The sequence below is a fragment of the Sciurus vulgaris genome, assembly GCF_902686455.1.
Source record: "Sciurus vulgaris genome assembly, chromosome: 15".
Taxonomy (NCBI): Eukaryota; Metazoa; Chordata; class Mammalia; order Rodentia; family Sciuridae; genus Sciurus; species Sciurus vulgaris.
In genome coordinates, this window is record NC_136476.1 from 68,896,943 (window position 1) to 69,018,838 (window position 121,896).

General features: G+C 41.8%; 1 protein-coding gene across 4 annotated transcripts; it reads right to left on the bottom strand.

Annotated features, from left to right (window-relative positions):
* Positions 1–7,697: 7,697 nt before the first annotated feature.
* Positions 7,698–121,264, bottom strand: SUSD1 (sushi domain containing 1). 4 transcript variants are annotated; one of them, XM_079112663.1, is made up of 17 exons: positions 120,155–121,263; positions 108,959–109,072; positions 105,975–106,130; positions 96,368–96,520; positions 95,256–95,435; positions 76,825–77,004; positions 66,909–67,006; positions 66,007–66,193; positions 59,496–59,605; positions 56,877–57,069; positions 38,959–39,050; positions 37,877–38,063; positions 25,807–25,903; positions 22,361–22,619; positions 19,882–19,921; positions 9,291–9,384; positions 7,698–8,981 (listed from the first exon to the last, which is right to left on the bottom strand). In XM_079112663.1, coding segments are annotated over exons 1-17 (2,247 nt in total). In that variant the 5' UTR covers positions 120,261–121,263; the 3' UTR covers positions 7,698–8,980. The 4 variants fall into 4 exon arrangements, with proteins under 4 accessions (XP_078968789.1, XP_078968790.1, XP_078968788.1 ...); XM_079112664.1 differs by lacking the exons at positions 19,882–19,921; positions 120,155–121,263 and adding exons at positions 109,919–110,031; positions 119,882–120,091; XM_079112662.1 differs by lacking the exon at positions 19,882–19,921 and having other exon boundaries at positions 120,155–121,264.
* Positions 121,265–121,896: the final 632 nt, after the last annotated feature.

Genomic DNA, 121,896 nt, shown 5'->3' on the forward strand with positions numbered 1-121,896 from the left:
TCCAATGGATCAATCCACTGACTAGGGGAGCCCTTACAGTCCCATTTTTACACCTCTGAACATAACATGTCCTCACACATGAGTTTCTAGGGATCATTCCAGATTCAAACCATAACAAACCTGAATAAGCATGGAACGGAAGTCTTCCTTAATTAACCATCCAAATGAGGATGCAGCCCAGTCACCATCTGGATTGCAAATTGTGATCCCAGGAGCCGAGCCACAATCTAACCATGACTGAATTCCTCATTCACAAAACTAGGAGATAATTAACATGTCATCTTAAGTCACTCATTGTAGTAATTTATTACACAGCAACAGAAATCTAACACATGATTATAATAAGCAAAAGTTCTTTTAATTTTCTTACAAATACTTCACCTTCTACTTTCTAATTGTCCCCTAAAATCGCATTACCAAAGATGCATAAAAATGTTTTTTAAGAAATCTGAATCTCACTATGCATCAAGAAAGGATGCACTCAATAAACAGAAACTTTGGAGAATTCCTAGAAGTTCAAGAAGGTTTAAATTAAAAGCCAGAAACCAAATTCTTCTTGAGGAGGAAACAATTTTTGTTGAAAAAATAGTTTGATAAACTACTTGGTAAAAGGTAGATGCTTAAGATTTATAGCTAAATCTTTCTGCATTTCAGGAATTTAGATGTATAATAGAGAAGAATAAAGATGGAAGGCAGAAATAAGGTTGTTTGGGTCAGCTTTTTCGCTGCTGTGACCAAAAGACCTGACAAGAATACTTCTAAAGGAGGAAAAGTTTATTTAGGGACTCACCATTTACGAGGTCTCAGTCCACCAGCTCCATTCCTCGGGGAACAAGGTGAAGCTGAACATCATGGTGGAAGAATGTGGTGCAGGAAACCAGCTCAAGACACCACACAAGGAAGCCAAAAGCCCCCCCCCCCCCCCGCCCAGATACAAAATATATACCCCAAAGTCAGGTGCCAATGACCTACCTCCTTCAGCCACACCCTACCTGCCTCCAGTTATCACTCAGGTAATCCCTATCAGGGGATTAATTAACTGATTAGGTGAAGGCTCTCATAACCCAATCGCTTCACCTCTAAACACACTTGCATTATCTCACACATGAGCTTTTAGGGGACACCTCACATCTAAACCATAACAGAAGAGAAAGAAAACTTTGAGGAATAAGGACAACGAACATTCACTTTAAAATTGTTTTTATACTTGAAATATAATACTCTCTCTAGTAAGCAGAATAAAGGTTCCCCAAAATGTCCACATTCTAATCCTTGGGAGTTTGTGATTATTTTACCTTCCCTGGCAAAAGGAACTTTGTACACGTGAGTAAATCAGAGATCCTGAGAGAGGGAGATCATCCTGGGTTTTCCAGGATGCTTACAAGTGAAAGAGGGGTAGGAGTGTCAGAGTCAGAGGTGCGAAGATGCCAGGCCATAGGCTTTGAAGATAGAGGGAAGGCTAGGAGCCGAGGAAGGCCCTCAGCCTCTAGAAGCTGGAAAAGGCAAAGAAATGCATCCACCCAGAGCCTTCAGAAGGAGCAGAGTCCCGCCAACTCCTTCACGTTAGCCCAGTGAAACGTTCCTCTTCCAGAACCATAAGATAATAAATGTGTGTGACTCTATGCCACTAAGTCTATGGCGATGTGCTACAGTACCAGTTAGAAATGGATATGCTTCCCATTCACGTAATTTAAATGCAGAATCCTTAGCAAGATTTTGAGAAGAAATAAGAAAAGGAGCTTTATTCTACAGGGAGGTCTCCTGGTCTGGGAACCACACCAGGAGAGCTGATCCATCAGCTGACCTGACTCCAAAGAAGCAGAAACTAGTCCCTGAAGTCGATCATGAGAATGCAAAACCCTCATCTCTGTCTCCTCACAAGGTTTCCAGAAATCCTAAAGGTCAGCCCTGACCATTCCACTGATTCTGGAATGAAGCATTGAATTAATCTTATCCAAATCTTGTGCCATGGGTTTAGACTAAGAGGAATCAAACAGTGCCCATCAAATTTTGATTCGTCACATGTATTACAGAATATTAAAGACAATACTTTTTTCCCTAATGAAATTGTTTTTGAATAGTAACATACTTACATGTTTAAATAAAGAAAAGATAGACCCTGAAGAGCCTTACTCTCACCCTGTCTACCTCTATTCTATTTTCCCTTATCCCACTAATAGCCATTTTCATTATTATTCTAGTTTTTATGTAAAATGGTAGAGGCAAATAAATATTTATTCAATTTTTGAATATTTTTGAATAAATATTTATGTAAAATTGAATAAATATTTCTATTCATCCTCTTTCTTAGCATATCATCTACACTGTTGTGCATCTTGATTTTCTTGTTAAAACAATGTATCTTAAAGATCCTCTCTGTATCAATCCATAGTTCTTCCTCATTCCTTAAAAAAAAAAAAAAAAAACTGCTTAGTATTCCGCTATGTATTTCCTCCTGAGAGCATTTTGGGTGTTTCCAAGTTGTTATAAACTATGCCATAGTGAAAAACCTTGTATAGATGTCATTTCGAACATATAAAGGGGAGTCCAAAGGATAGATTTCAGAAGTGAGACTTCTGGGGTAAAGGACAAATGCTTCTGGAATTATGTAAATATTCCCATTCACAGAGCTTTACCATTCTGTGCTTCCACCAGTAACAATGTTTGAGTATCTGTTTCCCCACTGTCTCAAAAAGGAGTGTGTTATCAAACCTAGGTTTTTCCAAATTTGATAACTGAGATAATTTGCATCTTTTTCTTTTCTTTTTTTTAAATTTGTTCTAATCTGTTATACATGACGGTAGAATGCATTTTGACACATTGTATAATTTGTGTTTTTCTTTAAAGTAAAGCTGAGCATCTTTTTTAAGGATTAAGAATCAGGTATATTTCTTATTCTCTGAAGTGTATTTTCATATCCTTTGACCTCCAATTGGACTCTTTTGCTTTGGTTTAACCAAAAAAAAAAAAAAAAAACAGAAAAGAATCGGCTGCAACAACTATCAAATTTGAATATGAGGATTCCCAGGTTGTCTTGTGACCCTCAGGATAACTCCTCCTCAGGCATACAAAGTGGTTTAAATGGAAAAGGGAAAAAGAAGGTCTTTGGAGAAGATTGTTGGTGTACTGAGCATTTGCATCTCATGTCACAATGGTAGAGGCAAGAGGGTCTTCCTCAGCACACACCCAGAAAGGGAAGCATCAGGATATACCCTCAGAGAATTCAGCTTGTGAGGACAGGTGGCCTGGTATCTGGGTCTAAGAGTAAGAAAGCCAAGGGTCAAGAGGCTGAGGCTGTCTTCCCAGTGGCATGGCCAAACAAGAATAAGCATGCAACCTGCACACCCACTGGAAGACAATGGGTCCAATGGATGGGGACACTACAGTCTGCAGCTAGAGCTACCCATGATGGCCAGGCAATCCTCCACTTGGATGGAGGAGTAATCTTGATGTGACTTTTTCCAAAGAAAGCACACTGCCAGAACAGAATACTCCACTCATATCAGCAGGAAGAGGCTGTGGCACACTCTCAGGAGCAGGGGCTGAGGGAGGGACTGGAGTTCAGGAAGACAAAATGCAAACTACCTAGACATACCCAACAAAACACATGCATGAGTTACTTTGTGCATCCAAAACTGGAATATCTTAGGCAGGAACACAAAAGAAAATTTTATATAGAGACACAAATCATGTTCTGGGTATTTGACACATCCTCCCCCAAAAACAAGATTTGGGAGGGAACTTGACTAAAAAATTCTTTAGCTTACATACAATAAATATGCATGAATAAATATGCAATAAATGCTGAAAACACTGATAGTTATTAGAAAAATAGTAACTTACATTTACTTGATACAAAAAAAATCTATTTTGAAGTTATAACAATATTGGCACAGAGCTAGATCAGTAAAACAAGGAAGTTCAAAAGTAAACATTCGTATATGATTTCAAGTCACTGGGGAGAAACAGTCAATGACTATTAAAAGGATAGCTGGCTAAACCATTTAGCAACAATAAAAAAAGACACCCCAGCCCCAACCCCAGCAACTTCATACCTGTACTAAAATAAATTTCAGATAGACTTCAGATTTGTGTTTAAAAAATGCTGGATTATATTTGTTACTTTGAAATTGGAAGGTCTTTGTAACCATGGTACCAAAAGCAAAATACATAAGGGAAAAGACTGATAAATTTGACTACACAAATTTAAAAAGTTTTGTGTGGCAACTCATAACATACAAGGTTATTATTTAAAAAAAAAAATGTTATCCTCTCCAGAAATAAAAATAGAATAAGCCAGGCGTGGTGGCACACACCTGTAATCCTGGTGACTTGGGAGGCTGAGACAGGAGGATCTCAAGTTCAAAGCCACCTCAGCAACTTAGCAAGGCTCTAAGCAACTCTAGTAAAGTATAAAATGGCTGGGGATGTGGCTTAGTGGCTAAGTACCCCAGGGTTCAAGCCCCGCTACCAAAAATGAAAAAGGAAGGAAGGAAAGAAGGAAGGAAGCTAGAACAATTATATGACAGATAAGAAGTAAAATTACAATGATATAGAATTTTTTCAAATCAATGAAAGATAACCAGGTCAAGTACAGTACTGAGAAAGAAGACATTTTCACAAAGACAGAATTACAAATGGCAAATCAATATGCAAATTTATCAGAAAAATGCAAAAACAAATCAAAACATCATTTTTACCTAACAAATTAATCAAGATGAACAATGGGCCTTGGTGTTGAGGCTTTCTGCTCCTGACAGTATAAATGGGCATAAACTTCTCCAGCAATGTGCAACATAATATAAAATATACAAAATTTCCATTCCAACAATTTCACCTCACAGAATTTTGCCTAAGTGATAATCACACACATGTAAACAGACTTGTATAAGGACAGTAAACATCTGGAAACACTAAATGTACAATACAGTGCTATTAAATAAATCATGGTACTAATTTGTAATGCAGTCAGGTTGGACATGAACAATGTATCAGGATAGCAAATGGAGAATGTTGACTAGCAAAGGGAGAATATTAGAAAACCACAAATCACTTGACTAAACTCTGGTAACACTGAGTTGTGCCCAGAGGTACAAAAAAGAGACACACACCCCCCACCAAAATGATTCATCAATTACAACAAGAACACTTTTGGTCTTCAATTTGCTTCACCGTAGCATCAGCCCATGCACTTGATCACAAAAAGGCCACACCCTCCCCTCCAGAAGCAGGCCTCAGCTTTAATGGAGGAGCGTGATAGACGATAAGCTAAATGAGCAAAAAAATAAACAATTAGTAAATGTACATAGAAAAAAAAAAAAAAAAGAAAGGTCCTGATTTGACCAGGGGTTTTCTCTTAGAATAAGATAGATTTTTTTTAGAAAAATCTGAAAGATTAGTAATAATAAGAGAACACTGAGAATCTCTTTTTACTTCCTTTCAAATCAATTTAAATATTAACTTTAGAGCTGGATTCAGTGGTGCATGCCTCTAATCCCTCTGGAAGCTGAGGCAGGAGGACAGCCTGAGCTCACAAGTTCAAGACCAGCCTGGATAGCATAGCTAGACCCTATCTCAAAAATAAATAAATAAATAACTTTATTCCACACGAATGTGAATTTTGGGATAATTACTGCTGCTCTGGTCTCAAGCCCTCAGCTGCAATTCCAGGTATTGGGTCACAGAACTCACTGTTACCTCTTTTCCCTAATCAGCCTCCACCCATCTGCTTAGTGGTGTGTTGCCCTTTCTAGAAGCGATGAGTGAAGGTATCTTACAGAGAAAAGATAGTAATAAAAGACACACATGCTATATTTTAAAGGTAATAGTTTAAAACATATATAATATTGTTTGAAAATTTCAAAGCCTGACAATCCCAGAACCAAAAAGTTTGTACAAATATTAGCTCAGTAGCTAACTCCAGAGTCAGGACATGCTAAGAAAGGAAACTAGACCTGGCCTGCAACTCAAGTTATGGATCTTTCTCAACCCATTTTTCCATTCTTCAGTGGGGACCAGTAACCCCAGATCTTTCTACCACACAACCATTGTGAAGATGGGATGAAAGAACATGAGGAGGTGCTTTCTGCACTGCTGATAGAAACAGAAACTATGAGCACAAAAGAAATCAGCCCAGGCACGTCCCATGCCTGGCAATCCTTCAGTTTTGAATCCTGACCCAGAAGGGAGTTCATGATCAGACCTGTGCTCACCATTCCACCGCCCCCGACAGTGGTGGGCACCGCAGGCTCCAGCTCTACTCAGTGGGACTCCCACGCCAGTTCAACACCTCAGTCCATGGGTGCTACCTGCTCGAAGGACCCTGCATTCTCCCCCTTTAGGAATCCATGTAGAAAAAAACAACAAAAGCTTTATTACGATGCAACCAGGCAAGTTTAGAGAGCTTAAAGCTGTCTTTGTGTTTACAAAAAGAGGGAAAAAACTATAAGGAAAAAAACTGCAAATTAATTATCCTTTTTGCAAGTGCTCAGCACCTGCTTCTGTTATGAATTAATATCGAGCAATTCTGCATTATAATTTGGGAGAGATAGAGGACATGACACACTCCATGTTTCTGCTCTTTTAGGAATCAAACATGAACTGTTTTTACACTTCTGCCCTCTACCCACAAGTTGATATTTTACTTAATAGTCAATTTTTTTAACCAGAAACTTCTAATATTAAGCAAGTGGGATTTCTTCCTTTCTGTGACAATTATCCTAACAGCCCATGTGGACAGCTATATCTTTGGCAGTTAATTCTAGAGTGAGAAATTAGGGGGCATGTGGTGTTTATAGACCTGGTAAGAAACAAAGCCAGGGAGAGAGGAAGGGCTCAGTTTCTCTCTGGTGACAGAGATGGCCTTTGAGGAAAATCCTTTCTCATCGAGGCCCTGCCCTACACTAACCACAATAACTTGTAATGATTACAAATTGAGCTCAGAAGCTGTGAAAAAAGTGCAAGTTTGAATTGTTGCACTAAAAATTAAAAGTAGAAAGCTATTTGGGAGTTCTACTCTATAATTCTACGATGAGGGGAAAAGGGTTTTAAACACCGATCTTAAGTAGGAGTCTGGGGCAGCACCTCACAGAACAGAGGACAATTATTCCTAATACTGCCTAATACCAGCAGAGGCTGGCAGCTGGCATTGAATATTCACGTGTCAGGATATTATCTACACCTCTCTGACTTCCCAATTGAGTGGAACACTTTTCCAACTTCCCCCATAGTATGGAGCAGCTTCATGGACAGTTTCTGCCTCTTCCTACTGTCCCCACATCTGCTCACAAGGTCAGGTGTCTTAGTCTGTTTTCTGTTGCTATAACTGAATACCTGAGACTGGGTGATTTATAAAGAATAAAAAAGGTTTATGTTGGATCATGGTTCTGGAGAACGGGAAATCCAAGAGCATGGTACTAGCATCTGTGTGGCTTCGGGTGAGGCCCTCCTGCTGCATTAAAGCATGGTAGTACCTATGGAAGGGTGAGTGGTTGTATGTGGGAAGAGACAAAACACAAGGTGTGGTCTTGCTTTATAAGAACCTATTCTCACAGTAACTAATCCAGTCCCACAAAAGTAAAAACTCAATCCTGAAAGCAAGTCATTAATCCCTCTTAACAACCTAATCAGTCCTTAAAATCTCACCCCACTCAACATCACCACAAATGGCAACCACATTTCAACATGAATTTGATCCACCCACCAACATCCAGCAACCCTGTGGAGGACACCCAGTCTCCACATTGGAAATATATCCCTTTTCCTCAGGACCAAAATGGTGCATGATTTCAGAGCCACAATTCTGTTTGTTTCTGAGATTGTGCGATGCAATTGTTACCCATGCTTTTCATTCTCCAGGACTGGCCAGGGAGGGAGAAGAAGGGAGAGGTCACAAGCCTCTCTTTCTTCTCCACTCATTTCTTACTGAGCCTTGGAGTTATCAGGGAAGAAAGCTAAAGGATATCGATGCAAACTTTAAAAATCGAATCCACTATGCTCCATCTGTAAATTCAGCATGGTGTCAGGAGGTCTAGGACTGCTCATCTGTCATGTTTCCTGGTCCATGACACATTAACAGTCACAGTTACTGAGGCTGTGGATGAGGCACGTTACCTGTTGTTACCCCCACACATGGACTCTGCTGGCCAAGGGCTTGATACCACGTCAACCTGTTCTTACTACACTAATGCCGAATTCAGACGCTAAAAGGAGGCATTCTTATGAAATGCTCTGTAATAAAAAAAAAAGTTAACCAGGGGAAAATAATCTAAATTACAGGATATTTTCAATGGAATGCAGATATTACTTTTGAACACACAGAAGACAAATGGAATTGTATCAAAGAAATGCTGACTGTCAGAGATTGCAGGGAACTTCCTGGAGTGGCGAGGTTAGTATATTTTGTATTTAGTATATAAATTAATTTTTGGAAAAGGGCTGATCTTAAAGGCTTGAAACATTTGCCCATGTCAATATTCTCCACCCTTCTCAATGACCTTCTTCATGAAGTCAAACTCTAGCCCAGACTTAAGCCTGTCTCACTGCATATTGTAAAAAAATAAAAATTAAAAAAAGTTCTGAGTGAATTGAAGAGATGCTGCAGAGGAGGGTACAGAGACTCTCTTGCATCCAATGTCTAGAGGAGTTGACTCTCAGGCATCACTCAGACCAGACTCTTGTGAGCTGTAGACTATCATTAATATGACATTGGACATCAGGGGTCTCAAGTTCACAGACACAGGACTGGTCCTGAAGCAGGAGAGACGTCAACAGTTTCAAGTTTTCTCCTTTTGAGGGATTCCATAGAGATAGCCATCGTGCTGAATCCAGGAAGGAAACCCAGCTGGGAATGGAGAAAGTTGCAGGTCCACACACCCCTCTGGGTGGAAGCAACACAAGGCCTTCATGCAGACACCTGAGAAGCTGTCAGAACATCTGCCCTGGCAGCAGGGCATCCTTCCCATGGAGCACCCATCTGCAATCTAGACATGGAGGAAGAAAAGAGAAGAGGCAAATAATGAACACCCTTTGGTTTTCACACTGTGCATCTCGGCATGCACCTCACACTCGCACTCGTGGAGGTGGGGAGAAGCAGCAGCAAGGGAGGTCAGCCACCCCACTCTGAGGTACAGGGTAGGTCGTGCCTTCACCCGTCAACTGTTGCTCTGCTGAGCCCAGGACAACCTCTATCACATGCCCTCTGCCCCTCCTCATCCCCAGCTGTTCTGCAAGACTCCCACCTCACCCTCCCCTCATTCCACTCATTTCTTAAAAATGACCATCCCACATACCACACTGCTGAGAAGGAGAGGAATGCAAGAAGGACCACAAAAGCGATGGAGCCCAGGCCAACACCCACCATCTGCCACAGTGTGAGTGACGAACCTGTGGGACGAAACCACACACTGAGGCCTCAGCGCAGCACACCACAGCCTCCCGGGAGGGGCACACGACCCAGAGCTGGGCCCCACTTAACACAGAATCCCAAGAATGCCCCACAGTGCCTCTGTGGCCCCTGAAATTGTCCTGCAGATGTGAGGCTTTGGGAAACCACAATTTCCGGGCATTTCTAAAAATCAAGTATAAAATCAGACAAAGGAGAAAAAGGATGATCTAGTGAGTATATAAATACTACACTTCCTATCAGACCTCTCAGGTGAGTTACACTTGATAAATTTTTATGGGCAGTTGTCCTTTGCATGGAGAAAGAATTCATTCTGAAATCATTTGAATTTTTGGACCAAAAATGTTAGCTCCAGTGGTCAAATATAGCAGACAAATATTTCTGTTAAATACAAGATATTCAACATTCATTTTTCCTTATACGTCAACAAGGATAGTACCACTCTGCTCAATAAGTTGCTATGGGGATAAAATAAGAAAAATAGGCATAAAAGCACTTTAAAAGACATACATTCTATTTGGGGAGCATTATGTGCCAACTCCAGGGAGAACCCAAGTTACAAACTGAAAAACACCCACATTTGAGCAGCGTATTTGGGCCAAAGTAACTAAATCAGAGCTTCGTGTCCAGACCATAGCAAAAACTCTGTCTGAATTTTCAAACACTTACTTAGTGCTTACTATGTGCCAGATACTGTTCTAAGCATCTCACAAATGTTAACTCATTTAGGGAGCCTCCTAACTGAGTTTTACACTGGGTACTATTATTACTCCCTTCTTACAGATAAGGTACGGAGTGGTTAAATACAGTTCTTATCTTTACAACTGGATTAAGGGCAGTTTAATTCTACTGGAAACTCTACAAGGCACCTTGCACCAGCAAAAGCAACCATGGAACTCACCTCTTGTTAAAGAGTCCAGCAAAACCTACTGTCTCAAAAAGTGCTGTCAGAGACTTTCTAGAAAAACATGGATTACATTGTTTGGTTGCTTTTAGTATTCAGAAGAAAAAGACCTTGCCATTTTAAGAAGTAAGAATGTAAAAAGGAAGGAAGACAAGTGATTCAGCCTTAAAGAAGAATGAAATTATGGCATTTGACAGTAAATGGATAAAGCTGGAAAATACTATGCTAAGCAAAATAAGCCAATCCCAAAAAAGCAAAAACCAAATGTTTTCTCTGATATGCAGATGCTAACTCACAATAAAGGGGCAAGGGGCTAGGGAAGAATAGAGTTACTTTATATTAGGTAGAGGGGAGTTCAGGGAGGGGAGGGATATAGGGGTAGGAAGGATAGTAGAGTGAAACAGACATTATTACCTTATGCACATATATGACTGCATGACTACTGTGATTCTACAACATATACAATCAGAAAAATAAGAAATCATACTCCATTTATGTATATCAAAGTGCATAAATGTATTCTACTGTCATGGAAAACTAATCAAAACAAATTAATTTTTTTTTATTTTAAAAAGTAGAAATAAACCAAAAAAAAGGAGAATGACTGGAATTGCCAGATATGAAGGCACTACAGCCAGGCACTATGGTCCATGCCCATAATCCCAGCAATTAAGGAGGATTTCAAGTTTGAGGCCAGCCTTAGCAACTTAGTGAGGCCACAAGCAACATAGCAAGACCCTGTCTCAAAATAAAAAGAACTGAGGATATAGTTCAGTGATATAGCATCCCTGGGTTCAATTCTTAGTACCAAAAAAAAAAAAAAAAAGTGCAATATTGGTGTTAGGGTGGGGCATACCAGCACATTCCTATAATCCCAGCAGTTCGGGAGGCTGAGGCAGGAGGATGGAGAGTTCAAAGCCCACCTCAGCAACTTAGCAGGGCTCTAAGCAACTCAGCAAGACCCTATCTCTTAAATTAAAAAAAAAAAGAAAGGGCTGGTGATGTGGCTCAGTGGGTAAGCACTGTACAAAACAAATATTGGTGTTAGGGTTTAGATCCAGAATGTCCCCTGAAGATTCATGTGTTAAGGGTTGGTCCCCAGAGTAGCAATGTTCACAGGTGGGACTTTTAGAAAGTGACTGGATCACGAGGGTGCTAACCTCATCAATAAATTAAGTCATCTATTAGTCCATAACTGAAGGGGTTATTAGGAGGTGGGTCCCAGCTAGAGGAAGTAGGGCATTGGGGATGTGCCTTTGAAGGGTTTATCTTATCTCCGGCCCCTCCTTCTCTCTCCCTCTCTCCCTCTCTTCCTCTCTCCCTCTCTCCCTCTCTCTCATCTCCTTCCTGGCCACCATGAGGTGCACAGCTGTGCTCCACAGCATCCTCCCCACCATGATGTTCTGCCTCACCACAGACCCACAAACAGTGGAGCCACTTAGCCATGGACTGAAACCTCTGAAATTGAGAGCCAAAATGTCTTTGCTACTCTAAGTTGATGTTCTCTAGTATTTTGTCATAGCAACAGAAAACTGACTAATACAACCAGCATGTAAATGAATACACTGGAACAAAATAGATAGCCTAGAAACAAAATCAACTATATCGTATCATTGCAAAGATGGAATACTGCAGTCAGGATGTCCAAATTTTTCTGAACATCATACCTCACTAACAGTGCAACTTTGAGCAAGTTATTCAGCCATTCTGTGCCTCAGTTTCCATACTGAGGGATGATATAATGACAGAAATGACAACAAAAAATCCACATTATAAAGTTATTGTTAGAACAGTTACAACAGTACGTGGCACAGAGAAAGCAAAAAGCAAATGTTAGTTATTATTAATTATTGTTGTAACTATTGTTTTGTTACCATTGCAAATCACTGAGGAAATAATAAACTATTCATAATTGGCATGAAGGAAGTTCATTAACCATTTAGAATAAAGAAATTTTGATGACTAGAACTTATACCTTATACCAAAATAAAATCCAAAAGAATTAAAGACTTGAATTGAAACCTGAAAGATTTAGAAAATGTTGGTGAATATTTATATAATATTAAAGTATGTATGAATTTTCAAAGTATATCTATAAATGCATGAGACTTAAAGAGAGAGACTTAACCACATTAAAAATTATACGCCTCATTTATCAAAAAACTTACCATAAGTAAAATTAAAAGGCAAATGGCAAACTGGACAAAATATTTGGGATAATAGGCAAGAGGTTAATACATAAAGAGTATTACAAACTAACAAGGAAAACACAAATATTCCAATAATAAAATAAACAAAATTATATGAAAAGGTAAATCATACATAAAACATGATCCCAACATCAATAAACCTTTGGCTAAATGCTCTCATGCAAGTAATTAAAATGTAAATTTAAAAACTGAGATGCCACTTTTGGGTACTAAATTTGTTAGGCTTTTGTTTTTGTTTTTATTCTTGAGGACTGAACCCACAGTGCTCAGCCAATGAGCTATGTCCCTCATCCTTTTTATTTTTTGAGATGGCATCTCACAAAGTTGCTCAGGCTGGCCTCAAATTTGTGATCCTCCTGCCTCAGTCTCCCAGATCACTGGTATTACAGGCATGCATCACTGTGCGGAGTTTCTTTTTGTTTTTGAAGAGAACACACAGCATTGGATATGGGAGGTGAGAAACAGGGAAAGCTGGTACTTTCCTGATCTACATGTTTCATTCAATCTATCCAATCTTTGTCATCACTTTTATACATTTTTAATTTTTTAATTTTTATTTTTTGTGGTGCTGGGGATGGAACCCAGGCATCATGCATGCTAGGCAAGCACTCCCATTGAGACACATCCCCAACCTCCTATTGGGGATAGGGTATATACTTTAAATATATGTGTGTGTGTGTGTGTGTGTGTGTGTGTGTGTGTGTGTGTGTATTTCTAATCTTTGATTAATGAAAATATTAACTGAAGATGACTTGGAGATCCAGGTCATGCATGTTCCTGATTTGATGACTATTAAATGTTAATGAATTGATGCCAACTTCACAGTCATTCGGCTTGTTTCTATGCCTATATATGACCCCCATGTCCCTGCACTGTCCACAAGGGGGTTATGAAGTGTTTGCTGAAGTCAAAATACATATGCCTGCCATATTTCCCTGACCGATGAGAAACTCCATGCAAGAAGGAGAAGGACCCAGCCTGATCTCTCAGAGTTCCCTGCTGTCTTGTGGAGACTGCTATTGCTTCTCCCAGACACACAGCTCTCCCTTGAAGATCTGGCCCAGCCTTGACCTCAAGTTATCATCATCTATATTTTTGGTGGCTCCCTTTGTACAGAGTTTCTTACTCTTTGCTTATCTCTAGTCTTGTTACATCTCTTTTCTTCTTCCAGATTTCTCCAAGATCACTTGCAATGGTTTATTCATCCCATTTGTTGCATGAACCTGCTAGAATGAGCTTCATCTACATCAGGAGACTTTAACCAACGTACAGCAGTTAGCTCTGCCCATGCTTTCACATATCCTCCCACAAGCCAACAGGATGAAAGTCAGGTTCCTTGTGACCATCCATCGGCAGGATTTATCCTGAGCAGTGGAAGCAACTATTCCTTACTCTAGATATAAGTATAGAAAAAATGACCTTTATGTATTCTCCATAGGATGATTTAGATTTTGGGTCCATGTATGATTTTTGCTGATGGAACAGTTCTTGATTGTATGTCTTTTTGTCTCCATTGCTTAGTACTCTAAAAACCTGCAAGAAGACTCATTTTTGTAGTTACATGGGCTTCTTTAGGTACTCCCTCTATGAATTCCTTACTAAGAAAATTTGTGACTGGCCAATTTGAATTGTTTTCCATAGCCTTATCATCCTCTGGTGACCCTCCTTTCCACGGTCTCATGCCATGGAATCAGGATCATTTTTTTTCTGAATCACCTGTAGAATATTTTTTTAGAAACTCAAGTGACTCATGCAATATGTCCCAGATTGATTATTCATTCTTGGAGAAAGCAAATCCATTAGAACTATACTTTTTAAAGTTTTTTTTTTTTTTAATATAATCATAGATGAACAGCACTGCCTTTATTTTATTTGTTTATTTTTAGGTGGTGCTAAGGATCAAACCAGTGCCTCACACATGCTAGGTAAGTGCTCTGCCACTGGGCTACAGCCCCAACCCCTAGAACTATACCATTGTCTATGGTGGCTCCCTCAAGCAGAGTAGGGCCCAGGCAGAGTGACGGGGTCTCCGCTGGACTTATCTTTAGCTCCTCCTCTAGTGGAAACATCACAGGTCCTAAAGCGTAAGTTAGAAAGGACTTAATCCTACTCTCAGAATTTGTGACAGCTTGAGGACTTCTTATGGGTGTGGACATGTCTTTTTTTCCACAAATTTATACATGCCTGGGCTGGGGATATAGCTCAGTTGGGAAACTCCCCCCCCCCCCCCCCCCCCCCCGGTGCTGGGGATGGAACCCAGGGCCTTGTGCTTGCAAAGCAAGCACTCTGCCAACTGAGCTATCTCCCAGCCACTATAGTTCAGTTGGTAGAGTGCTTGCCTCACAAGCATAAAGCCCTGGGTTCAATCCCCATCACCGCAAAAAAAAAAAAAAAAAAAAAAAAAAAAATTACACAGGCCTGGTCATTTCTCAAAAGCAGCAATTCTGTTAGCCAAATAGTACCAATAGTTAGCACCATGACACACGTAGTGCGTTCAATTTTTCTTTGTTATTTTAGGGTCTTCTCACTTCAATTTCCTGCAGAGCAGGAGATAGTAAAAGAGGTCAAAGTAGAAAACCAATTTAGACATAAATGAGTAATGTTTGATAAATCAGCAATACTGTTGTATTCACTTTTAATTGCAGCTTAAATTACCAGACATTTAGGTAGCTATCACTCATTTATTAGCTCACAATCCTGTGAATTGAACGTTCAGGCACACTGTAACTCCTTCTCTGTTCAGAGGTGGGAGGGACTTTTGGAAGGCTGAAATTAAGGTATCAGGGGGCTCCATTCCCTTCCGGAAGCTCTGGGGAAGTAACAGCTTCCAAACTCATTCAGGACACCAGCTAAATTCGATTCCTTGTCATTGTAGGACTAAGGTCCACAGTGTCTCACTGGTAGTCAGCTGGGGCAGTGGCAGCGGGGAGGCCACACTCAGCTCCGACAGGCCACGTGGCCCTCTCAACTTCAAGATAGCAGGGGAATGTCTCTGGGTCAAATTCATCTGAGTCTATGAATCCCCAACTTCCCCTGTCTCTGACCTCTGGACTCAGATTTTAAAGGTTCATGTGATTAGGTCAGCCCCATTGGGATAATCTCCCTACTGGGGACTTTAATTACATCTTCAAAATACCTCATCAGCAATATGTAGAATGGTCTACATGAATAACTGAGAGAAGGTGGGTATACAGTAGGGTCCAGGAATTTTAGGGGGTTACCTTAAAATTTTGCCTGCCACAACCGTAAATGCTTTAAATTATCGTGTGTGTGTGTGTGTGTGTGTGTATCTGCATAAACAGTACATATAATTGTCCCTCAGTGTCTGCAGGGGATGGTTCCAAGACCCCTGGAGGATACCAATATCCACAGATACTCAAGTCCCTTATATTAAATGGTGCAGTAATTGCATAAAATCTATGCACATCCTCCTATATACTTTAAACCATCTCTAGATTATGTATAATACCTGAATGTAAATGCTGTGCCAATCATTCTTATAATGTATTGTTTATAGATAATAATAACAAGGGAAAAAGTCTACACATGTTCAGTTACAGATGCAATTTTGTTCCCCAAATATTTTTTTATCTGCAGTGGTTTGAATCCATGATGTGGAACCTGCATATACGGTGAGCCAACTATATATATGTACACATATACTCTAAGGTTATATCTTGATGCACGTTTTCTTTGGCTTGTTTAATAAGTATTACACTTACTATGCTTCACTTCCCATAAATCCACAGGATCCGTAACCACTGGCTCTAATTCAGTACATTCTGACTGAGCACCAAACATGTGTCACACTGTCCCAGCTCTTCGAAGGCTCTCCCTGAAGGGTTTGAACTTAACAAGAAGAGCTCACCAGTTGCTCTAAAGTATACCAGAATGGCTAAAGAGGAGAGAAGGAGATCTTATCCTGATGAGGAAACTTAAAAAGTTTCAGGGAGGAGATGGCATTTGGTTTTAACTTTGAAGAGCAGTGGGATTGTAATAAAACAGTCACAGACAGGTTTAGGGCAATCCAGGTGGAAGTAATTAAGGCATCGTACAAGGAAAGACATTAAGGAGAGAACACTTGAGCCATACCCAGAGAACAGCTGGCAGGTCAGTCTGGATGAGAGAAGCAATTAGAGGAAATGCTGATATCAGACTGAGAGGTCTTAGAAGCCAGGCTAAAAACTAATGTAGGACCAGAGAATAAGTATCAGAGGAAATAATAAAATGTTTAGAAATATGAGTCAGGCGGTGACATGCATGCTAGAGTGAAGAGGGAAATTCTGAAATCTCATGATGGAAGATTCGCAAGGAGGCTTTACCAGCCGTCTACAGGATGAAGGCTTGGGCTGTGCATGAAGGCTGTGCATGCAGCATGTGGACTGAGAGAACGAGAAGTGGTCACTAGTGACTCAGAGGCTTCATGCCTGTGATGGAGAATGCTCCCTGATTACACCTTATTATTATCTGCATGACTCAAGAAACCATAGACTCATGGTGCTTTGTGGCTGGAAGGGATTTCAAGGGCCCAGACAGAAGTGACTGAGGACTAGCCAAGTTATATATCATTTCAAAGACCCTGGGCTGATTAGTAGCTTGACTCAAGCAAGGAAGCCCAGGTCTCTGCATTTGCTATCGGATGAACTACTCCCTGGTTCTCATCTCAAAGTTCTGTTAGTGGCCATATGCAAAAGGTAAATCATATAATGTGTCACTGGGCAAAAGGCCAGAACGGGACTGAGGGTTAGCACAAGTGAATTGGAACAATTTTCGGCACTAATTTGGATCACACTTCTCCCCAATCTTTCCGAAATGACAGTCTCCAAAATTTTTTGAAAAACACTTCCCAGGAACAGTACACACATATGTAAATTTTAAACATAGATAAATACATACTAGAATTGCCTTTAGAAGTTCAACAGAACAGTGGGTTTTCTATTGCCTTCTACAGCTTTCCAGTAGTTTGAATTCAAAGGATCAAATTCTTTTTCCAATATTAGTTCTTAAGTTGAGGAGAAAAGGGCATTGCCAAAAGCCACTTGAATATTCTCACAGCAAAATCTCTCCTATTAGCTAACCCACAGCAGCGCTCTGGTTATTTCTTCTACCCGATTTGAATGTTTTCCAATCATATCAAACAGTTGCTGAGTGGACTCTGGAAGCTCTCGTTTCTGTATCTGGAAGCTTGCACAACTTAATTCTTCTCTACAAGCACGCCTTTTCCTTTTGGGAATTCTAGACCTATCGCTAGAATTTCAGGGAGTGAACTGACAGCAATTTTTTCAAATGTTGGAAGGTGTGATTGCTTCCTGTGCCCTGTGTTTAATGGCTTCAGGAAAGGGAGCTTGGCCCATGTCCACACAAACAGAAAAAACACTCATCTTTGTAAAGTGCCCCATGCTGTCCAGCAGCCAGCAATCCAAGATGGCTGAAGGGTAATTCACCTTGCCCAGCTGATGAGCCAACTCCTTCACTCTTATTGACATAGGTTTGAGTACAGTGTTTTTGTTGTTGTTGTTGTTGTTGTTTTAAATGGGAAATAAGATTAGAGGTGGGGGAAGCTGACCAATGGAGGAAGCCTAATTCCCTGGGCCCCTCCTAAATACTTTCTGAAAAGTACACTCGACTTACAGGATAACAGACAGCACTGAAAAGTGCCATCCATTCGAATCCTCCTGAAAGCAAAAAGTTTATGCTGCTCTGAGGCAGGGGACAGGACACAAAGGGGTTAAACTGATACTGTGAGCTGAGGGCAGAATTCTTTAGCCTGTTGCAAGGACTCATAAACCACGAGGAAAAGGTCCAGATTCCAAGGTCATAAACTTGACATGATTTCTGGTATTAACTACAAACTAATGGAATTCCTGGGAATCAAATCCACTGGCCGTTTGCCTGGTGGTTTTAAAGCAATGTACTGCCTGGGAAGTCCCAAGCCTGGCAAACAGGAACCCGCAATTGCTCAGTCCCTGAGGCAATCTGCTTCCCCTCCCCCATAACTCTGCCAATGCAAAGAAGAAGGCTGAGGTTATACAGCACCCAGCCTGGCGGAGTTCCGCAGAGACCCTTCCCACTGCATCCCTTAGAACGTTCTGGAGGAAATGAACAAGGGGCGCTCTCCCATCAGGCAGACCCTGAGGCAGCCAAACTGACCAAGTGTCCCACCCTGCCACCTCAGCAGGAGATGCCTCCTTTACCTGTTCAACAGGAGTGGCCACTGTCATGGCCCCCAACCACTACATATTACTTTATATTTTCCTCCTTTCTAAGTGAGAGTATGTATTGTGGTTATCCCTATCATGTTAGATACTGCTACTTGAGAATGGTTAGACTTTCCATTTAATCACAGATGGTTAAATGGATCGTGAGAAGCACATCTGGATCTGATCAAAAAGAACACATCATCCCCAAGATTCCTTGTTTTGGAGCTGAATACATAACCAGCCTTTCAATTGTATTCCCCTAGGGTTCCATTTTTTATGGTAGGTGGGATAGTTTCATTCTGTGAAGAGAGGACATTTTTCTTAATATTTCAAAGATGCATGACATAATGACGGAGATACATCATGAGAAATGCATCAGCTGGCAACACCACTGCTGTACACACATCCTAGAGTACACTTGCACAGACTAAGATGGCTCTGCTATCTCAGGTGGTAAAAGCTTATGGAACCACCTGTTGTATATGTGGTCCTTTTTGACCAAAATATCTTTATGTGGTGTGTGACTGTAAATGCATATGTGCACAAGCTACACAAACAGTAGTAGTTAAGAAACTGCGTAGCTATTGTTTTGGCCTGTAAGCATGCTTTTCCTGTGCCCCTTTTCTAGATGGGAATTTCATTCCCCTTTTGGTACAACCAAAGCAGAGCTACTGATCACATTGCTCTGCCCTCAAGAAGCCACAGGAGTAAAAGCAAAACACAAGAAAAGCCAATTATAACTCCCTACCTCCTATCAACAGTGACTTATCCAATGGATAGTCACTTAACCTAGGAGGAGAGACTCCGTCCTTGAATTCAAAAGCTTTTCATTCTCACTGAAGTTGTTCAGCTGGGCAGCAGGGACCCACCTCTCCTACAGTAGGAAAAACTAAAACCACCTCACAGGAGAATAGAGACAAGAGGCAGATAGAAAGGAGGAGCCCATTCACAGTGTCCCTGGAGGCCTGGGGTTACAGCTCTTTGTATAACTCTATAAACAATCCCCCACACATCCTTTTTACTTGTGGGTTTTTGCTTAAGATAATAGGAGCTGGGTTTCTGTCACCTGTAACAGTTTAAAAAGAGATCTCAACATAAACTTGATGCTGCAAATTGAACAGGGAAAAAATAAGGACAGCATTCATAGGCAGAAAATGGTTTTACCTTTCACCTGAGCCCAAACTGCACAGGAGTATCTTCTCACCTGTAAGCAAAAAACAAAGCAGCACATTTAACTAGGTGGCACATAGTGTTAGTTTAAACAACAGAGCTGAGAAGCTGAAACCTTTGGTGCCTCAGCTTTTTTACATCTTACTTTGAACTGGAAGAACTTTAAAGTCCCATCTGGCTCTTCTATCTAATGATTCAGTCATACATCACCAGCATTCAAGGGACTGGCCTGGGTAGCAGGCACAGAAGTGACCCAAGAGATCACTTCTATAGATTTCCAAAAGAAAGAACAGTTTACAGTAAACACGAGAATGGCAAGAGCTTCATTTCCCTGTCAGCTCCAAGCACCTGGCTTTGACTGCCTTGGAGAAGGATTCTAAGGTCACATCCAAGTTCAGCAGAACTAGTGATGCATGTTATAGACAAGGTTATGACCTGATACATGCTAATTCCTCAGCTGTCTGAATGACACCTGGCAACATCAGTTATCCAAAATGTATTCAAGAACAAAGAAAGGCACAAGAGCTTGCATGGAAACTCATCCATGGCAGAAGAAACCTACAAACCCATTGGAATGGAATGTCTTCCCTTCTCTGCATGGTTATTAATGTATATTTGTCAATCAGGCCTACTGGGATTACTGCGTATGATAAAACTCAACATAACAGTTCCCAGAGGAAGCTGAATAGCAGGGGTTAGAGAAGGAGTCTCCCAACCTCCTTAGGAGATTCAAGTGACAAGAGTTGGCATTCTTGTTTTTGTTTCATTAAATTTTTTAAAAAATATATTTAAACTGAAAATTTTCTTGGAAAAGCTAAAAACAGTCATAAGGTTTTGAATGTGATTAAATTTTGCCTTGAGACTGAGTATGGGGTTAGGAAGGAAGGACAATGCGAGATAAGCAGAGAAAGAGGTATTTTAAGACTCTGGAGAAGCAAAGGAACTGCAAATAGCAAGGTGGTAACTAGGGAAGTGAAGGTGTTAAAGCAAAGAAATGGTGGAAGAGGAGAGCGCTTCACACTGTGGGCCTTGACCAGGTGTGCATCTTCTAGCATTCGTCCTGAGACGAGTGGGCAAGGAGATGAACAGAAATAAGAGGCAGGAAAGTGAGCTAGAGAATCACGCTTCCTAATTTCAAAATGTACTATAAGCTACAGTAATCAAAACAGTGTGATATTGCCAGGCATGGTGGCTCATGTGTAATCCCAGGGGCTTGGAGGGTGAGGCAGGAGGATCACAAGTTCAAAGACAGCTTCAGCAACTTAGCGAGGCCCTAAGCAACTTAGCAAGATCCAGTCTCAAAATAAAAAACAAAAAGGGCTGGGGATGTGGTTCAGTGGTGAAATGCCTCTGGGTTAAATCTCCAGTACCAACAAAACAAACAAAAACAGTGTGATATTAGCATAAAGACAGATGTGTGGGTCAATGAAACAGAATACAGAGTTCAGAAATGAATCCTTGCATATATGTCAAATGATTTTTGATAAGAGTGCCAAGAACATCCACTGGCAAAAAGACAGCCTTTTCAATAAGTGATGTGGGAAATCTGGATATCCACAAGCAAAATAATAACAATAATTATAGTAATAATAGTGATAATAATAATTTGGAACCTTACCTAATACCATATGCAAAAAGTAGCTCAAATGGATCAAAATACTACTGGACTTCTTTGCTATTTGGACATAGTCTTAAAAGTAACCATTGGTTTAATATCAAGCATGTCCACTTCATATTAGACTTGTATTCTATACAGAATTTAATAAAGTATCTGTTTTAAATATGTATTGAACCTTACAAATGAGATGGCAACATACTTTGGTCTCAAATTTATCAGTCAAGAGATGTTTTATTAGTATTAAAGTAACTTTGTTAAGTTTCTACTACCAACCCATATGCATTTACATCATGCTTAGCTTCTCCTAGGTTCTTCCAGATCCTGTCCCTGACTGACACAGTTCTTGCTATTCTGCTTGTCCAGCTCATTACACTTACTAATGATCTAATGAATATTTACTTCTCTGTTTCAAGGCAGAATCACTGCTGGAAAAGCACAGCCTTCCAGAGGACAGGGGAGGAGAGAATGGAGCCCACACTATAGCCAAGGAAGCAAGTGTAAGGATGAAATGGGGCAGGGCTGTGTTTATCTGCCCCTCTCTCCTGCTTTCCAGGATGAGTAGAGGCAGCAACTTAGGAGGGGTATGGGGAAGATGACAGATTGCTCTAGAGGGTCCTTTCCAACTCAGACATTAGCAGTGCAACAGAATGCAGGTATTCATGAAGCTTAAGAAGAACCAAAGGCAGATCAGACCAAATGCAGATCCATCAAAGTCTCAAAATAATACTCCTAGTGCATTCCATGGTCATTGCATGCAGTGTCTGTCTTAAATACTGGGAAGACATGTGTTCAACCATGTAAACTTCATGTGAAGAAGGACATATAGAGTTCACAAGATATTTTAAAGAACTATACCTTATTCCATTCACTTGTGATTCGTACTATAATGCAGTAATCATTCCCTATTTTCAAGGGTGCATTATAATATTTGCCATAGTATAGCCTGTCTCCAATAGATATATCCATGGTATCATCTGCAACATCTCTGGCCAGCAGTTCTGCAGCCACATATCCATCAGCATCAGAGGCGTTGCTAAAGAACAAGGTAGCCCCTTCGGAATCACAAGAAAATGTGCTTTGGAGAGCCAGGGGAAGCACCACCACCTGATACGTACTGAAAGGAAAAAGAAAGCAGAGAAATTGGCAGAGACTCAGTACACTGGAGTGCCTTGATCAGATGTGCGTTTTATAAAACTCACCTATCAGACCCTTACTTGGAGAATTCATGCATTCATTTATTCAAATTCATTAAAATTTTACTATGAAATAAGTACTTTTCAAGGCACTGGGGTCACAAGACTGGAAAAGAAAAAGTTCTGGCCCACAGGGGATTTACTGTCTGACAGCTCTAACTGTCATGGAGGGCCAAATTGACCTAGAGTGCTAATGCCAAATGACTCTGGCTGTGACCTCTCCAAGCTCCAGCTGCAGAGGGACGCCAAAGACATCCTCTTTAGCTGGGAGAAGTCTGTGGCATGTATAGCTGCCCTGTGTGTCTGCCATAGGTTGATCTAATCAGTGATTTTTCACGTGGGCAAGTAAAGAGTGGCGGTGGAAAGGGTTTAGCAATCACATGAAGGCCAACTGCCTAGAACAGTTAATGTCCCAAGTGGAAACAAAGGCTCCAGACAATCATGTGGCAACTTAGAACAGAACTCATGTGATTTACATTCCCTACAGTTCACAGCCTGATACCAAAGTTCATGTGAAATAAATGAGAAGCCAGTAGTGCAAAGTCATGAGTTAATCCAGGTTCACTAGGTTTTGAAACAGGAAGAAAGATAAAATGACGTGTACTTTCTGAAACTGTTCTCTTAATGTGCACAAAAGAGACGCACTAACAGTCAGGGATCATTTTGTCATGTATTTTGTTATTATTTACCCCAACACACAGAAAACCTGCCAGGAAGGACATAGAGCAATAAAAATGCACCATGGATGAGTCACACCGTCCTTTCTATTCCCATCTACTCAGTGTTCTCTCCCACCTCTGGTACAGTCGATGTCTGAACATCTGCTACCTTGATCAGACACAAGAGCAGGGATTTGAACGACTTACTCTCATATCCTTGCAAATCCTTTCACATTTCTTGGCTATGATCAGCCGCCATTAATGTGTCATGAGTTGAACTTTCAGTAAAAAGCAAGAGACTGTATCATCACCAAATGCAATTAGGGTAATTTCCAAAACTCATTAGAGCCACATAATTCTATTTTGCCACCAAATCTGCATTTCCTGCTCCACATTCCTAGTGACGCATCTCCTGCTTCCTAAAAGTTCATGGATCACTAGGTTAAGAAGAGGGAGCCCTCCCCCATGGCAGGTGTGGTATTTGGAAAGTATCCAGCCACCTATCAGGTTCCCAAATATTTCAGGTATTCTCGGGGCCCTGATTTCCACAAAGTCTGGGCTCACTTTCAGCAAAAGGCTTTCTACAAAAGAAGCGAAGTAAAACCTGCAGGGCAGGAAGTGGTCATCACCACCACCAGTAAACATTTGCTGAGCATTCATTCACTCCCACAACAAATTTCCTGGAGACTTGAAGTCATCCTGATGAACTGTGGCTGCAGGTGAGAAAGTAAACCAGGCAGCTACATGCTGTTCATGAGCATCTTCACATCCCTCGCATCTTTCCATTCAGGTGGTGATGGCCATGTTCGGGACTCACCTCACCCACTTGGTTTTGTGCATTGCCCACTGAGGGCATCATTCACAGGGCATGAAGCAGCTCTCCACTTAGCTTGAGGATTATACAAATACCCAGACTCCATCCCAGACCTATTGAATCAAAATCTCCAGAAGAGCTGGGAATTTGTATTGCTGATAAAGCAACCTACTCAGATAATTCCTTTAACCTGGCAAAGGTGGAAGATACTAGCAACAGGACGAATCCTTGGCCTAAGATCAGCAAATTCAAGAAGGGGGACTTGGCACCAGCGTCCTGGCTCCACTGCTCCCAAACAATGCACTGAGCATACTCAGGCCTGGCAACTGCTAGCCCCAGCTCAAAGCAGACACCAGCCCAGGTCAGGGAAATCTGCCCCCTGGGCAGAGCCGTGATGACATCAGGGAAGTAGTTGTGGTGGCCTGGAACCCGACCCTTCTGGAAGGACTTCTCCCCTCTGTCTCACCACCACCCTCCCTTGTATGACTCACAGACCTCCACTTCCTGTTTTGGAGGCTCTGCCTGACACAGAGCCACAAGGGTAAATGGTCATTTGGCTTTTCTTTTGGCCTTACGTAATTATTTGGCTTAAGTATCACATTAACTCTTGCAAATTCTCTCAGCCAGTGGTGTCATAACTTCTGCCCTCCTTACAGCAACAGAATTACAATGCCTTCCAGTAATTTGTCAGGAACCAAGAAACAGCATCATTTATGCAATGTCCATCCCTGGAAAGACCCTGACCTTCAACTAATATAGAAGCAGGGAAGTCCTAAGTTTCATTATAAATGGACACACAGAAAATATCTCCAGACTTTCACTTTCATGAATTCATAGTATCTCAATATTTATTTTTAACTTGCTGGCACTGAGGGGTCATTAGACAAAAGGGTCAAGAGAGACACGAAGTTACATAGGTCAGACATACACATTGTCATCTCGACCTGGTACTGTGGGTAAGTTGCTCTTCTCTCCAGGCCAACCTTAATCTTCATCTCTATCCTACCTTGACCTTTGCAAATACAATGCAAAATTGAACACAAAGAGAGAGGTAAATTAATACCATCCTAATTACATATGGAATCTTAGCAGAAGTCATTAACTACACAGTATTTGCCCAAAACTCAATACAAGAATAGATAAAAAGAATTACCCAAATAACTTTTTCTCTATACACAACCCAAGATCAGCCTTACATAAGGACAAACATATTCTGTTTCTGACAAATGAAAGGATGCTCCTGACCCCCTGTCACTAAAGGATGCACTACAGGATGTGAGTGCAAGGGACAGTGCCTGATGTGGTCAGTCAGTGTTTAATATCTTAAGCTAAGCTGCCCAAGTGTTTGTCACTTAAAAGTCTCTCTCTTGCTGGGTGTAGTACCACACACCTGTAATCCCAGTGACTTGGGAGGCTGAGGGAGGAAGGTCATGAGTTCAAGGGTCATCCTAAAGGTTTCTCCCTTCATCTGGAGGACTGCTGTTAGGGCTAAAGGCCAATCTGTGCCCAGGAAGCAACACATTGCATGGCCCCAATGACTCCAGTCTACTGATAGTCTTCTCACCCAAACCAAGTCTTCCAAAACACTCTTTGGGGGTCACTGGATAACCCCAAGGAGAAAAGACAATGACCGACCTGATAGGTCCATTTTTATCTTTCACTCTTCTCAGTCTGAGGCGTGGCAGAGGCCCTCCATGCACCACGATAAATTCTACTTCTGGAAGTGGAGGCTCTGAAAGTATTGAAAGAAGAAAAGAGACATGATCAGAACATGTAAACAGCACACACAAAGTGGTCCTCATGGAGGCTGTTAGAGTTTTAATTTAAAAAGCAATTGGCTTATTCTGATGCATCCTACAACTTGGATAAAGCTTGAAAACATCATGCTAAGAGAAATAACCAGATGCAGAAGGACAAATAGTGTATGTCTCCACTTTAATGAAATATCTAAAACAGGCAAACTCATAAGGACAGTAGTAGATGAGAGGTTGCCAGGGACTGAGGGATGGCTGACGAGTGGGAACTTATTGCTCAATGACTAGAGGTTCTGTCTAGGGTGATGAAAATTTTTGGAAAGAGTGGTGATGGTTACACAACCTTGTGGATGTACTTAGTACTAGTGAACTGTATACTTAAAAAGGGTTTAAAATGCACATTTTGTGGTAGATACACACACACACACACACACACACACACACACACACACACACACATATATATATACTACTATATAACTACTACTACTATAATTTTTTTAAAAATGATGAGCATGCCCCAGCACTGGCTGGACACTGTGGGCATTACCATTTGCTTAGTGAGTAGAATTGTTTGGTGAGTGCTATGGTTTGGATATGGTTTCAGTGTGCCCCCAAAAGGTTCATGTGCTGAAAGCCTGGTCCCCAGTGTGCTGATGTGAGACAAGGTGGAACCTCTAAGAGGTGGGGCCTAGTGGAAGGTAATTAGGTCACTGGGGAAAGGGATTCATGCTGACCTCAAGGAGTCCATTCCCAAGAGAGTGGGTTATCCTAAGAAGATTGGACCCATCCCATCTCTGCTTCCTGTCTCACCATGTGGCCTCTTCCACAAGCACCATATTATGGATGCCATCTGCCATGGAGACCTCACCACAGGACAAATTGATGGGGCAGTTTCACCCTCCAGGAGTGTGAGCTGAATAAACCTTTTTTTTAATACAAAGTACCCAGCCCTGGGTATTTTGTTATAACAATGGAAAATACAGTGGGGAAGACAATTATATCAGACTTCTGTAGCCTTTAAAATCACTGAGCTATCTGTTCTTATTTTGTCCTTCCCCTCAACCAGATTTCCCAAGTAGGTTTTTCACTGGGAGGAAAGGAATATTATGGCTGGCTGATACCAACGTTCCAACATCTCGCCAGGAGTTACATTCAGAGCACCAGTGCATCAGCTGCCAATCTGCCTGTGCATGACATGGTGAAGAGGAACTAGGCATCAACTATACACACTAGATGTGTCCTGTACATGCCTCACCTCATTTAGTCTCTCCAGTGCTACCAAGTGGATGATACTCATGGAAGCAGTCATTTTCTCCCTCTCTTGGTATTCCTACCTTTGCCTATGCACTAGAAACGCCTTTCCTCTCAAGTATGAGGAAAAGAGTTCTCACCTGCCCGTCTCTCTGTATGATTTGTGGGAGAGCTAAAGTTTGGCTATTGTTACATATATCCCACATTTTGTCTCCTTCTCCCCCTCTCCCTCCCCTGTTCCTCCTTTCCCCCCTCCCCCAATCTCCTACCCTCCCCCTCTTTTGGTTTCAGCAGCAACCAAAGTGATAACTGGATCCTTATCTTACTCTTGTATATATTTTTTTAATTTTCCTTAACTTGCAGGTGGAAAAAGTATGATCATTATTTTCAAAAATCTCATCTTATAGTTAAGGATACAGACTCACAGAGAGGCTAAGCTTCTTACCCAAGAGCACACATAGTATAGCACAGCCAGGCCTTGAACCCATTCTCTACACCTTTCTCATTCACCTTGGGGATCTCTTGAATGTTTGGTTCCACCAAATTGATCCAGCAAGTTTTCCTCACCTTTGAATGAACTAATAGAAGCCACTAATTCACTTTCAATACACTGAATCTGCAAAGACTCCAGAAACATGTTGACTCCAGGGAAAGAATCCATTTGCTACAATCAGCATGGAGTGAGAGGTCTGTCCAGTGTGGCTCACATCAGAGGGGCTAGACTCCAGGTAAAATGCAGAAATGAACACTGTGGTGGAGTGGGTAGGACCAAGGGCTCTGGGTTAGTATGCTGGTTCCACCACTATGCCTCCAACTGCCTCCACCATGAAATGGGAAGTAGAAATAACCCCCACCTCATAGGCGTGTTGGGGAAACTCATGAGTCTATTAATAATAATTAACAATTATAGTTCATGAGTCAACACACACAGAGAACAGAACAGAGCCCAGAATGTGGCAGCCCTCGGTGCATGCTGGCCACTTTCAAAATTCACTGGAGCTACAGCTACTGGGTGCTGATACTGTGCTAGGAATTCTGCCCCTGCAGTTTCAGGTCCTCACAGCCACCCTGGGTGGCAATCATCTTTATTTGATCAATGAGAAAAATCAAAGCTCAGGCAGGTTGAGTCACAGCACTGAACACACCTGCATGGGACCCAGGTCAATTTGACTCCAAAGCCAATTTTGTCACATTGCCATGTTAGGACAATTCTTTTGCTCACTTTGCCTGAGATTCGATAATGGCCCAGGAGTAGAAACCTACAACCACAAACTCCTGACAAATAAGGAACCGCTGTGCCTTCTCCAGCCTGAGATCATAGGAACAAAAGTTGAGAGGCCTAGGGATAGGAAACCCCAAGGATCTCTTAATTAGCACGTGTTCAAAAGGAAGGAAGGAATGGAAAAAATAACATGGGAATAACCCCAGAAAGGGAGTTCAGCTCCTTCCCAGCTCTGGCACTTAGGAAACGCCATTTCGGACCACTATGAATGGGGACTTTAACATAGTAAGGGGGACCCCCAGTGGAAACAGAAGCCAGAAGGAGAAGCAGTGTCCCTAAATCAGGGCCGGAGAGGATTCTGCAGAATGAAGAGGGGCTGAAAGAAAACAGGCCTGGAAGAGACCACAGAAAGCTATCAACCTGCAATTGCGAAACTCCCAGAAGATGGGACACTTACGCCTGAGATTCCCCAAGTCTGTATATGTCATCTTTTCAAATCTAATATAGTTGATTTGTTGACTGTGTGCACAGCATCTCTTCTTCTGTGAAGAACAGCCCATCTCCCTCCCCGTGGTTCTTACAGGGCTGCCACTCACAGTGCTCTAAACCCCCCTGGTCTAGGCTCTGGTGACCACGGAGGGCCATGCCCCGATCACAGGGCTGCAATCCATTTAACTTCAGGAGATTAGAGGGTCTTATTTTTCCTCTTGAATTATGGCTATAAGCCTGAAATATGATGCCTACACCAGAAGGGACTCCGCAGACAGAGGGCAGCTGGCTGACAGAGCAACAGGGCTCTGGAGGACCATTTGTGGCTGGATCTTGCAGTGCTCTAAGCAAGATCCATTTGTGTTCTTCCTAGTTTTGATTCAACAAATTCCACATACTCAAGCTGGTTTGAGTTGGATTTCCGTCACTTGCAACCCCCAAAGCCCTGACTAATTATAGAATGCATCCAGCATCCTGAGACTCTGCTGAAGGGCAGATGGCACAGCTGTGGGCATGAGGGCATGCTGGCACTGGGCCAGATGGAAGCGATTCTTATGCATCTGTGTGAGAAGAATGCTGCGAATCCCAGGAACATCCCCTAACCCTCCAATGGCAGACACAGTGAGGACAACAGGAAGAACAGCCTTAATTAGACCCTATGCTAAGCCATCTCTTCTTCACGGTCTATCACTGCATCAACTCAGTAGGAGAAGGGAGAAAAGGGGACATGGTGGGAAAGAGAAAAAGAAAAATACACACATGAATGTCTCCCTGCTGCTGCCCTCTCCCAGACCCCAAACGCTGCTACAGTGAAATTAAGGACTAGGAAGCCAAAATAGACACTCAAGACTCTATTTATTGGATTAGAAAATAGTTTGGAGGTAGAAACCATCAGATCCCAAATTATAATAAATTAAAACTTAGACCTACCTATTACAGTTTTTGAAGCCCTTCGATGTGTTATTCTTGCATCAACGACACTGTTTAGCCACCCTATGCACCAGGCTCCACACTAGACTAGGGGAGACAGCCAGGGAAGACAGCTTCTCCTTTCTAGGAGTTCGGAGTCTAATAGTGGAGGCAGTTTTGCAAGCAGGTAGCACTCAGAGCTATGACAAAGTTAGATGCAGGGTGCTCTGCGGGGTGGAGGAACACCTGATCAAGGGCAGGAGGATGAGCCCATCAAATGCAGAAGACACACGCACAGAGGCATGGGGGAAGGGTGGGTAGTGATGGAAGTATGTGGAGCTCACGACTGAAAGGTTGAGTCCTGACAGCAAAGAGGCAGATGACAAGGTCAGAGAGGCTAGGTGCAGGTCAGGTCTGAGGATCTGGAAATAAGAAGAAGTCACTTAAAGACTTCTGACAGATTCAGAAATATGATTTAAAGAGCTGTTTGGAGGATGACTAGAGACAGGGCAGAAGCTTGGGTCATCCCCTAATCCAGGTAAGGAGCACGTGAGGTCTGAGGACAGCAATGGTGCCGAGACTGGAGACAGGACAGACAGAGGGCTCCTTGGGGAGAGGTGGAACAGAATGTGCCAGGGGAGGAGCAAGGGGAGGAATCTGGATTTGGGTTTAGCCATGGAGCAGGTGACGATGCCCCTTGCCAGGTCTGGAGGGAAGATGGGAGCAGCTCTGGAGGGTGGAGCACAGGGAACCATCCAGCAGAGACCAGAAACCCAGCTCCAGGCCTTGAAGCAAACTCTGGGGGAGATTTGGAGTTAGCTCTTAAGTAGGAATGGGCATGGCTGCCAGGGGGGCTGGGTAAAAGGAAAGGAAAAGGCTGGGGGTGGCCGGAAGAGAGTATAAGTGAGAGAATCCCATAGCTTCTATGAAACAGTGTTAAATCTGGAACTTCTTCCAAAGTCACCCAGATATGGTGACACAGATCATGTTTTTCATAAACCTGTGGGACTGCTGGGGACCCTGGAGCATCACCTGGAACAGCCCCTGTTTATGGACAAGGCCTCACATAACACCCATGTTGATCTGTTATTCTGAAGACGTGCCCATGACACACCTGAGGACCACCTGGCGAGGTTCCTGCAGCAGAGCAGGAAGAAGGAACCCCACCAGGGGAAGGCGCCCCTTGCAATGAGAGAATTACCACCCTCAGGCCTTTATGCCATCGTTTCATTCTTGATGCTTCGCTGAAACAGTAAAGTAACTGTTTTTACCTCACAGGTCCTGTTCTCAGCCCAGCGGGAGATTAACTGTCACTCTTCTGTGTGAGAACCCTCCTCAGGCTCCTTTAAATTATTCCTAATCTTCTCCAAGATGAATATTTCTAGTTCCTCTAATCTTTTGATCAACCTCTTAAACCCACCCAGTCTTTGCTATCCTCAGTAACAGAACAAAACGTCCACTCAGCAGGGAGAAGGCAGGTCCAGCGGCCCAGGCCAGTCCCTGCTTGCTCTAAGCCAGGCTGCCCTTTTCCAGTCTAAAGGTGCCACTGTCACCTGCTTTCTGCCCTGCTTGCCGAAGGCCTCGCCCCCTCTGTGTTGTCAACAGTCTACATTTCCTCTTGAATGTAGAAGCTCAAACCCCAGTAGACTGGTTCTCAGCCACAACCTGAAGTGAAATGACCTTGAGTTCTCATTCTATTTCCCAAGGTGCTGTTCCTTGTCTGCCAAGTTGCTGTCCCTTGTCTCCCAAGCTGCTGTCCCAGGCAAATCTGCACTCCTTTCCCCAAGCCTCATTATACACTCAAACTACATCAGACCCAAGGCAAGAAATGGGTCCTGACTGGGCTAGAAAATGGAGATCTTTTACCCTGGGCATGTGAGAAGGAAGGAAACCAGACAGCAGACTTTTACTACCATTCCTGAGTGTCAACAATTTCAATTCTCTTTGGCAGCAAATGACAAAATAAAATCCGGGGTTACCACATAACAAAAGTTAGAAGAATGGGGAGAAAATATTAAATATGTTATAAAATTGCAATAATTGAAATAGTAGGGTACACACACAGGACAAGCAAAGCAATGGGAGACAGCAGGCAGCCCAGAAAGAGACCCAAAGAAATGGAGAATATACTGTGTGACGTGGAAGTACTGTAAAAGGTAAGAGGGAACTTATCAGCTAGGGGGAAAAAATGCACGGGTAAGTTTAGGCTCATGTCACACATCCAAATTCCAAATGGGCCTACATGTTAAATGCAAGACTATTAAGAAGCATAAGAAAATATTGAAGAATAAGAATTGATCTGATTTCAGAGGGGGAAAGGCTTCTCTAGTCATGATGAGAGACAAAAACTTTAAAGGTATCAATAAAAGTGATAACATGAAAATTTAAATGTCTAAATGTCAAAAGAATACTGAAAAGAAATTAAAGACTAAATAACCTTGAGGCAGAAACTTATGTATAACAAAAGATTAATTTTGTTAATATAGGCAAACTATTAAAAATGACCCCAAAAAAGAAGAAAATTAAGGAGTAAATAAACTTAAACAAAAGATTAATATTATTAATATTGGCAAATTATTAAAAATGAACAAAAATGAAGAAAATTTTATCTGTACCAAAACTAAGCAAAGATCCCAAGTTTACACCATCCGTTTCATGTAAGCACAGGACTTGAATTAAAACACAACTCTGCTGCCTGAGAAGCTGCTATAATCTACTTTTCTGAATTTTCTATAATAAGAAGTAGGAATAAAAATGAAGACAACAAGACAGTTTTTCCCTCAACCTCAGGTACCTCTCCAGATACATCATACAACCCAAAGCAGGAAAAATTGAAACTGATGCGACAAAAGAAACTGGAGCTTCCATCGTGAGTCATCGGCTATGTCAAGGTCAGACAGATCTTCCCTGTCAATGAAGTTACGAGGCTTGACCTCATGGTCATCAATAAATATCCCCTGAGTTAGGTTGACAAATCTCAGCATGGCCCTCTCTTGCTCCCACCATACACACAAACTCTTGTTTTCAGGTTTCTTATCTAAGGAAGCTTTTTATACCTATTTTATAAAAGTTAATGGAAGGAAATGACCAGCCAGTCCATTTCCCTTCATGGTAGATCATCAGTCCCAATGACTGACTGGGATTCAGACGGTAATAGTGACAGGAGTAGAGAAACGCCATCCCCACACAGTCATTTACCTGGGGACTCGGAACTAGAAAGTAGCTGGGGGATTTCTGGAAAAGGGAGAAATGGATGGACCGCAGGGGTCTGGAGGGTCATCTGTGCCACTCCTGGCTGACCCAGTGTTAGGTCTCAAAATACCGAAGAGCCTTTAACCACAAAAGGCTTTGGAAGGAAACAACTGGGGTGAAGGTCAACCTCTTTGGTCCTCTGATGCAGCTTCAGCCCACCCCCTGGGAGCCAGAGGACTCCCAGGGATGCCTGGGATACCCTATAACCAGTCACAGGGAACAGGGTTCCCATGGAGGACATGAGGGTGCAAGGTCTTCAGATGACTTGTGGGTAGCCAACCATGGCAGGAAAGCCTACAGCAGAAGAAATTAAAAGAACCAGTCCTGTGTAGTCCTTCCCAAAAACACCCAGTGGAAAGAGAGAAGGCAGGGAGAAGCAAGGCAGCCCTGGATGACAAAGTGACAGTCTGATCATGCTTGAGACACGCCTGTGTTTTCCTAACCATCTGAAAAGCGCTTTCTCTTTTTCTTGTTATGAATGCAATTAGAGATGAGAAATTCCCCATGTAAGCTGCCAGTCCTGGTACTGAGACAGTCCCTTCTGTCTCTTCTTCCCTTTTCACCTCCAGCATTCTCAAGCGACCATCACGCTGTGGTCTGGTTTGTCTACACATTTACACGCACGTCGCCTTGCTTCGCTTTTCTTCCTCCCGATCCATGCATGTCCCAACACCACCCTCACTTTTTCCTCTCTGGTTTCCTTTTTCTCCCTATGAAGAAAAAATTTTGCCTACAAGCCTTTAGACTATGCAAGAAAATAGTATAACCAATTTGTGAGAGCTCCTCATACTCTTTGGGGTTTATATCAAGGATGAAAGTTTATCCTCTAGCCTGTCCCAAGGGGGGCATAAATGGTGGGAATACTCTGAAGAACTCAGTTCAAGGGCCACCGGAGGCAGCACATTAGCAACCAGCCAGGAACCTGGACAGAACCTCCACCCCCATCTCCTCTCCAGCACCCTCTTCCCAGCTCACTCGAACACTTGCCTCTGTCCCTCAACATTCCTAGAACTTTCACTCTCCTCTGAGGTCAGCAGTGTATTTAAAGCATTTGCTTTCATCCTGTTCCCATCAGTAAGACTGAGTTCAATGGAAGATACGCAGAAGGGAAATTCCACTCGCTTTTCTTCTGGGAAATCAGCCGGTGCATTTTCCAAAACCAAATCCTTAACTAACACTTCTTGTAAAATTCAAAAGTTCATGATCTTACTGAAATAAAGTCACACGCATCTTAGGTGAGAAGCTGGAGTGTCTCTTCACATCAACACATGAGGATCTTTGTTGCCCCTTTTATAAAATGAAAGAGAGTGCTTTTTAAAAATCTCTAATAAAGCCTTAACACCTTGAATTTTCATGCTTTCTTAAAAAATGCAAATTCTCTAAGGTAGGAAATACAGAAAAACCGCAGTCACAGTTTCAAAAACCTTGAGCAGCCTTCTGGTCTCAGTGAACTTGAGCAGCTCAACAGCGTCCCCTGGTGGCCTTGAAAGCAGACGTGGGGAGCTTGAGGGACTAGAGCTGTTTAGCCTACAAAACAAGGTAGAAATGTGTCTAATCAAGAGGCAACCCCTATCCCTTACTCAAAAAGTATGGAATACTAATTCGAATCAGAAATACAATCCACCCAAATATGACAAGGACCAAAGAGACTAAATTGTGATCCATTTTAATAAGTTACTTTGGGAAGGAATGGCCAGATTGAATACTACTTGTCTCTCCAGCCCAAACTGAGATGAATTCTTTTTTTGGTGTAAAATCTTTATTGACTGACCAGGAAACCCCAACACCAGTACCACCCATCCACAAAATTATGAGGCCATTGTTCAGAAAAGTATGTGTTGTGCCATATCAGTACCATCCTTAAAAGCTGTGCATTCAATAAAGAAACACAGGTAAAACCTTTGCCTTTGACGAGCTCTATTTTAGTAGAAGAGAAAGAAAATAAACAAACTAAAAATTTTTCAGAAAACAAGTTCTACGAAAAAAATGCAAGCAGGATAAGTGAGTAATCGAGTGGAGAATGAGGAGGATACTTTTGAAAGGATGGTCAGTGGGAGCCTCTCCATGGATTCCATGGTTTGACTGTGTCCCTCAAATTTCATGAGTTGGACACTTAATCCCAAAGTCATGTTTTAATGGTATTTGAGAGGTAGGACCTTTGAGGTGAGTGGGTCAAGAGGCTCTGTTCTGATGAATGGATTAATCCATTCATGGACTGATGGGTTCCAGAGGAGTGGCTTCAAATAACAGTAAGTTCTCATGGGGTCACTTTGCTCTGTCTTGCACTCTTTCCTGTCAGGACCCAGCAGAAAGGCCCTTACCAGATCTGAGCAGATGCTGGTCCCATGCTCTTGGACTTCCCAGCACCAACCCATGAGCTAATTAGCGCTCTATTCTTTACAAATTATTCAGTCTGTGGTGTCCAGTCTCAGCAACACAAAATGAACAAAGACCAGAGTGATGGTATTTGACTAAGGAACCTGAATGATCATGTCCCAGAAAGTGCTAACAGCAAATGGAAACGTTTAGCAGCCTGGATGCTGAAATAAGTGTGACCATCAGGAAGGCCAAGGACAGAGTTGGTGCTTGATGAGAGAGGAGGAGAGCATGGAGAGGGGTTCAGTGAGGTAGGTAGGGGCCAGTTCACACATTCCGGGCTAAGGAACTTGGCTTCTAGTCGACCTTTAATGAAACTCATTGGAGGGTTTCAAGCTGGCAATAACATGATCTAGTACTTATTTTTAAAAGCACACTCTGGCTGCTGAGCAATCTTTTTAAAGTTAGCGTGAAGATTAAGACTGAGTCTGAAGTGGAGTGTAAGAGGCAAGAGCGAAAGCAGGAAAACAGAAAACAACTCCAAGTGGCTGTTGCTGGATCATATGACAGTGGCAAAGGCAGAGACGGGGATAAATGGCTGAATGCAGAATATATTCTGAATAGCGAATCAATAGGGCTTTTCAGTGGATTAGAAATTTGGGAGTGGAATACAATCAATTAGTTCTCTTTTTTTTTGGCCTAAGCAGTTAATTGGGTGAATTCCAGGTACAGAAGCCTAGATGGAAAATAGATTTAGGGGTAAAGGAAGAGGTAAGAAATCAAAAACTTGCTTGATGTACCTGTTAGGCGTTCGATAGGGTATCTGTAGAAGAGGGGTGGATGTGTAAGTCTGGGGCCCAGAGGAGAGATCGGGACTAGAAATACATATTTGGAAACCATCAGCATAGAGGTAATCATCACAGCCCTGAGATTGGTGGTGATCACCTAGGAAGAAAGGGTAGATAATGAAGAAAAGGGAAGAGAAGGAAGCCAAAGAGGGATCCATGAAAGCGGATGAGCCTATCAAAGAGACTGGGAAGGTGTAGCCAATAAGGTAGAAGGACCCAAAACCACAGGGAAAGATGTTTCGAGAAGGACGTCAAATGCTGTAGAGAAAAACAGATGAGAACAAAAATTGCCCACTGGATCTGGCAAGACAGGGGCCGAACAGAGACGCTTTCTGTAAAGTATTAGGCAAAAGCCTCCCAAGTAGAGTGAGTGAAAGAACAGGAGGTAAGGACACCAAGCCCGTGGACCAGATATTCCTTCAAAGAGTTTAATACAAAGAGAAGCTAAAAAAGGGCAAAGCAGCCGGAGGGACACATGGGCTCCAAGGAAGTGTGCTGCCTCGTTCCATTCTTCTCTTTCATAAAGGAGATGATGCAACATGGTTGACAGTGCTGGGAATAATTCCATGCTGGAGGAAGGGACAACTAGGCAAGAAGGATGGAATCCAATGCTAGCGAGGGGATGGCAGCTTTAGATCAGAGCAGGGACAGGAGGGAAGGCAAAGTATATGGCTGCAGGTGGGAATGGGAGATTTGAACTGGAAAGTCCTCACCCAATTACTTCTAATTACTCAGTGAGACAAGAAGCAGGGAGCCAATACTCAGCCTGGCACACCTGTGATCCCACGTACTCAGGAGGCTGAGGCAAGAAGATCCCAAGTTCAAGGCCAAATAGGCAACTTAGTAAGACCCTGCCTCAAAAAAGATTTTTAAAGGTCTGGGGACATAGCTCAGTGATAAAGCACTTGCCAGGCATGTGTGAGACCCTGTGTTCAATCCCCAGTTCTAGAAAGAAGGAAGGAAGGAAGGAAGGAAGGAAGGGAGGGAGGGAGGGAGGGAGGAAGGGGCTAATACTCTTAGTAATAGCTTTGGCAGCAGGGAAGCAGGATTCACAGATTTTAATTAAAGAGAAAGGAGAAAATGAATGGAAAGTGAATTTACCAGGGGTCTATGATGAGACTGCTGATCACTTTCCCCTGAGAGTAACCTACTCTGAAGTTACTTGCACCAGAATGTCAATTAAATGTTACTAAGAAATAGTAAGAGGAAATCTATAGTATGACATATTTTCACTATTTCCCATATCCAGAAAGAATTTAACCAATACTCATGAATACACTACCTGGATTTAAATAACACTAACATTTTGTTTGAGATAACTTTTTAAAAAATATATATTTTTTAATTGTAGATAGACATAATAACTTTATTTTATTTCTTAATTTTTATGTGGTGCTGAGGATGGGACCCAGTGCCTCACACATGCTAGCAAGCGCTCTACTGCTAAGCCACAACCCCAGCCCCAAGACAGCTTTCTAAGAAATAGAACATTATGATCCCAGTTGCAAGCCACTTAGCATCATTTTCCAAGTGCATGTCCTTCTTCCTCTCTCTCCCAAAGCTCACTGTATGATAGAAAGCAACAGTGTTCCTCTTTATCTAGACCTACTGACAGCCCTGTGGTGACTTGGTTAATACAAATGCTACTACTCAAGATTTACCTGCTATCTGAGTCGTCAGGGAGATGAACACAGGAAGTTCTGAAGACAAAGCCCAGAGGCTGACATTGTAGTTGGTACCCGGATACAGGTCCAGGCACATCTCAGGAGCTTGGCTGCTGGTAGTGGTGTTAAAGATCACTTCCTGGGAAAATTCCTCCTGATACCATCTCTGGCCCCAAATGTGAAACTAAAACATAAAAAAGTTCATGGTTTGAAAGGCTCTGAATGCCTGAGACCTTCCCATCTGGCATGAGTTTCCTTCCTCTCTCTCTCTCCCAACTATAGCTTCTTTAAAAAGTAAAATGCAATAGTAAGCAAACAGAAAAGCTGTGCTACTGTATATATTATAATTACAATATGAGGATTGTAAATCCATTTTTAAATAAAAATGCACAAAAAACTGAAGGCTCAGTGCTGGCAACTTGCTGTTTCTTGTCCTCACACATCTAGTGGGTCTGCCCAACACAGAAGCCTGTTGGTAAAACAAGAGCAAGGCCAAAAACATTTTCCTAGAAAGAAAACTAGGGATCTGAACTAAGCAGGACCTGTCTCAAGATACTCCCAGCAGGTCTGGTAAAACTCAGGGGGGGATTTTTCTCCTCTGCCTTCCCCTTTTTGGTGACTCTCTGCTTTCCAATGATATCCAAAAGACCCTTTTCTTCCTAATTTCTTCTAGTAGCAGCTCATTCCATGGTTTCTCCCTTTCTTATGCACATCCATGTTAGCTGCAAAGGTTCCCCCTCGCTCTCCAGGCAACACAGCTAGACCCCGCTCAGACACACTGGTGGCAATAGACACAATTGGAAGCTTTTCAAGGACAAGGACAGACCCTGCCTGACCATTGACTCTACACCAGGATATGTGGACAGAGAAAACTGCATGACTTTCTCCCTCCCCGCTGCAAGGGTTTCTGCCTTTAAATATGCAGGAGAAGTGCCATTTTCTTGCTTTTTGGTACAACTGCTATGATCGATCTTCCATTGATAATGGAAGCTACAGAAGTAGTTTTTAGGTTTGCAGATTTCTTTAAACCTCCCACACAAGACAAACATCTATAAACAAAGTAATATTCAGTAACTTACTAAATACATCTCTTCTGTATCAGCTGTCTTCATACTTCTCCATCTCAGACAAGTTTCATTAAATACTGAAATATTACTGATGGTCTGTTTTTCTGCAGGTGGAAAGGTGAGAAATCAATTTACACCCTGTACAAAAAAATACTAACTTTTTAATTGAACCATTTTCCAAGAGTAAGCATTTGCATAGGATGAATTCAACAGTATTTTAATTTAGAAATTAGTGGTAGCAGTATCCACTTTTATATTACTTTTATATTTAGGTAAATCAGTCCTGATAAAAGAGTTAAGATCTGAAGATAACCAATCAGAGGAAAGAGCTCTATTCACTGCAAATGCCCTCAGTTTACTAAGTTTAAATTACAACTTGTGTCCTGGTTTTGGCCATACTTGTCTATATGAATAGGCATCAGTCTGAAATCCTCAGATGAGAGGAACATCTCAGAAGAGAACTGCTCCTTGAGGAACTGAAAACACCGTATCTCAGGCAGTTGGACTTTCTACCATCAAAGGGGCAATTCTCCTGGTCTGGGCTTCCACCTCTCCTAGGATCAGAGAAGGACTTCCTGGCCTCTGCTCAGCTGCATGGTGACCAATCTACAGGCTAGTCCAGATCTGGCACAGTTTATTGTAGAGGCACACCCTTCAAGTTGTTTTAAACAAAGACTACTTATTCCAAAATGATCAGAGGTTACTTCCGTTAACAATGACCCCTGACCCTCAACAAGAAATAATATAGCAGACCTGCTAGGAAGTTTCATAGGTACCCTGAGATGATTAATGATTAATAGAGACAACACCCAAACCACCTCAAAATAAGTCCCATGAGAGGCAAGGCTGCATTGTATAACTCTCTGGCCTGACAGATTTCTAGAAATGAAGCCAAGTTGGTAGATGTGACCCCCATCTGTGGATTGAGCAGATCCACACAGAGCGAACCTGTTGCACAGGTCACAGTGCTATTTCAAGTGTCCCAGGTCAGAGCAAGTGAAGAAGTACAGATGATCCAGGGCAATGAAACCCACTGCTGGGTATAAAAGATGGCTGTAAAGATGAGTGGAGGTCCACAGGACCCCATGTTTTGGAAACATTCACACACATAATATTTAATATTATTAACACTACTGTTATCAATACTGTTTAAACAGTTTCAGATTATACAAGAGGTGGAAAGTTTCCCAATTCACTCAGTATGACTAGATTATCCACAACATCCAAGAGGTACAGGACAGCACAACCAATCACTGAACTCACTATGCCAGACTCATTGTCAATATAGATATGAAAATCCAAAACAAAATATTAGCAAAGGGAAGTCAGCAGTCCATTCAAAGAACAATGTTCCATGACCAAGGAAGACAGTTCCAGAATACAAAGAAGAACATTAGTGGAAAAGCTATTAATAGGCTAAAAAAAATACTGTATGGTTACTTTTATAATCATAATGGTTAATACACTTAATATACATTCCTGATTTAAAATCATAATTAACTCAGACTTGATTTGATAGAAACTCCTTAGTTTAATGTTTATTAGAAATCAGGATACTCAGTGGCAAAATAATGAAGTCATTTCTTACACAATTAAGAATAATGCAAGTTGGAATATGTAATGAAGAAATCGTCACTAGTATGCACATTTGATATAAGGCTTAATTACCAAATAATAAACCTAGGCCTTAAAGGATTTTTTAATGTAGGGTGGGACCTTCTCTTATTTAGCCTTATTCCATTAAAAAAAGAAAAAGAACAAGAACAAGGTGAGGATGCCTGGTCTCAGCTGTTATCTAGCATGAGTCAGGAGACTCCAGACAAGCTCAAAAAAGCAGCAAGAAAACTGAGCCACGAACGCCAAAAATAAAGGGACGAACGATGTCACTGCCAGTAAGAGAATCAACTGGAAACCCAATAAAGAATTGTTTGAAAACAGATACAAAATAATAGGAGTTTGGCAAAGCACACCCAACTCGAACATACAGAAACGAATCATTTTCTATAGAGCTACAAAAACCAGTATGGAAGTCTGAATAATGCATCCCCAGTCCCTGGAACCTATAAATTTGTTACCTTACGTGGCAGAAGGATTGGTAGAGACGATTAAGATAAGAAGTTTACCCTGGCTTAGCCACATGGGCTCAAGGTAATTACAAGGATCCTTATAGGAAGGTTAGGGTTAAAGAAAGACAATATAAGGACAGAGAGGAGGTTCACCCGATGAGCTTTCAAGGTGGAAGGCAGGGCTACAAGTCAAAGAATGTAGGAAGGCTCTGGAAAAGGCTTCTACCCTGGAGCCCTAGAAGGCACAAAGGCCCACGGACACCATTATGGTAGCCAGTGAAACTCACTTCAGATGTCTGACCTCCAAAACTATGAGACAGTCAATCAGTGTTGTTTTAATCCACTAAATTTGCAGTACTTTGTCAAACCGACAACAGGAAAACTAATATAAATACCAAAAGACAACAGAAAATTAAAATTAAAAGATCAAGAGAGAAGACACCATAAACTTCAAATAGCTAGAAATAAATCTAACTAGAAATGTCAAAAACAAACATGAAGTTTCTTTTTTTAGCGTTTCTAAAGGACATAAAAGAAAATAATACAGAGAGAAATGCCATGTCCTTGAATGGAAAGACTCAAAAGTGAAAAAGTACCAATTCTCTACCAAGTCATCAAATGTAAAGTATTTCCACTGGCAATGACAGTGGACCTTTTTGGAATTCATTCATTCAATGAATATTTGAAAAGTTCTTACTGTGTGCCACACATGCGCTAGGGGCTCACTATCTAAGTGATGAGAAAAGAAAGTCCCTGCCTTGTCGGGATTCGTTCTAGAGAAGGAGGCAAAAAAGTAAGTCAAAAATTTTATAGATGCATCAATATTATAATATTGAATATTATGCACACAAAGAAAACTACTGAAAGGGGAGGTAACCAGACACCGGTATCTGCTATTAAACTAGAGCAGTGTTGCTCAATTCTTTTGTTTTGGCCCCTGAAAGGGACCTTTTGAGACTGTTTTTTGTTTTGTTTTGTTTTCCTACTTGCTCTTCTCATCCCCTATAAAATTGTAATACCACAGATATGCTGCATGCCTGGTGTGTACTCCACACTGACCTAGGCCTCACACATGAAAAGGATTTTCTTTACCCCTCAAGAAACAATTTCTGCCTCTTTGTGAGTGATTCTGCGCCCCAGGAGTGATACCACCCCCCCATATGTGGAAGGCTGGAGGGATTAAACACTGTGTTACTAGCAAAGGAACAAATAGATCAATGGAGTAGAATCCAAAAACAGATCTCTCTCTTTGTGGGAATGTATAAGGTAAGAATGGCAGTTCAACTCAGCAGAAATAAGTTGGAAAATAGCTAAAATGATTCCAGCTGGATTAAACTTTTAAGTTTAAAAATATACTATCAAAGAGCATGAAGAATAGTTCCATAATCTTGGAAAAGAAAAAAAAATAAGAAAAAAAAACTATTTTTTTTTAATTTTCACTAGTCTTAAATTTTCTCTAGAGCAAAAATATATATGTGTGTGTGTGTGTGTGTGTGTATGTGCATGTGTATATATGTGTGTATATATGTGTGTGTGTGTGTGTGTGTGTGTGTATATATATATATATATATATATATATATATATATAATAACCAATTTTGAAAGACAAATCACAAACCATGGGGTAGGAGTCCTAACATAATTAAAAAGTCAATTGTCCTGATAAATAAAGAGTATTTACAATGAAGAAAAAATACCAGTAACAATATACAAAAAGTGGGATGGGCATTAAGTAGAATAAGTGATTCACAGGAGAACCATAACACACAGCCCTTTAAAAAATAATCAAAGCGTTACAAATTAAAACAAAATGAAATGTGTTTTTCTCTTAGTAGACTCTCAAACACTAAAAATGATCATATCCAGTGTTAGTGAAGGCTGGTGAAGGAAACTGACCCTCGTACACCACTGGGCTGTGTGTAAACTGATATATCTTTGCAGAGAGGAATTTATGAGAATCCTTATCTCGGCAGTTCCACTCCTAAGACTTAATTTTAGAGATATACACCCCCAAGGATGCAAAGACACAGCATATTTCATTGAATCTTATAAGATAACACCAATATCTTATGAATTATTAAGAAAGAGAAAATTCTGCCAAAGAGCCTATGTCACAATTACTTTTTATCTCATAGGATTATTTTATATTGGTTGAAAGAGCTTTTTATAGACCCATGTGGACACTAAATTTTTATCATGTATCCTAAAACAAAAATGTAATAAAAGTTGATTGAGACATTCCAAAAATGTCTTCATATTCTGTATCTAACACTTCTTAATCACTTTTTTTGGGGTGGGAGGGGTATCAGGAATTGAACCTAGGGGTGCTTAACCACTGAGCCACATCCCCAGTTTTTTTATATTTTATTTAAAGACAGGGTCTCACTGATTTTCTCAGAGCCTCGCTAAGATGCTGAGGCTGGCTTTGAACTCACAATCCTCCTGCCTCAGCCTCCCAAGCCGCTGGGATTACAGGCGTGCGCCACCGCACCTGGCTCAAGCACTTTTTAATTGAGAGTTACCAGAGTTGTATTGTTCCACCCAGCATCCTGCGTGCCCTCCCGAGTCCTGATGAGGCTCTCAGTGTTTCTTTAAAAGGCACCCGACTGGGCTGGGGAAGTAGCCCAGCCGTAGAGCATCTGCCTAGCAAGCAAGAGGCCCTGGGTTCAACTTCCCAGATTTTCTTCCAAAGGCGACGATAACTTATTCTGATGCTGATACTTGAGCTTAGACTTGCTATTATTTGCACAGCTTTCTACATACGTGGTAACTTTTTGTCTCAATGTCAAATCATAGTATAATCTTTTCTGAAAAAAAGTTGTGCCAGGCACGGTGGTACACACCTGTGATCCCAGCAGCTTGGGACACTGAGGCAGGAGGATTACAAGTGCAAAGCCAGCCTCAGAAACTTAACAAGACTCTGTCTCTAAATGAATATTTAAAAGGCTGGGGATGTGGCTAAATGGTTAAGCGCCCCTGGGTTCAATCCCTGGTACAAAACAAAGAAACAAGTTGTAATGGGCAATTTAACCCCAGTCATAAACAGTACCACAGAACTCTGTAACTAAATAGATATGATGACTCTCTAGGTAGCTATGACCACTTTGGTGCATATGTGGGCAAGGACAATTCTATTCATGAAAAACATCTGACTCAAGAACAATTATAAGATTTCCTATGAAAATGTGAAAAAACGAGCATCTGAGAATCAATGAAACATAATGTATTCATGAATATTAACAGCATCATTGTCTGTAATAATGAAAACTTTAAGGGGGGAAAAAAACAAATATCCTTCCACAGTGAAGAAGTTAATAAATTACAATGGAATACTATGCTTCCCTCAAAAAGAATGACATAACATTACATGGATTGGTATGAAAGTATGTTCTTAGAGTACTGCGAAGCCAAAAATTAAGAAATAAAAAAGCAAGATGAAGAATGTATAATGACTCCACTTAACAACATGTAACATGACAGTAGTGGTGGGTCTGTGGTCTTCCTCATAGATGTCTTGCTGTGTCTTGGTCAGGGAATGACATTATCAATGAAGGTCACCTTCCTCCATTCAAGGGGTTTTATGGCTTGAACCACAGGCAGTGTGGACCCAGGATGAGTTCATTAGGGAGGAGAGGATCCTGCTAGAGCTCATTCTGAGTCTTTTCCTACTGCTTTCAGATCCTTTGCTATAAAAATCCTTTACATGCCTTTGTCTCTCATCCTTCACTGGTTCATATTTAGTGGCCACTCTTCCTCTCTCCCCCACTCACTAGGCTAATCTAATCTCGAATCCTAAAGCTGAAAAAACCAAACCTGCAAGAAAGTCTCAGAGAAGAGAAAATTTGGCCCTTAGTTAATCAAATTATTTGGAACTTTGTTTCTGCTTCATTATGTGGGAGAGCAACTCTAAATAAAATCAGTCATTACTTCCTCTCTGCTCCCGAAGTGCCCCACAAATACCACTTGCTGCATTGTATGATTGTTGTTATCCTTATTATTTTGGTACTGGACTGAACCCAGGGGTGCTTTACAAAACACTGAGCTACATCCCTAGTCTTTTTAATTTTTTTTTTTAATTTTGAGGCAGGGTCTCCCTAAGTTGTTCAGGGCCTTGCTAATTTGCTGAGGCGATCCTCCTGCCTCAGCCTCCCAAGTCACTTAGGACGACAGGTGTGCGCCACCACACCTGGCCTGTGCGTTGTGTTACTGACTCTCGCCTGTCGTCCCCATTGCACTAATCTTTGTGTCCCAAGTGTCTAGGACAGCGGCAGTCCCGACTGCTTAAATGAAAACAAAGAGCAGTAAGAGGAAGCTAAGCAACTGATATCGTATCGACCCATGAAATAAAGGTACTTGAATAAGACGATTTCAGCTCTTAAAATGCATTTAATCTAGAAAAGGCATCCTACCCTCTACTCTGACTACAGAGAAGGGATAAAAAGACGATGGTTGTCAGGTAGCATTTTGAGAAAGTCATTGCTTCCGGAGAAAAAAGGGCTAAGAAGGAGTGAGTGTGTGGCCCTGGAGACTCAGTGGGGATGGGGAAGGGAAGCAAAGGTCAATGCAAGGCCCTATGCAGTGAAAAGAGAACCCAAAGCTAGGGGCATGCACGATTCATCATTCCCAGCCTTGCCCAAAGCAAAACAGACCCTTCCAAGAAGCTGCACCTCACTTGAGGACAGAAGAGGGCACTCTTAACCTAGAAATCCTGTTGGCCAGCCTAAACCACCAGCTCTGTCCACAGAGGTAACAGACAAAAGCAGTCTCCATTTACAAATAAAATCATACTCCAGACCTTTCAGCTTGTGAAAAATTCAACATTTTTTAAAACCCACAAACTAGGGGAGAAACCTATAACAAAATCAACCTAAATAAACATCTTCAAATAAGCATTTGAAGGTATGAAGGAAACACCTTGAGTCAGAAAATTTAAAACTAAGAATAGAAATGGACATAAAGCAGGAGGATATGAAACAGAAATGACTGAATTCAGGAAAGAAATGAAAGGAAAAAACAAACCCAGGTCAGAAATAAAAACTAAATTTCTTGATGCCTTAAATAAAAAGAGAGAGAGAATTAAACTGAATTTTAAAAATACAGAAAAAAAAGAATTAAAATAAGATTAAAAGAAGTAAAAAGAATAAAAAATGAAGTGGTTGAAATGAAATACACACAAAGATCCAACATATGTATAATTAAAAGTCTCTGAAGAGGAAAAATGAAACATTGAAACAGAATTAATATTTAAAATATAATTCAAGATAACTTCACAAAAATAAGAACACCCAAAAGTGAATTATGAAAGGGTACACAGGGTACTTAAGAAAGCAGATCCAGAATAACTGTCCCCAAAACTTTTCTAAGTAAAACTACTAAACTTTAGGGGAAAAGGTTAAAAATCCTCAGGAGCTCTGCTCAAAGAAATAAACAAAACAACAAATCCAAAGGCCCAAAAATAAATAAATAAATAAAAATCAGCCTATATCTGATTTCTCAAAAGTTACATAAAAAGCAAGGAGGGAAAATCTGAACATTTTAAAGAAACTCAAACCAAGTAAAAGGGAACTAAGATATTTACATCCAGTCAAGCTGTCTTTCAAGTCTCAAGGCAACAGAGAACTATTCTAAATGTGAGAGAACTCAGGCAATATCAGAGTCTTGAGAAATTCCTAGATGATCTTCATTCAAGAAATAATTGAGGAATTTCAGTAAAAGAAATGATGATGAAAACTACCCCATTCACAATAGCCTCGAAAAAAATAAAATACTTGGGAATCAATCTCACAAAAGAGGTGAAAGACCTCTACAATGAGAACTATACAACACTAAAGAAAGAAATTAAAGAACACCTTAGAAGATGGAAAGATCTTCCATGTTCTTGGATAGGAAGAATTAATATTGTCAAAATGGCCATACTACCTAAAGTGCTATACAAATTCAATGCAATTCCAATTAAAATCCCAATGACGTACCTTACAGAAATAGAGCAGGCAATTATGAAATTCATCTGGAAGAATAAGAAACCCAGAATAGCTAAAGCAATCCTTAGCAGGAAGAGTGAAACAGGGGGTATTGCAATACCAGATCTTCAACTCTACTACAAAGCAATAGTAACAAAAACGGCATGGTATTGGTACCAAAATAGAAAGGTAGATCAATGGTACAGAATAGAGGACACGGACACAAACCCAAATAAATACAATTTTCTCATACTAGACAAAGGGGCCAAAAATATGCAATGGAGAAAAGATAGCCTCTTCAACAAATGGTGCTGGGAGAATTGGAAATCCATATGCAACAGAATGAAACTAAACCCATATCTCTCACCATGCACGAAACTAAACTCAAAATGGATTAAGGACCTCGGAATCAGACCAGAGACCCTGCAGATTATAGAAGAAAAAGTAGGTCCAAATCTTCATCTTGTTGGTCTAGGACCAGACTTCCTTAACAGGACTCCCATAGCACAAGAAATAAAAGCTAGAATCAACCACTGGGATAGATTCAAACTAAAAAGCTTTCTCTCAGCAAAGGAAACTATCAGCAATGCGAAGAAAGAGCCTACAGAGTGGGAGAATATCTTTGCCAATCATACTTCAGATAGAGCACTAATCTCCAGAATCTATAAAGAACTCAAAAAACTCTACTCCAAGAATTCAAACAGTCCAGTCAACAAATGGGCTAAGGAAATGAATAGACACTTCACAGAAGAAGATCTACAAGCAATCAACAAACATATGGAAAAATGTTCAACATCTCTAGTAATAAGAGAAATGCAAATCAAAACCACCCTAAGGTTCCATCTCACCCCAATTAGAATGGCGATTATCAAGAATACGAGCAACAACAGGTGTTGGCGAGGATGTGGGGAGAAAGGTACACTCATACACTGCTGGTGGGGCTGCAAATTAGTGCAGCCGCTATGGAAAGCAGTGTGGAGATTCCTTAGAAAACTTGGAATGGAACCACCATTTGACCCAGCTATCCCACTCCTTGGCCTATACCCAAAGGACTTAAAATCTGCATACTACAGAAATACAGCCACATCAATGTTCATAGCTGCTCAATTCACAATAGCCAGACTGTGGAACCAACCTAGATGCCCTTCAATTGATGAGTGGATAAAGAAACTGTGGTATATATATACTATGGAATATTACTCAGCCATAAAGAATGATAAAATTATGACATTTGCAGGCAAATGGATGAAATTGGAGAATATCATGCTAAGTGAGATAAGCCAATCTCAAAAAGCCAAAGGACGAATGATATCGCTAATAAGTGGAGGTTGACACATAATGGGGGGGAGGGAAGGGTTAGAGTTAGGGTTAGGGAGGGGGGCAAGTATAGAGGAAGGAACTACTGTATAGAGGGTAAAGAGGGGTGGGAGGGGTGGGGGGAAGGGAAAAAAATAACAGAACGAATCAAGCAACATTGCTCTATGTAAATTTATGATTACACAAATGGTATGCCTTTACACCATGTACAAACAGAGAAACAACATGTATCCCATTTGTTTACAATAAAAAAAAAAAAAAAAAAAAAAAGAAAAAAAAAAAAAAAAAAAAAAAAAAAAAGAAGATGAAAACTGAATAAACTGAACTATAACTCTTAGACTAAAACGGAGATGGGGCAAGGTGGAGATATAGATAGGGCACGTAGGACATGTAAATGGCATACTTTCTGATAACAGAAAACTGAGAGAAGGGACAGAGGAAAATGAAAATAGAATAACTAACTGAATGTCATAAATGCAACAAATGAGAGTTAAATATGCCATTAAAATTGGCAAATCATCTGTGTGGCACACGCCTATATTCCCAGCAACTTGAGGAGGCTGAGACAAGAGGATCACAAGTTTGAGGCCAGCCTGGACAACTCAGTGAGACCCTATCTCAAAAAAAAAATTTAAGGAGCTGGGGGTGTGGCTTAGTGATACAGCACCCCCCTCACCTGCCCCTGGCTCATTCCCTGGTACATCACCACCACCGCCACCTCCACCACACACACAAAAAACTAGCAAACCAGAGGTTTAAAAAGTTAAATAACAAGAGACAGGGTTTGTTGTTTTTTTGTTTTTTGGGTTTTTGTTGTTGTTGTTGTTTGTTTGTTTTCAGTTTTGTAACTGGGAGGTAAATTAACAGTATAACACTTTATATCCAATAATCTCTCCTGGCCTATTTCAATGTCCCGAAGTTTATTTGAAAGAACAGACAGGGCATTGTAAAATGGCGCAAAGACAAACAACAAAGAAAACATGCCACACAGAAAAAGAAGTACAAAAACTATAACATAATACACACAGTACTTATAAGGTAAAAGGACAGAGTCGAGTCCAAACATACCATTCCATCAGCAATTATAAATGGACTTAACTTACTTATTAAAAGTTTTAAAAGATGTTCAATTTGTCTTCCAATGGAAGATCCAACATTGTGCTGCAGATAAGAGGGATGCCTAGAATGAAGTGATTCAGAAAGGCTAAGGATGCAAGCAATGGCAACAGCTTATCAGACAAATGGAGACCTTAAGAAGGTTGCAATCCTGCAACTGAGTTGCAGTCCTGATAGAAGACAAAGCACAATTTAAGTTGAAAGCATTAAATAAGACAAAGGACCCGTTTTAATGCTAAAAGCCACAATTTGCAATGGAGATATACAGCAACCACATTTATAAAGCAAATGAAACAAAAGTTTAAGAAAGAATATAATAATTATAGCCAGGTGAGGTGGCACATACCTGTCATCCCAGCAGTTTGGGAGGCTGAGGCAGGAGGATGGCAAGTTCAAAGACAGTCTCAGCAACTTAGCAAGGCCCTAAGAAATTGAGAGTGACCCTGTCTCTATATAAAATATAAAAGGGGGGATGTGACTCAGTGGTTAAGGCACCCTGGGTTCAATCCCTGGAAATAAAAAATCTGTATCTATATCTATATATAATAATAATTATGAAAGCAGAAATTAATGATGTGAAACAAGAATCAATATTTTTTTTCTATAGTGAACCAGATGATTAAGTATATTTGGCTTTCCTGGCCAGACTATTCTATCACATCTACTCAACTGTGCCTTTGTCCCAATAAACCTGCCTTTATGAAAACAGGCAAAAGACCATGTTTGGCCTGCAGGTCAAAGATTGCTAATTCCTAATGTTGAAAGAGTAGAGAGAGAAAAGAGGAGACCCAATTAACTAACCAAACTCTTGGAAATTCAGTCCACTCTTTGTATCCATGGGTTCCAAATCCATGGATTCAACCAACCCGGATCAAAACTATTTGGGGGGAAAAAAATAGGTCAGTACTGAACAGATTCACTTTTTTCTTGTCTTTATTCCCTAAATAATACAGTATAAAACTATTTTCACAGAACTTGCATTGTGTTAGGTGTTATATGCAATCTAGAGATGACTTAAAATATACAGGAGGATGAAATCCCCTATGGATACTGAGGGACAAATGTACTAATAAAATAGACAAACTACTAGCTAATTTAATCCAGAAAAAAAGGAAAGAAAATAAAAATACAGGGAAAGATAATCATTGAGAAAGAAGAAACTCCAAACAGTTAAAAAAAACTCTGTAGGCCGCACTCCAAAAAAGTTTTAAAATTTAGATGAAATAGGTAATTCTTAGGAAAATCAAATTTACCAAAATGGACCCCATTCAAAAAGCTTAAACAGACCAGTTTCCATAGGAAAAAAACTGAGAAAGTTATCAAAGAACAACAGTGCAAAAGTGCCCCATGCCCAGATTATTGCACAAAATTTGATGAATTCTACCAAACCATTCATTTGGATAGCCAAAGGCAACATGAATTGTCCCAGGGACATAAACATTAAAGAAAATCTTTCAAATTATTTTTAAGAAGCAAGGAAAATACTGATAGCTAAATCTGATAAAGACAGTACCAAAAAATAAAAGAGAAAATTATAGACCAACATTGTTTATGGATAATGGGGCAAAAATACTAAAAAAAAAAAAATTACTGAAGAGAATTTTCAACACTGCACAAGAAAATAATGCACCATGACCAAATAAGATATATTTCAGGGAGAGAGAAAAAGAACAAGAGTGATAGAGAATTTAAGTAAAAAAAAAAAAAAAAAAAAAAAAAAAAAAAGAAATTTTTTGAAATGACAATAAAATTTAAAAGTTACAAGTGAAATTTTAAAACAGTATCATATAATTAGGGTTCCTCTGCATTGTATTAATGAATATTGAATTTGTCCATTTTCTGTTGCTATAACTGACTACCATAAGCTGGGTAATTCATAAGGAAAAGAGGGTTTACTCAACTCAGGGTTCTGAAGCCTAACCTTGCATCTGCTGAGCCTCTGGTAAGGGCCTTCCTACTGGTCATGGTATACAAAACAATGGCATCACAAGGTGAGACAGAGCAAGCTTGCTAACTGGGGTCTCTAGTCCTCCACTTATAAAGCCACTAACCCAATCATGGGGCCCCTACCCTTTTGATCCCTTATAATCCAAATAATTCCCAAAAGCCCCACAACCAAACACCATTAACACAGGACTTTGGGGATTAAGTTTCAGCATAAGTCTGTGCGGGAACAAACACTGAGAAGCATGTTTGGTCTTGGAGCCTCATGTCTGTGCAGATGATTAGAATATAGAGATCCTAAGAAGAATGAGATGAACTTGTTGCCTTTGGAGCAATCGGGACCATGTAGTGGAGGGCTCCAATTCTAAATGACTTACTCATCTTTATGAGTAAAGATGATGTGAAAAACATGCCAATTTCTGTCTTGACAATCACAGGCGTGATTTTCTCAAGCTAATAGGTCATAAGAGAAACAAGTAGACTGCAGATAGAACTCTTCCATCACAGAATATTGTTATAGCATCTTTCATTTTGTGGGAAGATATCAAAAACAATGTCAAATTATTGATGGCCTTTATTATCTCTTGTTTGGGCCTGAATAATGAGCACAGAAATCAGTCACAGGGAAAGATTTTTAAGGTGAACATAGATCTTAAATCGTATATTTGTTAGAAAACCTGCATCATAAAGCTACCTTAAGAGTTATAGTTGGGGGGCTAGGGATGTGGCTCAGTGGTAAAAGGTTTGCCTGGTATACACAAGGCCCTGGGTTCAAACCCCGGCACTGCAAAAAAAGAGTTATGGGTATGCCAGGAGTAGTGGCAGACACCAGTAATCCCAGCAACTTGAGAGACTGAGGCAGGAGGATAGCAAGTTCAAGGACAGCCTCCACAACTTAGCAAGACCCTATGGACTTAGTGAGACCTGTCTCAAAATAAAAATAAAAAAAGGCTGGGTATGTAGATCATGGAAAAACACTCCTGGATTAAATCCCTGGTACTCCCCCCCTCAAAAAACAAAAGTTATGGTTGTGCTCACTTTGGCAGCACATATGCCACAACTGGAATAAGAGAGAATATTAGCACAGTGGCTGTATAAGAATGACATGCAAATTCATAAAACAGTTATATATTTTTTTACAGTTAGAAGAAATAAGTTCTGGTATTCTATAGCACAGCAGGGTGAAAATAATTAAAATGTATTGAATAACTCAAAATAGCTAGAAAAGAGAGAATTCTAAATGTACTCACCCTAAGGAAATAATAAAATCTTAAGATGATAGATATGCTAATTACCCCAGGTGGATCAATCATTACTCAATATATACATGAATCAAAACATTACATTGTAGTTCATAAATCTGTACAAATATATGTCCACCAAAAAAAAAAAAAGAGTGTGGGATTTCTAGGGCTTTATTCCCTTGGAAGAATATTCTGTTCTCTCTTGTAATTTTTTTAAATTTATGAACATTATTTTAGAACTATCTAAATGCACGCAAACCTTTGCTAAAATTTAACAGCTGAAAAACAAACATGCTTTTATATATAAATGATAAGGTTCTGAAATCCCTAATTAGAAATAGTCTAAATAGAGAGTTGGCTTTGTAATCTAAATATTATCAGAAAGAATGGCTATGAACCCACTATTCTGAAAGTAAAGTTACTATTTTTATTTCTGATCCATAAATAGCAGTATCATTTTAGTCATCCTTGATGCACATTTTGGGAGCAGTTTATCTTAGAAAGAACAAGAAGATATAACATTGTCAGAGATTGGAAGTTCTTTTTTTTTTTTTTTTTTTTAACTCTTCTTTCAACAAATTGGGTATCTAGTCAGAACCGCTATGAAATTTTTCAGACTGAAAATATGTGACTACTTTATACAGAGATGAATTTGGGGGGTTCAGCCATCCATTCACTGGCAGAACAGGGTCAGATAATGCCCTGGGCTCAACCTTCCAACAGAGGGTACCTTCTACCCAGGCTCAGGTTCTTGCTTTTCCTGGCAACACAGAATGCTGCTCCCTGGGGACTCATGAGAGGGAACAGACTCAAGCTTAATGACAGCCCACATTCATCAAATCTCAGTTGAGAGAAGCAATATTTAGGAAACACTGCTTGAAAGAAATGACCTCTAGTCGTACCCTTTAGGAGTCTAAAAGCCCTGGACCTGGTCCTGGATCAAGTCAGATCTGCAGAGGGAAAGTATTTCCAATGCATATTTCCTTGAACACCCCGTGTTGAACTGTGCTTTTCTACAATATAATGAGCCATATGGACAGGAACATAAAAATCAGCCTTATAACTCCTCATAAAATGCTGTTCATATATTGTCCTATTGATGAGACCCCTGAAATCAGAAATACCTATCTTGTCTTCATGTTAGGAAAAATATATATACTAGTGAAAAACATTATGGACAAGGTAGCAGCTCCCTTTCTGACCAGACTGGTAGAAAACTTATGTCCAAATACGTGAACCGCCAATGAACAAGCAAATGGGTTATAAGGATATGAATTATTCTTAACCTTGTTCTTGCTTTTTTTTAGGTCCTGCCTTTTTTTCCCCTTTCTTCTTTAATTTAGACTTATAACCTATTATCTTCAATGTTATATACTCACACAAGTCACTTAGAGTTTTTCTTATAAGTAGATGGGACCTAATTACTCTTTTATTTTCAAAAAGCATGTATTTAATTAATGTAATAAATTACAAAGGAAAAGATCAAATTTGATTCCATAGAAATCTAAAAGCTTTATATCAAAAACATTGTAAACAAAATTAAAAGAAACTATAAAACAAGAGAGCAGTGTGGAGATTCCTTAGAAAACTTGGAATGGACCCACCATTTCACCCAGCTATCCCACTCCTCAGCCTATACCCAAAGGACTTAAAATCAGCATACTACAGAGATACAGCCACATCAATATTCATAGCTGCTCAATTCACAATAGCCAGGCTGTGGAACCAACCTAGATGTCCTTCAATTGATGAGTGGATAAAGAAACTGGTATATATATACAATGGAATATTACTCAGCTATAAAGAATAATAAAATTATGGCATTTGCAGGCAAATGGATGAAATTGGAGAATATCATGCTAAGTGAGATAAGCCAATCTCAAAAATCCAAAAGGCAAATGATCTCACTGATAAGCGAATGATGACACATAATGGGGGGTGGGAGGTGAGAGGGGCAAGAATGGAGGAAGGAGGGACTGTATAGAGGGAAAAGAGGGGTGGGAGGGGTGGGGGGAAGGAAAAAATAACAGAATGAATCAAACATCATTACCCTATGTAATTATATGATTATGCAAATGGTATGCTGTTACTCCATGTACAAACAGAAACAACATGTATCCCATTTGCTTACAATAAAAATAAATTTTAAAAAAAACAGGAGAAATGTTTGACATAAATAATAAAGGATTAATGCTTTAGTACATGAATAAATAGTATGGAACAATAAGAATACAACATTTGATAGATAAATGAAATAAATATGGTAAACGGATCAATCAAGACATTTGGATGTTAAAAGAAATGAATTGAAGAAACCTAAAAATAATTTGAATTGTTTCCTAACATGGACTCCTGGGACTATAACGGAGCCTTCCTGTTCGAACCCACATCACGAAGGTCAATCACCTTGCACCAGTGTGTTTAAGGTCACTACTTCCCTGTATTCTCATTTCCATAAAAGAAAGGAAAATTCCCTACTCATTAATTCTCAAGGAAGGAACAGTAAATATGTAATCTGACTGATAGACGGTTATTCCTCAGGTCACATTTCCTAGTGGGTAGAGTCCATATATCACAAATCGCTGCCCAAATAAGATGCACTCTTGCTCTCTGGACCTGTGCCCAAGTACAAAGGCCACTGTAGGTATCTCCAGTCTCCAAGAAGTAACAGGTGTCTGCCCACCGTCTCTTCCTCTGTTGTTCAGCCTAAGGCTGGGCGGGAAACCCAGGCAAGGCTCCCTTGCAGATCCAATTGCCCATGTATTTAAACCTCTTCCTCCAATATAGCTTTTACCTGAAATCTGTGTTGGGGTAGATCCTGGGAACTCGCCCAGATCAATAAAGTGGATGCTTTATTTCTCAACTGTCTGTTGATTCTGTGTAATCTCAGGGAAAAGGAGGATTAAGACTCAGTTTCTCCATGTAAAAATGTGGACTGGGATGTGGAATACAAAGACAAGAGATGTCACAGGAGAGTGGAACACCATGGGAAGAAATGGGGATTCTTGGTTTCTGCAGCTGGAATGCAGGAACTGATGAGGTACATGTCTGATTGTCAGGAAAACTTCACCCATCAGGCACCAAAGTTGTAACATGCAGGCTTCTTATACATCAGGAGATAGAATTACTTTAACAACAACTGTTTCCCCTGACTTTCTTTTTTATCATGTTCCTGCCCATGAAGGCCTTTAAATTGCCCAGAAGTAGCTAAGATCTATGTGGTTACATCAATGTTGCTCAAAATGTGGACTGGTAGCCTCAGCAAGGTCTGGAAGTTTGCTGGAAATGAAAATTTTGGGGGTGCCTACCCCACATCTGCTGAAGCAGAACCTCTGGAATGGAGCCCCGGAACCTGTATCTGAATAAGTTAGTGCTTACTAAAGTGTGAGACCAACGTTGAGAACATAACTGCCTCATCCTTTTCAGAGTCTTCTGAATGCAAAGGCCAAACTGCCCAACCCTGATCCATCCAGAGCTGTGGTGAATATAGGAAAAGGCCTTAGGGGTTCGAGCTGGACCTAAACTATTCTGCTGTTTTCCTTCAAAGGGACAGTCTCGTCTTGGCTGCCTGGAAATTTGTCTGTTATACCCAAGGATTCAAGAACAGGAGAAATGGAGGCTGGAGTTGTGGCTTAGTGGTAGAGCACTTGCCTGCATGTGTGAGATCCTGGGTTTGATGCTCAGCACCACATATAAATAAAAAAATTAAATTAAAAAAAAAAAAAAAAAAAAAAGAGCAGGAGAAATGATAGATTCTTTGTCCCTTCCCACTAGGGGGAGCTGTGCAGTTAACACAGCTGGCCTCCATGTGGCTCCTCAAAGTCCACAAAGGAAGTTTCCAAGGTGCCTTTCGCTAGACCACTGCTGTTATGTTGGGTAAACGTGCTCACTTATGGTCCAAACCATGAAGCCTCTTGGTTCTGCTAGTGCCCCGCACAATGAGCTCACATTTTGGCCTCTTGGAGGTTGGTTGTAGTTATCCATCCTGAGGTTGGAATCTTCTTAAAGTTGAGGTAAGGCATAAAAGGTTTTACAGAATTCCCAATCTAGGACTACCAGGGATTCCTGAACAAAGAGGACTGTTCTCTCTATAAGCCAGAACCCTGTGGGGAAGGGGCTAAGTACAAGGTTCAGGCATACTGAACCCCAGCCACAGCTGGTAGTTTGTTAGAACTGGAACACAAGTCTCCTGACCCCAGCCCCCATGCTCCCCAACACAGTGCAGTCCAATTTACATATTTACCTTGTCCTGAGGTGCAAAACAGGAAGTCACCTACACCTACCTGTTGGTGCGGTTGTTATCATTATCTGTACTGAGTGCTGCTCAGGAGAGCCCAGGAGGGTGACATTCACTGTATATCCAGTTGCCGGGTACAAATCCAAACACGCTTCCAGAGCTCGTTCTTTCGTCGTGAGATTAAATGATGTTGCATGATAAAAGCTATCCAGATACCATCTTTGACCCAGAACTTTAAACTGCCATAAAATTTTAAAAAAGTACTGCATTAAGTTTTCTGTTGGCTTGCAGATGTCTAAACTATAAGCAAAATGGAGACAAATCAAAAAAGTTCTATTTATCTTCACCCACTCAGAATTATTTTTAATACAACAGTAAGCTACACTGGGAATGGACTTCATAGAGTCATCTTACCTCACCCATTGGATTTCCCTCTCAACCAGGTATAAGACTACAACTAAATTGCATAAGACAGACAAATCTTGCATGAATAAATATGATGCAGATTAATAAAATGTTGGGTTATTCTAAAGTAATCCCTTGATGCTCACTCAAGTGGAAAGGATTGCACTGGAGCTACTGGGCAAAGTCTTTCCATTTCTTTTCACTGTAAGGAATTCACAGACAAGCTTCACAGTACAGAATACTTAAACTCTTTAGGACTACCCCAGATTTTACAGTAACTGTGCAATGAGATTCAGTTACTCCTTCCCATTAGAGCTCTGATGAAAAGCTTTTCATTCATGGAGTCACCACACATACTGCTAACCAAACACACTCGGCCCACCTCCACTAGGGCAGCAGACACAGAGTTACAGGGGAAGATCTGTTGTGATGATCCCAGAAGCCATATGATCGGCCCTGGATTAATCAGTGCACTTTATCTGGTGGAGACCATGGTGTTTAGTGTTTGTATTGATGCCAGTGTTCATGGCTATCCCACCCTCCACCTCTCCCCATCCCTGTCAATCACTCACTCTTACCCATCAGTCTTCCAGGTCATCTAAGACCTTGACACCTGGTTCATAAGGATTCCTCTCTCCCCCAACTCCTTGAATTCTCATGAATAACTTAAGTGTCCTTATTTATAAGCCATCAAAATGTGGCCTCAGATTTCCCTGAACTTGATGCTATGAACTTCCTCCACTCCACTTCAGTCACCCATGTCCATGGCCATGCCCTAGACTGGGTGGTCCTCAGAGCTGCTCCCCCAAGATCTCGCAAAACCCTCCTGGACCACAATCAGTGAGGTATAACATGTGTTCATGTGTGTTTGGATCATTAGTATATTCTCTTGTGCAAATTGCTTTTGAATGTTCATTTTTTTTCCAATGGACTTATGTTTTCATATGTTACATAAATTAATCTTTGTCTAACACATTAAAACCAACAATTTTGTAAAAATTTTACTCTTTAGTCACTTTGTTAAAAGTCATTTATTTTCTTAACCAAGAAGTTAGCCAACTGTCCATTTATTGAATAAACTTTGCTTTCTCTACTGATTTTTTTAAAAAATCACTTTTATCATATATTAAGTTATTTGGGTGCGTGAATGTGTTTCTAGTTCCAGGGTTCTTTCTAATATGGAAATTTGAATACTTCACTTGCCAGTTTAAAATTATTTGCACAGACATCAAAATAAAATCCAAATGCAGAAGCGTAGCATACAGGGCTTCTCACGATGAGGCTGCTGCTTAGACTTTTACCTCATTTCTTTTCACTTCCCTTTGTTTTCTCTATTACCCAATATGCTCTTCAACTCAACCACAACATCCTCTTCACCCTTACCCCAGCTCTTGTAGCTAGTTAGTTCCTGTTCATATTTTATGATTCAGCACAGTCTTTGCTTCTAGCTAAAAAACTGTTCCTAGAGACACACGTGTGCGTGCACACACACACACACACACATACACACACATATACACACACAAGAGATCTCTCCCATTTCATTCTTTATTTTTTATCAAAACCCCCATTTTACCACATTGTAATTGCCTGTTTATTTATATATTTGTTTGATTGGAACCACCAGGTCCTAACAGATGATATTCTTGGGGTAAATGGTTATAGAATAAGTAATTAACTAACAATACTTACTACTCTTTGCCAGATGATTTGCTAGTTGCTAAAAACAATATAAAAGTAAAGTTTCTGACCAGGGGGCATCCTGTTATCAGTTATTTTAAATGTAAACCTTTTATTGTTAAAAAAAAAAAAAAAAAAGTAAAGCTTAGTTCCTGCCTGAATCAACTTATGATTTGACCTGTGGTGTTAAAAAAAAAAATCAAGTTAAATGATGTCCAATAATCATGCAATGAGTTTCTTAAAAATCACTGTCAAATATGAATTTGATAGTGAAATAAACTATAATTGTTAGATGCAATAAAATTTCTTTTAATTCAGTCCCTTACTTACATCCATCTCACATCCATTTCTAGAAACAAAAATCACAAACTGCCTAGAAGATCATTCCAATAGTAATTTTTTTTTTTTTTTTTTTTTTTTCGGTGCTGGGGCCTTGTGCATACAAGGCAAGCACTCTACCAACTGAGCTATCTCCCCAGCCCTCAATAGTAATTTTTAAACAGAAGGGATCATCACTTGGAGATCACCCAGATTTTTAAGTGACCAATTCTTTGACAGATAGCATAAGAGATCTTCTTACTTGGTACATTCCTTCTGATCCAACTTTCCTAGCGTGCCTGTTCAATTTCAAACAAGTTTCATTAAATACTGAAATATTGAAAATTCCATCATCTTCTAAGAGCTCATCTTCTAAAAAACAAGAAAGAACACAGGGAAAGGTTGCATCATTTTAGCAAAACATATCATGGCTAAGTACAAGTGAGACCCCGACACCTTCAGAGAGCTGGCAGGATGTCTACAAGGAAGGTCATTGACTCTAGCATGAGCAGAGTTAGCTTCAAGTCCTGGCTCTACAACTTCCTAGTTGTATGACTTTAGCCAAGTCCCTGAACCCTTCTGAACCTGTTTTCTCACTGGTGAAATCCAAAAATCCAGCTTCCTTTCTTATATCATAGGTTGTTGAGAGAATCAAATGAAATATTTAAATATTGTTGTAAATTAATAAAGCTGTGCCCTTTTTTAGAAAGTTAATCCTATCACTTGGATAGTCCAGAGTAAAATGTCATGAAGATAAGCAGACCAGTAGCCAGAAAGTCTGAGAATGAGGAATGGTGAATTAACACCAAAGACCGTGGATTCAAAGTCTCGGGGCAGGTGCTTTCCAACCCAAGAAATGACCAGAGAGTAGATAACCTGGCAGGGAGGTACTTGGTCTCACAGAAGTCAGTATTTTAAGAGCTACTGAGCTGTATTCAGCAAAGGCCACAAAATAATCAGAAGGCAGACGTGTTTCCACCCCTGCATAGAAAAAGTCATTTCATACCTCTTGCAGTTGAATTCATTCCTGCAATGTTTTATTTTATCAATGTAGTCAAAAAATAGAGGTTTCTTATAACAAACTAAAGAACTCACAGAGAGTCCGGAGGAACATAATGATTTTTCAGGAAAAGCAAACTTCCTAGTACACAGATCTCTTTATGTTCTGTCAATGAGGAAAAAAATTGTTTTGTTTTGTTTTTTAATTTTTGTTTTGTGGTGCTGGGAATCAAACCCAGGGTCTAATACATACTCACACCAGAGCTGCATCTCCAGCCCCCAAGAAAAAGTTGAAATGTCTGTCAAACATAAACTATTTTATAGCTACCTTTAAAACGTATTTTTCACATGGGAGTCTCTGCCACCTAAGAGGTATCAAAGGTAACAGTAAGTTTCGTAGTCAAAAGAAGGACTATCCATAGCATTTTGAATATCGCTAACATACACAGCAAAAGGCAATCAATCAGCTGAGAGAAAATATTCCTGACTGTGACTAGAAAATGTAAAAATCCAGCTATGAGAAAGAATTTGAAGACCTATCGTATGTGCTCTCATTTATCTTCACAACTTTTATTTTAAAGATTTCATAAGGGTATCAGAGAAAAAATAGCCACATGTATGCATATGATTTCCAAGAATGTCAGATGTACATGTGAAAGAAATATATGTATGTATGTATGTGAAAAATGCCACATAAAGTCTGTGTACAAACAGTACGTAAGCAGTTCTGTCTGCACAGCTCCTGCTCAGGACGATGCTCACACGATACAGCCGTTAGTCTGAATTCAGGGGAAGATGGCAGCATGAACAAAGGCATCTGGCTTCCACTTCCCACACCCACTCCTGACAGAAGTGACTGAGAATAAGTGAAAATGGGTCAAAATTTGCATTCAAGTTGGGAAGAAAGGCCAGTCATCATATGTAAGGGTAATAATTAGACAACCATATCTTTTTTAAAGTTTACTAGACAATTCAGATAGGCAGCCAGGGCAAAAAAGCATAATGCTACTATTATTCTTGCTAGTAATAATTCCTTAGTACTCTGGAGATCAGTAACAAGGAAGGACTTCTAAGCAGAGCCCTCAGGACCTGGAGGCTGCAATGACAGAAAGGCTGGGTTGACAGAAGAGACTTGCCTTTTTCCTGCCTCAGTGGTGATAGCACCATGATGAAGCCAGACATTGCCGAGCTGGCCCAAGGCCAACAGCTTACCAATCAAGAGAGCATGGTGCTCAGAATAAAGATCAGGCTGTGGGCTTCCACGCTGCTGCTTCTCAAAGGAGGCTGGCTCACCCAACCAACAGTGAATTCCTCAGGAAGAGATCCAAGATAAGCACACTAATATTATCCAGGAAAAAGTGAGATCAAAAGGAATGCCATCCATCTTATTAAGAGGGAAATATCAGACCTAGACAGAACTTTCATCTTCCCCAGACAACTAATCTAGAAGCTGCGCCCTCTGCAAAAGAAAAAAAAAAAAAAGAGGCGGGGGAGTGCTATGAAATGATTCTACCAAGGACAGGGAAGGAGGGGAAATCATGCTTAGGAGGTAAAGAATGAACATACCTGCGGGGAAAAGAAATTAAGGAAAATGATGATAAAATTAGGCAGCAACCATTTTGTACTTTCAATAAAAACATTTAAAAGTGGATTCCAATGAAAGAAAAGGATAAGACAGAAAGAGAATGTGACAGCAAAGGAAAAACTGGTTGAGAGAGGCAGAAATAAAAGGGGAACTAGACAAGACAAAAAAAAAGAGGAAATGAAAGAGCAAGAACAGACTTCAAAGTGCACTAGAAATGGCCATGAGGGGAAATGCCAATGCATGAACGCTCTGAGTATATAAATGTATACAGAAAACAAGCTTACTGCATATTCCTGGGAGGCAGAGGGGTAACCACAGACACTCAAATGGGGAAAAATGGGAAACCAATTTGGACAGACAGAAATTCCACATAGAGTTACTGAAAGAGCCAAAAACAAGACTTCAAGAACAAACAATCATCAGAACTTTAAGGAAAGAAAATGTTTCTAAAAAAAAAAAAAAGAAAATGTTCCTAATGTGTGGATAGACCAAACGATAGATTAAAAAAAAAAAAATCTTATGGAGTAGTAGGAAAACTCAGTAAAAAACATAATAGTTACGCCCCCGCCCCCAGAGTAACATTTCATGAGGAAAGAGATTTCTGTCTCTTCACTACTGAATTCCCAGTGCCTACAAAGATGTCAGACACACAATAGGTAGTCCATAAACATTTACCAGGTGCATGAATAAACAATCAATGTCTTGAATTTTACTGCTGATTTACTGCTAATTATGATAGCCAAGCTGAAAATCAGATTGCTTATATAGGAATTTTCTAAAAAAGAGGGACCGGTGGTGTAGCTCAGTGGTAGAGCACATACTTAGCATGTACAAAGCCCTGGGCTTTGGGGAGGGTGGGGTGTCACACCTTCTTCCAGCTCCTTTTTCAAAGCTTTAAATTCGCAAAGCTAATGTGAACTGCTTTCAGAATTCTGACAATAAAAGTTTATGTCTGGAGAATTTTCAATCAATCCTATTCACATGCAAAAGCCACACACACACACACACACAAAAAATCCCAGATAATCATGGGCTCTGAAAGTATCCCATTTCCTCAGTGAAGAAAAGTTAAAAATCATCATCCAGATAGATATGTAAAAATAGAGGAAAAATAGAGAAAGTGGCATTAAAAGACTGGCAGTAAGCACTGAACTATTAAAACACATACCTAAGGTTAGATAACTGCTATAAATATTGCTGTAAGTCAATATATATAATATACACTAAGAGGTTGAAAATAAAATGCCATAATAGATCAAAAATATTAATAACAAAAGGGAGAGGGGAAGAAATAAAAGCAAACAGAGAGGCTGATTTCCCTGTCTCCTTCAGGGAGAAGTTAATATTATTTTTGGTCTTAATATGAGTAATCAGACACATGCACCCAATTAGGAATTTCTCAAAAGTGTGGTCAACTGTAAAACAGAAACAAAATCTGTACAGAAGAAAAGAAAATCAGGTCATGAGTAACCAAATAATGCAAATTTGTTAACTGAGGGACTCAAAAACAAAAGCTTTTCTGGAAAGGTTCCCAGAATGTGCCGACTCCTAGAGTTCACCTATATCAATGTGAGCCATGAGCTATTTGCTACGAGTGAAATAATCTGTAACTAAGGTATGTCACAAACATAAATATCATAACATCAATATGTGTGAAACAAATCAATTAGAATCTACCAGATATTGAGAAAAATGGCAGAGTAAGAAAAAAAAAAAAAAACAGAAGTCCAGAATAACCTTATAAATAAAGTTGACTTAAAACTAGATCTTACTCCATTCTCCAAACCCTCTATCAGCCAGCACCTACTGAAATGACAAAACTTGGCAAACAGTAAGGCCCAAGAAAATGTCCATTAATCCCCCAAAACATACCAAAATGTAATAAAACTAGAAATTAACAATGAAGTATAAAAATTTAAAAGAGAAAGAACTACCACTTGTATGACATAATTATAATTAATTCTTCAATCAAAGGGGAAAAATCAAGATAGCAATTATATAATGCTTTGAAAGTAAGGGTAAAGAGAATATATATTAACATGCTCATAAATAACTCTACAACCCAAAGGAAAATCAGAATAACAATTATATCAAAGCTTTGAAAATAAGGATAAGCAGAATATGAATCAATGCCTAAGGGATTGTGAGGAAGCTCAAATCCAAAAGGAAGAAAGAAACATTAAGGACTTTTATCATCAAATGGGAAAAAATGGGATAAATTAAATTATGTATTCAACTCAAGAATCTAGAAATAGAACAATATAATCAACTTAGGGGAAGCATGGAGATGGAAGCAATAAAGGTAGAGAAATTAATGAGTTTGAAAAGGAAAAGACAATTGAAAAACACAAGAGTTCAATCTTCAGGAAAAGAAAACTGTAACAAAACAGACAACCCAAGCAAATCAACTTTTAAAGAGAGAGAAAAAATTACAAATCAGTGTTATAGAAACTATAGCCCCAAGGGAGTTGTAAACAAATATTCCATGTGACATTGTGCCAATATATTTAAAAATCTCCACCAAATGGACCTTTTTTTTTTTTTTTGGTACTGCAGATTGAACCCCAGGGACGCTTAATCATTGAGTCACATCCCCAGCCCTTTTTACATTTTCATTTTGAAGCAGGAGCTCACTAAATTGCTTAGGGCCTCACTAAGGTGCTAAGACTGGCTTTGAACTTAGATCCTTCTGCCTCAGCCTCCAGAGCCACTGGGATTACAAGCATGCATCGCCATGCCCAGCCCAACTAGACATTTTGAAAGAAAATAAAAATAATGCAAATGGACTCAAGAAAATCTAGGAAACATACACTGACCAAAAATCTTGAGGAAAAACTGACAAAGCTGTCAAAGAAGCTTACATCTTAAAGGGGTAAAACTTTTATGATCTTATGAGCAAATGTTTCCAACTTTAATGGAAGGGAATAATTCCAAAGTGATATAAACTTTTTCATATGGAAACCTTCCATGAAATCAAACAATGGAATGTGCAGAATTGAATGGCAGAGAATGACAAATTTATACAACAGGCATAAATAGGGAAAGATGGGAAATGATGAATGAAGATAGAAATGTACCTTGCTCCCAGCGAGGATGCCCCAGTATAAATGCTAATTCTCATTAGACGAACTTACACATTTAATCCAATTCTATTTAAAATTTCAAACAAAGGAAAACAGTCCAAAGATATTAACTAACTCAGCTCTAATCATGCTTGCTCTTCACCTGTGGCAGAGTTAAGATGCAAAATCAGGTTTGTCTGACTCCAAAAACCAGCGAAAGTCACTTGAAGTAATCAGATATTAGTAAACACAGCAGACTGAATAGCCAACAGTCATTCTGACTCACAGTGACGAGTAAGTCCTGTGATGATCTTTTAAAGATATATCCCTGTAAATCTACAGCAGTTCATTAATTTTGTAGTTTCTCTAGGTACATATTAATTTTTTAAAAAATTGTCAATGGACTATTTATTTTTTTTTATTCACAAGTGGTGCTGAGAATCAAACCCAGTGCCTCACATATGCTAGGCAAGTGCTACCACTGAGTTATAACCCCAGCCCCTACATATTCATTTTATGATATCTTTCCTATATAGTATTTACTTAAAAATAAATTATTTTATTTTATTTCTCTATAGATACAGAGAGGCCTAGCTTGTGTGATTTCATAGTTGGTTTTATGTTATTTAGGTTGGCAGACTTTTTATGTCACCTCCCAGTACCTAGTAATATCTGAGGGTTGAAGTAGATTTTCTTAAGTGGGACATCAAACAACTAGTTAACTCCCCCAAAATAATAAATGATACCAATGGTTTCTCAAAGTATATGTATAAACTGTCTTATTATTAAATATTCTTATTTTTAAAAAACTTACTGTCATGGTCACAATGCTGTTTAAAAAAAAATCCAAGTGACATGAGCAATGAAGTCGATTCTCACTTCTGAAAGCTCTCTCGGGTCCACTCTCTTCTACCCACATTGACATCTTATGGCTGCCTCCACCTTTCAACTCTGTGGAAACTGAATAAGAATCTTCCTACTAGACCTGCTCTGGTTCTGACCCCTGAAGTAACTACACACATGCACGCGCGCACACACACAACTCTCCTGCCCAGTACATGCTAAACACATTCCTGCATCCTACACTTAGCATTTTCTAGAGGAAATGAGACTTCGCCTCCACCTACCAGCTGTCTGGAAATCAAGGATGGCAGGCACAGAGCGCCTGGGAGGGGCGGTGGAAATGCTCACGGTGTAGTTGGTGCCTTGGTACAGGTCAAGGCACATTTCTGGGGTCCTGCTGTCAGTAGTCAAGTTGACCATCTCCTCATGAACTGATCCCACAGGGTGTAGCCGTTGCCCTTTTATGTGTATCTTCAAGAGAGAGGAAAAGACAAGAGACCCCACTATGACACCAGTTGGATCCACTAAGACTTTGGAGTGGGATCCCATCCTCCTACCATCACCTTACACGGCCCTGCTCAAGCAGGGAGGGTAAATGATCAACCTCTGCCACTGGGTATCTGGTAATGAAGTCTGATCAGTCCAGTAATCAATAAGCCCTAAGAAGCAACATAAATGAGGAATCTGTCTCAGGAGTGCTATGCCGCCTGCAAATGATCATTGGTGAATGGAGGCAGTCACGACCCAAAGGCCACTGGCTGCATTCTGTCACCAACTCGGTGGATGCTTCCAGGTTTGCTCTTGGGAGAAGATGCAAGTGCTTGGAAACAGCAATAATGATGATGCCAAATATAAAAGCAGGGCTAGGGGTATAGCTCAGTTGGTAGAGTGCTTGCCTTGCATGCACAAGGCCCTGGGTTTGATCCCCAGCACCGCAAAAAAAAAATATAAAAGCAGCCCCCAAATTTACGTCCTATTGAATGACAAACAGATGATACCCAAAGTATAAAATAACAAAACAACTGAGATACCTTAAAGATTTCAATCACCTTTTTCACCTTTTAAAAATGGCAGTGGGATTGGAGAGCAATACGACTGAGAAGTTCTTCCAGCACCAAGTCCTTCTGAGTCATATTTCCCTGGGTTACTGTTCCTGCCCTAGTAGGAAAATGATCATTTGACTTACCACATACTCGATCTTGGAGTTTATTCCTCCTGAGCTCGTTTGCCACCTCACACAAGTGTTATTAAACACTGACACTTCATTAATCTCTATGGGCATTTCTAGAATAGAAAAAGAGTCAACTCAAAAAACACATCCACAGACTTCAGAAAATTCCTAGTGGTGATTAGTTTATCTGTCCAGCGGGTATCTCTGCCCATCACCATTCAAGCTCTGACTCTGATCCTGTGTCAGCGATCTAAGCTGCCCCAGGCCAGTCTCCCAACTTCTCTTCACCAGGAATGAGCCTGGTCCAGGAGAAGATTCCTGCTTGAGGATGAGGGAGATTTCCAACCTGTGATTAGCCCCATGGGCCACTGGATGCCACTGGCGTTCCACTCAGGTGGGATGGAACAAGGCCCAGAGCTGTCCTGAATGGAATCTCCCCTACAAATGCACAAGTCAGATATGCTTCCACTTCCTCATCCCATCTGAGTGGTGGAACCCTTCACGAGAGAGCAGTGACTATCGGAAGTGACAGTCATCACTGATCCTCAGGAGCAGCTTGGGGTGAACTAAATAAATTCTCCACAAGGTCCCAGTTACTCCTGGGACTCCTTTAACTGGAGTCGTGTAACCCTGGTCTGTTAAGAAGCTATGATTTCTTTGGGTTCTGCTTCTTTTAAGTACTCTGAATATATTTCATCTAGCAGATCTGGTAATGTGGGAAAACATATTGGGACTTTGGTTCTCTGCGGTAACAGTTTCCAGTGGACCAGGTCAAACAACCACCTAGGAAGTAGTTCAGATAGGGGTCAAGGGACAACCAAATTTTCATTTCTTTAAAATCAAAGTTCCTGAAGATAAGTAAAACCATCACTATTTTACATGATGTCATCTTATACAGAGAGAACCCTGAAGATTTGACAGTCCTTAGGCAGTACCATAAGGCAGCCTTACGTCAGCTCTGCTTCTTTCCTTCTACTCCTCTTGGTCTACACTCCTGGACCCTGGGGCTGTCCTTCCAATTACATAATAAATATCAGCCCTCTGTCTCTCTCTTTGTTTCTGAAAAGCTAAGGCAAGATTCCAACCATGAAGAGTGAGAAAGGTGATTCATTTCAAAAAATTACCCCTCCACTCAGCCCCTTTTCCATCCTTCTAGTATATTTCTTCTCCGTCTCCAAGTGTCAAAGAAAGCCCCTCAGGTATGCATAGGGTCAGTTCATTTTTCCCTTACTCAGAACCAGTGCCAAGTGTGGACTGCCCTAGTCTAGTGATCTCTCTGCTCATTGAAGATTTTATATCACTACTAAATAATCCCATTACAGCACTACCTGGATCTATGTTCCACCTTACCTGTTCTTAGGTAAGTGAGAATAAATGGAGTCTGAGAGAAGATAACAGGCAAACTCCCACAGAGATAGCAAAGGATCAACTGTGGTTGTTAGAGTTTGGATCTGGTATGTCTCCTGAAGGAGACTTAGTCCCCCAGCTGGTGGCACTATTGGGAGGTGGTGGAAACTTTACAACATGGGGCCTAGTTAGAGGAAGCAGGTCACAGGATGTGGTGCTGAAGAATTTATTTTGTCCCCAGACCCTTCCTTTCTCCACCCACTCTACCCTCTCTTTATCCCCCTCCCCCTCTCTCCCCTCCCACTTCCTGGCCACCATGAGATGAGTAGCTTCAACTTCACCATGCCCTTCTGCCATGATATACTGCCTCACCACAGGCACCCCAAAACAGCAAAATCACATGATCATAGACTGAAACGTCTAAAACTGTGAGCCTTAATAAAACTTTGAAGTTGATTTTTCTCAGGTATTTTGTCACAGTGACAGAAAGCTGACTAACAGCTATGTAAAGAATTCCTGGGTCTCTACATCAGTGTTTCTCCCCCAGAACACAGATTATTTGAAATCAAAGAAGTATTCCAGTTATGGAGATGGGTAATCTAAGAAATAGGATGACCTTATCAGTTCATCTCCTTGGGTAACATGATGTTCACGGCCAGTCTTTAATCAGCCTAAACAAGCCCCAAACATTACAGGCTCCCTCCTCTCTGCTGCCCTTCAAAGCCTCAGAGCCCTGAACTTTATCTCTGCTCACTCAAAACCCTCTGATGCTAATCACCACCTGATCAAGAAGGAAAAGGAAGTATCTCACCACTCAGCTTCTCTCTGAGTTGCCAGTAAAGCAAATTTCCTCCTTACTCTGGGTCCCTCGGTCACCCACGCAGAGATAAGGAAGGGGTTTCCTTCCTTGTCCTTCCTTTTTGCTCATTCATCATGACAAATGCAGACGACATCTCAAGGACACCATCTGCCTCCACCTATGCCACGCTCTGCACAGATAGGACCCAGATCTGATTATAGAGATGTCAGATGCTTCATCCTAAGGAGAAGTTTAATAAAATTTGGTGAATTTTCTCTTCAGGCATTTACAAATCTGTTGGAAACACTTCTTTCAAACATGTCAGATATTAAACCTCTACATTAATGCTGCCTTTTTAAAAATGAACACCTGAGGAGATACACCCTTTTCCCAATAGTACTAATAAAACATTTCTGGAAGTCTCCTTTGGAACTATCTCCAGGGCTCTTCCATTCACTATTCACCACTAATGATATGGCCACCAAGCACACTGGATCTGACCATGCCGACCTCTGGACTGTGACAATGATCTAAACGCCAGCCCTTCCCTTGAGGATCACAGTGCCTAATGGAGGAAGAAAACAGGTGCAGGTAAATTGCAACTCAGAAGTATTACAAAACTACATACAAGTATCACAGGTGTAGAGACAAAGGACGTGAACTCTCACTGGAGGACCCGGGAGAGCCAGCGTCCTCAAGCTCATAACCCTAATGGAAAATAGTTAAAGGGTGGTGGGGGCTGGGGTTGTGGCTCAATGGTAGAGCACTCGCCTAGTATGTGTGAGGCACTGGGTTCGAGTCTCAGCACCACGTATAAATTTTTAAAAAAAATTAAAAATGTCCATCAACAACTAAAGCTGGGGAGGTAGCTCAGTTGATAGAGTGCTTGCCCGTAAGCACAAGGCCCTGGGTTCGATCCCCAGTACCGCAAAAAAAAAAAAAAAAAAGCTAAAAAATAAAGTTAAGGAGAGGGAAAACACACAGGCAAACAGAACAGCATGGCTGAAGCCTGGGACAGCAAAAGGGAGTGGCATATTCAGAGTGAGAAAGTAATGTCACATGACTGAGGAGGAGGACCACACTGGGAAGACATTGCTTGCCGTGTTAAATGCAGACTCACGTCTCTGAGCAGTACAGTGCTAAAAGCAGGGAATGACAGGAACATGTGTTTCTTAGATCACTCGAGGGCATTTTGAAGGAAGCCACAGAGCACAGAACTGGAGGTCACAAGGAAAGAATATAATACTGTTTACTCAGTGATTATGATACGTCACAGATAGCTCTTGATAGACTTGATCTCACGTCCCCAGCAGTCATGAGAAGCAATAGGGAAAACAAGAGCAGAGAACATATATCATTACTACGAACCAGACACTGTGCAGAGTACTCCAACTTTCAAAATAACCCCATGAGCTAGATACTGTTGTGCCATTTTATAGGACTGAGGTTTAGAGATGTTAAGTAACCTACCAAAGGTCATAAAGCTAGGAAGCCGTAGTCAGGATTCTTAATGAGATGTGTCAGACACCACAGCCAAGAACCGTGGCATTGAAGCTGCTCGGCCAAGAGGTTAAGAGATGGAATCAGGGCACTTATTACAAAACAAGAAGCAATTCTGAAGGAGAACCAATAGGAGGTGGGAAAGAAGGCACAGCCGAGAGCTAGGCTGACTGCCAGCCTTGAGCTTGAGCATCTGAATGAGCCTCCGTTTACTGCTCTCCTAATGCAAGAGGGAGCAGACTGGGCCTGTGAGAAAGAGAGGAAGGAACTGTGTTGGGAACGTGCTAAACCTGAGGTAGCTGTGACTGTCCAGGCTTGAGAGTCGTGGGTGTACAGGTGGGACATCCAGGTGGTCCAGAGAGGACAGTGGGAAACACCAAGATCCAAGGGAGCCAGGGGAAGGGGAGAGGAAGGGGACTGTCTAAGCAAAAGCAGGTCCAGGAAGTGGAAGAGAGTGAGGGACGAAGAGTATCTCCCCCTTGAGGCTATCTCCTTCCTACCCCACCACCTCCTCATTCCAACAAGAAGGGCCTGGGGCAGGTTGCAACAGTCCTGGGGGCAAGCTCTACCTCTCTGTGTCTTTCCCTATGGTTTTGTCCCCTGATGGAGTGCCCACAGTGTCATGTCCAGATCTGAGGTTTGACCTTGGGTAGAGGCAGACAGAATAGGCCTTTGGCCTACCCAGCTAAAAGACACTCAGGTCTTGATGACTTTAAAAAAAGGCCCTTACAGCCAACAATGGAACCCTCATTGAATTGGGGGGAACAAAGCCTCAATGGGTGAACAAGTATGTACTTTGTCTTTTCTTTACTCTGACTGTGTTGGGGGCAGGTGTATATGCAAACATACAATGTACCTCCGTGTAGTAAGTATTCTGGCATTCTGTTAGAGTCTAGTAGTGCTCTGTGCGTGGTACTTACCACATTTGTAAGTGAGACTTTATGATGACAAGACCATGCTTCCCTCTCCATTCCCAGACCCTAGCACCTCCCTTAGACATAGACAATCAAAAAAATATATGCTGTCTGGTTGGCTGAATGGAGAGATGAATGGGTGGGCAGATAGTCAACAATACTAAATGTTCTGGAAAGGTTAAGAGGAATAAGTACTAAAACTGGAACATGAATTTGGCAGTGAGGTGGTCATTAGGGACCTCAGAGAGAGAAGTGGGTTTCTTGGATGCCTTGAGTCCCTTCAGCTGAGGAGAGGACAGGAGGGCACTAAGATGGTGGGCACCTACCACTCTTTCAGAAGTCCCACTGGCCAATCAGGGATTCCATTTTATATCCTTTTTCTTCACTTTTAGAAACAGTAAAAGGTCACTCAGAATTCACATGACTCAAACAGATGGCCAAGCTCAGTGTCATCTCTAGTTGAAACAATACCTGATTATAAAAGTAATATGATGATCATCTAATATGACTCATAGACCAAAGGCCATCCCCACACCGGGAATCCAAAACCAATGCATTTTGATAATGGCAAAAACACTGAAATCAGGGTACAATTTTCCAAGGTGACTACCTTGAACAAATGCATGTTTGGCTATACATGTCTTAACGTTTCTTTTCTCTTCTTTGAGTCTTCATTTAAAGTTAGATATAAAAGGTAGATATAGCATGGCTTAGAGTAGGGCTTTCCGGAAATGCATTACACACACTCTAGAGTGTGTAATGGAGGCACATGAATAAATTTTTATATGTTCAGTATGTATTGTTTTTCATGCATACTGGAAAAAATACACCTAGTTCATCAAACACTTGATGTCATAAAACCCACAAAGTATTCTTTATCTATAAATGTAAGTCTAAAATATAAGTTGTTTTGCTGGGTGTGATGATTGTGTGACTGCAGTCCCAGCTACTGAGGAGGAAACACTATCCAATTGAGCTCAAGACCAGTCTGGGCAACACAGACAGACCCCATCTAAAAAAAAAATACATATACATATTTGAAAGTTGTTTTAACAAACCTATCAAGTAAATGATCTCTTGCTATAGAAAACATGATCAGGGTGGTATGAAAATAATTCAGGCTTGGGAGACCCTCACATAGGAGAGAGAGAGAGTGGGCTTTCAGGCTTTATAGACCTGAGTTCAAATCCTACCTCTACCATTTGCTAGTTATTGAATGACCCTGTGAAAACTGCCCGACCTTTATGAGTCTCAGATTACTCATCAGTGAAATGAAATGAATACTGTTCAGAGTTTGTCTGCGGATGAAGCAAAATCAAGCATTAAGGCCTCTAGGAGAGCCCCAGGCGTGTAAGCTGATGCTCAGTCAACAATGGCAATCACGTTTGATGGTCCAAACACGATTCACATATTCAGACACAATCAACCATGTGGCCACTTACATAAATGTGCCCATTTATTCCAGCTGACCCTTTTTTTTTCCATCTGAAATGTTTGAAGCTGCAAGTGAGCACTCAGTGGGCTAGAGAGGAGGGTTAACAACTAAACAGAAGGAACAGAGGCCAATGAGGGCCTGGCAGCTTGGCAGCAGTGCCCAGAGCAGGGTAGGGGGCACAGAAAGGACCCTGGCAGATGAACAGTCTGTGTTCCCATGGAGACTTTACCCTCTTGAGAGATGGAGTGAGTAGCGTCAAACTCATAATTATTAACTCAGACTCTAAACAAAAAAACCAAATGACCTGTGCAGAATGGAAGCCAGGGACAGCCTTATCAAGAATGAATCAGCCTCTTTGATCCCGAGGTAAACCGACTCACCAACATCAAGCTGGGGTTTTTCCAGACACTAAAGCGGTTGCCTAATTCCCAGCTGTCTGGAATTTCTAGTCCAAACTGGTCGAGAAGAAAGTCCCACCACCTCGTTAGAGTTCACACTCCATTAAAAACACATGACGGATTCGCGTGGCTAATCCAAAGGAACAGGGGCTCCAAAAATCTTTTTAAGGTGATTAAAAACAATCCAAATGAAGTGGAGATAAATGATTCCACTCAGTTTGGAACTAAACATTCAGTTATAGGAGGGAGAGAGACAAAGATGGGAGTAGGAAGCCAAAGTGAACACTGAGGAAGATAAATACAAAATACACAGAGGGAGGCGGGATGGGCGGGAAGCGGGGTAAAGACATGGGTGAAAGACAGGGAAAAGAAGGGAGAGAGGCAGCCAGGCAAGAGCCATGGTAATCAGCATCTTGCTACATTTCTAGAAGCCTCGCCTATCTCCCCACCCAGAGATCATCTGCGCTGCACCATGAATTAATCAGCATGTAAATCGCCCCCTTTATCTGTGGAAATTGAATTTAGCTGCCAATCCAGACTGAGGGCACAGAGGCCTCCTCACAGGAAGATCCCAGCTCGCAGGGAGGAGGCCATTCTTCCCTTAGATCAGAGCTTGCACAGGCCCACGGAAACAGCTACAGCTGGAGCCACAGGCTTTGTGCAAGGTGGCAGGCTGAGGATGGTAATTATAATTAGCAGTTACATAACATGTTTGTTCTTCAAAGTGCTCTACAAGGATGAGCTAATTAATAGCTTACTATGCCCCATGCAGATCCACTGTTTTTTCATGTGGTGACTCATCCTTGGGCCTCACTGAATTCTGAATGGTGGAGGCAGAGAAGCTTGGGCAATGAAGCAGAAGGCTGATGGTCCAAAAGCTATACCCAGCTCTCTTACCCAGTGACTCCACGAGAAGCTCTGTGTCGGGAATGCTGCCAGGAGGCAGCGGACTGTTTCCTCCAAATAACGCTCAGAGGTGCTGCTAGAGATCCAGCGACAGGTTGGAGGGACCATCAGTCTAGCCCAGCATCAGTTCTTCTCAATTTTCTCAAAGAGTAAGATGGAGACCCTGGAATCCTTGATGTTGGTTTCAGGTTTGCCCTGGCTTCTCTGGTGAATCAATGAGACCTGTCTCAAAGGCTGAACTCCGTCTCAGGATTCCCATCCATTTTGTTTCTAAGATTTCAGAGTCTGGCCTACATCCTTTTGCACTGATGATGGAGATGACTGAACGCAGAAACTGCAGGGCACACACAGGGCCCAAGAAGCAAAGCTGCGTTTCCCAGCTATTCCAAGGATGGTCTACCTAAGGACTCCAGAGGTCCGTGAATGCCTAGAGTTTCTTTGCAAAAGATTACATGTGCATGTGTATATGCATTTTTGCAGGGACAGAAAGTTCTGTTTCCCCTATTGCCCTATAATTCCAAGAGTGTTGGGACTAATGACACGTTAACTAACTCAGGCTGACTCCTTACTCCCTGGCGAGTGAGCAAGATCAAGGCCTCAAAGACGGTTTCAATAGTTAATGACAAATCAGACCACCGTCAGGGATTAGTTAACAATAGTTACGTGAACGTGATCAGCTCGTGCTTGCCATATAGTCCTATGGGACTCTCGCCTGCGTGAACACCCCATGCCTTGCTGACCTTTAAGCTGATTGGTTCCCACCTAGCCCCCCACCCTACATAAAAGCTGTGTGATTTCCTCAATAAACGAGTTCCTGCTGGGATCTCCCTGAGGAGTCTGATTGTCCTCCGCCTGGAGGGCTGGGAGCAGTTGGTCAGTCGGCCTTACCTATCCAGGTCTGACCTTGTTGGGGAGTATCCCCTTCCCTTGTCGCTGGTCGAGAAGGGCGAGGGGGCTTAAGACCCCGAAACAAGAGGGTAGTGCCTCATAAAGAACCACATACATAATGCATACTAAAGATGTCTACTGAGTGAATGGATGGATTTCATCAAATTCCAATTCCCCCAAATTATGAACCATCACTCCATGGACAAATAATCACCAGAAGTCTACAAGTTTTGCTTGCTCTGGCTAGACTTTCCTGTGGAAGTTTTTGGCAAGACCCAAGACTTTCTACCACAATTCTGCTGCTAATCCATCCAGAGACCCAAACCAAAGCCACCTTGAGATTTCACTCCTTAGAGACCTGTGTTCAGAACCAAGCAAGTTGCAATGCAGAAATATATTCCAAGAGTCACTGAAGACTATGTGACCACTTTCTGTCTCACTCCTTGACCAACTGTCGCAAATGGTAAGAATCACTGCCTCTTCCCACTTTGTCTCTTGGAGGCCAAGGGATAAAATGAAAAATGTAGAAGTGCACACTTCTGATTCATGAGATCTTCCCACGAAGCTCATAATTCAGAGAGAAGAGTGGCTTGTGCATGGTGCTTTAAACTTTTCAAAATGCCACCCCATAGATTATCTCATCAGATTCCCTCTCAGCTCTCTTTGAAAAAGGAAAGGCACACTTTTCGCCGTCCCTTTTCTAGATGAGGAAACTGAGACTCATAATGCCTTTCCTAGTGACACACAGCTAACACACGGCACTACTAGAATGTGAAGTGAAATCTCAAAACTCCTTTTTGCCAGCAATTCCACTTCCAGGTATGTATCCAAACTAACTGAAAGCAGGATCTAAAAGATATATTTGTACACCCACAGTCATAGCATCATTGTTCACAATAGCCAAAAAGCGGAAGCAACCCAGGGTCCATTGACAGATGAACAGATAAATAAAATGTAGCATATACATATATACAATGGAATATTATTCTGCCTTATAAAGGAAAAAAATTCTAGCATATGACTGCAACATGGATGTACCTTGAAAATATCATGTTAAGTGAAATAAGCCAGTCTCAAAAAGGAATGCTATATGATTCCTAAACGCCACATGAGATACCTGAAGTAATCAAATTCATAAGAGACAGACAGTGGAATGGCAGGGTGCCAAGGACTTTAGGGAGAGGGAATGGGGGACTATTGTTTAAGAGCATAAAGTTTCATTTCTAAATGATAAAAAAGTACTGGCAATTGGTGTTCAATAATGTGAATATACATAACACTATTTAATACTGAATTACACACTTAAATATAGTTAAGATAGTAAATTTTGTGTTTTACCACAATTAATAAAAGAAAAAAATAAAAACTTAAACCTGTTTCACATCATGTCACCTTTTCTCCGAAAAGCTGCCACGCCAACATTTGCTGTTAGGAATATGTCCCTCTGAGAAAATGGTTCATGGTGTAAAATTTCTTAGCCAACTAAGCCAAGGAAACAGGAATCACAGTGATTTAAAGTGTTTCAAAAGATGGATGCATACAATTCTATCCAATTTATCTTCCCAATCCTCCTTCTAAATCTTCAGGATTTAGCTGACAAATCTAAAGCCAAGTGGCCACCCAGGTGAACGGCAGAGCCAGGCACAGCACAGAGTGAGGCTAAAATCAGGCAGTTTTACACACCCTGGTTCCACTGGCTATTCTGTTCCCAGGTAACAGGTGTCCAGCAGAATGGAATCTGTACCTGTGCATGTGATAGTGCTTCCTTTCCAAGTGCCTTTCGACGTGCAAACAGAAGTGATCTTTCCTCCAGGGCTCTCAAAGCCCTCTCGACAGACATAGTGAGCCACGCCACCCAGGCTGGACCTGTGATTCTCCACCAAGATGGCATTGTGCACTTCAGGAGGGCTGCCACAGTCGATCTCTGCAAAGGGAAGCAAAACATCACTAGTGATAAGCCCCAACTTCTAATCCCACAATCAGCCTTTTAGAAACAACCATTTAACAATGACAGAGGTCACACCCGTAGGAAAAGAGAAAATCCAAACTTTATGAAATAATCCAAATGTAGGTTTATAAAATCAGAATGTCAAGAAGTACAGAAAATAGGTACACCTGAATATTATGAAATTTCCAAAACATGCATACATAGAGAATAGTCAAATATGAGATTATTTACTTATAAAGAATTCCTCAGTCTATGAAATAATACATTTCAGGGTTCTTTAAATATTAAATCATCTAGAACCTTTTACTATGTATCTTCAGATCATTAACTCCTAGAGTAGATGATAATGCAATTGTAGCAATGCTTGCCAACTGAATATTAAATGAAATCTGTAAAAAAAAACTCTGGACTTTTTAAAGCAAAGTAATGGAGAAAGCATTTATCTTCTAGACATTCAATTCATATGAACCTGTCAGAGAAAAAAAATTAGTAACAAAGAGAGAGATAAACCTAGAATTATAAAACTGATATGAAATTTCTTCTCTACAACTGTCTACTAACAGTCAAGGGACTATTAACAGAGATCTGAAGAAGAAAGACTATGACATCACCATGTTAGACCCAACCAAACTATACTTCACACAAGAGCACAATAAAATCATTACCTCACATTTTAGAATTTTTAAAAACCCAAATGTGTGTCATTCTTTCAAAAAATGTCAAAAATAACTCTGGTCCCGTTGGGCGTGGTGGCACATGCCTGTAATCCCAGTGGCCAGGGAGGCCAAAGCAGGAGGATCACAAATTCAAAGCCAGCTCAGCAAATTAATGAGACCGTAAGCAACTTAGCAAGACCCTGTCTCTAAACAAAATATAAACTAGGACTGGGGATGTGATTCAGTGGTTAAGCATCCCTGGGTTCAATTCAGTACCAAAACAAAAAACAAAAAAAAAAAAAAAACAATCTAACCAGAAAATGAATCAGAAAAATATCCTAAGAAAGAGGGAGAGGGCATCCAGGTCTTAGGAAAAATACTACTGAACTATGAAATCAGCAAGTTGTACAAATAAGTTTTCAGAACCATTTAAATTGGAATTAGAGAGCTTGATATAAATATTAGTAAAGAATTTTAGAATTAAAGACTGAACAATGTAAAAAATAACGACTTGGAAACAAAATTCCAAATTATTTCAATAAAACCTGAGCAGTGAGATGTAGGGAAGAAGTAAAGCATGCTAATTTTCTCATGTTGTGCAATCATGGGAAGCTCATGGATACAATGCTACTCAAGAAAGAACTAAATAAACAAATTTTTAAAATTAAAAAAAAAGAAAGAATGACAGATTTAAAACGGCAGTCCTGATTCCAAATGTAACCAATAGTCCCAGTTATGCCTGAAAACAGAACGGGAAAAAACTTCTGGCATTCATTCTGATTTTTTGTTTTCTCCTCAATTTACAGAAAGCCAAGGAAAGTAAGTACTCCTGACATCCAGGCTTTTAAAACAGAAACATTCCAAATAGAGTGATAGAATATGTTCCCACCTCTCCATCAACCATGCTTGGCCTTAGAAACAGGTGGCTTCTCTGAAACCTTGATTCAGAATTAGAGATTTTAATGGAATTGCTCTTCTCTATCTGATTATGGATGCTTGCTCGGCCTGTTCCAGGACCTCAGAGCTATTTCCCAGATCAGGGCCTCATCTGTTGTCACCACAGTTATCAAAAAAACCCTTTAATACAACAGTCCAATCCACCTGACCAGACTTTCGGCTGAGATTAAAAGAAAAGGAGGTTCGTTTCTGATCAAGACAGAATGAAGTCAGAAGTTCTGGGACCAGAATGAGGCCTCCAACTCTGTCTGCCTCTCACATCCTGCATTTGCTCGCAGGGCTTTGTTCTCTTTTCTTACATATTTATCAGACACAAGACCCCCCGCCGTCTTCATGTTTGCCCAGCATCAAACCTTTGCACATATTTACTAGCCCAAAACATTCCAAGGCATGAGTATATTGGTGTGTACATAAGCAACCAACCAAGCAGGAGGTTAATGTTCTGTGAGACTGCCCATTGCTGACATCCAAAACATCCTTGAGTTTAAGCCAGGGTTCAGTTACTGCAGGAAGCAGAGTGGACATCGGTGAAGAACACCGATGTTTATGTAGGTATGTATACCTTGAGGCTGGAATCCTAAAGAGCTCAGTGGAGAGGCTGGGGAGGTATCCCAGCAACAGGTAGTTGCATTAGGGAAGACCTGTAGATTTTAAAAGAACAAGAGTATGATAGCCAACTAGGCTGGCTTCCATCTTGGACATGTTCAAAAGTAATGGAAGGTACGATGACTTTAGTTGTAACTGCAAGAATTTTTTTATATAATAGCAAAAATATTTTTCTTTTAAAAAATCACCAGATTAGTAAGAAGTCATTGACTTCCTCTCTAGAAACTAAGGTTGAGAAGCTAAAGTAGATGGCCCAGTGGAGCCCTGAACATGTGACTGAATTCCCATCACAGAGTTAGTCAGGTTGGCCAGTCCCATAGCCAGAGATGTTGAGAGAGAATTCTAACACACAGTTCTAAACAGCAGCTGTGCATCTGAAACTCCTAGGGAACTTAGGAAAAGTACTGGAGTTGATGTTCTACCCTGCCCCTACTCAGAACACTTCCGATTCAGTAGAACTGAGTTAAAGTCTTGGCATTCACATTCCTACAGACCTCCAATCTGAATTAAATACTGGTATGAATGACTACCAATTATCATTACATGCATTCCAATAGAACTCCAAGTATAAACCATTAGGAAGGGCTGTTTCCCCTTCACTTTTACAGGTGAAGACAGCTCAAATGGTCAAATAACACCCAAAGTCACAAAGGTGGTTATAGATGCCCAAGAATCAAGGAATCAAGGGCTGCCCCCTCCCTGAATCCTACTGTATCTGCCCTCCCACCTCAGCTCACTTCCCTCCACCTGGGTTCATACTCCTCTTGCAGACCTGACAAAACCCTTTTCATTGCCTAATATGCTCCATGACTCACAGAGTCATGACTTATGGTCCTCTGACCTTTTATGGCCCATGCTAATTTGTTCACTTATTCAGGTATTTATTGAGAACCTAGTACATGCTAGTCACTACCACAGTGAACAAAATGGACAAAATCACTGCCCTCATGGAACTTAGGGAAAGAGTCAATAGATGAGAAAAAGTAAATTAACAAGATAATTTCAGATTGTGGTAAAAGTTATGTAGGAAGATAAAGTAAGAGGGTGGGAAAGACTTTTCAAATTGAATGGTTAGGAACGCTTTGATCTCTCTGAAGAGGTAGCATCTGAGTTAGGACCTGAAGGATGAGAATAATCCAGCCACGTTTAGGACCAGAGAACATTTTAATCCAATGACATATCCAATGCAAAGGCCCTGAGAGAAAAGGAGAGACAGAGACAGAGACAGTTCTTGGTGTATCCCAAAAGGGGCAAAGTGACTGAAGCATAAGGAGAAGGAGGAGCAGGAGATGAAGGTAGAGAGCCAAACAGCCCTGTCAGTTTTGGGGAAAAGCCTGAATCTTATTTTAAAAGCAACTGAATACTCTAGGAGAGCTTTGAGCAAAGGAATGAGATAATCCAACTTAGGTTCTAAAAGAACACTTGGACTAGTAGGTAAAGAAGGTATGGGGAAAGAACAGGAGTGAAAGGAGAGAGTTGCTGGGATGTAGCTCAGTGGTAGAGCACTTTCCTGACATGGGTTCAATCTCTGGTAGTGAAGAAAAAATAAGAGAGAGAAAGAGATCAGTCGGGGTCCATAACAGTAGTGGAACAGAGATGATGATGTCCACACAGACTTCCAAGATGGTGATGAAAAGAAAAGGATAGATTTGAGATGTATTCCAGAAACAGAACTGGTGGACTGGATGTGAAGGTAAGACCGGGGTGGAATGAAGAATAAGTGTGATCTATGTTGGGGAGTCACATTGGCCAAATTACACTCTTAGATTGTATGTATGTATAAATATGCAACAATAAATCCCATCACTACATACAATTATAATGTACCAACAAAAAATGTGGAAAAAAAGAATAAGTGTTAGCTGGGCACGATGGTGCACACTCAGGAGGCTGAGGCAGGAGGATCACGAGTTCAAAGCCAGCCTCATCAAAAGAAAGGCACTAAGCAACTCAGTGAGACCCTGTCTCTAAATAAAATACAAAATAGAACTGGGAATGTGGCTCAGTGGTCAAGTGCCCCTGAGTTCAATCCCTAGTACCAAAAAAAAAAAAAAAGTATTATCTATACTTGAAGATACAATGAGTAAATAGTATTATCTTTGTTTATACAAATATTATCTATGCTCTTCATTTGGCCTTGGGGATTTAGTGTTTCATGAATATATGTCTTCCCAAATATATGGACAATTCCCAAACACAGAAACTTCGCTTATAATTCTCATACCACAATGCCTACTTGAAGTCATGTTTTACATAGTAAATACTCAATGCACAGTTGTTTGTTGATAGCTTGCTATTACTTTATCATTATTCAAGCTGCAATAAGAACTACTTTGATATAACAGGCCCTGAGGAAAGGAAACAGATATCACTAAATTACAAGTATAAATAACAAGACAGACAGGACCTCTGTGTTTATTATCCAGCAGAGGTAACTCACACCTACCAACACCAAGTAGCTGAGAAAGAACCCCATAAAAACTAGCATCAGCCTTGCACCAGGGAATTCTAGGAAACTTGCTCAAGCCTCAATGAGTTTAAAAACAATAGCACTTACTGAAATCCTATTACACGCAAAGAAGCCTGCTAGAGATATACTATCTTGCTTACTTCCCAGAGAAAATATGGGAAATAGCTTTTTTCCCTCTCAAGTAGTTTACAGATAGAATACAGAGGCCCTAAAGAGCTTATGACACATTCAAAAGTCAGCTACCAGTGAAATACAGAGTCAATATTCAAACCGTGATTTGTGGGAGCCCGACATTCAGGTCCATTCAGTCTGGGCAGTCTCACAATGAAGGGGTCAGCTCTGGGCCCCAGATAGGGCTGACCTTCAGGTTAGTTAACACCTGGAGAGCAAAGGGAGCCGGATGGAACATTCAAACCAGTCCAGAGGGTTCTATGACAACCCCCCCACCCAATCTTGTCTGAGAACTTTCCCAGAGCTGCTGGAAATTAGACTCCCCCTATAGATTCATGACCCCATCAAATCTTCCTGGTACCGAGATTTAAAACCGTGATATGAGGGTCTGGCCTGGAACATGGCCCTGTTACAGACACTCTGACTATGCTTAAGAGAGATGGAAGCCACTGCCACTTCTACACAGACCAACTGGAAAGTAGGTATTTCCAACAGAGGCCACAGTAGATAACAAAAAATATAATTCTACATGAAACTTCCCCATATTACAAGGAAATAAAATAATAAATAAAACAGTTTATATGCAAAGGAAAGAAAAAATAAGCAGCACAAATTTGCATGGCATATGCATAGGGGTGTTCATTAAAGCTACATGTTTCTCTGGCTAATTATATTATTAAGTAACAGCGTTTGAATCTGCATCAGGAATACAGTCAACTAATTATGAGCATGGCTGAGAATTCTTCCTTACCATTATCTGTATTACCTTCCTTCCCACTATCTGCAATTCTATTCCAAGAATCAACTTTGAAATAGGTCTCCCTGGGAGGAAAATGTGTTGTCCAAGTTTCAAGGGTCAAACTTATAACATCATGTTTATCTGATATCTTGAAGGTAAAAAGTGTATCCACTCTGCTAGCTTTAATATTCTACCCAAGAAAATATTCCAGAAGGAACTCTGTTAGATGATAGGTTTAGGTAATTTATGGCATCTAATCAACAACTGATTGTGTCACAAATGTCATCTACACTGGCTGCTGTTTATCATGAACATCAGCACAATAACATCGACTGATGACAGAAATAACACAGTAATAGGAGGCTTCATCTAAGACTGTTTAGAGATCAATAAATAACAAGCTAAAAAAGAAAACTGACCAGAAACGTCTATAAATTGTGGCAGACATTTGGCCAACTGCCAGGGGAATGAGTAATAGAGCTATTCCACTTATTGGTATCGATCCTCCCCCAAATCTTCTCAGAAAAATGAAAAAGCACAAGATGCGAAGTTCTTTAGAAGAGCAGAAACAAGTGCGAAAACTGGACAAAATCACATGAAGGTCAAGTTTTCATCTTTACCCAACAGGAGGAATAAGTGTCTGTCATGCCTTAGAATCGAATCAAAAGTGTCTGTCTCATCAGGAAACCAGTGGAAGGTGGCAGTGGTAAGGGGCCAAGTGGTCTCAGTAGGTCACCACCAAAATCAACACTGCGCTCGGGTTCCAACTCAGGTAATTCAACACCACACCTGTACTTTCCTCATGGGCTTGTTTGTGCCTCTCTCCCATATTATTAAAGTGCCCCCTGCAGCCATGTAAGTGACAGAGATTATGAACATCCACCTTGTGATGTTCAGATGTAGGATGACTGGCAGACTCGGATAAGCAAAGGCGGAATGTGTTCTCTTGTATGTGGAAGCTAGAGCAAAATAAGGGAAAGAACAGGGTGGGGTTGGATATCATAAATGGGGAAGATCAGTGGAGTGGAAGAAGATGGAGAGGGAGGGAGGAGGAACAGGAAAGGGGAGGAAATATGAAAATATGCAATGAATTTAACAAAATCACGTTCTATCCATATATAAATATACACCAGGGAATTTCACCTTTAGTGTATGTAGAAAGTATCAATCAAAACAAAGTAAGTAAACAAGTGAAAGGAAGATCAGTAGAATAGTAGAATAGAGGAAGGAAAATAGGGGAGGGAAAGGTGGAGGGAAGGGGATTGAAATCAAATTCCAGGCATGCATGACTGGGCAGAAGGGAATGAAGAGAGGGGAGGGGTATGGGGGTGGGAAGGATAGTAGAATGAATCGGACATTATGAACCTATGTGCACATATGACTACACAACTGGCCTATTTCCACACCATGTACAACCAAAGAATGAGAAGTTATACTCCATTCATATATGATGTGTCTAAATGCATTCTACTGTTATGTATAACTAACCAGAACAAATTTAAAAAATAAGAGTAAGGGTAGCATCAAAAAATTCCTCAAATGAAACTTTAAATTTCCATTTTCAGTATTAACAGAAAGTCTTTTAGGAATAATTCTAAAGAAAAGAATAAGATCTTCGCTGATGAAAAAAAAAAAAAAAAAAGCCCATCCAAACCATGTAAAAGTTTGTTCTTCTAACTAAATGGAAAGAAAAGAAAAAAACATTCCAGGTGGCTGGTTGAGAAGACTTGAGCAAAATGATTTTCCTTCCACTCAAATTAAATCTATACATTTCAAGACAATTCCATTTAAAATCCCCATGGAGGTTAAAAAAAAAAAAAAAAAAAAACAAAGAATGGGACAGGGTAATTATTTTGATTTGTTCTATGCACTGTTACAACAAAGGCAGAACTATTTAAATGTATATTGGAAGGGAAGGAGAAAATGCTACATAGTTACTAAAAAGAATGAAGCAGAACTATAAATATTGACACCGAAGCCTGCAAGATCTATCGGCAAGTGAAAAAAGCTAAGTGGGATGTAGAGAACATATACTATGCTATAATCTGGGTCAAGAAGGAAGAAATGCATTCGTATGTACTATATTAATCAGTTTTCTGTTATTGTAACAAAATACCTGAGGCTGATATGTTATAAAGAAAAGAGGTTTATTTGGCTCATACTTCGGGAGGCTACAGGGCATGACACCAGCGCCAGCATCTCCTCCGCTCTGGTGAAAGCCATGGTGAATGCCATCACAATGGCAGGCATTTGTGTAAGAGGGAGAGGTCACATCACAGGTCAGGAAGCCAGGAGAGAGGGGCGGGGCCAGGTTTGCTCTTCTTATAAAAACCCTTGTCAAAACTAATTCAGAGTCCTATGAGAACTACCTCAATGCCATCTGAGGGCAGTGCCCTCTAGGACCTCCCACTAGGACCCACCTCTTGTTGTTGTTGTTGTTAAAAAAAAGAACCTAACTACTATGTCTAATTATAATGCAATAATTAAAAAAAGAACTGGGCTGAAAACTGTAAACTATGACAAAGTGTCATCTATCTTATAGCACGTTTTGAATTTGACTACATATAATTAGACCCTTGTTCCAAGGTAATTGGGGACTAAATTTGTATATATCATGTACAAATACATATGTATGTATAAATTTTTATATATCATACACACATGTATATATAAAATCAATGTTGGAGGTTGGAATATAAGTTCTCAATATGTGGTAAGTTGAATTTTGCAACCACCAAAGGAAAAGGGGTTACAGCAGGCTATGAAGCTCAGTGTCTATAGCAGTTTATTAGCTGCTCTAAACTAAAGAGCTCATTAGGACCAAAAAGTCCACTTGCACTCAAGGCCACAGAAGGACAAAAAATTATTTTTGATGCATTTTATAAACCAAAATCTTCCATGAGTTTTATCTTTGACTAACAATGCATTTTCTTCAAATCAGATTCATAGAGAGAGCTCATTTGGAGGAAAATTTTCCATTTCACACCACAACCCTGTCAATAAATGATGTCTGTGAGAAAACAGCTAGAACCCAAACACTTCAGAAACTGCAGAGGAGGTGAGAGGGTGGGCAAAATCAAGAGCCTGAGGAAGGGCGAGGGGTCATCAGCGCAGTTCCTGCAAGAACTTTCCATCTGTAGAGGTGATCACAGCTTCTGAGCTTTGAGCTACATATGAATGTTTCTCTTTTTCAAACAATAACACTGGAACCACTCATTTTAATGTTCTAGTTGTACATGGAATATCTGAACTTAAATACATAAGGTACAGTAGAATTGAAGGATTTTAGACCTTCCTACTTTATGACAGGAACTTTCAAACAGATCTTAAATTTCTATTAAAAACACACCTGCCACTCCTCTTGTTTATCATAGCAACACTGATCCAGCAGCTACTCTGCATTGGGCCCAGTGCCCAGGACTTCATATTTATTCCCTCATTAAAGCTTCATACGAACCAAGGGATGAAACACATTTTATCCCTTCCAGAAGGAAACGAGTTGAGAGAGTTTTAGAGGCAGTTACACAACTTAGCAAGTGGCTCAGCCAAAACTCACACAGGGTTTTCTGACTCTAAAGCTCATGTTTTCCCATTTTGGCAGTCTTACAACCAACGTCCTCAGTCACTGAGGACTGTGCACAACCAAGCGAATCTAACCACCTACAAACACGGAGACACATTTTGATGACATCTACTCAGCAAAAGGGTAACCCAAGAGATTTGTTGCATGCCGCGAGGAAGTCAGTACAGTTTCGTAAACTCCATTATGAATAAGTCGACACAGTTTTTAAAATGGTTTTAAAAGCGAGTCAATATAGTTTACTAAAATATTTTATAAGATCCATATATAATGAGGTACCAGAAGACGTAATTTCAAATGAACAAAACCTCCCATCGCCTGGAACAAAGGTGCTAAACACAAATGGGCATGCTGCCACTCCATCCTCTGTCACCCACAGTGGATGTCGCGAGTCAACCATGCCATTCTTCTATGCTAAGGTCAGATGTGGTCTCAGGATTCTTTCCACAGCCAAGAGCAGGAGCACACACCTCTAGTCCCAGCCTCGAGGGAGGCTGAAGCAGGAAGATCATATGAGCCCAGGAGTTTGAGGGCAGTCTGGGAGACACAGAGTGTTCCCATCTCAAAAAAAAAAAAAAAAAGAAAGAAAGAAAGGAAGAAAGGAAGAAGAAAAGGAAGGAAGGAAGGAAGGAAGGAAGGAAGGAAGGAAGGAAGGAAGGAAGGAAGGAAGGAAGGAAGGAAGGAGGGAGGGAGGGAGGGAGGGAGGGAGGGAGGGAGGGAGGGAGGCAGGAATGGAAGAAAGAAAGAATCCTTTCTACATGAGTTCTAAAACTTCAGCAGCAATGAAACTTACCTGCCCCCTTCCCCACTTTACCTGAATGCATTTTTCCAATTTGTATGCAAACTGTTTCAAGCCCGTCTAAACTTTGTAAAGATGAGACCTGGCTCAACTAAGAAAATCTAGGAAGATCAAGAGTTGATTGAGTACCATCAACCCCCTCAGGGTGGTCTGAGAGTGTGCTGCCCAGAAAGGAACCTTCGTCCCAGATCTCTCCTAGGGCACTCCAGCGCCTTCCTCCTGGTCTCCCACCTCCAGGGTTTACTGACTGCTTTTACATCAAAATTGCAAGTGGGAAAAGTGCTTTGAGTTCTCATCTTGGTACACAGCTAGTGGCCTAAGATAAACTCCTCTGTGAAACAGGAAATAAATCCATCTATTAACCTCATTCATCTTCAGGTACTGGCCCCCTCTACAGAACCTGAGGCCTCTACAGAAGCCCTGAGGCCTCTCTCTGCTCCTGCTTGATCAAAGCAGAGATGTAATGCCAAGTGAGAAGCAAGCATGAAGGTCCAGAAGCCGAAAGAAGACTCAGAATCAGGAAAGGACATGAGGGAAAAAGAAAACAGGAGGCCAGGGTCTCCACAAGACCTGACCAACCCCACAATGTCTGCCAGGGTTTGTGCCACCTTTTGAGGGGGTCCAGGGCTCCACAGGTCTCAGGTTCACCAGACACTGGGTCAGGTGCTGGAGAGACCCTGCGGAAGAAGGGTCTCTGATTTACAGAGCTCCCAGATTTACACCCCAGCAGGGAAGACTGACACAAGCTACAAGAATTATAAATAACATAGGTACACATTGGTATGAAGACAGAACAATGTCAGAGGTGACATTCAAGTTGAAACTTGAAAGATGAGATGGTGCTGGCTTATGGAAAAACCAGCAAGGTTCCATTAACTGAGAAATGAATAAACAAAATGTGTATATAGAGACAATGGAATATGTTCAGGTTTTAAGAGACAAAGTTCTGATGCTCACTGCAACATGGCTGAACCTTGGAAACGCTATGCTAAATGAAAGAAGACAATAAAAGACGACTACTGTACCACGCATAGGAGGTTCCTAGAATAGGCAGATTCTTAGAGACAGAAAACAGAAGCCAGGTTACAAGGGGCTGCAGGGAGTATGGAATGGAGAGCTATTACTCTTTAGGGTTCAGGGTTTCTTTTTGTTTTTCAAAACTACATTTGTTTGTTTGTTCGTTTTTATGTGGTGCTGAGGATCAAATCCTATATCTCACTTGTGCTAGGCAAGCACTCTACCACTGAGCCACAACACCCACTCCTGGGTACAGGGTTTCTGTTTGGGATGATAGAGTTCTGGAGATGGATGGTGTCTGTGAATGTACTTAATGCCACTGAGTTGTGCACTTACAAGCGTTGAAGTGACAAGCTTCATTATGTATATATACAAATATATCACATATATCATATATATCACAATTTGAAAAAAAATTTAAAGCAGGGAGATGAGTATTTCAATTTGCAAGACAAGCATGTGCAAAGGCCCTGAAGTTGATAAGTTTGACATGTTGGCTGGGGGAGAATAACAGGGGATTTAACCTTAGAGAAGCCAAAGGGCCAAACCCTTCTTGGCTTACAAGGCCTCATTTAGGAGCTCAGACTTTGCTCTTAATACATGGCCATGTCAATGCTTCAGTGAGACATTCATTCTTGCTGCTATGTGAGGAGCAGGCTGGAGAGTTGCAAGCATAGAAATGGATTTTTTTTTTAGATAGGGCCTTGCTAAGTTGCCCAGGCTGGCCTTGAAACTACCATTCTCCTGCCTCAGTCTCCGGAGTTGCTGGGCTTACAGATGCACACCACCATGCCCTGTTGTAAATGGATTCTTAAGGGGACTGGTCATATCAGACACACAGAGGGTGAGAATACCCAGCCAAAAGGACAATCAGGCACCGTAAGGGAAGGGAGCGTATGTGAAGACAGATGCTCCCAGAATCCTTCGGCTGGCCCACCAACACCATAATGGGTCTTCACTGGACCTTCTACATATGGGCAAACTGCCCTGTGCTCAATGGGAAGGGCCCACACACCTCTTCAACGAAACTGCCCACTTCCCCATCCAACCTCTCCTGATCTTTCAGGAATCTTCCCACAGAATACCAGGATCTCACCCACCTGACAGATAACAGTACACTGTCTTTGTCCCCTCTCAGACTCTAGACTTCCTTTTCTTTCTTTTTTTCTTTAATGTTTTTATCAGTATATTATAGTTACACACAACAGTAGAGTTCATTTGGACAAAACCGTACAGACTAGAATATAATTTGCTCCATTTCAGCCCCCAGCGTTTCCTCTTGCCTCCCCCTCTCCCCTCTTCCTCCCCCCTTCTCGACCGGTCTTCCTTCTATTTTTCTGTTCTTTTTGTTTGGTTCTTGGTTTTTGTGGTGCTGGGGACTGAACCCAGGGCTTTGTGCATGGGAGGCAAGCACTCCACCAACTGAGCTACAGCCCCAGCCCTTATCTGGTGCTTTGTAGACACACATAAAAGTGACATTCCCTGTGGAATATTCACGTATGTACGCAGCTTAATTTGGTCAATATCACCTCGCAGTTCCTCCCTTTTCCTTTCCCGCCTCCCTGCCCCTGGGTTCCCTTCCTCTACTCCACTGACCTCCCTTCTCTTTTCATGGGATCCGCACCCCCTCCTGCCCCATTTTTCCCCTTATTTTGCTCTAGCTTCTGCATATGAGAGGAAACATTTGACCCTTGACTTTCTGACAGATTCTAGACTTTCTTAGTCCCAGATTCTACCATATATAGCATTAGACCTGAACTCTAGATTTCCTGTTGGTGATAATGTTAAGGGACAGACAGATCAGGATGGTGGGAACACAAGGCTAAGAGAATAATTCTATCAAATGGGCCCACTGTGCTGACACCCACGTGCTTTCTTTTCCAAGAAGCAATCTCCCTGCAGCCCTGCCTGGCCTAAGTAGACAGGATGTCACATTCCTCCCCAAACTATTCCTTTCTGTAGGAGAAATGCAGGTCTGAACTACTGTTGATAAGAGGAACCCAAAGTACCCTGAAGGGGGAGACTTGCAACCAGATCCTAAAACTCTGGGAGATAAGGATAGTTCCTCCTAACCATAAAATCTGTAAGAATGTCTGGTTAAGAATCCAATTAGAACTAGTCAGCATGGGACAAGGTGACCTAGAGTTGTCATGGTAGTGGGAACCTGAAAGTCTACTGTCACCCTGCAGTCAGTCACAAGTCAAGAGGTGAGGTGGACCTGGGCAGGACTCTGTGGAAACTTCTCTGAGATCCCCAATAAAACCGGAGTGCAGGAGAGGCATATTGTCCCTCTCCTCTCTGAGAGGACCCACTCTCTCCTTTAAGAGTGTACATTTTCTCTTTCCTATCCCTTCAATAAACTCACTTCTGTTATTCTGAACTCTTTCTGACTTGATCACAAAATCACAGAGGGGGTCTTCACGCTGCCTTGGTTTCTCAGAAGGCCCCAGCTCTGTAACAATAACAGTTAAAGTGATAACCTCCCCTTGCTCCTGGCTTGGTTGAAATTCAAAACTATTAAGTTCTTTAAAATGCATATTTTCTGAAAATTGAAAAAATAATAACAATAGGAAACTAGGACATGCAAGTTAGAAATTCTACCTTTTCCAGAGAATTAATGGAAATGTCTGACTGGCATTTCGAGACATTCCTACCCAAATAGGAACTGGGGCCCCCATGGGGCCCTGGAAGCTTCCGAGCCTCTCTTCCAGCTGCATCTCTGAGACCTTAGGATGGGGGTCCCGTGTTGCAGGCACCCCTGCCAAGGCAGCAGATCCTTCAGGGACACAGTGACCTGGAGAAGGTCAACACGATGGTCCACCAACTGCACCTCTCTGATGGGGAAGTCCGACATCAGACACAGAAGCTGTGGTCCGTGTCACAGCTTTGTCCATTTCACAAGCCTGCTGCTCTTCAGCAGCAACCGCATTCACAGTTTGTGAGTGTGTTTTGTGAAATTCCCAATTCCTGCGGCTTCATAACACTGAGCTAAAAATACAGTGTCAACTGGCACATGGCCCAGATTCTGGAGCCCCAAAGAAGGCTGAAGCGTAAATTAGAAGGGGTGTGTCTGCTCCAAGAGGAGCGGACAAGGCAGGGAGAAGCCCAGGCCATGTGGTGACGGGGGAGGAAGAGGAGGGCGCCAGCCTGCAAGGGAACAGGTATTAGAGGAGGAAAACAGAAGCAGGTTTTTAAAGATCCATTCCTAGGGGAAAGTAGCACGCACTCTCTAAATAACTCTGCGTTCTCAGCCAGATGACTACTAATTTCCCAAGTAATAAATTACTTTACATGAAGTTCGCTATATAAATTCTTGGAGGGTGCTTTGATGTGCATTATGGTACATTTTATTTATTTTTAATCAACACATAATAATATACATATTTATGAGGTACAGTGTGATAAATTTCATCCCGTATATAATGTGTAATGTCCAAATCACAGGAACCAGCATTTCCACTTCCTCAAGCATTTATTCCCTCTTTGTGTTGGAAACCTTCAAATTCTTCTTTTCTAGTTCATTATAAAATACACAAACAATTGTCGTCAACTATAGTCGACCTCTTGTGCTGTAGAGAACTTATTTCTTCTACCTAACTATCCTTCAGTACCTGCCATCTTACCTCACTCTATTTTTTCTTCCTCCTACCTTTCCTAGGCTCTATTTTAATTTCTAGTCCTATGACATTCACTTTTTTAGATTCCACATACAGGAGAGATCATACGGTATTTGTCTTTCCGTGTCTGGTTTATTTCACTCAATACAATGTCTTCCAGTTGGTTCCATGTTACTACAAATAACAGGATTTCGTTCTTTTTCATCACAGAATAACACTCCACTGTGCGTATATATTCCATTTTCTTTATCAACTCATCTGTTGATGGACACCTGGATTGATTCCATATCTTGGCTATTGTAGATGGTGCTTCAATAAACAAGTATGCAGGTATCTCTTCTGTAGGTTAACCTCATTTCCTTTGGATATATTTCTACTAGTGGGATAACTAGATCATATGATAGTTCCATTTTTAGTTTCTAAGGAACATTCTTACTGTTTTTCATAATGGCTACACTAATTTATAGTCCCATCAAGAGTTCCCCATCTTCCTCAGAGTCACTCAAATTTTTTGGTTTTCCTTTGTTTTTTATCTTTCTGATAATATCCTATATAAAAAGTAAATAAATAAAATGGTCTTAAAGTAGTAATTTTATATTGCATTCAAGTAAGTTCTGCATTTTATAATTGTATTAGTGAATGAACAAAATAAATTGGTAAACATAAGAGATGACGGGCAGAGGGTAGATGGGTGGTAGATGGGTAGTAGGTAGATTTATTGAGCATTCTGTGGTCTGAATCCTTGGGTATCCTTAAAATTCATGTGTGAAACCCCATATTAAGAGGTGGGGTCTTTGGAATAAGGTTAGGTCAGGGGTCCTCACCATGAATGGTGTTAGTGCCCATGTAAAAAGCCTCAAGGGAGTCCCCATCTCCTTCTGCCGTGTGAGGATGCACAGAAGGCACCATTAGGGAAAAACGGGCTCTCAGCAGACAGAATCTGAAAGCCCTTGACTTCGGACTTCCCAGCCTCCAGGATTGTGAAAAATAAATTTCTGTGGTTTAAATTAAAAAAAAAAAAAAAAAAAAAAAAACGAGATACCAGTGTGGTTTTGATTCGTACTTCTCTGATAATTAGTGATGTTAAGCATCATTTCATATACTTAATGGCTATCTGTATATCTTCCTTTGAGAAAGGTCTATTCTGATCATTTGCCCATTTTTTATACAATTTTTCTGTTTTTTAGTTCCTTGTATATTCTAAATATTAATCCCTCGTCTGATGAAGGGTTTGAAAATACTTTTTCCCATTCTGTAGATCATCTCTTCACCCTGTTCACTGTCTCTTTGTTGTTATGGCACACTTTAATCTAAGGCCTTCATTTGAACTGATTCATTGAAAGTTCTTAAAATGTACCTTTAAAATTCCAGAACCTTGAAGATGATCATTAACTAACAGATTATGCTGAAGAACCTGAATGGCAACTCAGAATATCAAAAGGACTAACTTAGCCATGCACATCACTATTTCTTAGCTGTGCAGTAAATTCAGTGAAAATTGCTTCTTTTTCTCCAAAATGGAAGCAGCTTTATTACTTTGTCTAGTTTGAAAAAAAAATTCCTTCAATACACAAATTATATAAAATTTAAAAATCATCTAGAATCTCCACTGAAAACATCACCACTACCAATTTGATGAATAGTTTTCTAAACTTCTTTCTAAGCATATCCGTACATAGGAACTTTTTCAAAATTAAAATCATGTTATTAATACAGTGTAACTCAAACTATTAATAGTTGTGTGTCAATAATCTTTTCTAATATAACTTTTATTGGCTATATTCCATTCTATGTATATACTATAATTTATTTAACCAATCTCCTATTAATAGTCACTTGGGATTATTTCCAATATTTTACTACTATAAATAGTCACAAACAAATACAACTACAGAATATTAGAACTATAAGTGCTTTGCACTTCTCTCTACAAATAAATCTGAAAATCTGGAGGAAATAGATGATTTCGTATGTAAATTACCAACAATGATCCCAAAAGGAATAAGAAAATTAAACATACCAGGAAGTATAAGAAGTGTGGGGTGGGAGTTGTTTTGTTGGTTGGTTGGTTGGTTGGTTGGTTGGTTGGTTGGTTGGTACCAGGGATTGAACCCAGGAGCCCTTAACCACTAAGCTACATCCTCGGCCCTTTATTTTTATTTTGAGACAGGGTCTTGATAAGTTGCTTAGGGCCTCCCAAGTTGCTGAGGCTAGCTTTGAAATTGTGATCCTCCTGACTCAGCCTCCCGAGCCACCATGATTACCGTTGTGCACCACCACGCCTGGTCAAGTGTAGAAAGTTTCAAAACTACTCCAAGAGTTACCTCTCCTGAAGTGGCACACTCAGATCACTTTCCAGTTGAAACTCCCCAAATAGTTAAAAATTCCATTTATAGTGTTCCAGAGAACAGAGAAACAGTTTCATGTTCTTTTTTTTTTTTTTTTTTAATTCTGACTTATACCAAATACAACAAAAATGTCACAGGAAAAGAAAACAGACCCATCTCACCTGTGAATATGAATGGAAGAATCTACATAAGATTTATCAAATAAAATCCAGTTTAAAGAAATAAGGCACCCAAAGCCTAGAATAATTTATCCTAGCAATCAGTACTAATCCTTACCAGGAAATTGAATATTGTAACCCACCACATTACTGTTTTAATAGGAGAAAATATGTATATAATCACCTTCAGGAATGCCTAAAAGACATGTGATAAAAGTGACTTATTTTTTTTTAAATATTTTTTTTAGTTGTCAATGGATCTTTATTTCATTTATTTATATGAGGTGCTGAGGATTGAACCCAGTGCCTCACACATGCTAGGCAAGCACTATACCACTGAACCACAATCCCAGCCCAAAGTAACTCATTTCTAATTTAAAAAAACAAAAAACAAAACAAAATAAAAAACTCCTAGTATAATGGGAATGAATGAAAGTTTCCTCAAGATTATACACAGTCCCAAACTACTAAAATAGTAGTTGCTGATGACAGAAAGAAAAAGCAAAACAACAACAACGAAGCCACCAACCTAAAAACAGGAACAGTATAACAGAGTGATTGAATCTGTGATACAAGGATCTCTGAGTTGAGACAAGTTATTTGGCCTCTCCATTTCATTACTCCTTTGGAGAGTATTTTTCTCCTCTGTAAAATATGATACAAATATCTTCTCACAGGGACACTGTAAGGATTAAGCGAGCTAAAAACAGTAACGGGCTCACGGTTCTACTACTAAGATACAGCATCAAAAAGCCAAGATCGAAAACAAATGGTGAAATGTCCAACCATTTCCATGGCAGTCAGGAACAAGAACAGAACAAAGACAACACTACTATTTAAGTTTTTGTTCTGAAAACATTGCCAAGTGACCCGCCAAGAGAAAAACATAACTTTGACAAATACAGAAAGCTAAAAGATGGAATTATCATCTGCACTTGACAAGACACTCTTCCTTAAAGTACCAAGAGAACCAACTGAAAACTTACTAGTAACAAACGGGGATTTACTGGACTTATTTAACAGTTACTAACCCAAAGTAGAATTGAGGGAGAAATATGAAACAATCTCGAGATGGTATAACTAGAAACCTGGACCTTTGGAAAACTCACCTTGGCAATTCAGCTTTGGGGACTCCCACGTGCCCAGGGCTGTGCAGCTTGAAACTGTGTGTTCTGGGACACTGAAAAATCCTTCTTTGCAACCATAACGGACCTGGTTGCCCAGCTTAGAGGTATAATTTCCTATGATGTAGCCATTTGGGACATCAGGAGGGGCGCCACAGTCTATTTCTGAAAACAAATTCATTACTATATAAATACAAATTTTCAAAATTCACAATCTCTCTCCACCTTTACCCTATACCTCACACACATACCCCAATCCCTATTTCAAGTACACTGGTTCATTTCCTCGTAACTTTCTCTCTCTCTCTCTCTCTCTCTCTCTCTCTCTCTCTCTCTTCTTGAGGTACCAGGGATTGAACCCAGGGGCCCTTAACAACACTGAGCCACATCCCCAGTCATTTTTATTTTTATTTTCAGATAAGTTGCTAGGTTGCTTAGGTCCTCGTTAAGTTGCCGAGGCTAGCTTTGAACTTGCAATCTTCCTGCCTCAGCCTCCTAAATTGCTGGGATCAGAGGCCTACACCCCTGTGCTCAGTTTTTGCCTTTTGAGTTCTGGACATACTTCTAATGATTATCTTTATTCAATCTTCTGAACTTCCATAGGTAATAGCATCTACACAAACACAAAGATGAAATAATGTAGCGATCAACCCTCATTTACTTATACTAACTTAAAAAACACCTAGTCCAATGAGGTAAAAACTGAATTGCAAAATACCTTAAGATATATGTACCTTTATAATTTTCAACATCACTTTTGAGATGCTGGATCTTTACCAGATTGGCTAGACTTACTCTCTAACATCATAATTGATGTCAAAATATCTATTAACTATTAAAACACCTCATTTGCTAGTTTAGACTTTTTTAACATGATCCATTCTATCCTGATTAGATCACTATTTGCTTTATTTCATAGGCTGCACAAAAGTGCAAAGGAACAGATCATCTCCACCCACATCCCCATCGCAGACCTAGGAACATCAGTGTGTTCAAGTCGCACCACAGATCTCCCTGCACTCCTGACAAGTATTTATTGAGTACTTCCCATGTTTTCGAGTACTCAATAAATACTCGTCAGGGTGGCAGACACCTACCTGTGCATGCAGTGGCATCTCTGGCTGGGTGGAAAGGCTCAGGCCCATTCGCTGGTAAGTATCCATCCATACAGTAGCATCTGAAGCTCCCTTGAGTGTTGACACACCGTCCTCCATGCCCGCACAGGCCGGAAACGTCACACTCATCAATGTCTTAAAACCCATCCCAAATACAGAAAAAAGAAAAACAGAAAGAAAAAAAAATGAGACATTGTGACAGGTGTTTTCTCACATTCTCCATCTACCCTCACAAGGGGACATTTGTTTGCAATTGTATCACGCACTTTCTGTTACTCCTTAAGGGTTCTTCTCACCTGTTCTTCACATAATAAGGCACTGAAAACATGGGAAGTACTCAATAAATACTTATCAGTGTGCTCTGGAAATTAACAAAAACCACAACTATCCCACGTTCCCAATAAAAAGAACGCACTCAATTACTATAAATAAAGATGGTCCCGACCTCACACTAAAATACCTAAAGTGGAGCTCCAAACCTAAAACAATCTGCACAAGAGGGGAAAATGCTGAGGGGAACTGACAAACAGCTTCCCTGTTTGTCATTCCTGAGCACAGGATGGTGTGGCAGGTAGAAGTGGGTAATTAAGAAGCGACTCACTCATTTTCTCAATAGTAGAGGGCTTAAAATAAGCTTCAAGAAGAACCAGACAGGCCCCTTGGAGACTTAATCTGAATGAAGATTGCTGCTACGGACTGGATGTGAGGTGTCCCCCAAAAGCTCACGTTGGACAATGCCAGAAGGTTCAGAGAAGAAATGATTGGGTTATGAAAGCCTTAACCCACTCAGTGAATCAATCACCTGATGGGATTAACTGAGTGGTCACTGAGGGTGGGTAGGGTGTGGCTGGAGGAGGTGGGCATTGGGGCGTGGCTTTGGGGTATAAATCTGTATCTGGAGAATGGAGTCTCTCTCTGCTTCCTGATCATCAGGGGAGCTGACTCCCTCTGCCACACTCTTCCACTGTGATGTTCAGACTCACCTGGAGCCCCAAGGAACGGAGACAGACTTCTATGAACTGAAACCTCTAAAACTGTGGGAGCCTCCAAATAAACATTTCCTCCACGAAAATTGTTTTTGTCAGGACTTTCAGTCACAGCAGTGGAAAAGCTAACTAAAACAACTGCCAAAGACAGTAGATACCAGTAAACACTGTATAGCATTTCAGAGGCTGGGGGAGAAACCTCCGTGAAGCAAGCAGGGTTTTTACCCCGGAACTGGCTTAAACACTTGAAGAATTCCACTGGGTGTGGTAGTGCATGCCTGTAACCCCAGCAACTGTGAAGCTGAGGCAAGAGGATTGCAAGTTTGAGATCAGCCTTAGCAACTTAGCGAGAACGTGTCTCAAAATATAAATAATAATAATAATAATAGACTGAGGATGTATCTCAGTGGTAAAGTGCCCCTGGGTTTTAATCCCCAGTACGAAAGAAAGAAAGAAAGAAGAAAGAAAGAAGAAAGAAAGAAAGAAAGAAAGAAAGAAAGAAAGAAAGAAAGAAAGAAAGAAAGAAAGAAAGAAAGAGACAGAGAGAGAGAGAGACAGAGAGAGACAGAGAGACAGAGACAGAGAGAGATAAAGAAAAAAACTTGAATTCCATCAGAACCACATTCATCAATTTCACTTGGGGGAAAAACAAAAATTCCCTGACTGAAATGACATTCTCCCTAGGACATCTACAAGAACCACAAGGCTGGGCAGTGGGCAGTGGACAGGGAGTACCATGAGTGAAGAAAGTCTGGTTGCTCCCATACTCTGGGATTTCAAAGACCTGTAACTTCAGAAGGACTGACAGAAAGTAGCCAATATTCTATTTTGCCAGGCAAGATCTTTATTTCATCCCCACAAAAACTACAAACACCATAATTTCATAAAGAAAGGACAGGTTAGCACCCCAAAAGAGAGAAGAAAACCATTTCAGAATCCTTATAAATTTATTAAATATACTCTTCTAAAAATTCACTGTAGTTTCCCTCTCTTTGGTCCTGGTCCCACACACACACCTCGTCGGTCACACTGATCTCTGGGAGCCAGCCGCTCACTCAGTTGCTGAAGAAGCTCACACAAGCTACCAATTCTGATGACCCTATCTATACTTTTTTTTTTTTTAATTATAAACAAATGGGATACATGTTGTTTCTCTGTTTGTACATGGAGTAAAGGCATACCATTTGTGTAATCATAAATTTACATAGGGTAACGTTGTTTGATTCATTCTGTTATTTTTTCCCTTCCCCCACCCCTCCCACCCCTCTTTTCCCTCTATACAGTCCTTCCTTCCTCCATTCTTGCCCCCCTCCCTAACCCTAACTCTAACCCTAACACTAACCCCTCCCACCCCCCATTATGTATCATCATCCACTTATCAGTGAGATCACTCCTATCTATACCTTTACTGCACCAAACTTTGGGGAAATCCTGTGGAATATGGTCTCCAAAGACGGCTGCCAATAACTCCTCCCCTTACATACTCTTTCTCAAGAGAAGAATTTGATTAAATTTCTAACCAAAAATAAAAACTGGTGGAATCAGTTCCCCTGCCTCTTAGGTTGGTCTTGAGACTTGATTGGTCAACACAACAGAAGTAACAGTAGACCTATTGAGACCTGTTGGACCCAGCTTATAAGGAGCTTGGCAGCTTCCTCCTTCCTTCTCTCGGAATTTGGTGGCCACGCCGTAAGAAGTCCAAGCTATTGTGCTTGGGAGAAGAGCCACTCAAACGGGCCCTAAAAATGAGATACCATGTGAAGTTAGAGACAGGGTGGAAAAGAACTGAAGGAAGTTTAGTCAACTGAAATGCTGACTAAACAATTGCCAAAGACAGTAGATACTGGTAAACTCTGTATAGCATTTCAGAGGCTGGGGGAGAAACCTCTGTGAAGTAAGCAGGGTTTTAACCCCAGAACTGGCTTAAACACTTGAAGAATTCCACTGGATGTGGTAGTGCATGCCTGTAACCCCAGCAACATGTCTAAGCATGGAGGCTCTAGACGTATGGGAGAGGCCTGCTATTACCTGCAGCTCAGCCCAGCCACAGGCTAAATGTACCCACACAGGTGAGCCAGTCCACAGCAGGTGAAGCAGAATCACCCAGCCAACTCTGGGATTCTGAGAAATCATAATTTTTTGGTTTTAAGTCACTACATTTGAGGGAGATCCCAGGTGGGGATAGGCTATGCAGCAATAGATAACCAAGACCCCTTGACCCATGAAGAGTCAACAAGGTCCAAATAAGTGAGATTAAGAAATGAATGCATCAACTTAAAAGAGGGACTTCTATGAAGACAATTAAACTTAAAAACTAAACAAAATATGAATACTGAAAAACTCAATGAATACCATGAATAATAAAAACTCATGGAGGCACTGAATATAGGTTACTCATTGATGAAAAAAAAAAAAACTTGCAAATCCCAACTTGAGGAATTCTCCAAAAATACATAGAAAAAGATTTTGTGAGACAGAAATAACAGAACAAAAGCAAAATGTCATAGAGACAGATCTAAAATATTCAATGTCCACTGAAGAGGAATTACTGAAGAGAAGGGAGTGAATACACAAGAACTAATCTCAAAGGGGAAAAACAAAACAACAAAACAAAAAACTTCAGCTTATGCTTCAAAATCCAAATAGAGGAATGAGACAGACATCCTTACCCTATGTACACGTATGATTACACGAATGGTATGAATCCACATGGCGCACAACCAGAGAAACAAAAAGATGTTCCCCATTTGAGTACAATAAATCAAAATGCAGTCTGTAAAAATAAAAAATAATTAAAAAAAAAAAAAGAAATACAAATAGACTTTTAAGGTAACTGCCATGCCATTCTCCTGAAGATAACATAGGGCACTGGTTGAAAAATAAAGTTTGAACTTGGCCACCAGAGCTGTGGAAGATGGCTTATATACCTTCTCCTGCTGCCTCCTCTGGGGGCTCTCGCCCCTACCTCCAGGATCAGGGTTCCATGGAACCACTCTTGATTTTTCCATGCCCCAAGTGCAGGACTGTTACCCCACTCTTTTCCCTACCACCAGGTAGAAAAGACAGAAGTATGGCAGCCAGGGAAGGGAGTCTTTGAAAGAAATATATGAACCATTTCTGCACCTCACTCTAACACAAAGGCCACATACTGCCTGATCCAATTCATACGAAGTCTCCAGAACAGGTGAATCTACAGAAAGGTGAAGTTGTGGTTCTGTAGGTCAGCAGGAGATGGGACCAGAGAGACGAAGGGTATGGGGTCTCTTTTGGGGCAGACAAAAATCTAAATTAGGTGGTGATGTTTATAGAATTCTGTGAATATACAAATTCAAATTCTGTGAATACCACTGCATTGTACATTTTAAATGGATATGTTTTAGGACATATAAATTATATCTCAAAGAAGCTATTATTTAAAAAAAGGAGGGGCTGTGGTATAGCTCAGTGGTAGAGCACTTGCCTGGCATGTGTGAGGACCCAGGTACAATCCCCATCACCACAAAAATAAATAAAAATTGAAATACAAAAATTAAAGACATTCTGAATCCCACAGAATAAGAGAAAAATAAACCTTCTGAGAAAAAGGAACGGTAACCTATGAAGAAGAGACCCAGTCTGACCTAGGATTTCTTGTCTGAAACACTAAATGCTACACGGCGGTGGAGTAGTATTTATAGTTCTAAGGAAAGGGGAATGAAACATCATGCTCTATTTAAGAAAAGAAATGACATTTTAGAACATGAATGATCTCGAGAATTATACCACTGACATTTCTTTTCTGAAAATAATTTTGAGAAAATACTCCAGCCAGTGAAGCAACAGAATAAATAAGGTCAAGAAAGGGGAGGGGCTGCTTAGAGATGCAGGATCACAAAAAAGATGAACATTTCCTTCAGTTCTGTCCATGTTCATCATTTGTTTAGGAAAACCTATTTTGTAGATGGTTTGAAGATAAGTCCGAGTCCTTAAACCTATGGAGTCTTGGAAAAGAACCCTGTGTACATAGTTCACTATTCTCAGGAGGGACTTGCAAAGGAACCTGGAAAAAATTGATATCCTGGGGCTTGAGCAAATAACAGAAGGCAAGAGTCAGGTGTGGGAGACATTAACCTGCAGGGGGTGCTTAGGCATTTTCTGCTCACTCCAAAGAGGACCAATGACGTCTTCATCTGGACCCCTGGTGCTTTAGGGGACGGAGTTTTGCTTAACCTCCTTTGATGGAGAAACTTTGGCCTCTCTCTCTTAGGAGCTGGAGTAACAGTAGGGCCCTGAGGTCTAAATCAGAGTCAGCAAGACTCTAGGGAGGTAGTCACAGAGCCACACGATTCTGGACAGGACAGAGCAACACCCTCCGGGGAATGTACTTGTCCTTGGATTTATATTTCCTTGCTTCCTCCTTTTTTCAGAGTAGTAAAACACAACTCTTTAAGAATAAAATCCAAAAACCCAGGTGCAGCAGTGCACTCCTATAGACCTAGAGAGTTGGGAGGCTGAGGCGGGAGGTTGAGGCAGGAGGATCTCAACGCCAGCCCCAACAATTGAGCGAGGCCCTAAGCAATGTAGTGAGACCCTGCCTCAACAAATGAAAGGGTCTGGGGATATGGGTCAGTGGCAAAGCAACTTCTAATTCAACTTCTAGTACCAAGAAAAGAAGAGGAAGAAGATGGGGAAGGGGGAGGAGAAGAAGAGGAAGAGGAAGAAGATGGGGGAGGAGAAGAAGAGGAAGAAGATGGGGGAGAAGAAGAAGACCATCCAGCTAAAACAAAGAAGTGGGATTTAGGCAAGGAAGTTCCATTTGGAGAAATCACTGGGAGAAACCTCAGGACAGCTCCCAGCTAACTCGGCAATTTCCCAAGGACAGCAAGGAAGCAGAATCTTGGCGGGCCCACACATCACATCCGTCTGCTCCAGAACCCACAACAGCAGGAGCTGAGAAGCTTGAGGCATTGGCTGACGGGAGAACAGGCTCCTGCCCTGGAATCTCTAGCCTCATTTCCGCAGGGTAGGACTTATGTCTAGGAATGACCTCACCACAGACAGACCTACAGGATCCAGGCTTTGGGCGGGAGGTTCTAGGAAATGATGAACAGCAAAGCAGAAGCTTCCTGGGTTCTTTTCCTGCCTTTATCCCCCTTTCTCAGCCAGGGCCTAGTGCTGCTATCTTTCTCCAGCAGCCACAGCAGCAGGTCCTAATGCTGCAAGAGATGAACTTAAGAAAAAGAGAGTTGCTGCTGCCATCATGTTGAGATGCATCCTCAGGATCTGGAGAATCCCACGGCACAGAGAAGCTGGTTTGCAGCTTTCAGGTTTTGCTGTAGCCTTGCCTCCTGGGAGTCCTGTTGGTAGGGAGACGACAGCCACAGGCCTCACCCCTACATCAGTCTCACCCCTGCCACACTGCCCTCACCCAGAAATTGCCACAGAGCTTCTTCCCCCGGGCTGTGCCTTGTGGCAAAGTGTCCATGAGTCCCAGGAGGTATTCAGTTCTGGGGCCAGACATCTGCCAGTTCTTCAGAACTGGCTGGAATTGTCCCCGACGAGAACCCCTGCCACTCATGCCTCATCTATTTTTGGTGGCATCCCAGGAGGCCAACCCCACAACCAGCTCTTAAGTTTGACTGTAACTCTATGAATCACAACAAACATCTGGATACAAGATTCCTCGGAATCTGGGAACCAAGCAAACACTGGATAATGGCTGATACCCCCACATTTGCTGAGCTCGGCCCCAGCTAAAGTCCACTAATTTTCCCTGGCAAATATGATTTTAAAAGAAACTCAGTACCAACAAGAAAAGTCACCCATCAGTTTTTACAAAGGCCTAATCAGAGGCCTCAACTGGAAAGGCCATGGGAACGACCACCAATGGAGGCGGGGGCTTCATTTGAGATGATGGAAGCATTCTAGAATGAACTAGTAGTGACAGTTGCGTAACTTTGTGAATATACTAACAACCACTGAATTATACACCTCAAAAGGGCGAATTTTGTGGGATGTGAATTAAATCCCAATTTTTTTAAAGGGGAAGATCACTAGATAATTGCAAAAAGTAGAATACACAGCGGCAGAGCCTGGATCAGGATTCATTCCAGGCAGATTAGTTCTTTTTGGCTGACACCTATTGGACCTTTGCAAAAAATATTTTCTTCCTCCCCCTCCCCTCTTTCCTTCTCACTCCCCTTCCCCAAATCTTCTTCCCCCTCCTCTTCTTCCTCTTTCTTCTTCCTAACTTTCAAAAGTTGAATGCATCCCTTGGAAGTATACTAATAAATATAGTTATCAAAGGTTTTCCTGGCAAACTCCCGTAGCCTTGAAAACACAATTCGAGGTGTCACGTCCTCCAGAACATTCCCCTTCCTCGTTGCCCAGGTAAGTGTCCCCCCTGGATTCCCGCCATCACCTCTGCTTTCCTGTGACTAACACCTGTGATGGTGAAATTAGCTGTCTGCCTGTCACCTCTCACTGGCCTAGCCCAGTCAGGGAAGGAGGACATGAGAAATACGTGATGAATGAGCTGAACCCTAGATCATCATCTTACACGGTTTTCTTTAATCACCATCTTTTCTCTGTTAATGTACCTACTTTAATCTGTCAACACTGGACTTCGGCAACTATGTAGGTAGTAATTTGCTATCTGAAACCAACAGGATATTATAATAAGTTTTCTCAGACAGAATGCATTCATTCATGCCAATAATAAATCAACCATATCCTTTGAGGGATTTCACCTTGGTGCAGGTCAAGAGGCAGAAAGAAGCAGAGCATCAGAAGCTACAGTTCCTGGCAGGAGGAAAATAAAGCATGCCCTCTCCCCCCTTCTTTTCCCTGAAAACCTTGAAGTAACTCAAAGCTTTTAAGTAGTCAGGAAATCTACGCAAACCATCTCAGAACCAGGAGGACTTTTCTGCCTCTCCTTTTTAAGACCATTCAACAATTTTCTTAGGAAGTCAAAGAGCCAGAGGACAAAAGGAAAAGACCCTAGGAAGCAGGCCTTGAACAGACACACAATTCCCTGGTGTCTTGATTTTGGACATCCCAGCCTCCAGAACCATGAAAAAAGTAGATTCATGTGGCAAGAAACTGAAAGAATCCCGCCCAGACCTGTAAGAGCCGTGGGACAAGAGGCTGCCAGTCCCTGAGCAATGCGTCCCCCTCAGGGGGCATGTTCACAGAGGGTCAGGTTGGAGCAGCTTCAAGTGGACACTGGGACAATTGAAAAATCAAGATGTCCTCTGCGCCAGCTGTGTTCCCTGTCACTTCCTGATCCCTGAATGATGGTAATATTCTTCCTTCACAGTTTATTCGTCAGCGAGTGAAAAATACATACCACATACTAAATAAAAAGAGAGCAAAATCATGAAAATAATTAATCCTATTCAATTACAATGCAAACCTATTTCTCAGTGTTTCCTTATTTAATATCTACCTCCCCTCATCAACAAAATGTTCCTGGACTTAGGATCTGGGTCTTTCTGGTATTTTACTATATCCCGGGACCAGGTACAAATATTTCATTAATGAATTGTAAGGTAGGTGGATTTTTGCTTGTTTTTTAAAAAAATCTTAAAAGAAAGTTAAAGAGCCATATTATTGTAACATGTTATAAGTAGAGCTCAGTTAATAGAAGAGTCACTGAAATTTTTGGAGTTTTTTTCCACCTTACATTTGACCAATAAATGCCTAGAAAATTGACCAACAAAGCTATCATGATCCCAAAAGTATTCTCTCAGCTTGTTCCTATGGCAGGTCCACCCACTTCACAGGGACAATGTTCTGACACCCTGAACGCTAACAATACAGTCCACCCCCAGGTCCTCAGTGGGTGGTATGCTCAGAGCTGGTGAGAGCCAGAGCCACCCAAAGGACACCCCGTCTGCAGTTATAAGAATTTGCAGCTGGCACACCGTCTCCAGAGGGTCCTTCCTCAGGGTTCATGATAAAAGTGTTCCAACACAGAGAACCAGAAAAATAATATTACAATCAACTCCCACAGACCATCATCACCATCAAAAATTCAAGAGTTTTTCAGATTTTGCAAGTTAAAAAGTATCTTACAGATATCATAACACTAGGACACTTCATAAGAACATCTCTGGACACTTCAGCATGCATCTCCCCAAATAAGAACAGTATTATCCTATATACCATCACACCAGGAACTCATCTCACAAAATTAACATTGATTCCCTAATAATAACTAACACTTCGTCCATACCCAAATGTCCTCCAGAGTTATTCTTTTTTTGGGGGGGGGAGGGCGGGTAAAAAAAATTTAAAAGACAGCGAACTGAACTCAGGCACTTGATCACTGAGCCACATTCCCAGCCTGATTTTGTATTTTATTTAGAGACAGGGTCTCACTGAGTTGCTTAGTGCCTCACTTTTACTGAGGCTGGCTTTGAACTTGCAATCCTCCTGCCTCAGCCTCCCGAGTTGCTAGGATTACAGGCATGTACCCCACCGCCCAGCTCTCCTCCATAGTTATTCTTAAAGGAGAGTCACTCCCTTAGGTCACACTTTGTCTGGGACATTCCTCAGCCCCTCCACAGCCCAGATGCTGTTCTGCCACCACCAGGTGGCCAACAGCGCAGTCCCTCAAGTACCTGTGCAGAAGGTGCCATCATTGGGAATGAATGTCTTCTTGTTGTTCGTGGCTTGATAGCCTTCCAGACAAATGCAGTAGAAGCCTCCCAGGGTGTTGTGGCAAGATGTGTGGTCTCCACAGACCACCGTGGCTCCAAGCAGGCACTCATTTTTATCTGATGATACAGGGAAATAACACACAGAAAGGACGCCGTCTGCACCATGTTCAATAGCCCAGACTGACTCCCTACAGACCCCGGGATCGCTGTGCGGTGAGAAGAGCTCACTGATCTAGTTCCCCACCTCGTTTCCTTTCACTATGCTTCCCAGACTAGAGGACCAGGGACTCTCTTGTTATGCAACACGTGTATCCAAAACCACATCCCAACTGGGAGTCCATCTTATTAGAAGATTGGGAGAAGGAAATTCTTTTTTAACTTTTTTGCACTTAATAAAATTAAGGGCTGGAAATATAGCAAGGGGTACCACACGTGCTTAGCATGCACACAGCCCTGGGTTCAAGTCTCAGCATGATAATAACAATATTATCATTGTTAGTGTTGTTATGTCAACAACCTGGGGACACTAACCCAGCAGCATCCCTTTTTTTCAGCTCAGCCATTCTCTTGGTTTCTCATGAAAGTCACAGGGAGAAAAATATTATATTCAATGATTAAACTGGAAATTTTCAAACTTCTGAGCTGCCAGGAAACACAATGGCACATCAGCACTGAAAGCTCATTCCAGAACAGGGCTGAGACTGTGGCAGGAACAGCTAAGGCTAACAGTGACCATGAGTGACGTTAGTGAGGACAGGGTGGAGTGTGGATGCCCATGAGGCCACGGAAGCCTGCCCCGTGAGTTTTTCATTAAACAATTTAAAATTGAAAGAATAAAATGAAAGTAAATCTCCATCCTACCTTTGACCGCTAGCGCAGGGGTCAGCAAGCTTTCTCGCAATCTCTATTACAGCTACTCACCCATGCTTGTGGAGCTCCAAAGCAGATATAAAAAATAGATAAACTAATAAGCAATGCTGTCTTCCAATAAAATTCCATTTACAAAAACAAGCAGCAGGTCGGATGTGGCTCACGGGCCATAGTTTGCCAACTCTGCTCCAGCCTCCATCTTCAAAGCGAACTCCTGGAACCAATTTCTTGGGCTTCCTTTTAGAGTTGTTCTGTCCAGCTAGGTTTTCACTTGTTTGTTTGTTTGGGAGGGGGGACTCATCAACTTTGAACTAGTAGTGTGACTTACTTGTTATTTAATGTTTGATTTCACTATGGGTTCCCTTGAATCTGTTTAATAATCTCTCACCATTTGCACTCAATTCCCGCTAACTCAAAGTGATCTGGATTCTTTCACTCTTCTTATGTTACCATTTTAAAAATTAATTAAATCTGGAACACAATTCATAGGTAAAACTGGTTGTGGTAAAACTAGAGATGCCCGGCCCAAGGGTCAGAAAGGCACACAGTGCTCCCAGATGCAAGTTCAGCTGTGCATAAAACAGGAGATTCCTGTCCTGTGTCACTGGTTCTGAACACTGGGCTGGTAAAGGATTCCACAATTCCGAAGCCCCTTGGCTTAATACCATGGCCTAGTGCCTTTGACACATGTATAACCTCACCTGTACCTGCTGACCAAGCACGTCCAGTGTCCAGTGTTAGGGAACAGGTGCCACATACATTAATGAAGACCCTCCTCTCATTAAGAGAAGCATCTATTGTTTAAAAGTAAATGGACAGCAAGAGTGAGCCAACATCCTCAAGAGGAGGACTTCATCTGGAGAAGGGGCAGGAAAGCTCATCCAGGTTCTTCAACTCCCACTACGTTTGCATGTCTCGCTAGCAAGGGATCCCGGGGGTGGAGGAGGTGAGTAGTAGGAGAAATTCCCTCAGGAGCCCCAGACTGCCACACTTTGCATGGGTAGAACCCTAAAAAGCAAGGGTCAAAGAAGATGCAACTCCAGAGTGTGGATGGACAATGACGGGTGACTGAATGCTCCTTTCAGCCTTCCGTGGAGCTGAGACCAGCAACACAGCATCACACCCAGATTTTGAAGTGTGACTTTTTGAATGTAGGACTGATTATTATTTTTCTTTAAGAAGTACAAAAAAAAAAAATACACACACACAAAGATATCACAAGGCTAAACACACTGTCTATCCACAACTCTAAGGTAAAACTATCAGTATTTTTACTGCATGTGACAAGGTTGCTGGGAGGAAACTGGGCAATTATTGTCACCTTTACTATTAAAATACTGTTGTAAAACTCTCTCTGAATTGAACTTAAATCTGGATATTGTCCATCTGTCATAGTGTGGTAACCATGAGGCAAAAAATAATCTCAGATGCTTCCAACCTAAAGGTCTTCATATTCAAGTCATCCAAGTCCCCAAAGGATTACAACTACAAAAATTTCAGAGGATGGATTCTGGTAGACATAAGACCAAAACTAAGTTAACTATTTTGCTAATTAACCAAAAAGTCTAATAGTAATTTCCTATTACTATGATATTAATATAAATATTTATATTTTTTTAAAAACACAGAAATTTAGAAATGCAATATTCACTTGAGTTGCTAAAGTAACTCAAAACTTAAAACAGACTTCAAATTTGTGTTAGGTCAGAGAGTTTCCAGAGTCAAGTTCGATGACCTCTATCAGAAGGGATACTTCCTTGGAAACACTAGAAAAAGGAGAGATCCAAACACCAACACAAAGCTCTAATACAATAGATAAAACTTCACATAATTAAAACATATGAACTAAACACCCCCTTGCCCCCCACAAAGACATCAACTTTTTTTTTTTTTTTTTTTTTTTGCAGCATTGGGGATTGAACCCAGGCCCTCATGCTTACAAGGGAAGCATGTTTACAAGGCAAGCATGCTATCAACCGAGCTATATCCCCAGCCCAAAGATACCAACTCTTTTACACTAGAGAATCCTGTTTCTTGATTCAACGTTTGAATCTAACCCACCACTCAGAACTTACCAACACAGGTGGTCATCCCATTGCCCAAAAAGCCATAGTTACAGACACAGATCTTCTTTCCTTCTCTTTGCTGGCAAGTAGCATGTTCGTGGCAAGTGGCACAGACATCAAAACCTAAACCATAAATTGTATAATTTTTAAAAAGGAAAGCTCAAGGTGAGATACATTTAGTTAACGCACTTTATGAAACAGAACCAATTTTGTCTCTTTTTTTTTTTTTGGTACTGGGGATTGAACAGGAGCTTTACTACTGAGCTACATCCCCAGTCCTTTATGGGTTTTTGTTTGTTTGTTTTGAGACAGGGTCTCAATAAGTTGCTTAGGATCTCCCTAAATTGCTTAGGTTGGCCTCGAACCTGAAATCTTCCTGCCTCAGTCTCCTAAGTCACTGGGAATACAGACACGAGTCACTGCAACTGGCAAGAACCAAGATTTGAATTCCAAAATAAACAGGATAGATCTAATCTCATCTGTAAAGCCCTCCCATGGCGACTCATCGCCCACAGAATACAGGGCAAATCCCTCCATGTGTCAGTCAACACTCTCATTCATCTAACTCCTGACAGATTCCTCCTGCCTCATGGTCCACAAATCCCAAACATGTGGCACCCTCTGGCAGAAGAGGTCAGTCTTTGCTAACAGACCATCTACTGTTCAGTTTCTACCCCATAATCCTGATGCTCCTTTTCCCAGAATGCCTACCACCCTCTCTACCTGGCTGGCACCTACTCCTGTTTTGATAGCCAGCCTAAGGATCTCATCCCTCCATTCTTAAGAAAAAGAGAATGTCTTATCCTCTGAGCTACCCCAACAACTGCACATTCCCATATCAGTCAAGTTACTTTCTTGCCATGTCTGACCACAGCACAGTCTTCTCAGTTTGGTTTCATATGAACCACTCAAAGGCAGCAATTCTGACCTTTGCCCAAACCTTATTAAGGCTACAGCATAGATACTCACTGTATTTTTATTGACTGGCTGGCTAAAAGGATCTGAAATCCAACTTGCTACAACTCAAAAAGTAGATAGAGGGGAGAAGACCACAGTTGCCTGTTACTCTATCCATTTTCCTTCTAGGGGAAAAAAAAAAAGGAATGTTTAAGATGTCAGGGAGATAACAGCCATTTCCCCACAGGATAACCATACCCCAATGACTTAGATAAACAGCAAAAATGTTAGAAGCTAAAACTCTTAAAACATCCAAATTTACCAGATGCTGATATATGGCCCAAGATCAAACAAGAATTCCAACCTGAAGGCATGTGGGATACTGTTTCATGCTCAGGGTCGCTGTAACTTCAGAAGTGGCCCAGTTAAAGGAAGATTCTAGCTGGAATTTTATCTTAGTCTTGGCCCCATTACTAACCAGGCAATAGAGCCCAGCCCTCAGGCTGATCTAGGCGCAAAACCAACCACACTAGGAGATTCCTAAATATTCTGCTTCCTGTTTTTGTTTTTGCTCCTTTTACTTTTTTTTTAATGAAGGATAACATAAAAATGAAACAAATTAATCATTACTAATACCAAATTAACCATGGACTATTTACAAAATCTATTCTGAGACCATTCCTACAAATTTCCAAAAAGGAAAAAAATATAAAGGCTATATTATCTGACCACCATGGAATAGTAAATAATAAAGCTACAAAACATAAGTCCAGTATCCTCAAAAGAAAACTACTCAAAAACTATAGAACATTCTCTCAAATCATTTTTGGGATAGAGAAAGTATCAAAACTGAAATGTTTAATAACTTGCTATAAAACGTACTCTGGAAAATTTTAGTTTGGTGTATTTTTATACTTAAAAGGAAGGGGGAAACCCTTGACACATTTCTGATGACATGAAAAGAAAAAAAAAGTCACAGACACTATCAATTTATAATCACATGATACAACCAAAATTTTGGAAAGACTTTTTAAGTAATGGATCCTGGGTGCTATGGTTTGGATACAGTCTGAGTTCATCCTCCAGGGGATCATATGTTGGAAGCCTGGTCCCCGGTGTGGCAATGTGAGAGGCCATGGAACCTCTAACAGGTGGGGCAGAGTGGGAAATAATTCGGTCATTTGGAACATCACCCTCCAAAGGGATTAATTAGTTCTCGTGATACCCCATTTACTTCCCACAAGAGAAAGGTGTTAAAAAAGAGCAAAACTCCACCCTCTGGTTTCCTGTCTTGCCACGCGCTCTCTCCCTCAGGTAGTGCTCACGCCGTGATCCAGCTACCATCAGTCCCTCCCTGGAGGAAAACTGAGGGAGCCACCTAATCTTAGACTTCTGGCCTGTAAAACTGTAGATGTAATAAATCTTCTTCCTTCTTTTCTACTTTTTTTTCTTTTTTTTCTCTCCTTCTTTCTTTCTCTTTTTAACTAAGTATCTTGCTTCAGGTATTTCATAATAGCAACTGAAACAGACTATTATATGGGTCAAGTCAAAATCTACAGTTGTGCTCAACCATACAATAATGAACATTCTCCCCATTTTAATTTGCAGATAGAACACGATCCTATCTCCAGAATCTATAAAGAACTCAAAAAACTCTACACGAAGAATACAAATAACCCAATCAACAAATGGGCTAAGGAAATGAATAGACACTTCACAGAAGAAGATCTACAAGCAATCAACAAACATATGGAAAAATGTTCAACATCTCTAGTAATAAGAGAAATGCAAATCAAAACTACCCTAAGATTCCATCTCACCCCAATTAGAATGGCGATTATCAAGAATACGAGCAACAACAGGTGTTGGCGAGGATGTGGGGAGAAAGGTACACTCATACATTGCTGGTGGGGCTGCAAATTAGTGCAGTCACTCTGGAAAGCAGTGTGGAGATTCCTTAGAAAACTCGGAATGGACCCTCCATTTGACCCAGCTATCCCACTCCTTGGCCTATACCCAAAGGACTTAAAATCAGCATACTACAGAGATACAGCCACATCAATGTTCATAGCTGCTCAATTCACAATAGCCAGACTGTGGAACCAACCTAGATGCCCTTCAATTGATGAGTGGATAAAGAAACTGTGGTATATATATATACAATGGAATATTACTCAGCCATAAAGAATGATAAAATTATGGCGTTTGCAGGCAAATGGATGAAATTGGAGAATATCATGCTAAGTGAGATAAGCCAATCTCAAAAAGCCAAAGGACGAATGATATCGCTAATAAGTGGAGGATGACACATAATGGGGGGGAGGGAAGGGTTAGTGTTAGGGTTAGAGTTAGGGTTAGGTAGGGGGGCAAGTATGGAGGAAGGAAGGACTGTATAGAGGGTAAAGAGGGGTGGGAGGGGTGGGGGGAAGGGAAAAAATAACAAAATGAATCAAACAACATTACTCTATGTAAATTTATGATTACACAAATGGTATGCCTTTGTGCCATGTACAAACAGAGAAACAACATGTATCCCATTTGTTTACAATAAAAAAAAAAAAAAAAAAGAACACGATCCTATTAACTGGGCATGGAGTTTCAGTTTGGGATGATGAAAAAGTTCTAGAGATGGATGGTGGGGACAGCTGCAAGACAAAGTGAATGTACTCGATGCCACTTGGTGGTACACTCTGAAATGGTAAAACGGTAAAATTGTATGCCTGTTTTACCACAATGATAAGAAGTTAAAGAAAATCGCATTCTAAAATAAATTCAGGGCTGGGGAGATAGCTCAGCTGGTAGAGTGCTTGCCTGGCAAGCACAAGGCCCTGAGTTTGATCCCCAGTACTGCAAAAATAAATAAATAAATAAATAAAATAAAATAAATTCATTGGTATATAATACACATATAAGAAAAGGGACCCAGGCTTAAGTGTGTATATAGTTCAATGAGTTTTGACAATGTATACAACCATGAAACAGTTGCATCAATCAAGATATGTGAACACACAATTTTGTTTATCCATTCAACAGTGCAGAATGAAGCTCAATAAAGGTTTGTTCCGCACAGCAGCAAAAAGGACAACTGAAGGCTTCTCAGATCACCTGCAGAAGATAAAGTGGTGAGTGGGGGCAGAGGTGAAGCTTATTATCCAGCCAGGGGGACCCTTATTTGCAAGGTCTTGTGGATCGATCCTCTGCATTCTAGTGATTTGAGGGACCAAATGGTCTCCTGAAGAAAGAAACTTTCTACTGAATAAAGAGACAGGGAACACAACCCCTATTCACGGACAGACCATGGGGACTGCTTCTGACCACACATCAGAGTTCCTTGTTCAACACCTTTAGCTCAGTTAAGAATCACCCAGAGATAAGAGTAACCAACTCATCCCATTTTTAATACTATAGTCCTGTGTCCTGGGAACCTCTTATCTGGGTGCAAACCAAGGCAGTCAGTCACTGTACTAAGACAGCTGGTTAAAACGGAATTCACAGAGACCCTGATTTGGTGGGTGTAGGTGGGGCCTGAGAATCTGCATTTCTAAGAAGCTCCCAGGTGGGCCACATCATGAGTAGCACTGTAAGTCTAGCTGGACCTCAAGGACTTAAGTCAGAATTCTGCAAGGGTAGGGGGATGTCATACTGAGAAAAGTCTTCCACCAGTCTAGATGGGCACGTGGCACAGCTATGGGAACAACGTGACAGGGAGAACAAGCCAAGGCAAGGGAATTCTCCAGGACAACAGAAAGGGCATCAGGCCTTTGCTGGGGCTTGCAGGAGAGTTAAGTCAGGGGTAACTGCATCACGCTGAAGATGACTTTAGCTGAGTGTGGTGGTAGATGCCTGTGATCCCAGCTATTGGGAGGTTGAGGCAGGATGATCACAAGTTCAAGGCCAGCCTGGGCAACTTAGCAAGACCCTATCTCAAAATAAAATAGAAAGGACTGGCAGGGGGTGTAGTTCAGTGGTAGAGCGCTTACCTAGCATGTGTAAAACCCTAGGTTCAATCCCCAGTACTACAAGAAGAAAAAAAGATGACTAGCTCTGTCATCAGCAGGCTCAGTACCTGAGAGCAGAGAGGTGGCCACCACGTAACTGAAGGATGCGGGGGTCCCCCAGGGACACCCAGAATTACTGGCAAAGAAACAGATTCCAAAGAAAAGTCCCATAGTTACAGAAAGTAACTCCTCTAGACCTGCCACCCCTGGCTCTCCACTCTGCAGTGACCAAGCTAGTCAAGCCGATTCATAGCTGAGTTGGTGGGTGCAGGATGACAGGATGAGACAGGTTTGGAGGTCTCAACAGAGACTAGAATTGTCTCTTTTGCTCCCTGGTTATGTGATCCTCCAGTTTTAATCCATCCGAAGGAAATGGTGTTGTCAAGATTAAATGAGAAACAGAAATGCTGAAAAAACTCTAAAGCACTATGCAAATTACGTGCATCATTACACCTATTTCCATAGACTCTTATTATTGCTAGAAACAGTCACGCAAGATGCAGGGCTTGGTATGTGGCACAGTGGCTAGGAGAATGGGAGCTATCATCCTGCCACTTACAGGATGTGTAATCTTGACAATCTCTGTGCCTCAGTTTCCTGTAAGCCTGTGAAATGCAAAGAATATCAAACCTACTTCATGCAGTTTCTGTGAGAATTAAAGAGTAAATGAGTGAATATATGCAAAACAATTAGAATATGTTATGCAACGTTACACCAACACTCAACAACTCCACAACTCCGTTAGTGAAGGTATTAACTCCCTTGTTAGCTAGTCAACTCCCAATTATGCTAATGGGAACACAATGGATACTCTTGATGCAGAAATCCAATGCAATATCTTTGCACGAACAAATGCCTACCTAGGACAAATGCCTACCTATTCATGTGTATTCATTACAGGAACCATAATGTTCTAATTTACACAATCTCTCCCTGCCATCCAAAGAGCCTCCCAGCCCTCTGGGTAATGCCTGGCACAGAAGTTAAAAGTTCAGCTTTGTCACCCTCTCAGCCCGCTCACCTGTCCCTGCTCTGCAGAGCAACCAAGAAAACCTGTAACTCGGATCGGGCTGGGGCTGCCACCTCCCTCTTTGCCTCAATACATGAGCAAGTATTTAAATGCACTTCTGAGATATCAGCTGATAGATTGTAACAGTAAGATGAAGAGATGTTGCTCACAGTCATAGGAGGAAGGAAGGGTGTCTAAAAGCACAACAGGAGTGCCTGAGCGTCAACCTGTCCTCACCTAACCGCCAGTTATTCACAAGGAGGCCAAACCAACCCACTGAGCAACCTGTCCCAGATTCTGCCCCCCAGATTTGTGGGCGCGTGTAGGAACATCAAATAACCTGAGAGGAAAGTCAACAGGGCCCAAAACACTAGGAGAAAAGTCATTCCCGACTCATCCGTGACGCTGTATAACACTGCACTGCTCTTAAGAGACTGCCAAATTCCAGAGATGGAAGGAACTGGAGAAACTCACATTCTCGCCTCTCCAACATCCTTGACAGGAAAAATAGAAAGAAAGAAAAGAAACAGAAACAAAAACTGTAGCCTCTGCTTTAAACACTCCCCTCCCAAGAGGGAGAGTAGCAGTTACTCCCTCAGGCAATGTGGTCCCAGCAGCCCAATTCAACCATCATGGCTTCCCACCCCACCAGGCCCAGGATTGACACCACCCAGCCAGAACCCTTAACCTTTCCTGCTGTACAGTGGTTTTCAGGACCCACAGCTTCCTTTTGCCATCTTCCCTTCGCTTTCTAGTGTGACTAGGATCAACCAGCAGTGGGCCCCACACTTGGACTCCAGACCAGAAACCTGCACCCGGAGTGCCCCCATCTCAGGCTGAGTCTTGAGTTCACAGCCATTCATGTCAGGCCCCACCCCAGGTTCGTGGGCTGCGGCCGCCCACTCCTCCTGCGCCTCACTCCTGATGTGCTCAGGCCAGCTGTGCATTTTTTAAACAATTATTATTTTGGAGGCTGGGGGTTATTGGGGATTGAACTCAGGGCACTCAACCACTGAGCCACATCCCCAGCCCTATTTTGTATTTATTTAGAGACAGGGTCTCACTGAGTTGCTTAGCACCTCACTTTTGCTGAGGCTGGCTTTGAACTCGTGATCCTCCTGCCTCAACCACCCAGGCCTCTGGGATTACAGGCATGCGCCACCGCACCCAGCTTCATTATGTTATTTATTTATTTTTATGCGTGCTAAGGCTCGAACCCAGGGCCTCACACGGTGCTAGGCAAGCGCTCCACCAATGAACTACATCCCCAGCCCTGTGCACTTAAAAAAAAAAAATCCCTGCTACTCAATTCCTTTCCCCTCTGCAGGGCTGAGGCCAACAGACAATAGGCTACCTTGAGCTTCGGACACCAGAAGCTCAGTTTTAGATTTGACAAAGATGAGGATGTGCCCAGGGAGGTCCCTGGAAGTGGAAGACAGGCCACAGCTTCAACAATTTTAATCTTGCTCCCTTACTTAAAGCAACATTGAGTCACTCCAAAATTATTTGCTCTCTCCATTTCTCTTTTTTTCCCCTCATCTCCACTCTGAGGAGTAAATATGCTGCTGTAACTCATGGAAAAGGAGAGAAGACCAAGCTTGTGAAAGCACAATTAGTACAGACAGGGGGCACCCTAGACTGTGAGGACAACTTCCCTGACCTGGCCCACCTTTGCTCCCCAATGCTTCTCATGGCCTCTGCCTGGCCTCTCTCTGGCCTTCCCCAACCCCAGCCAGGCCTGACCCAACAAGTCCCACAGCCACTCCCAGACTCAGAGCAATGCCAGAGAAAGGTTAAGAAACAGGACTGACTGGTTTCACCCCTCCTCACCCATTCCTAACCTCTGGATTCCTCTGGGGCCTGGAACCCCACCCACCTACCAACACCCTACTGCTTTCCCAATAATGCTTCTTGAAATTTCCTCATGCCCTAGCCCCATCCCCAAGACATCTTCCATACCAAGTGAATGTAATTCAGCTCGTGTGACCAGTGAGGAACTGAACAGACAAACGGACCGTAGCCAACATACATAAAAATAGAACTCGGGCCCACCACGGCAGCCATCCATCCAGGAACTCAAATCACCATCTCTGTTGCAATTGTCCCAAATAGACTTATCCAATAATGGCCATAAACTTTGCCCCCATTTCCAAATGAGGAACGACCAGAGAAAACCAAAAGCCCCCCTCACAGTCACACAGGCTCTCTGTTGCTAGGAAGCAGCCTCTAGCTGCCCCAGGCTGGACACACGGGCTGCCCTCCCTCAAGTCTCTTAAACTCTCCCACCCCCGTGCCTGCTTTGGAGACTCAGCCAAACACAAGTGCTGTGGCTAACTCCTGTTCACAGCAAGCTCTGAATCCACAGTCTTTGCAGAAGAGGCTTCCTTTGTATGAGAATAAGAACTCCTTTGGGTGGTCTTTATTTCCAGTCACACTCCCAGTTCAAGCCACAGGGCTCCCAAGGCGTGGCCAGGGACCTCTGGTGCTGCAGAGAGAAGTGTTTAGCTCCAGTGGGCCTCCCGGAAGCAAGACAACCAGGCTGGTTTTGAAACATGAACAGCTCTGAGGAGATAGCTGTGGGAGAAGGAAACAGCAGTTCTTCTCCATTCTCCTTCTCCTTCCTTCGCCTTCCAGAGAGAAACCTCTCCTGTTTAGAGCCCAGCTTTATTTGGTCTCCATTAAAATCTCATTGATTTCTGCATTTTCAACTTTTCTCCCTCTCCACTGAATAATTCCTCTCAGTCTAAAAATGTACTTCAGTCGGCTTTACTCCACCCAAAAATCTTGCCCTGACCTGGCCAGCCAACCAAATGGTGCCCTCCTCTTCCTTCTGACTTCTTTGAAGAGTGCCCTGTAGCCAGAGTCTCTGCCCTCTGCATCTGGTTCTCACCCCCACTGCTCTGCTAGCTCTGGGTCACTGCTGGCCAGGGTCCCAAATCCAAAGCCTCCTCCTCAGGCTGCAGCTCCTGCTCTGGCCTCCTCTACACCATGTGACCCCTCCCTCCTTGACCTACCTCCAACCTACCTTGGCTGCTTCTCCTTCTCCTCCACTCCATCTACCATCTAAACTTGGTCTTCCCCACCAACCTGTTCTGGGTCTTCTTAATCTGGTCAACCTCAAGGTTTCAAAAGACCTTCAAGCCTATGCCACTTGCACATAACTACTGGCAAGTTCAGACTCCCTGTTGATTTCATCTGTCCAAAAGCCATAATAGCACCCCAAATTGAGGAGGTTCAAAACAATCATCTTAATTCCCATTCTTTTCTCTCCTTCCACAGAATCATCTGTCCAAGTCTCCCACTCCCAAAACCTTAGTGTCCTCTTTCCTCTTCTGTGCCCTTGCACCTCACATCCATTGTGAACCCCTTCCTTCCAGGACACTCCCACCTTCTCACCCACGCCCAGCCCTCTTCTTCTGCTGCCATTACTATGGATTCCATCCTCAGAACTGCCAGGCCAGAAACCCTAACAACTGCCTCAGTGGGCTCCAAGCCCCCAGGCTTTCTCCCCGACATTGTCCATTATATGGAAACAAGTCATACATAAGACCAGATTCTCCAAGGCTGGAAGGGAAGGGAAGATAGCTGCATAAGGACAGGAGGCTCCATCAGGCAGCCCTGCTTCCCATTTCCCCAAGTTCACCCCACAGCCTTTAGGAAGTTGCCGATGAACTGGGGTGTCGCTCAGGGGAGAGCACATGCCTAGCATGCCCTTGGTTCAATCCCCAGCACACACATACGTAAGAACGTACAGATGACCTTGGGTAGCTAGTGGCTGTCTCCAGCCATCTTAGCCTAGCAATTCAGCAGGGCACTGGACAGTTTCTTAGGCTGGAGACTTCACAGGAAGATCCTGGAATAAGCTCCCAGACTCTTCAAGCTTTCATGTGTCCTGTGGGAGACCAAGTCAGGAAAGGGAGGAAGAAAGACTACCAGAGCATCTGGTATTACCAAAAGTCACTCCAGAAAGTTGAGCCATCAAGAGCGACACCTACCAGGGAAGGCAAAAGTCCCAAAAAGAACTCAGGGGACAGAAGTCTGAGCCACAAACTCCTCACATGGAAATTCCCTTCATTTCAGGATCAGTGTTGGTGTTACTAAGGAAACGGGGAGCAGGGCGGGGTGAGGGGGTCTTTATACACACTTTTCATATCACTTCCTGTTCAAAAACCTGCAATGACCTCCAATGGCTTCCCACTACCCGGAACAGCTGAGTCCAGATGCAGTGGCCTGCCAATCGCGATACTTGGTCTTCTGGTGAGAATGTCCACTCCTATTCCCATTCATCTCCTACAGACCAAGGAACGACAGGCCCCATCCTGTGTGGCCCCCGTGGGTGCTTCCTCCCGTTGTTCCGTTTGCGCTCCCTGCCAAGAGCTGGGATGCCTTTTCCTCCTTTTCCAAAACCCAATATTACCAATCCTTGATGGCCCAGCTCATGGGGCGTTCGTGATGTCCCCGCCCCCGACCCCCAGCTAGACGTGATTGTCCCTGTCCTCGGACCGCCCACGCCTCCTCAGAGCACTTGCGTCATTCTGCCTTCTACCACAGTCATTGCTGGTGAATGTCACCTCCCCTACTTGTCTGAATCCTCTCTGGTACAGTAACAACCACCACGCTCGCTCGGTGTTGCGTTCTGCGGAGGAGGAGAAACAACACCTACTACTCCAATTGCCTAGAACTGGATCTTTGGCTTGTCTGCCTCCTCCAGATTACGAGCTCGGAGGCGGCCAGACCTGCACACTCGTCTCGGGCACGGGGAAGTATTCAAGGGCCGTCTAGTCAGGAATGAATGAACTCTTCCTGCAACTTCCTTACGCTTTCCTCACCATATATATTTAGCATCCAACTCTTCAATGAGGTGAAAAACTTAAGGAGTAGAAAGTATAGTGCTTGGGGTCAAGAATCAGTTGTGCAAAAGCCACCGCGGAGGCGGAAGCCTGACCGTGCAGCGGAACTCCCTCTGGGCCCAGGCCCTCCTACTCCGGGTGCGGCTCCTGCGGGGTAGCGCTCCCGCCCAGCCCCCACCTTGCCACACGCCCCGGGGCAGCGACCGGTTCCCCAGGGCGCCGGTCAGGCGTCCCCCGCGGCCTGGGGCTCGGGTGGGGAGCCCCTCCTGTTTCTTCTATCTGCGCCTTCGTAATTCCAAAACGCCGGAGCAAGTCGCACCTGCGCTCCACGCCCCGGCTGCGCGTCCGCCAGCCCAGGGGCGGGGAAGCGTCCGGACGCGAGCGCCTCCTCAAGGGTCCAGCGGGGGCCTCACGGGGCCCCTGCGTCGCGCGCGTCCCCGCCCACACTCACCCTGGGCGCTTGGCGCTCCGGTAGTGCCGCGGGCCATGCAGAGCAGCAGCAGGAGCCGCAGCAGGCGGCGAGGCGGGCGGCCTGAGCCCCAGGGCCCCCGGCCCATGCCGCCACGTCCCTCCCGGCGCGCCCGCGACTCCCCCTGCGGCACTGGAGGCGCCGAGATAAGGCGGCGGGCGCCGCGGGGAGGGGGCCGGCCCAGTGGCTTCCGGCGCCGCGCGGGGAAGCAGAGGGCGCCGCGGGGTCCCCAGGAGGCCACCTGGGAGCCCCGAGGACGTTGGCTGCACGGTCGCCGGCGCTTTCCGTCGTGCACCTGCTGAGCGCCGGGGGCACGAGGCAGGGTCCCGCCCTCTGGCCTTTACTTTCGGAAAGGGGGACAGACATTCCAAGGGGAGTCCCGGAGCGTGCTAGGGAGGAGGCGTCCGCGGTGCCTGCGTGCCGGGGACGCGGGGAGGCGCCCCCCGGGGAGGCCGCAGAAGAGGGCGCAGGGCACAGGGAAGGAGCCCTTCGGGACGCGAGAGGGCGGAAAGTCGCGAGCCCAGGCCACACCGAGCTAGAGACGGGACCAGGTGACGGGGCAGAGAGAGCCCAACTGTGACGGCCAGACGGCTGGCGGGAGTTCCCGCGGCCGAGGACACCCAGCTTGGGGCGTCAGGGAGGAAGGAAGGAAGCCGCCTGGATGATGAGAGGGACGTGAGCGAGGACACTGAGCGGCGAGAAAGGCGGGTGCGAAGGGACCGGGACGAGAGCGTATTCTAGAAATGTGGTCGTGGTGCCGGGAGTGGTGGCGCACGCCTGTAATCCCAGCGACTCCGGAGGCAGGAGGACCGCAGGTTCAAAGCCGGCCTCAGCAACTTAGCGAGACCCTGCCTCAAAAACATTAAGGGCTGGGAATGTGGCTCAGTGGTTAAGCGCCTCTGGGAAGAAATGGGGCATGGGGGACCTCCTTAGGATGGTGGGACCTGATGTTTGGAGAGAGACATTAAACTGCAGAAGTAAATAAATCCTCATAAGCTGGGTAGAGGAGGGCGCTGAGAAGCTATAACAGGGAGTCACTTATCTGGGAAGGCTCTCTGTGTCTGCTTTGTGGGATGGGGAGGGGTGCACGGCGGTCTGGGCCCAGGCAGTGCAAGAAAAGCTCTGGTAAAAGGGAAAGAGAAAAAAAGTGCCTTGGAGTCCGGCATTGGCAAGGGAGTGAAGAGTAGAAAATGAGGCATGTTCACAGCGGAGTCCACTGGATTTTATGGCTAGTAGGTTGTCGGGAAAAGAGAAGGAAAGAGAAATTACAGATGTCCTTTATCTTTATGGTCTGGACAACTGGGGTGGACAGTGGTGGAAGACGCTGAGATAAACATCCAAAAGGGGATGCAGCTGGGGTAGAGCAGGCTGCAGTGCGAAGGAAGATCCAGTGTGAAGGCTTTGAACTTGTGACGCCTGTGGGGCCATCCAAGTGCCAGAGCACCCACTACTGCACCCCATAGCCCCACTTGCTTTCTCTACCATGAGCTTGCCTTAAATCTTAACCACAGAGAACACAACCATATAAGGGCTGAACTTGTGCAGCCTTAAAAAGAAATTGTTAAAAATAAACGACTAGACTCTTTTGTAGCAGGCTTTCTTGCAAATTATTTTTGTTCAATGAAGATAGGGACCTGCTTTGGAAAGTAGTAGATGGGCAGTTTGGGTTTTGCAATTATTTAGACTAATTTTTTTGCTAAGCCCAGCTCTCTATGAACTTGGAA

What these genes read in the sequence shown, in the direction of transcription:
- SUSD1 (XM_079112662.1), bottom strand. Translation starts at nt 120,260, where the DNA reads ATGGGCCGGGGGCCCTGGGGCTCAGGCCGCCCGCCTCGCCGCCTGCTG. An exon ending in TGGGATGACCACCTGTGTTG is followed by an intron (nt 106,131 to 108,958) that starts GTAAGTTCTGAG and finishes CTGTATCATCAG; the next exon opens with ATAAAAATGAGTGCCTGCTT. An exon ending in AGATGCCACTGCATGCACAG is followed by an intron (nt 95,436 to 96,367) that starts GTAGGTGTCTGC and finishes ATTTGTTTTCAG; the next exon opens with AAATAGACTGTGGCGCCCCT.